The following is a 104,518-nucleotide window of genomic DNA, read 5'->3' as shown; positions in this document are numbered from 1 at the left end:
GAAATAGCTCAGCTGGAATTCCATCACCTCCATTAGCTTTGTTTGTGGTAATTCTTCCTAAGGCCTACTTGACTTCACACTCCAGGATGTCTGGCTCTAGGTGAGTGACCACACCATCATGGTTATCTGTATCATTGAGATTTTTTTCAGATAGTTCTGTGTTATCTTGCCACCTCTCCTTTTTCTCTTCTGCTTGTTAGGTCCATACCATTTCTGTCCTTTATCGTGCCCATCCTTGCATGAAATGTTCCCTTGATTATCTCCAATTTTCCTGAAGAGATCTTTAGTCTTTACCATTCTATTGTTTTCCTCTATTTTTTTGAATTATTATTCACTTAAGAAGGCTTTCTTATCTCTCCTTGCTATTCTCTGGAACTCTGCATTCATTTGGGTATATCTTTCCCTGTCTCCCTTGCCTTTCGCTTCCCTTCTTTTCTCAGCTATTTGTAAAGCCTCTTCAGACAACAACTTTAACTTCTTGCATTTATTTTTTAGGGATGATTTTGGTCACTGCCTTCTGTACAATGTTATGGACCTCCATCCTTTTAAGTGTCCAGTTAAGAAAACACACCAGGGAGTTCCCTGGTGTCATAGTGGTTAGAATTCTGGGCTTCCACTGCCGTGGTCCCAGTTCAATTCTTGGTCAGGGCACTGAGATCTTACAAGCCACAAGGAGTGGCCAAAAACAATTTTTTTTTAAAAGGTGGGGGGAAAGACACCAGACAGCTTGCTGTGATCACAGTGAAGAGGTCATGTGACCATAAAGCCATACAGCAGCCTCCTTCAAGCCAAGAGAAGGGGCCTCAGAATGAAACCTACCTTGTGGGCATCTTGTTCTTCAATTTCTCTGCCTCCAGAATTGTGAGAAACAAATTTATGGCCTTGGTCTATAGTATTACTATTTTGTTTTTGTACCTAGAACCGACTAAGACAGATGACAAACTTCCCTCTGCCTCACTCTCATAAAAGTGTATGTGAATTAATATTTAGAGTCCACCCAAATAACTCAAAATAATTTCCCCAATCCCAGGTCCCTAATCACAATTCCTAAGATCCTCTTTCCTGATGAGGTAACACTTATGGTTTCCGAGGATTACGTCATATAGATCTTTGGGGGCACCCTTCTGCCTACTGCAGCCCGCATTTCACAGATGGAAAAACCGATCCCAGCGCGTAGACCATGTCGTCCAGGCTCCCACAGTCCTGGGGAATCTCTGGCCCCCAGGGAGGGCAGGGAGGGAAAGGACAGGAGATATCCAGAGCCCAGAGCTTTAGCTCTTTCTCTGCAGTTAGGAACCAGGGGTCCTGGGACAAAGGATTTCAGGGAAAGCTCCAGGTGAGCTTGGAGCACTTGGTTATGTGTATTTATTTATTTTTCTCTATTTTTTGGCCATGTCATGGGACATGAGGGAACTTAGTTCCCCAACCAGAGAAGGAATCTGTGCCCCTGCAGTGGAAGCGCACGTGTGGAGCGCCCAGAGGATGACTAGAACCTGTTAAGACGACACAGAAGCCAAACCTAATGATAGGACTCGAGCATCAAAACAACCAACCACTGTCATTGACTGACATACAATGAATCCACCCTATCCACAGTTAAGTGAAAGTCACTTAGTCACGTCTGACTCTTTGCGACTCCATGGACTACACGGTCCATGGAATTCCCCAGGCCAGAATACTGGAGTGGGCAGCCATTCCTTTCTCCAGGGGATCTTCCCAGCCCAGGGATCGAACCCAGGTCTCCCACATTGCAGGTGGATTCTTTACCAGCTGAGCCACAAGGGAAGCCCAAGAACACTGGAGTGGGTAGCCTATCCCTTCTCCAGCAGATCTTCCAGAACCCAGGAATCGGACCAGGGTCTCCTGCATTGCAGGCAGAGTCTTTACCAGCTGAGCTACCAGGGAAGCCCAAGGGTTCTCAAAAAGAAGAGTCCCCTGGAGAAGAAATGGCAACACAGTCCATTATTCTTGCCTGAAGAATCCCATGGACAAAGGACCCTGGTCGGCTATAGTCCATGCAGGTCACAAAGAGTCGGACACGACTTAGCAACTAAAACAACGATGTGTGTAATGTATACTTTTTACTGTTGTGCGTGGCACCCCACTCCAGTACTCTTGCCTGGAAAATCCCATGGACGGAGGAGCCTGGTAGGCTGCAGTCCGTGGGGTCACAAAGAGTCGGACACGACTGAGCGACTTCATTTTCACTTTTCATTTTCATGCATTGGAGAAGGAAATGGCAACCCACTCCAGTGTTTTTGCCTGGAGAATCCCAAGGACGGGGGAGCCTGGTGGGCTGCCGTCTATGGGGTCGCACAGAGTCGGACACGACTGAAGCGACTTAGCAGCAGCAGCAGCAAAGCGAATAAAAGTCTTTCTGAAAATGTTATAGCTTAAAATTTTTTAAAAAAAGAGTCAGAAAAATAGGGCCATCTGCCACCACATGGTGCTGCTTCTACAGCATCTCCTCACTGAGAATGCAGACTGATGCTGTCTTCCTAAAGGAAACTGTGTTTCAGGGCAACACATGGTCCCAGTCCTTGATGAGATAATTAAATGCTAGAATTCAGAAAACATCATTTCCCAGGCGGTAATGAGTCTGGAGCAGGCCCCAATACATGCCGTATACACTGCAAGGTGAACAGCGGTGGGGACGTGACTGAGAGGAGCCAGCCACCACTGCGCCCCCTTAGGAGCAGCAGCAGAAGAACCTACATGGGACGAGATAGCACTCATATCCTGCCAGCTGTGAGGGGTTCCAGCCAACGACATTTGGCCCAAAGCCCAGCAAGTCTTTAGATCACATTTTCCATCCATGGGAGCTGAAGGGGGTGTTGGAGGCAGGGAGAGAGGCCATCTGGATGGGGCAGGTCCTGCCAGAAGCCAGGATCCACTGTCCCCCACCCATCCTCATTGAGGGGGCTGTAAACCTCCAGCCAGACGCCAGAGCAGTGACTAGCTGGGGCTGGAGCGGAAATGGACACAGACTGCACAAAGGAAGTTTCTCCTGTTATCTACTTTTTTTTAGCCGCACAGTGAGGCACGCTGATCTTAGTTCCCTGACCAGGGATTGAACCCATGACCCCTGCAGTGGAAGTAGGGTATCTTAATCACAGGACTGCCAGGGAATTCCCGTGAAAGAAGCTTCTAGGTAGAGAGAAATGTTATAAAACTGGATTGTGGCAATGGCTGCACAATATGAAGTATATCTGCTATGGGTGTACTTTATGGCATATAAATTATACTTCAATACAACTGTTGAAAAAGGAGAGAAGGTCCAAAGAAGATATACAAATGGGCTTGGAGAATAAGCACATGAAAAGACATTCAACATCATTAGTCATTAGAGAACCACGAGTCAAACCATGGTGAGATACTGATTCACACCCACTTGGGATGGTTTAAAAAAACAATTAAAATAAGAGCTTCCCTGGTAGGCCAGTGGCTAACACTCCGAACTTCCAATGCACGCAGCCTGGGTTCAACCTCTGGTCAGGGAACTAGATCCCACATGCCCCAACTAACACCCAGTGCTGCCAAATAAATAATGAATAAAACAAACATTTCTTTCTCTGAAAATAACAGTATTGGCAGGGATATGGAGAAATTGGAACCCTCCTACCTTGCTGGTGGGAATGTAAAGTAGTGTAGTCATCCTGGGAAAAAATTTGGCATTTCTTCAAATGGCTAAAGATTGACTTACCACTTTGATCCAGCAGTGAACTACGTATGCATCCGAAGGAACTGAAAACGCTGTTCAAACAAATCCTGGTAAAGCACTGGCCACAGCAGCATGATTCACAATGGTCAGAGGTGGAAACAACCCAAATGTCCACCAAATTATGAATGGATAGATAAACGTGGTATTTTCATACAATAGAGTCATAACCATAAAAAGAAACAACAAGGTACTAGTATGTGCTCCAGCAAACATGAACCTTGAAAACATTATGCTAAGTGAAAAAACTCAGATACAAAAGACAACATATAATACGATGTCATTTACGTGAAATATCCAGAATATGCAAATTCACAGAAACATACAGCAGAGATTATTCATTGTCAGGGGCTGGAGAGAGGGGAAAATTGAGAGCTATTGGAGGAAAATATTCTGGAATTAAATGGAGGTGTGATTATGCAACACTGCAACTATATTAAAATCCACTGAATTGTTCACTCTAAAATGGTTACTTTTTGTGTTATGTGAATCACCTTTATTTCAAAAGAAGAGGTGAGGCTTCCAGGTCAGTAGGGAGCAAAGGACCTAAGCAATCCTGAGTGGGTCCCAGGCAGGGACAAGCCAGCCTTCAGGGCTGTCTGTGGACTAACGGTGATGTGGGGATGTGGAGGAGACACGCTAAGGAGTAAGGAAGCTTCCGAAGACAGGCAGCAAGGAAACCATCCTCGTTTTTAAAAGATGAATCCTAAAGTTAAAAGAATTAACCAAAGACATACAGATGGCAGGCAGGCACAGGAAGATGCTCAACATGGCTAATTATTAGAGAACTGCAAATGAAAACTACAGTGAGGTATCACCTCACAGCAGCAGAATGGCCATCATTAGAAAGTCTGCAAATAATAAACGCTGGAGAGGGTGAGGAGAAAAGGAAACCCTCCTACACTGTTGGTTGAAATGCAAGTTGGTGCAGCCACTATGGAGAACAGTATGAAGGTCCCATAAAAAACTAAAAACAGAGTTGCCATGTGATCCAGCAGTCTCACTCTTGGGCATATATCCGAACAAAACCATAAATCAAAAAGACATACACAGGTATCTTCTGGTTGCCCTGTGGTTACGATTCCACGCTTCCACTGCAGGGGGCAAGGTTTGATCCCACATGCCACACAGCCGAAAAAAAAAAAAAAAAACAACAGATATATGCACTCTAGAGGTCACAGAAGCACTATTTACAATAGCTGAGACATGGAAACAATCTAAATGGCTATTGACATAAATGGCTAAAGAAGATGTGATACATATATATAATGGAATATTACTTGACCATAAAAAAGGAATGGAATAATACCATTTGCAGCAACATGAATGGACCTAGGAATTCTAGTAATAAGTGAATTAAACCAGAGAAAGACAAATACCATAAGATATCATTTATATGTGGAAGCTAAAACATGACACAATGAACCTATCTATGAACAGAAACAGATACACAGACACAGAGGACAGACTTGCGGTTGCCAAGGGTAGGAGAGGCAAGGACCAAACTTGTGTCTCCTGCACTGGCAGACACAAACTAGTACGTATAGGATGGATAAACAACAAGGTGAGCTTCCCAGGTGGCTCACTGGTAAAGAATCCACCTGCCAATGCAGGAGACGTGAGTGCGGTCCCTGGGTCGGGAAGATCCATGGAGAAGAAAATGGCAACTCACTTCAGTATTCTTGCCTGGGGAATCCTACAGACAGAGGAGCCTGGTGGGCTACAGTCCATGGGGTTGGAAAGAGTCAGAAATGACTGAGCAACTAAATCAGCAATCAGCAGCAAACAACAAGGTCCTACACAGGGAACTATATTCTATATCCTGCGATTAAACCTTAATGGAAAAGAATATTTTAAAAATGTATACATGTGTAACTGAATCACTGGGCTGAACACCAGAAATTAACACATTATGAACCAACTATACTTCAAGAAAACTAAAATGAAGATAAAACAAAAAGAGAAGAGTTAGCCAGCATCTTAAACACGAAATGGGCAGAGTGGAGGGGAGGAGGGCTCGTGGGCTTCAGCCTCCATGGACATAGCAGGAAGATAGGCTGGAAGTGCAAGCCTGGGGGTTCAGCAGCAGTCACCCATGTTAGCAGGGAAGTGCTCCTCAGACCTGAGGCCAAGGGCACAGCTTCTGTAAGGAAAACAAGGAACAATCCAACAAGACAAAATTCACAACATCTTGGTGGTGGGCACAGCAGCCCAACCAAAGCTGTGGCAACCTCATATGGTGCGGTTTCACTGCTATGAAATGTCCAGCACAGGCAAGTCTACAGTGATGTTAGATCTGCAGTTGCCTGGAACAGGGGTGAGATCAGACTCACATGCAAGGACAGAGGGATCTCAGTGGAGGTGAGAGAAATGTTCTAAAGCAGGAGGATGCTAAAGAAAGTGCAAGTGAAAGTCGCTCAATTGTATACTCTTTGCAACCCCATGGACTATACAGTTCATGGAATTCTCCAGGCCAAAATACTGGAGTGGGTAGCCATTCCCTTCTCCAGGGGATCTTCCCAACCCAGGGATCGAACCCAGGTCTCCCGCATTTCAGGTGGATTCTTTACCAGCTGAGCCACAGAACGGTAAATTGACTAAAAATGACTGGGTCATATGTGCACATGACATGGAGAATTTATCAGAGACTGGTGTTCAGAGGTAGGAAAGGTTGTATAGGGTGCGAGGAACTTCCAGCCCCACGTCAAGGAGGAGCAATGGAAGGGAGGGGAAGTCACTGAGGAACATTGGTTAAAACAAGCATTTTAACCTAGCCTCAAGGGATGCGTTAACCCAAGGGTGGAATAGGAGGCCATCAGGACAGATTTACCTAGGTGTGACAAGTCCAGTGGCTTTCCCATTACCTACAAGCTTTATTTTAAACGCTTCCCTCATAACTCTTTGTAGGGCTTCCCTTGTGGCTCAGCTGGTAAAAAATCCACCTGCCATGCAGGAGACCTGGGTTCGATCCCTGGGTTGGGAAGATCCCCTGGAGAAGGGAAATACTACCCACTCCAGTATTCTGGCCTGGAGAATTCCACGGACTGTATAATCCATGGGGTCACAAAGAATCAGACACAACTGAGAAACTTTCAGTTTACTTTAAAAAAATTTTTATTTTTACTTGAAAAAAGTTTTTTAGTTTATTAAAAATAGAACAAAAAAAGAGAAGACAAGAATACTTGGTAGCTTGAGAATGTGAGTGCTTCACTGTGTGTTCTATTGTTTTCTGTGCTTCTTGTTTTCTTTTTTTAACTTTGGAAATTAATCCAAGGGCCCAGTAGGGGACCCAGTTGCGTTGACCTTGGGGAAGCAACAGTGGTGAAACTGGAGGGAAGGGGAAAGGGCACAACTATTGAAAGAGTAACATAGCCCGAGGGCAGAACTTAAACTGGTTAGAACAAAATGAATGTGTCCAAAATGGCAGACAAGGCAACTTGACTAGTTCCTGATGCTTAGTATATTATTCAGTGTAACACATGAGTATTGTAACACATTAGTATTGCAACAGATGAGTATTATAACACATTAGCAAGCTGACATACCCAGAGACACCATGACAGTTCCAAGGGGATCATCAAGAACCAAAAAGTGGGCCTTGACACAATTCCAGATGTTCAAGCTGGATTTAGAAAAGGCAGAGGGACCAGAGGTCAAATTGCCAACATCCCTTGGATCATCAAAAAAGCAAGAGAGTTCCAGAAAAACATCTACTTCTGCTTTATGAACTACATCAAAGCCTTTGACTGTGCGGATAACAATAAAATGTGGGAAATTCTTCAAGAGATGGGAATACCAGACCCCCTGACCTGTTTCCTGAGAAATCTGTATGTAGGTCAAGAAGCAACAATTAGAACCGGACATGGAAAAATAGACTGGTTCTATTTTCTAAATTGGAAAAGGAGTACATCAGGGCCGTATATTGTCATGCTGTTTATTTAACTTATATGCAGAGTATATCGTGAGAAATGCCAGGCTGGATGAAGCACAAGTTGGAATCAAGATTGCCAGGAGAAATATCAACAACCTCAAATACGCTGATGACACCACCCTTATGGCAGAAAGTGAAGAACTGAAGAGCCTCTTGATGAAAGTGAAAGAGGAGAGTGAAAAAGTTGGCTTAAAACTCAACATTCAGAAAACTAAGATCATGGCATCCGGTCCCATCACTTCATGGGAAATAGATGGGGAAACTGTGAGAGACTTTATTTTCTTGGACTCCAAAATCACTGCAGATGGTGACTGCAGTCATGAAATGAAAAGATGCTTGCTTCTTGGAAGAAAAGCTATGACCAACCTAGACAGCATATTGAAAAACAGAGACTTGACTTTACCAACAAAGGTCCATCCAGTCAAAGCTATAGTCTTTCCAGTAGTCATGTATGGATGTGAGAGTTGGACTACAAAGAAAGCTGAGTGCTGAACAATAGATGCTTTTGAACTGTGGTGTTGGAGAAGACTCTTGAGAGTCTCTTGGACTGCAAGGAAATCCAACCAGTCCATCCTAAAGGAAACCAGTCCTAGATATTCATTGGAAGGACTGATGCTGAAGTGAAACTCCAATACTTTGGCCACCAGATAAGAACTGACTCAATGGAAAAGACCCTGATGCTGGGAAAGATTGAAGGCAGGAGAAGGGGATGACAGAGGATGAGATATTTGGATGACATCACCAACTCAATGCACATGAGTTTGAGTAAACTCTGAGTGTTGGTGATGGACAGGGAGGCCTGGTGTGCTGCAGTCCATGGGGTCGCAAAGAGTTGGACACAAATGAGCAACTGAACTGACACGATTCCTGGAAATCTCTGCCCCTTCCCCAAAATAGTTGGAATAATCCTCCTACTCATTAGCCTGTAAAATTACCCAACCCATAAAAACTAACCACATACATTTCGATGCTGCACTCACCCTCTGCCATGATCCACACTCTATGGACTGTGTTTCTCTCTGAATAAATCCACTTCTTACCTACCTCCTTGTCTCCCACTGAATTCTTCCTGTCATGAGACACAAAGAACCTGAGCCTCAGAAAGTCCAGACACCTGGTAAGTGATTCTAATTAAAAGATCATGGGTTCAAGTCCCAATCCTCAGTGCTCAGCTTTCTTTGTAGTTCAACTCTCACATTCACACATGACTACTGGAAAAACCATAGCTTTGACTGGATGGACCTTTGTTGGCAAAGTAATGTTTCTGTTTTTTAATATGCTGTCTAGGTTGGTCATAGCTTTTCTTCCAAGGAGGAAGCATCCTTTCATTTCATGGCTGCAGTCACCATCTGCAGTGATTTTGGAGTCCAAGAAAATAAAGACTCTCACTGTTTCCTTTGTTTCCCCATCTATTTCCCATGAAGTGATGGGACCAGATGCCATGATCTTCGTTTTCTTAATGTTGAGTTTTAAGCCAACTTTTTCACTCTCCTCTTTCACTTTCATCAAGAGGCTCTTCAGTTCTTCTTCACTTTCTGCCATAAGGGTGGCTTCATCTGCATATCTGAGGTTGTTGATATTTCTCCTGGCAATCTTGATTCCAACTTGTGCTTCATCCAACCCGACATGTGGCATGATGTACTCTGCATAAAAGTTAAATACGCAGGGTGACAATATACAGCCTTGAGGTACTCCTTTCCCAATTTGGAACCAGTCTGTTGTTCCATGTCTGGTTCTAACTGTTGCTTCTTGACCTGCATACAGATTTCTCAGGAGGCAGGTCAGGGGGTCTAGTATTCCCGTCTCTTGAAGAATTCCCCACAGTTTGTTGTGATCCACATAGTCAAAGGCTTTAACTTTGTAGTCCATAAAGCAAAGGTAGGTGTTTTTCTGGAACTCTCCTGCTTTTTTGATGATCCAATGGATGTTGACGATTTGAACTCTGGTTCCTCTGTCTTTTCTAAATCCAGCTTGAACATCTGGAAGTTCATGGTTCACATACCGTTGAAGCCTGGCTTGGAGAATTTTGAGCATTACTTTGCAAGCGTGTGAGATCCCACACCGGGCACAGCCCATGTCCACCAGGATAGGGCTGGGCTTGGAGACCTGAACGCTGGGCTATCTACTACTGTGGGCAGGAATTCCTCAGAAGAAATGGAGTAGCCATCATGGTCAACAAAAGAGTTAGAAATGCAGTACTTGGGGAAAAAAAAAGAAATGCAGTACTTGGATGCAATCTCAAAAATGACAGAATGATCTCTGTTCGTTTCCAAGGCAAACCATTCAATATCACAGTAATCCAAGTCTATGCCCCAATCAGTAATGCTGAAGAAGCTGAAGTTGAACGGTTCTATGAAGACCTACAAGACCTTTTAGAACTAACACCCAAAAAAGATGTCCTTTTCATTACAGGCGACTGGAATGCAAAAGTAGGAAGTCAAGAAACACCTGGAGTAACAGGCAAATTTGGCCTTGGAATACGGAATGAAGCAGGGCAAAGACTAATAGAGTTTTGCCAAGAAAATACACTGGTCATAGCAAACACCCTCTTCCAACAACACAAGAGAAGACTCTACACATGGACATCACCAGATGGTCAACACCGAAATCAGATTGATTATATTCTTTGCAGCCAAAGATGGAGAAGCTCTATACAGTCAACAAAAACAAGACCAGGAGCTGACTGTGGCTCAGATCATGAACTCCTTATTGCCAAATTCAGACTGAAATTGAAGAAAGAAGGGAAAACCACTAGACCATTCAGATATGACCTAAATCAAATCCCTTATGATTATACAGTGGAAGTGAAAAATAGATTTAAGGGACTAGATCTGATAGAGTGCCTGATGAACTATGGACGGAGGTTCGTGACATTGTACAGGAGACAGGGATCAAGATCATCCCCATGGAAAAGAAATGCAAAAAAGCAAAATGACTGTCTGGGGAGGCCTTACAAAAAGCTGTGAAAAGAAGAGAAGCAAAAAGCAAAGGAGAAAAGGAAAGATATAAGCATCTGAATGCAGAGTTCCAAAGAATAGCAAGAAGAGAGAAGAAAGCCTTCCTCAGCAATCAATGCAAAGAAACAGAGGAAAACAACAGAATGGGAAAGACTAGAGATCTCTTCAATAAAATTAGAGATACCAAGGGAACATTTCATGCAAAGATGGGCTCGATAAAGGACAGAAATGGTATGGACCTAACAGAAGCAGAAGATATTAAGAAGAGGTGGCAAGAATACACAGAAGAACTGTACAAAAAAGATCTTCACAACCCAGATAATCACGATGGTGTGATCACTCACCTGAAGCCAGACATGCTGGAATGTGAAGTCAAGTGGGCCTTAGGAAGCATCACTATGAACAAAGCTAGTGGAGGTGATGGAATTCCAGTTGAGCTACTTCAAATCCTGAAAGATGACGCTGTGAAAGTGCTGCACTCAATATGCCAGAAAATTTGGAAAATTCAGCAGTGGCCACAGGACTGGAAACGGTCAGTTTTCATTCCAATCCCAAAGAAAGGCAATGCCAAAGAATGCTCAAACTACCACACAATTGCACTCATCTCACACGCTAGTAAAGTAATGCTCAAAATTCTCCAAGCCAGGCTTCAGCAAAACGTGAACCGTGAACTTCCAGATGTTCAAGCTGGTTTTAGAAAAGGCAGAGGAACGAGAGACCAAATTGCCAACATCCGCTGGATCATGGAAAAAGCAAGAGAGTTCCAGAAAAACATCTATTTCTGCTTTATTGACTATGCCAAAGCCTTTGACTGTGTGGATCACAATAAACTGTGGAAAGTTCTGAAAGAGATGGGAATACCAGACCACCTGACCTGCCTCTTGAGAAATCTGTATGCAGGTCAGGACGCAACAGTTAGAACTGGACATGGAACAGACTGGTTCCAAATAGGCAAAGGAGTACGTCAAGGCTGTATGTTGCCACCCTGCTTATTTAGCTTATATGCAGAGTACATTATGAGAAACGCTGGGCTGGAAGAAGCACAAGCTGGAATCAAGATTGCCAGGAGAAATATCAATAACCTCAGATATGCAGATGACACCACCCTTATGGCAGAAAGTGAAGAGGAACTAAAAAGCCTCTTGATAAAGGTGAAAGAGGAGAGTGGAAAATGTTGGCTTAAAACTCAACATTCAGAAAACTAAGATCATGGCATCTGGTCCCATCACTTCATGGGAAATAGATGGGGAAACAGTGGAAACAGTGCCAGACTTTATTTTCGGGGGCTCCAAAATCACTGCAGATAGTGACTGCAGCCATGAAATTAAAAGACACTTACTCCTTGGAAGGAAAGTTATGACCAACCTAGATAGCACATTGAAAAGCAGAGACATTACTTTGCCAACAAAGGTCCGTCTAGTCAAGGCTATGGTTTTTCCTGTGGTCATGTATGGATGTGAGAGTTGGACTGTGAAGAAAGCTGAGCACCGAAGAATTGATGCTTTTGAACTGTGGTGTTGGAGAAGAGTCTTGAGAGTCTCTTGGCCTGCAAGGAGATCCAACCAGTCCATTCTGAAGTCCATTCAGCCCTGGGATTTCTTTGGAAGGAATGATGCTAAAGCTGAAACTCCAATACTTTGGCCACCTCATGGGAAGAGTTGACTCACTGGAAAAGACTCTGATGCTGGGAGGGATTGGGGGCAGGAGGAGAAGGGGACGACAGAGGATGAGATGGCTGGATGGCATCACTGACTTGATGGATGTGAGTCTGAGTGAACTCTGGGAGTTGGTGATGGACAGGGAGGCCTGGCGTGCTGCGATTCATGAGGTCGCAAAGAGTCGGACATGACTGAGCGACTGAACTGAACTGAAAACAAAAATTGTACGAGTGTGTTGGGTTGGGGGGAAGAGTCTGCTTCCCAGCTCAGTCCGGTTGCTAGGAAAGCCAGCTCCATGAAGCTGTAGGACGAAGTCCCTGTTCTCTTGTTGGCTGTCTCCCAGGGTTCTTCTGAAATTCAAGAGTCCACTACCACCACCCACACATTCCTCACCACACGGCCCTCTGCCTTCAAAACCTTGGAGTCCTCCTACTTCGAGTATTCTTCTACCTTTAAGAACCCTTTTGACAAACTATGACAAACTTAGACAGCGTGTTAAAAAAAACAGATAAATCACTTTGCTGACAAAGGTCTGTATAGTCAAAGCTTTAGTTTTTCCAGCATTCATGTATGGATGTGAGATTTTCACCATAAAGAAGGCTGCATGCCAAAGAATTGATTTTGAACGGTGGTGCTGGAGAAGACTCTTGACAGTCCCTTAGACTGCAAGGAGATCCAACCAGTCAGTGCCAAAGGAAATCAACCCTGAATATTCACTGAAAGGACTGATGCTGAAGTTGAAGCTCCAATACTTTGGCCACCTGATGCGAAGAGCCAACTCATTGGAAAGGACTCAGATGCCAGGAAAGATTGAAGGCAGGAGGAGATGGGGATGTCAGAGGACAAGATGGTTGGATGACATCACCGACTGAATGGACATGAGTTTGAGCAAGCTCCAGGAGATAGTGAAGGACAGGGAAGCCTGGCGTGCTACAGTCCATGGGGTCATAAAGAGTCACAACTTAGCCACTGAACAACAACAAAGAACCCTTATGATTCCCTAGGGCCCATCCAAACAATCCAGGACTATCTCCTTATCTAGTCAGCTGATTAGTAACCTTAATTATACCTGCTATGTACTATGAACTATTAGAATTCTCACTTAATGCCCCCAAATCCTGTGGAATCAGGCCAGTCCAGGGCAGCTTTGGCAGTTCCACTCCTGTTTAGGTTGCAGTGGCAACAGCTGTCAAGACACAGGATATAGGTGAGCCACTGGTCTCACAGGTCTCGAGGTGGGCACAGCAAGGGGCCTGTGAAGCCAGTGAAGCATGATCAGTGATAAAAACTGGGGACGAGAGGTTGGACAGAAGAGATCCAGGGAGTTGGGCAGGCCATTGTTGAAGGACTCAGATTCTTAACAGGGACAATGAGGCCTAGAGACTGGGATTTTAATTAGCTTCCTTGGGGCCTGGGCCACGGAATGCTCCCTTCCCTGCTTTGAACACAGCCGCTCAGTAGCTGCCTAAGGCAGGAGGCAGGGTCTCTGATCTTATCCTCAAACTGGAGCTGAGAAGTCGGCCCCTTCCACTCTGGACTCCGAACCTGCTGCACAAAGCATGGGGTCCACTGCGCATCACCTCCCTCTTCCTTCAGCCTCCATGAGTAGAGCCTAAGGCCCAGCCAGTCCACATCCAGTGGGCCTGGCTCCCCCGGGGCCCTGGACAGCCAGGCCCAACTCAAGGTCCTCGGGGGTCCAGGCTGTTTCTCTGCCCGGATAGTTCTTCCAACAGATTTTGGGCTCTAAAGTGCCTCTTTGGATTCTGACTGCTCACCACCTCCCAGCTAGACGCAAGACCCGTCTCATCGCTTCTACCGCCTTTATTTTCTGAGCGTTGGCGCGGAGTGTGGCCTGCTGAAAGCACTCTGAACAGCCCCTCCTCACACCCCTCCCTGGGGCAGGTGCGCCTCCTGTAGGGGCATGGAGTCCGGGTGCCTCACCTTCTCCCTGGGCCAAGGCAAGGTGGTGCCCGTCTGTTCCCACATTCCACTCGCAGCCCCCAGGCCCACATAGGTGGAGGCCTGGGGTGTCCTCATCTACAAGAGGGATTTTGACCTGCCGGGACCCGCCCCGGGCTTGGGAGTCCACCGCCCTCCCGCCCTCACCCGGCCTCACCCGGCCTCACCTTCTCCCGCCCGACAGCACATGCGAGGAGCGTGGCCTACAGATTGACAGCGCAGGCCCCGCCCCCGCCCCGTCGCTAGGGCGAAACTGCGTGGTTACCCCGGCCCCCTGCGACTTTGGCCGGAAGTGCGACCTGGCGGCGGCGACTAGTCTCCATGGAAACGCCGGAAACGTGCTCTGACCGAGTGGTTCGCCGCGTCGCGGCATCTGCGGACTTCAGTTCCGCCGGCGTCGCTGCCCGGAAGTGCGGCCTCGGAGGTGGTGAGCTGGAGGCGGCCACCGCCCGGCCTGGTGCCTGAGGAGGAGCCGGAGGTGGGGTCAGGCGAGCATCCCCCTGCCGCAGGGCCGGCGGGGAGGCCGAGGCGTGACAGGGGAGGGGCGCCCGCGCTAGGCTTGGCGCGCTCGTCGCAGACGTGAGGGGGCGCTGCAGGACGGGGGCATGTCGCGGGCCGGGGCGCGGAGGCGGGAACCCAGGTCGGCCAGGGCCGGAGCGGGCGCAGCCGGAGCCGATCGGAGAACGGGTTGCTGGGGTCGGGGGGGCGCGAGGCATGGCGCAGGGGACTCAAGAGGGTGCTCGGACCAGAGGGCACGGCGTGGGTCAAGGGGCGGCGGCGAGGATGCCTGGGAGCCGCGGCTCAAGGTGGGCCTTTGTTCCGAGCCGCCCGAGGCTCCGCTGCACCTGCAGAGACAGGAGCCTGCCGGGGCGCGGGGCGGAAAAGGAAGGGCCAGTCCCCACGGACTGGGGCGCGGGCTTTTGCCCGCGTCGCCCGGGCACAGGCTGGAAGTCCTTTAGGCGCGGGCGAATAACGCCAGTGCAGGGGGCTTGCGGCAGAGGTAACGGCACATGTAGACTTGGCCTGCGTAAGGAATTGCCACGAAGACCCCAGAGCTAAGGAGAGTCCCGATCTGTTCTTAATAGATCTCAACAGGCTCCCTCTGGCTGTCGGGTGGGGAATAGACCGGAAGGTGGGGGAACCTGGTAGAGGTGTGCAAAGTGGTCCGAGGGGTCAGATACGGAGCATGAACGGCCCCCAGCAAAGGAAAGTCGATTTGGACGTAAGGAGCCAGAGGGGATGAGTCTGAGACCCCAGCAGGCTCCGAGGATTTCGAGGCCTCACCTAAACCAGACTGGTGCAGAGTGGGACCGTCTCAGGGTATCTCATACGTTTGATAAAGGGGAAATTGAGGCCCAGCAAGCATGCTTCCTGTTTGACGGTGAAGTAGCTGAGCTTCTCAGATTCCCAGAGATCCCTGGGAATCCCTTCCCCTTTTCGGTGCCTGAGGGTGGGCAGTGCTGGGATTTCCAGGCTATAGTTGGACAAGAAGTGTCCATATTGCTCAGCCATGCTGAACCTGATGTCTCTGCTACTCCACCTGCACCCAACCAATCACACAGCCCTGGGCAGTCCACAGGCCCATCTCGATGCCACACCCACACCCTGGGTCCCATAGGTGCCCCATAGGTCGCATCAAGATTCCAGGAAACACAGGCTGCAAGACATGTCTCCCACTAGACCATGTATTTCCCTCCCTTCCAGCGGCACCTGCCAGGCTTCCCAGGTGGCGCTAGTGGTAAAGAACCTGCCTGCCAATACAGGAGACATAAGAGACCCGGGTTTCATCCCTGGGCTGGTTAGATCCCCTGGAGGAGGACATGGCAACCCACTCCAGTATTCTTGCCTGGAGAATCTTCCCATGGATAGAGGAGCCTGGTGGGCAGCAGTCCATAGGGTCGCAAAGAGTCAGACACGACTGAATCCACTTAGTGCGCACTCAGGACACCTGCCAGGCTACTGCCCAACCTCCTCTCAACACTTTGTGACTATGAGCACCCTTCGACCCAGAGGCCATTCATGCCAGCCCCACCCCATCGAAGACCTGCGCATACACTCGATATAACCAGGTTCTGAGGCAGCAGACCTCTGGGTCTGGGTCTGCAAGGGTCTTGGATGCTCCAAGGTTGAAGGCCCTGCCAAGAGGAGATGAAAAAGAAGTCCCTAGTGGTGGGAGTCTTAGCTGGCAGGGTGGGGAAGGGGGTGTTCTATATAGGGGCTCCTGCCCTCTTCTCCACCCTATTGGAGGAGAAGGTGCGGGAGGCATGGATGGGAGTTAGTGGAAGAGGGGGTCGGTAGGACAAAATAGGTGAGGCGGGCCCTGGGTCTCCCCACTCTGGCAGTAAGCACGACCGGGAGGGCCGCAAAGCTGGAGGTGCTGGGGGTGGGGGGCGGCCACAGAAGTCCTGGAGGCGGGGAGTGGAGTCCTGCTGGGTTGGGAACCAGGACTTGGAGGGGCCAGGGGCACTGGAGAGGGCTGGGGCTCCTGAGGCCTGGGCGTGTGCGGCCCCCCGGCCCGCTGAAGGGATGGCTGACCGCCCCCCCCCACCCCCACCCCCACCACAGCCCCGTCCAGTGCAGATTGAGGGGAGGTCCCCCGGCTCACACCGCCCGTCCCGCGCAGATGGCGGCGGCGGCGGCGGAGGCGGTGCACCACATCCACCTGCAGAACTTCTCGCGGTCCCTGCTCGAGACCCTCAACGGGCAGCGGCTGGGCGGGCACTTCTGTGACGTGACGGTCCGCATCCGAGAGGCCTCGCTGCGTGCCCACCGCTGCGTGCTGGCCGCCGGCTCGCCCTTCTTCCAGGACAAGCTGCTGCTCGGCCACTCGGAGATCCGCGTGCCACCGGTGGTGCCCGCGCAGACGGTGCGCCAGCTCGTCGAGTTCCTCTACAGCGGCTCGCTGGTGGTGGCGCAGGGCGAGGCGCTGCAGGTGCTCACCGCCGCGTCGGTGCTGCGCATCCAGACGGTCATAGACGAGTGCACACAGATCATCGCCCGAGCCCGCGCCCCCGCGCCGGGCGCTCCCGCGCCCCCGCCCGCGCCCGTGCCGCCGCCGCTGGCGCCCGCTCAACTGCGCCACCGCCTGCGGCACCTGCTGGCGGCTCGGCCCCCGGGCCCCCCAGGCGCCGCGCACCCGCGCAAGCAGCGCCAACCGGCGCGCCTGCAGCTGCCCGCGCCCCCCGCGCCCGCCAAGGCGGAGAGCGCGGCCTCCGACCCCGCGCTGACCGCGGACGACGGCGCGGACGATGACGACGACGAGGCCGACGACGAGACCGACGGTGAGGACGGCGAGGGCAGCGGCCCCGGGGAGATCCAGGCGCCCCTCGCCTTCCCCGACTGCGCCGCGGGCTTCCTGCCCGCCGCGGCGGATGGCACGCGGGAGGAGCCGTCTGTGCCCGCCGGCCTCTCGGATTACAGCGGGCCAGGCAGGGACTTCCTCCGGGGGACCTCGGCCACCGAAGACGTGTTCCCCGACGGCTACGTCTCCGCCTGGCAAGAGGGCGATCAGGCTGCCCCCGAAGGCTGTCCGGTCGAGACCCCTGCCCCTCCCGACTGCGTCCTGTCGGGGCCCCGCCCACCTGGCGTGAAGACCCCCGGGCCGCCCGTGGCGCTTTTCCCCTTCCACCTGGGAGCCTCCGGGCCGCCGGCGCAACCCTCTCCCGCGCCCTCGGGGCCGGCCCCTGCGCCCCCGCCCGCCTTCTACCCAGCGCTGCAGTCGGACGCAGCTCCCAGCGCGCCACTAGGGGAGGCCCCGGCCCCAGCGGCTGCGCCCCCCGTGGCCCCCTCGATCACTCCCGCGCGCGCCCCAGGTGCCGAGCCGCCCGCCTACGAGTGCAGCCACTGCCACAAGACGTTCAGCTCTCGAAAAAACTACACCAAGCACATGTTCATCCACTCGGGTGAGCCGGGGTGGGTCTCTGGGCCCCTCGATTTGGAGTTAGGCCTTTCGTGAACTGTCAATGACCCAAGGGTCATCACAGCCTGGTTCCCCTCTCGGATTCGGGTGATGGGGCGGCCTGCTCTGTAACCCCGGGGGTTCTGTGCCGGCCAGCAGGGAGGGGCACGTATACCTCGGTCTTTCCCAGTGTGAGGCCGCTGGGCCTGAACGGCGGCCAGTGACCAGAGTTCAGAAGGCTCTCTGGGCGCGGCAGGGATGGAGGAGGGGCAGCCCGGCCCTGGGCCCGACACCAGGAAGTTTGAGGGGGGAGGTATCGTCCCTGGAGGTGGGGGTAGACCTGAGTGGTCAGCCTCGATGGGCAACGATGTCCTAGACCTGCGGGCTTCCCTGCTAGGAGCTACCTGTTGGAGTCGTGAGTCACTGACAGGTAGTGATCCTGGTGTCACCATTAGGGTCTGGGAAAGGGGCGTCCCTGCCAGGTGGAGGGATTCCAGGTTAATGACATGTCTGGGTGCGGAGGGGAGTCGTGGTCCGGCACAGCGCCCCAAAGCCCCTTCCCAGCTAACCTGAGCGCGCTTCCCGCCCTGTCGCCCGCAGGGGAGAAGCCCCATCAGTGCGCCGTGTGCTGGAGATCCTTCTCGCTGCGTGACTACCTGCTCAAGCACATGGTCACGCACACTGGCGTGCGCGCCTTCCAGTGCGCCGTCTGCGCCAAGCGCTTCACGCAGAAAAGCTCGTTGAACGTGCACATGCGCACCCACCGGCCGGAGCGCGCGCCCTGCCCCGCCTGCGGCAAGGTCTTCTCGCACCGCGCGCTGCTGGAGCGCCACCTGGCCGCGCACCCTGCGCCCTGATGCGGGCCTGGGCCCTGGCCACGCCCCGTGGGGTTGACCTCTCCGCTCCGCTGGCGGCCGCGTCCACGGCCAACGTCACACCTGTCGCGGCCTCTTGGCCGCTTTCCCGCCGCCGGCCCGCGCTGTCCCCGAGCGCAGGCCCTGCTCCTGCCCACCCTGTTCCCCAGCCCCGCCTGCTTCGTTCCTCCCTTCCTGCGTACTCGGCCCTCCAGGTGGGGGCCGGCAGGGGGTGATCAGGAATTCCACCGCCTCCGAGAACTGGATCATCTCCATGCTGACCTAGGGCTCGGCCATGGAGCCGGGCCCAGGATTCACGGTCCCGACTCCAGTTCACGCCTCCCCGGCTCCAGGGAGTGGGGTGGGAGCTGCTCCTCTGATCCCGTGCCAGGCTACGAGGTCCCCAGCGCCCCGACCCGAGCCACCCCTCCCTCATCTGGCACCTAGGGCATCGCCACGGACTAAGGCCCGGCCTTGGGAGCCCTGCTCTGTAATAAAGGACTGGGGGCCGTGGGGTCCAAACCCAGAAGCGCGAGCCCCAGCCCATGTGTGCCTCACCGTCTGTGACCGCCGTGGGTGTTGGGGTGCAGTGCGCCTGGGCAGCACCCCGCTGGGCAGCGCTCCCTTGGGCGGCGCGCGGCAGGATGGGTCGCTTTGCCATCTCGTGCCTCTGTTCTCTTGTAGGAGACGCCTGGCTCCCTAGAGCCCTCGCTCCTGTTGGGGAGTGGGGTGCGGACAGCCCTCTCTGACAAGGGTCTGGAAGCCGCAACCCACCCCACCCCTCCTCCTTCCAACCCCCGCCCAAGATGAAAATTTCGAGGCCCCTCCCCTGAGATCATCCAGGCAGATTCTCTGGCCTTCAGGCTTCCCCTCCTGATGGCCTTGATGGTTTAACCACTCACTTTGAGGGGCAGGGGATCTTTGGGGCCTGAGTCCCAGAATTACTGTCCTGGCCTTCAGGGTCGCGAGTGCCCCGCTGGCCTAGGGGCGGCACAGACACCAGCAGCCGGCCTCTCAGGCTGCCTACCGGGGTTGCTGAAGATACCAGCCAGGGTCAGCTAGAGGCTCCTCCTCGCAGGCCTTCACATCGCTGGCGCAAGGCCCGCGCACCGCCTGCAAAGTATCCCGAGCCGGGGGCAGGGGTGTGGGGCGGGGGGGGGGGGGGGGCCTGCGGGCCCACGTTGAGATCCTAGGCCCCCGGCTGGTTTCCACGCTCCCCTGCTGAGGCTTTCCCGCCATACCCATATTCCAGACAAAGTTCAGCCTCCTGAACCCTGAGCCTGGTCCCCACAGATGCCAGGGGTACAGCAGAGTCAGAGCGGGGCCTGGGTAGGGGGGTCAGGATCAGGTTTGAACTCAGGCTCTGCGACGTTCAGAGCTTACTGCCCATCTGCTGTGTCCCTGGCCCCCACCCAGCTCCCGCGGAGTCAGGTTAGGTCGGTGCACAGGGAGCCTCCCGGGAGGCCTGCTAGCGTCGGAGCTGCCTTGCTATCCTGCCTGGCTGGAAGTTCAGAGGACTGTTTCCCAAGAGACTGGCACCCAGTGGCAGGAACGGGGGCAGAGGGGCCAGCGACACACAGAAGAGCAGGCAGGGCCAAACAAACACCTGGGGTTAGGAAGGCGGGAGGGCAGAGTCCTGGGGCCCACACCTTGGTCAACAGTCCATGAGTCACTGCACAGGGGCGGGTCGCCGGCGGAGGTGGGCACTCCTGGACATTTCCCGGAGTTAGGAGCAGGTGCCATGGGGCTCTGGAGGCGACTGGCCTTCTCGTTGTTGCTGCTGCTGCTGCTGTGGGGCCTGGGGCAGTCGCCATGGGCGGCGGCAGCGGCCCCAGCCCTGCGCTGGCTCCTGGGCGACCCGGCCTGCGGCCTGCTGCTGGGCCTGGCCGTGCTGGCAGGGCCCTGGCTGGGCCCCTGGACACCGCACTGGCTGAGCCTGGCTGCTGCGGCCCTGCTACTGACCCTGCTACCCGCACGGCCGCCGCCCGGGCTCCTCTGGCTGCCGGCCGACCTGGCCTACACCTTCCTGATGCTCCGCCTGGGCCTCCGCACCTGGGCGCGCTTGCGGCGCCAGCCGCCGGACACCTTCGTGGACTCCTTTGAGCGGCGTGCACGGGCGCAGCCAGGCCGCACGATCCTGGTGTGCACCGGTCCGGGGGGCCGCGCGGTCACCTTCCAGGAGCTGGACACCAGGGCCTGCCAGGCAGCCTGGGCCCTGAAGGCTGAGCTGGCCGGCGTCGCGGGCCTGCGCGCCCGGGAGCCCACCGCCCTGCTGGTGCTGCCCTCGCAGATGCTCCCCGCCCTGAGCCTGTGGCTGGGGCTGGCCAAGCTGGGCTGCCCGGTGGTCTGGATCAACCCTCACGGCCGCGGGCCACCCCTGGTGCACGCGGTGCTGAGCTCCGGGGCCCGCGTGCTGGTGGTGGACCCAGGTGAGAACCCCTGGACAAGGGGGTCGGAGGGGCTGGGCAGCAGGCGGGAGAGGGCGGCGGAGTACTGCTGTCCAGGGGGTCCCAGTCGGGGCTGGCTCTTAAAACAGCCCACAGCCCGCTGGCTCTTAGGACCCAAACCCAGTTGCTGGACAGAAATGCTGAAGGTCCCAGAGTTCTGTTGATTTTTTTTTCACCGTGGCTATTTGCGGGCGTTTCGCACCCCAATACTCATTACAGGTAAGGCAGGTGCGCTTCGCGGCTGCGGGGGGCGGGCCTCGGCACGTCTCGCCCCTCCCACCGCCGGGCACCCCGCCCCCCTGAAGCTTCCTCTGACCCCTCCCGCAGAGCTCCGGGCAAACCTGGAGGAGGTCCTGCCCAAGCTGCAGGCGGAGAAGGTGCACTGTCTCTACCTGGGCCGCAGCTCCCCCACGCCCGGGGTGGGGGCCCTGGGCGCCGCCCTGGCCGCCGCCCCCTCAGACCCCGTGCCCGCCGACCTGCGGGCGGACATCAAGCTGCGAAGCCCAGCCCTGTTCATCTACACCTCGGGGACCACCGGTGAGCGTGCCCGATGTCCAGGCCCGACCTCTGAACTCTCCTGCTGACCTGATCTCAAGCCTGATTTGTGCCCTCAACTTGGCCTCTGAAACCCTCCTTGCCCCTGGATTGTGACCCCTGGCCCCAACGTTGACAGCCAGTGTTATCTGAATGGTCAGTGCCAGAACCTTGCCTCTGGCCGGTAAACAGCCGCTGAAACCCTGACCTTTGGAATTCATCCGCTGAACCCCGATGAAAACCCACCCACGCTGGCCATCTTTCCAGAGCCTCAAACCCCTGAGCTTGCGGGCCTGCCCTACCCTCCTCTCGCCTCTTCTCCCCAGGGCTCCCCAAGCCCGCCATCCTCACCTACGAGCGGGTGCTGCAGGTTGCAGGGATGCTGACTCTGTGCGGGGTCACAGCCGACGACGTGGTCTACACGGTCTTGCCTTTGTACCACACCATGGGGCTTGTCCTTGGAGTCCTCAGTTGCCTGGACCTTGGTAAGCCTTTCTTTCTTTGAGGTCCCCATTCAATCCACAGGACTCCCAGCCTGGATGTCAGGGTGGCAAGCCCAATAGGTTACCCAGAACCCCAGGTTCCCATCTTTGACAAGGGACAGAGAAGCCCAGGGCCACCTGGATAGAGGGACGGACACCCGGGGAGTCCTTCGTGGCTGTGCCGCGGGCAGGAAGAGAGCGGCACTGCTGTGGGTGTTGGGTATTCCTGGCAGTCAGGGTCCCAGGTGGAGCCAGTGAAGGAACCGGCAGCAACCCTTCCTTCCGGTTGTCTCCCTAGACACCTGGCCACGAATTCAGTGAACAGAGCGCCTGGTCGGTTCTGTTGCCATTGTTGTCGTTTCTGAAATTTTAACATGGAATATATTGAAATATCAAAATTTCTAAAGTTTTCTACATGAATCCTCAGGTACTCACCACCCAGCTGCAGCCGTTAGCAGCATTTTGCTCTTCTGTGTTTTGATTATCACCTCCCCTTTACTCTCACTTTTTACTCTCATTATTTCTTCAAAAATCTTAAAATCATGGGCCATTTCAAACATACAGGAAAGCAGAGCAGATAGTTTGATGAAGTCTCTGAAATCCTCACCCAGCCTCAACAATTGTTAACGTTGCCAATTTTATTTAATAGGAACTCTCTTCTTTCTGGATTATTTTGGAGCAGATTCTAGATACTATCTTTCTCTTTGTAAATACTGCAGTATGTATCTCTAATATGTAAGAACTTAAAACACCTGTGACCACTGTGATTATCACACCTACCTGAAAAATTAACAGTAACTCTTGAATAATATCTGATGCTCACCTCATGTTAAAAACTTCCCAGGAGTTCCCTAGTAGTCCAGTGTCTAAGCCTGTGTGCTCCCACTGCAGGGGCCACAGGTTCGATCTCTGGTCAGGAAGCTAGAGCCCACATGCTGCAACTAAGACCCAGGGCAGCCAAATAAATGATTACATATATTTTTTAAAAATTAGCCCAATTATCTGTCTTTTTGCAGTTCAAGTGTTCTTTGTACTTGCTTGCTTGGTCTCTGTTCCTCTCCCTCCCACATTCCTGTTAAAACTAGATAGTCTTTCTAGAGATGTTTTCATTTATTTTTAAAACAGTTTTTATTTCTTTGGCCGCACCAGGTCTTTGTTGTGGCATGCAGGACCCAGTTCCCTGACCAAGGATCAAACCGGGGCGCCTGCATCGGGAGCATACAGTCTTAGCCACTAGACCACCAGGGAAGTCCCTGTTTTATTTTTACCTTTTTTTTTTTTTTGCTCTTTACAAGAGACTCGCTTTTTTAAAATTTTTAACTGAAGGATAATTGCTTTACCATATTGTGTTTGTCTCTGCCATACATCAACATGAATCAGCCACGGGTATACATGTGTCCCCTCCCTCCTGAACCTCCCTCCCACCTCCCACCGCATCCCATTCCAGGTTGTCATAGTGTTTTCATTTATTTTAAAACAATCTTTATTTATTTATCTGGCTGCAGTGGGTCTGAGTTGTGTCCTGCAGGGCCTTCAATGTGGTGCCTGGACTCTATTGTGGCCCGAGGCCTTAGTTGCTCTGTGGCAGGTGGGATCCCCAACCACGGATCAAACTTGTGTCTGATGCATTGCAAAGTGGATTCTTAACCACTGGACCACCCGAGAAGAATCCCCACGATGTTTTTCAGTTCAGTTCAGTCGCTCAGTCGTGTCCGACTCTTTGTGACCCCATGAATCGCAGCACGCCAGGCCTCCCTGTCCATCACCATTCCCAGAGTTCACTCAGACTCACGTCCATCGAGTCAGTGATGCCATCCAGCCATCTCATCCTCTGTCGTCCCCTTCTCCTCCTGCCCCCAATCCCTCCCAGCATCAGAGTCTTTTCCAATGAGTCAACTCTTCCCATGAGGTGGCCAAAGTACTGGAGTTTCAGCTTTAACATCATTCCTTCCAAAGAAATCCCAGGGCTGAATGGACTTCAGAATGGACTGGCTGGATCTCCTTGCAGTCCAAGGGACTCTCAAGAGTCTTCTCCAACACCACAGTTCCAAAGCATCAATTCTTTGGCACTCAGCCATCTTCACAGTCCAACTCTCACATCCATACATGACCACAGGAAAAACCATAGCCTTGACTAGACGGACCTTTGTTGGCAAAGTAATGTCTCTGCTTTTCAATGTGCTATCTAGGTTGGTCATAACTTTTCTTCCAAGGAGTAAGCGTCTTTTAATTTCATGGCTGCAATCACCATCTGCAGTGATTGTGGAGCCCAGAAAAATAAAGTCTGACAGTTTCCCCATCTATTTCCCATGAAGTGATGGGACCAGATGCCATGATCTTCATTTTCTGAATGTTGAGTTTTAAGCCAACTTTTTCACTCTCCTCTTTCACCTTCATCAAGAGGTTTTTTAGTTCCTCTTCACTTTCTGCCATAAGGGTGGTGTCATCTGCATATCTGAGGTTATTGATACTTCTCCTGGCAATCTTGATTCCAGCTTGTGCTTCTTCCAGCCCAGCGTTTTTCATGATGTACTCTGCATATAAGTGAAATAAGCAGGGTGACAATATACAGCCTTGATGTACTCCTTTTCCTATTTGGAACCAGTCTGCTGTTCCATGTCCAGTTCAAACTGTTGCTTCCTGACCTGAGGCAGGTCAGGTGATCTGGTATTCCCATCTCTTTCAGAATTTTCCAGTTTATTTAAATTCAGTTTAATAATTCTTGGGAAGAACTTTGGTGCAGTGCATATTGCTTCCTAATTTGTCACACCAGAGACTTCTTAAAACTGGGATCCCATTTTAGGCAAAGAAGAATTGGGACATTTTCATTGGAAAAATCCTTATCAACCTCCCCCCTGGTCTTAGCAGCTCTTGAAGCCCTTTCCAGAATCCAGGCATTTCACTTGGGGTTGCCAACAGAGCTGTTGCTTTCAAGGACCCAGCATCCATTTTCACAGAGAGGACATTATACTTCACCTCCGCCAAGATACAGCTTCGAAGAAGACACACACCTGCTCCCTTCCCAAGCACAGGAGCAGTCGTCCCTCTGGGTGCAGGGCTGATGATATTAGCTTGTGGGGTTTTCTGAGGATTAGAGCTGAGGTAGGGAGAGTGCCATCCACAGGGCCAGCTGCAGAGGAGGGGATCAGAAAAAGAGGGAGCACTTTCCTGGAGTGACTGTGCATGCTAAGTTGCTTCAGTTGTGTCCGACTCTTTGTGACCCCATGGACTGTAGCCCACCAGGCTCCTCTGTCCATGGGATTCTCCAGGCAAGAATACTGGAGTGGGGTGCCATGCCCTTCTCCATGGAGTGACTGTAGTGGCCCCTAAGATGTACTGATCCACATGTCCATCTTTCACAACATCCATATATCCATCCAGCAACCCAGCCCCCATCACCCATCCATCCTTCTACCCACTATCCATTTGCCCAGCTAGATAGGCATTCCTAAGACATTTATCACAATCATGAATGACTCTTGCTCACAGCCCTCATTCAGCAGGGCTTTGTACCAGGCACTGAGCTTTCCACACATTCTGAACGGGATTTGGACTCAGGTCGGGCTGTGCTCTTCTCTTGGGGACAGTCCTGGCTGGGCCAGTGACACAGAGATGAGTGTGATGCCATTTGGGGCTTCATGGGCCACAGCCAGCTGGTCAGAGCAGCTTCTTACGGCAGCTCAGAGGCCTGACCTGAAACCCCTTCCTCTCCTCCCTTCCAGGGGTGACCTGTGTCCTGGCCCCCAAGTTCTCTGCCTCCGGCTTCTGGGATGACTGTCGGCAGCATGGTGTGACTGTGATCCAGTACGTGGGTGAGATCCTGCGGTACCTGTGCAACACACCCCAGGTGAGATGCTCAGAGAGCCCCCGAGTCATCCCAGTGAAGGTCTCAGGGAGATTCGGGCCAGGACTCACACAGTGGCCCTCAGGACAGGGGGTCCCACGCAAGGTTTCCCATCACAGCTGCTTTGAGGATCAGCTGTGCTATCTTGTGGTGGGGGGCGGTGGGGGGGTGACTTCACCTCTCTCAGCCTCAGTGTCCTCTGAGACAGAATAATACCTCACAGGGGTGCAGCAAGAATCAAACATGTAAAGTACTGAGAGCAGGCTGTGGCTTGGGATAAAGTCACTAGACCTGAGCAGGTCTCATCCTATGGATTAGTGACACGTGGACCCCAGGTGATTCTCTCAAGGAGTGTGTGTTAGTCCCTCAGGTGTGCCCAACTCTTTGCGACCCCGTGGACTGTAGCCCACCAGGCTCCTCTGTCCATGGAATTTTCCAGGCAAGAATAGTGGAGTGGGTGGCCATTTCCTTCTCCAGGGGGGTCTTCCCAACCCAGGGATCAAACCGTGGTCTCCTGCATTGCAGGCCGACTCTTAACCATCTGATCCACCAGGGGGGCCCTAACGTCCCTCCAAATAAAATCTCCAGGTAACCACTCAGGAAAAGGTTCCTGGTAACTAACCCAAGTAAGGCCCCGGGATAACTCCTCAAAATTAACCTTCAAGTCAGTCCCCCAGGTTACCTTCAGGTAAAAGCCCCCCAAGTAACTCCTCCTGCTAAGGCCTCCAGTAAACACCCCCAGGTAAAAGCTTCAGATAACCACCCCTGTATAACACCCCAGAGGTCTCCCTTAGGTCAGACCCTATAGAAGCCCTCTGGCCACCCCTACATATTCCTCCAGGTAAGGTTCCCAGGTATCCTCCACAGGTAAGCCCTGCAAGTAACTCTCTCCAGGTATAGACTCCAGGTAACTACTCTAAAGTTAAGAACTCAGATCCCCTAGATACAGGCCCCCGTCACCTCCCAGGATAGCTCTCCTGGGTAAGGGCTACTGGGGCACACCAAAGGGCAGCCCCTCCTCACCCTTCTCGGGGTGTCCCTGCAGCGGCCAGAGGACCGGACACATAAAGTCCGCCTGGCGATTGGCAGTGGACTCCGGGCAGAAGTGTGGGAGACCTTCCAGCGGCGCTTCGGCCCCATTCGGATTTGGGAGATGTACGGCTCCACCGAGGGCAACGTCGGCTTCATCAACTATCCGGGGCGCTGTGGGGCCCAGGGCAAGACCAGCTGCTTCCTCAGAGTGAGTTGCTGGGCATGACGGAGCCCTGACTGGGGCTGAGCCCATCGGACCTCTGCTGATGCCTCCCACCATCTACCCAGATGCTGTCCCCCTTCGAGCTGGTGCAGTACAGCCTGGAGACAGAGGAGCCTCTGAGGGACAGTCAGGGCCTCTGCATCCCTGCAAGGCCAGGTACGGGGCTGGGGAACCTCCCCAGGTGTGTGAAGAGGTGAGAGCTGTGGGCTTCTCTGTGGCTGGAACAAGCCACCCGAAGCCTCGAGGTGGCTGACGCCCAGTGGTGGCGCCTGCAGTCCTCAGCCAGGCCCTGCATCCCTGGTCTGTCTGCCCACAGTCTGGGGCCTCCCTCTCAGCTGGTCGGTTCTGCCCAGCTCCTCTGCTTCAACCTCTGGCTCTGCTGCGTCTCTGGGTGTCCATCTGAGGTGTTCGCTTGCGCCTTCTGTGGAAGTCCCATCCTCCCAGGGATCCAGCTCCCGCCCTGAACCTTTTCCGAGGGTCTGCTCTCCTGGGGGCTGGCAAGCTCACAGCGGAATCTCTCTTCCCATCACCATTTGTGTCTCTCCCTTGTCCATCCTTGTTGGCCTTTTCCTCTTCTGAGGGGACTCTCTGATACCACCCTCATTTCCTGTCTCTGGATCCGTTTCTGGGTCTTTCTCTTCTCTGGCAGAGTCCGGGCCGTGGCCTGGGGGGCTCCTGATGCGCTCGGCCGTGGCTAATGCCCGACTCCCGCTCCTACCCCAGGGGAGGCGGGACTCCTGCTGACCCAGGTGTTGCGTCACCAACCTTTCCTGGGCTACCGCGGGCCCCGGGAGCTGTCAGAGAAGAAGCTGGTGAAGAACGTGCGGCGCCCAAACGACCTTTACTACAACACCGGGGACGTGCTGGCCATGGACCACGAAGGCTTCCTCTACTTCCGCGACCGCCTTGGGGACACCTTCCGGTACCGCGGGGCTCCTCAGGGCCGGACGTGTGGATTCGGGGCGGGGCGGGGCTTGGGGAGTGGGCGGGGCCTCTCCTACCAGGGGGCGGGGCTCGATGGTCAGGAGGCGGGGGCTATCCTTTCCAGGGGTGGGCCCCTCGTACATATTCAGGACGGGACAGGCCAGGGGCCTAGGGGCCAGGAGGCGGCGCTTGGTCAGGGGTGGAACCTCCTTTCCCGCGCCCTGATCCCAGGCACCTGCTCCACCCCCGCAGGTGGAAGGGTGAGAATGTGTCCACGCGGGAGGTGGAGGGAGTGCTGTCAGTCGTGGACTTCCTGCAGGAGGTGAACGTGTACGGCGTGCCTGTGCCCGGTGCGGAGGAGTGCACAGCCCTGTGGGAGGGGTGGGGGCTTGTTCCAGGTGGGGAGCCGCCAGGACCCGGGAGAGGGCAGCTGTGGTGCTGAGGTTGCACGTGCTCCCCAGGGTGTGAGGGCAAGGTGGGCATGGCCGCCGTGCAGCTGGTGCCCGGCCAGGCCTTCGACGGGCAGAGGCTGTACCAGCACGTGCGCACTTCTCTCCCGGGCTACGCCGCTCCCCATTTCATTCGTATCCAGGTGAGCTCGGGTGGCTGGAGGGGTGGGTGGGAGGCCCGGCAGGGCGGTTGCAGTCGAGATTACAGCCTCTCCCCACGCAGGACGCCTTGGAGATCACAGGCACGTTCAAACTGGTGAAGTCCCGGTTGGTGCGCGAGGGCTTCAATGTGAGCGTCGTTGCTGATCCCCTGTTTGTGCTGGACAACCAGGCCCAAGCCTTCCGGCCCCTGACTCCAGATATATACCGGGCAGTGTGTGAGGGAGCCTGGAGACTCTGACCTCCCATCAGCTCACAGGACATCCGAAGGCGCTCCACCCAACGCTGTTCCCCCCTCCCCTTGTCCCCTCACCCACTCCCCAAACCCGACGAGCCTGGCCTTATCCCCAGCTTCACAGGCTGGGGTGACCCTGGCCCGCACCAGAGCGAGAATAAACCCGGATGTGTACACGGATGTCTGTGTCGATGGGGAGCGAGCCAGAGGTGCGGGGTCCCCCTGAGGGGCAGCCCTGTCTGGACAAGGCCAGGGGAATGGCTGGAGCCAGCGCCACTCCAGGAGGAGACAACACTCCGAGTCTGCCTGTGGCCTCTGTCGGGGCTGGGCCGGGCTGCAGACGAGGATGTGGTCTGGAGAGTGTGGGGAGAAGCGCCGTGAGGGGAGGTCTGACAAGGGCCAGAGGCGAGGCTTCTGGAGAATGGAGGCCATGGTGTCTTGGGGCTAGAAGTGCCCTCGGGGGCATTGCGGGAGCCGCAGGCCGGCTGACATCAGCAAGAGCAGCTGTGCTAGTAACGGCCCTGCTGTGGTCAGCTGCTCCTGCCATGTCTTGTGCTGGACTCTGCTCTCCAGGCGTCCCTGGGCTCCTGTGCCAAACAGCCCCTGCCAGCTGATACGTCCACTTCTCGAGCACGTGCCGTGCTGCAAGTGGGGTTAAGCTGTGGCCACACACACACCCCCACCCCACCCCCCACCCCGTGAGGCCCGGTTCAAGGGGCCCTGGCCGATGAGGCTGTCACTGTATTTCCTCTTGACAGAAGAGGTTAGCACCCATTCCGTCAACAGAAGAGCGTATGCTGGGAGCCCAGAGAGCCACGTGGCGGGAGGGGGTGCGTGCTGGACAGGAACCTGGGTTTATGGGTCCCCAAGCCTGCAGCATGGATTGACAGCTGTCCACTTCCAGGCTGGGTGGCCTGGGCAATGCCTAGAACCGCTTGCCTCTCGAGCACTGGTTTCCTTCATTGTAAAATGGGCCTGAGGATCGTGTCCACCTCAACAGATGTTTGTGGATGTTAAAGAAAAAAGGATGGAGGGCTTCCCTGGTGGCTCAGTGGTAAGGAATCCACCTGCCAATGCAGGGGTTTGATCCCTAGTTGGCGATCTAAGATCCCACACCATGTGCCTTGGGAGCAACACACATGCCATGACTACTGAGTCCAGGTGCCAAAACTAGAGAGAAACTCACACACCGTAACAAAGTCCCAGAGCAAAACAGAAAAAAAGTCATCTCAAGGTTACATGTGGAGTTAGCATAAGGTCAATTATCACCGTTACCAGGGGCGGCTGCAACGGCGCACATAGCGCGGGCAAATGCACCGGTCATAGCAAACAAGCTCTTCCAACAACACAAGAGAAGACGCAACACACGGACATCACCAGATGGTCAACACCGAAATCAGGTTGATTATATTCTTTGCAGCCAAAGATGGAGAAGCTCTATACAGTCAGCAAAAACAAGACAGGGAGGTGACTGTGGCTCAGACCATGAACTCCTTATTGCCAAATTCAGACTGAAATTGAAGAAAGAGGGGAAAACCACTAGACCATTCAGGTATTACCTAAATCAAATCCCTTATGATTATACAGTGGAAGTGAGAAATAGATTTAAGGGACTAGATCTGATAGATAGAGTGCCTGATGAACTATGGATGGAGGTTCGTGACATTGTACAGGAGATAGGGATCAAGACCATCCCCATGGAAAAGAAATGCAAAAAAGCAAAATGGCTGTCTGGGGAGGCCTTACAAAAAGCTGTGAAAAGAAGAGAAGTGAAAAGCAAAGGAGAAAAGGAAAGATATAAGCATCTGAATGCAGAGTTCCAAAGAATAGCAAGAAGAGAGAAGAAAGCCTTCCTCAGCGATCAATGCAAAGAAATAGAGGAAAACAACAGAATGGGAAAGACTAGAGATCTCTTCAATAAAATTAGAGATACCAAGGGAACATTTCATGCAAAGATGGGCTCGATAAAGGACAAAAATGGTATGGACCTAAAAGAACCAGAAGATATTAAGAAGAGGTGGCAAGAATACACAGAAGAACTGTACAAAAAAGATCTTCACAACCCAGATAATCATGATGGTGTGATCACTCACCTAAAGCCAGACATGCTGGAATGTGAAGTCAAGTGGGCCTTAGGAAGCATCACTATCAACAAAGCTAGTGGAGGTGATGGAATTCCAGTTGAGCTATTTCAAATCCTGAAAGATGACACTGTGAAAGTGCCGCACTCAATATGCCAGCAAATTTGGAAAACTCAGCAGTGACCACAGGACTGGAAAAGGTCAGTTTTCATTCCAATCCCAAAGAAAGGCAATGCCAAAGAATGCTCAAACGACCGCACAATTGCACTCATCTCACACACTAGTAAAGTAATGCTCAAAATTCTCCAAGCCAGGCTTCAGCAATACGTGAACCATGAACTTCCAGATGTTCAAGCTGGTTTTAGAAAAGACAGAGGAACCAGAGATCAAATTGCCAACATCCACTGGATCATGGAAAAAGCAAGAGAGTTCCAGAAAAACATCTATTTCTGCTTTATTGACTATGCCAAAGCCTTTGACTGTGTGGATCACAATCAACTGTGGAAAATTCTGAAAGAGATGGGAATACCAGACCACCTGACCTGCCTCTTGAGAAATATGTATGCAGGTCAGGACGCAACAGTTAGAACTGGACATGGAACAGACTGGTTCCAAATAGGAAAAGGAGTACGTCAAGGCTGTATATTGTCACCCTGCTTATTTCACTTATATGCAGAGTACATCATGAAAAACGCTGGGCTGGAAGAAGCACAAGCTGGAATCAAGATTGCCAGGAGAAATATCAATAACCTCAGATATGCAGATGACACCATCCTTATGGCAGAAAGTGAAGAGGAACTAAAAAGCCTCTTGATGAAGGTGAAAGAGGAGAGTGAAAAAGTTGGCTTAAAACTCAACATTCAGAAAATGAAGATCATGGCATCTGGTCCCATCACTTCATGGGAAATAGATGGGGAAACAGTGGAAACAGTGTCAGACTTTATTTTTCTGGGCTCCACAATCACTGCAGATGGTGATTGCAGCCATGAAATTAAAAGACGCTTACTCCTTGGAAGGAAAGTTTTGATCAACCTAGATAGCATATTCAAAAGCAGAGACATTACTTTGCCAACAAAGGTCCGTCTAGTCAAGGCTATGGTTTTTCCAGTGGTCATGTACGGATGTGAGAGTTGGACTGTGAAGATGGCTGAGTGCCGAAGAATAGATGCTTTTGAACTGTGGTGTTGGAGAAGACTCTTGAGAGTCCCTTGGACTGCAAGGAGATCCAACCAGTCCATTCTGAAGTCCATTCAGCCCTGGGATTTCTTTGGAAGGAATGATGCTAAAGCTGAAACTCCAGTACTTTGGCCACTTCATGCGAAGAGTTGACTTATTGGAAAAGACTCTGATGCTGGGAGGGATTGGGGGCAGGAGGAGAAGGGGACGACAGAGGATGAGATGGCCGGATGGCATCACTGACTCGATGGACGTGAGTCTGAGTGAACTCTGGGAATTGGTGATGGACAGGGAGGCCTGGCATGCTGCGATTCATGGGGTCACAAAGAGTCGGACACGACTGAGAGACTGAACTGAACTGAGATAAAGACATATGTCCACACCAACTCTTGCACATCAATGTTCATAGCTGCATTATTCCCAGTCCCCAAGCCTGCAAACAACCCAGTGCCCAGACAACTTAGGAATGGATAAAACAAATGTGCTAAATGTGTAAATGGCGTATTATTATCAGCAGCTAAAAAAAAAAAAAAAAAAGCAGCTCTGATAGATCCACAGAGACAGAAAAGAGACCGGTGATTGCCAGGGGCAGGAGGAGGAGGACTTTGGGGACTGCCAACAGGGGTGCATGCTTTGGGTAATGAGAAATTTTTCTAAACCTGTGACGACTGAGGCACAGCTTTGAGAGTACACTAAAAACCACTGCATCGTATACCTGCAAGGAGTGAATTGCATGGCATATGGCTGTCTCCATAAAGCTGCTAAGAAATCTCAACACTGCAATTTAACATTTTACGATGTGTGCATTTTTATTTTTTAGAATATTAAGCCTTTACCTACTTTGCTGGCTGAGTTTGTGGCGTCCCTTCAAAGTCGTGACCCAGGCCAGCGTCCTGCTCTCCTGCCCCACTCTCCCCGCCCGCCCCAGCCTTGCTCAGCAGCTCTGGGGTGCGGTACCCTACCTGCCTCTGGTGCATCTTCATCGAGTGCAGGGGCAGGCAGCCTGCTCCTGGGCCCAGCGTTGTAACCATCTCCTGCTCAACCAGCCCTAGAGCTACCAAGATGGCTGAACACACAACACGTGGAGGTGAGCACCTCCCACCACGCAGGGTCACGTGCCCACCGGACCAGGGGGAGGTAGGCTCTGTAGTCAGGAGAGGCTACGGGGACCCTGACTCCTGCTGAGGGTGTGACTGGCTCATTGGGGTGACTGCCCGCTTTGAGGGGGAATCAGTCACTCTGCTTGGGGGGGAAACAGCACCCAGGGAGCTGTTTGACTCGGAGCTCTTACGAGGAACAGAATGGGGAGCAAGGGAAGGGGATTTGCTAATTGCCCTTTGAGGCTCTCCTGGTTTCTGGTGTTACGGAGGCAACAGAATCAGGCCTTACTTTCAGCCTCCTTCCTACACCCGCTGGTGCAGATGTCAGATAGACCCGCGTCAGATTGCGGTTCGGCCAACCACTGGGTCCCCTGCAGCAGGCTTAATTCGGGAGCAACGGCAGAGGAAAGAGACGGAGCTGGAGGGAGGCCCAGCTGAGGACAGAGGCTCTCGGTGGCCTCGAGGACCAGATGAGACGGGGTGGGAAGCGAGCAACTGGGACCAGGCGGGAAGACGCCGACGCCGCCCACGGTCTTGGCCCAGAGGCAGCCCGGGCGATGCTGGGGTGCGGGGTGCCCGGGAGGCTGGCCGAGGAGGCTTGGCTCAGTTACAACGGCAAGAGGCAGGGTGACCGTGCTGCGGGAGCTGGCTGGGGCAAGCGGTCTAAAGCCGATGGAAGACACGGATGTGACCCCGTGATGCGCGAGGCCGCGCCAACAGGGCAACAGGCACACCCGAGCACGTGGGTGGGGCGGAGCCTGCCTGCTGTCCGCAGAGACGCAGAGCTCGTGGGCTTCGCCCGAAGGATGGAAAAGGAAGGTTGGAAAAGCAAGTCCACGACGTTCTGGGGCCTCTGCCACTGGAAGCCTTTCCTTCCCGGGAAGGCGGGCGGGGGCCATGTGTCCGGAAGACGCTGATGAGTCCGCGGAGAATTTAAAAACCCCTTACCCCGCCAGCTCATCGTGAGACAGGGGGACTGTTCGAGATGATGCAGGTGGGCCCAGCGTCATCACGAGGGTCCTCAGAGGTGGAAAAGGAGGGCAGAGGAGAGTGTCGGGCGAGCCCCCTTGAGCACTGAGTGGCCACTGCCAGCCTAGAAGGTTTGGGGAAGGGCGGTGAGCGTGGCACATGGGCCTCCTCTAGGGTGGAAAAGTATAGCGATGGTTCTCCCAGAGATCAGAGAAGGAAAGCAGGCCTGCGGGACCCGGACTTTAGCGCAGTGAGACTTATGCCTGCCTCCTGACCTCAGAACTGCAATCTGTTTTGTTTCTTAAAACAATTAGAAAAAGAAAATAAGGACAGAAATCCCACGCTCGAGAAAACTTGCCACTCCCACTCTGCGGGAGTCTGTTTTGAGGAAACACGCAGGTTGCCCTCCGAGGGTCTGCTCAGGTGTGTCCTCAGGGCACGGGGAGCTGTGAGGGAGAGGCAGACAGGGAACTGCCGGGGCCTGGTGAAAACCCAGGAAGTGGAATCTCCACCTAGGCATCATGACACGTCCCATTTTTAGCAACACAGGGAGGTGGGCGGGAAGAGCAGGGCTCAGAACACGCTGGGGCCTCGCCCGCTGTAAAACCCCACCCCGTTTGAACACGGAGAAAAACAGTGCCATCCAGGACCACTTTTGTGACCTTTGTCCTCTGGTACATTTCAGACTTTCCTAAGTAAACAGAAACTACTTTTAAACATGGAAAATCTCCCAGGAAGGCTGCCTGCCTGCCCCCGCCCACCCCTCACTACCTGTGTGTGGCTGGGCCCTGCCCGGCACCTTCCTCTGTGACCCCAGCTCAGACCTCACCTCTGGCTGCCAGCCAGACTGTGTTATAATGAGGAAGAACCTTTGAATTCTGTCACCTGAGTCCATCACTAAGTCACTAAGTGATGCTGCTTAGTCACTAAGAATGCTGCTTCTAAGCTTAAATTATACATAATAGCCCGCCTCTGGGAGCCCTGACTCACAGGTAGTGAGCATTTAAGCTAGAATTCCTTTGTTTAGCTCACAGGAGACCTCCTGACCACACCACCTGTGAGTGTCTACAGGAAGGAGGAAATGAACACATCCCCTCTGAAGCAGGAAATGTTTCACCTGACTCCATCACCTCTCAGTGTAAGAGCAGCCTGGATTTTAACTCAGATGAGATGGTTCTTTGGGGCACAAGTCTCCTACCGTCTCAGTTTGCTGGCTTTTTGAATACACGCACTACTCCTTGCCCTCACCACTCAGGCTCTCAGTTCATCAGCCTGTCATGCACCAAGCAACACAAGCTTGGATGCGCTAATGAGATCACCGGTGCCCAGTTCCACCTGCAGCCTGGCTGTACTTCCCCGGGCCTGAGTATGGTCAACAGCTCAAAGGTCCCTGGGCATTTGGGGGGCATGGAGGATTGGGCATGGAGGAGGTGGGTCCCTGGGATGAAGGCTTCTCCCTCCCGGTTTCAGGCTGCAGTAAGCTCCCCAACCCCCGTCCAGGTGTCCTCCACCTTGCCCAGTAACGATGGTTACTGCAGCACTCAACACCCTCCTGCAACCCCTGCATGTGCCCGAGGCTGCAGGGGGCTCAATTCTTGGGCGCACGTGTTTCCCTGAAATCACCTCCCACAAAATGCTCGTTTTAGAGCAGAATGGAGACCGAAGCGCACCGAGTAACAGCCCCCAAGACGTCCACGTCCTAACCCCTGGAGCCTTGAATGTCACCTCACATGCAAAGGGCTTGTGCAGATGAGAGCAGGAGGGTGGGTGGACGTGGAAGCCGTGCAGTCCTGAGACTAGGACCACCACGGTTACTGGGGACTCTGGACGCAGCCCCGAGGGCCTGACAAGGAGGAGGCAGCGTGGGACCGCACCGTCCACAGCGAGCATTGCAGATGGAGTGAAGAGCCACCAACCAAGGGGTGCAGCGGCCTCTACACGTCAGAAAAACTCTTGCAGTGGATTCTGCTGACACCGTGACTGGGCCCAGGGAGACCCAATCCAGAGTCCCAAGAGGACACACGTGTTGTGTTAAGCTATCGCAGCAGTAGGAAAGTACCACAGGATGCTGGCCGAGACCTGAACGACTGCCCAGGACCCAGATGGGCCGCCGGGGGTGACCCACTGTGCAGGCTGTGGGGACACAGCCCTGAGCCGCCGGCCTACAGGCCTAAGTGACATCTGTTCTCGGAGCCCATCCTTGTCCAGAAATCCTTGGAGAGAAATTCCCTTCACGTCCACTCAGGCGGGGACAACAATGCCAGCAGTTGGGTGTGCGGCCAAGGAGCAGGTGGGCTGGACGCTGGCCCGGCTTGGGGGCCGGCTGCTCGGCAGCTCCAGGGGCTAGGCGGGAGGGCAGTTGCTCTGATCCGATCAGCAGAGACCATACACCAGAATTCTTCTGCAGAAACGTCTCCAGTTTAAAACTGGAATCTGTTAAAACTCTAAAACGCACAGTGGATAAACTTCAACTTTGCAGCTGGCTGCTGACGGAAGCAGGCCGTGCTCTCCTGGGGTTCCTGGCCCGTCCACACTCAAACCTCGGGCCCAGCTTCTGCAGGAGGAGTGGGAGGGGCCTGGTCACCAAGCCAAGTGGTCCCAGAGGTCAGGCGAGCCTGCACTAGGTCACCGGTGGGAGCTTCCAAGTCCCCTGGCTGCACTGGGCTGGCGGAGGCCTGGAGCCCAGGCCTCTCAGAAAGCTGGGGTGGGGGAGGCAGGAGACGGGGAGGACTGACTCCGGGGGGGAGACTGAGGGGGGCCGAGGGATCCCCTGGGACTCTGACCTGCTCCAGGGTCCTGGGCGGCCTCCAGGTCTCCAGGCCTTGCTGGCGCAGGGACGGGAGACCGCCCTTCCCACGCTCAAGGGGCCTCGGGCCGGTGACTCTTGCGGTGGATGACCAGCTGGGACTTCCAGTCGAAGCTGTGGCCGCAGTCAGCACAGAGGTGGCGCCGCTGGCCGGCGTGGCCCTTGCGGTGGATGACCAGCTGCGACTTCCAGCTGAAGCTGTGGCCGCACTCCTCACAGGCGTAGCCGCGCGGGCCCGGGAGCGCGCGTTGGGGCGGGCCGGCCGGTGGCTTCTCCGTGCACGGGCCGCCGGCGTGCGCGCGGCGGTGGATGACGAACACCGACTTCCAGTCGAAGGCGCCGCCGCACTGAGTGCACGTGTAGGGCTTGCTCCTCGGCGGCGGCGGCGGCGGTGGTGGCGGGGCCTCGGGGCCACCGGGCCGGCCCTCGCTCTCATCTCCTGGGGAGTGAAGGAGGCCAGGTCACCTGGGGCCCCAGCACTGTCCAGCCGAGGCCTCCTGGGCACCCCGCCCGCCCCCATTCTCCACCCCCGCCCCTGCCCCACCCGCACCTGCACCCCAACCCCCACCGAGGGACCTTGAGAGGCCACTCACCCGGGCGGAGGCGTGTCCGCCCCTCGGATCCGGCGCTCAGCACCTCCGGCTGAGACTCCGCGCGGGACTCAGGCCGGGGGTGCGGCAACCCTGCTTGAGGTGGGGGCCCATCAGGTGGGGGTTCGCACGAATGAAGGGCCGGGGGCGGGGGGCAGCCCTTGGGAAGCGCTGGGAGGCAAGGTGCGCCCAAGGGCCCGGACAAGGAGAGGGGGCCTCACCCAGGGAAACCACCGTGCCGTACTTCTCCAGCATCGCGTCCCAGTACAGCTCCTTCTGGGATGCTTCCAGGAGCCCCCACTCCTGCAGGGACACAACCCATCACCCACATAACTATCTACCCTGCACCCACCAGGCCGATCCTGGCCAGAGCCCTGCTGGTCCCCTGAGGGGTGGCAGGTTACCAGAGCTCACCTGCTGAGATGGGAACCAGTGAGCACTGAAGATGTAGGCCCGGGAAGGGAGCTGCCTCTTGGCTCACCAGTCACCCTCAGCTGCCCCACCCCTGGTTCTGGCCGCAAAGAAGGAAGCTGAGGACACCTAGATGGCCCTGGGACTGCGTGTGCTGCGTGGAGCAAAAGGCCAGGGAATGGCGAGGACCCCAACCACCTCTCCCCTGCCTCTGGTTTCAAGGGTAATAGAGATCCTCAGGGAAAGTGCCCAGCACCTCAGCAAACTTGCAGGGAGGCTGGGGCGCCAGAGGGCAGGCACAGCCTCGCACCTCCGGGCACAGCTGGGCCGGCTGTGGATGATGCAACCAGGCCTTCAGGCTGCGGCTGGGTCCTCGCAAGCTTCTCAGTGCAGAGAGGGTTAGGAACAGTGTCACTGGGAAAGGACAAGACCCTGCTGCCTGCACTCAGGACCCAAGCCCTCCAGTGACAGGGGCTTCCACGCCCAGTTGGTTGCAGCTGAGGGCTGACTGGCCTTGGATGAAGGCCCCGGGCCATTTCCTGGTAAAAGTGTCTCTATTCTGACCCCAGGTGTGCAAGGGAGGCCAGACTGCTGGGTGGCACTCAGGCTTTCCTGCCACACTGGGGACCCTGTCCCCTCTGCACAAGCCCATGAGGGTTCACCCCGGGTGCCGGCTCAGGACTCCTGCCAATCTCCGTCTCACGTCTGTAAGTGCGAAACCTACCTCTGCCAGTTCCCATCACTCTAACCCAGGTTCCCAGTTCCCTGAGAGTAGAATTCTTTCCAAGCACTGTTCTGTCCCCCAGGCCCTGCCAGGGGTACCCTGACACCAACTCCACTTCAGGGCAGCAAAGAGGACAAGAAGCACTGGCCAAGGAGCCTGGACATCCGGCAGGACAGAGAACAGCCCCTGAGGACACCCTCTTCCTGCAGCAGGGCTGTACTCGCCAACCAGGGGCTGCTCACCTGAAGCCGGGGTGGCTGGAAGGGTGCGGAGGTCGGTTCCTGTTGTTCGACGTGCTCCTTGTGGGACTGGGCTGGAGGTGGGGGGCTGGAGGATGCTAGGAAGCCAGGCAGGCAGGGGTCAGGGACTGTCCCTGCGAGCCAGTGCAGGCAAGGAGCTGGCATTGGTGCTGTAGCCTGGGCCCTCCTCTGGCAACAGGAGGTGTGCTCTTTGTGTGCCAGGCACACGGCAGGTAGGCAGCCAGCCCTTCCCTCCAGCCTCTGGGGGGCCCAGTCCTTGTGGGGCCCGCCTCCCAGCTGGAGACGCCGGACCCACTCCAGGAGCCCCCAGTCTCTGCACAACCTCTCCTGGACTCCCCCACCTTGACTCTCAAGGGGCCCCAGCCCTCGTGCACCCGCACCTCACCTATCTCCTGCATGTAGCCATCAGGCTCCTCCTTCACGCTGCAGCTGAGCTGGGCATTGCCCTCCATCTGGGCATCCTTTGGCCCCTCCCCAGAGGCTGCCCTGAGGGGCTCCACTGTCCCTGAGGGGTGGACACCCCCCACCAACTCCTCTGTCTTCTGCGTGGCTGGGAGCACAGCTTGCTGTAGGACATGTGCTGTAATCTGAGGGGGGAGGGAGGGTCATTGGGGTGCTAGTTTCACTCTGTCCCTCAGAGAAGCCACCACCACCACACTCACCCAGCCCAGCAGCTGCCCAGGGTCACGCTGCAGGTCTTCGACCAGGACAACCGCCTCCTCAGGGCTGCCTGGCTGCTGGCCCCGCACCCAGGCCTGAATCTCAGGGGGCAGCGCCCCCAGGAACTGCTCCAGCACCAGCAGGTCTAGTATCTGCTCCTTGGAGTGCGCCTCGGGCTGTAACCACTGGTGGCACAGAAACTGCAGCCGGGCCAGAGCCACCCGGGGACCAGCCACCTCCTGGTAGCAGAAGCCCCGGAAGCGCTGGCGTGCCGTCTCAGGATTCTCTGGGATGGCCTCCGGGTCCAGAGAAGGCAGATTTGGGGGACCCAGTGGGGATGGCATTGTGCGGGGAATCTTCCTGGAGCCACCTGCAGGAAAGAGGGGTCAGAGTGTCAGCCACAAGGCCACAGCCAAGGTGAGGCAGCTGCGTGCAGACAGCCCCAGCCCAGGGGTGGTGGTGGTGGTGCTGATGTCTGGACAGAGAGGACCCTAGTGTGGGGACGCTCGAGGCTGAACTGGGGAAAGTTTAGTGGAAGGAAAGGTCACGAGAGCTGGAACTAAGAGCAGAAGGAAATCTTGTGAACCACTTGGAGTCGGATGGAGCTTCCAGGGAACAGCTAGATGATGCTGAACCCAAGGCCAGGGGAATTACCCCAGGCTTCCAGGGTCAGGCCGAGGAGCCGAGGGTGGGGGAGCCAGGGTGAGAACAGGCTACCCGTCCCCTCCATCTCTGGGTGACGTTGATTCAAGAGGGGCACCCCGAGGGGCTGGTCTGCGCCACGGGCGAGGCAGGGGCCGACGTGCACCCCGAGACACCGTGCTCGCTGACACTAGACAGCTGTGCGTGACTCACACCGTGTGGACCGTACTTGTGACAGGCGGAAGCCAAGCAAAACAGAGCCTAGGGCTGTATGGGGCGCTCCGCGGACAACCGTGTCCCGGCCCTGAGGGTCCGCAGGGAGACGCGTCCAAATGGGGGGGCCTGTCCGACAGGTTGGACAGGGCCCGACCCCCAGAGCTGGCCTTCCACAGACGGAGGGGAGACGGGGGTCCTCCGCGAGGAAGGGACGGCGCCCCAGACGGAGGAGGGGCCAGACGAAGGCTCGGGGGCGGGGCGCTCCGCACGCGTCGGGTGGCAGCGGGAGGGCCCACGCGCATAGGGCGGCGGCGGGAGGGGCTCGTGCGCCGCGCCGGCCGGCGCTCACTCCGCCACCCCGAGCCACTGCGGTGAGCGGCCCCGCCCCCTTCCGCGGGCCACCCCCCCCATGGGCCCGCCCCTCGCGCGTTGCCCCGGCGACGCGGCCCTGACCCATCACGCGTCTGCTTTGAAGCCCCGTCCCTTCCGCAGCCCTCGTCGGCCTGCCCTTCGCGCGTTGCCTCGGCGACGCCGCCCTGGCGAATCACACGTCTGCTCCGAGACCCCGCCCCCCTCCCGTCGGACTACGTTTCCCATGAGCCTCAGCACGCGAGCACAGGAGCGGCCTCAGAGCAGGTGCTCTTTCTCGGAGGCCTCGCATGACTGAGGGGCGCCCCGTTCCTCCGAGCGGCATCTGCGGCGCCGCGGGCTTCGGGGGTCTCCCGCCCCGTCCCGGCAGCCGCCCTCCCTTTGCACCCGCCCCCGAAGACTCACCAACTGCAGAGATGGACGAGACCTCCGGACGTTGTGCATGCGCACAGCAGGCCGGCACCTATTGGCCGAGAGGTGAGGCGGGGCGGGGCGTGACCTCTCGGCCAATCAGGCTAGCGCTCCGCCCTGGTGCTCTCCCTGCAGCCTCCTTCTGGGCGCCGGCGGTCGCCGTGGTTACCGCGGGAGCACAGCGGCCCGCCTCCCGCTATTTCCAAGGCGACCGCCGGAGCGTGGCCCTGCCCTCCCAGGCGGCCGGAAGTTTCCCAGAGACTCTCCTCTCGGGGTCCCAGGAGGAAGCAGGGACCTGCCGGGAAGGCTGGCCTAACCCATGAGCGTTCTCCGCCTTCCCCAGGAATTTCTCCAGCGAGGGTGGCGCTGGGGTCCGTCATTCGACTACCACTGAGCGCCCTGCGGGTGTGCAGGGACAGCAGGCACTCATCTACTGATGAGGAAACTGTCCCGTAATCTATATCCTCAGACTCGCAGACGTGCCTTCAGCTAGATGAGTCCTGCAAAAAAAGGTCTCTTCCACCATCTACCATGTGGGGAGAGCTGGAGCTCTAACAGCCTATTCAGGAGATTTCCCTCAGTCATGTTTATTTTGGGTCTACCCTTCCAGAGGGCTGCTGGTTTTCAAGCCTTCTGGATTTCTACAGCGTGAGCCTGGTTGGACCACCCTGCACGTCCACCAGCGCCAACTCAGTATTTGGCTTTTCCCTAAATCGGTACTAGCTCCTCGATTTCCACCCACTTCTAGCTTCCGTATGCCATTGCCTCCTCTTTCACGATCCTACTTGTGGTTTTGTGTTTTATTTACTTATTGGCCACACCACGCAGAATGTGGGATCCTAGTTCCCCAATTAGGGATCGAACCCTGGGCCCCCAGCAATGGAAGCTTGGAGTCCTAACCACCGGACTGCCAGGGAATTCCCAAGGGTTAGTGTTTCAAACGCTCCCTGTGGTTTCAGTGGGTTTCTGGACCAAGTAAGATGCATGTGTTCAGTCCTTCATCTTGACCTAGAAAACCCACAAAAACTTAGTCATAACACATTTGGGGTTAAGCAGAGGGGTCAGCCTGGCAGGACACAGCCCAACATGACCACAAAAGTTTGGAGGACAACTCTGGGGCCAAGACATGGGGGCAGGGGGATACTTATGGTTGCTGTTCCTACCCCTTGGTACTGGGAGGGTGGACTTGAGGAGGGTGGAGGAACTGGGGTAGTAGGAGCCAACCACATGGCAAGAAAAGCTCAGTGAAGCAGGAAGGAGGCTGGACAGGGCACCAGGCCTAGCCTGAGGGGTCAGTAGGGCTCAGGGTGGAAACCAGGTTCCAGGAGCTTCTTCTGAGATGCCACAAAGGTTGCATGTGACTGATTCTCTGGGAACCTATTTGATATGCAACAGGCTCCTTTGCTCTTGAGTCCCACGGGCTCCTACCACAGCGCTCTGTAAGCTGTGGGGTTTGCCTGCATCTCACAGCCACACCAACAGACCCTGATATAACCTGCTCAATGCTCCCTCATGGAGGCCTGCCTAGGGGAAGACAAGACAGAGTCAGGCCAAGGCAAGGACCAGGGCAGAGAGGTTGGGCCCAAGACGGCTGGACACTGGCTCAGAGGACCTGCCTCTGAGGAGTCTTGGGGAGCCTGACCCTGTGTGACCCCTCTCCCTACCCCCAAGTCTCCTTTCCTTCAAAGACTTGTGAGGTTTCAGGGGCGGCAGCCTGCCGGCAGGTTTAAACCTAAAAATGTGAGGTCTTGAGGTGATGGAGCTGGAGCGCTCACTGGGCTGGGGTCAACCTTCTGGGTCACCACACGTGGCCACAGCCTCAGATTCCAGGGTCTGGACCCACAAGGGCTCATCTCCCAGCACAGCTGCAGCGTGGGGCAGCCCCACCCCATCCGGGTCCCCGACTGCTCAGGGGACAGACAGGCTGCACCTCTACCCTGCAGCCCCTCACAGGGACCAGGCCTGAAGCCAGGGCCCTGCAGCTGTGTGACAACACGTGTGCATCACGCTGAGATGAAACCCGCTTCAGGCCAGCTATGTTCATGTTTCTAAAAAGAAACCTTTATTAGGGAGTCTCTCTGGACTCTGTCTTATCAAAACCTTCTGAACCACGACCTGGAGGCTGAGGCCTCGGACCTGCACAGTGCCGTGCAGAGTTTAAAACGTACCTCCAAGCCGCAATTTCTAGTCTTTTCCCCTCCAATAAATGCACCGTTAACTTCCCTGGAGGTGAGACCCCGGGTGGAGATGCCCCAGGTGGAAGGCCACAAGAAGCCAACCGGGCCCCCAGCCCATTTGTCTGCCTCAGTGCCCCTACCGGGTGGGCTGTGGCACCCTGGGCAGGGGTCTCAGAAGAGCGCCACACACAGCTTCAGGTGGTGTCAAGTCCTCCACCCCATGAGGGGAGCACAGGCAGGCACACGGACACTGGATCCCACAGAAGCAAGTGGCCAATCCGCCTCCTCTGAACCTGTTGCTGTGGTCACCTTCCGTCAGGGCAGTGGGGCTGGAGAGGCTCGGATGGCGCTGACTTTAGGGAGGGCAGGACACAGGAGCTAAGCCGGGACCACAATCTGAGTGAACAAGCATAGCCAGGGAACCTGCACTCTGCACCTTGCCCCCCAGCTCCCTGAGGACTCCCCTCCTCCTGAGGGTCGGCCTCGTGCAGGGAGCCAGGCAGGCTTCACCTTCTGAGCTGGCAGGCTAAGTGTGGGGTGAAGGGGCGAGCTCTCTGCGCCTCAGCCTCCTCTGGGGAGTGGAGACCCCAGCCACACCAGCCCCTCAGCGCTGTCAGGAGAAGCCGCCGCAGGCAGAGGCGGAGCTGGCGGGAGCCTGCGGGGATTGCAGATTGCCGTCTGCAGCCTCAATGTTTTCTCTTCCCCGGAGGTGGGAGCTGAGGCTCAGAGCCCAGCCACTGGTTCTAAAGCCAACAGCCACCTCCCACAAGGCCTCCTGTCCACGGGCCCGCTCCCAGGAAGCCTGAGCTGAACTGAGGCCTGGGGTGGGGGATCTCCCGGCAGCGGGGGTGCAGCGGTTCTCTACGAAGCCTCGTTTGGGTGGAAACCTCGGAAATGTCTCCGGACCACCTCCACGCCCTCCAGCACCTCCCGTTCTGGTGGTACCACAGGGAAGACACGCGTGAACCGGCAGCACCCTGCCGGCCTCCCCCGTCCTTTCTGCAGCCAGACCGCTTGAGGCTGGAGGGGTGAGCTGTGGCCGACAAGCGGCAGATCTCGTCACCAGGTGCAGGAGGAACCCCAGTGCCCGCGCCGAGCTCCTCCAGAGTGGAGGCCTCTGCGGAGGAGGGGGCTTGTGTGCGCGGAAGGGCCCAACCACCCGCCGGGGAAGGTCGGGCCGCACCCTCAGGCCTCAGTGGTTCTCAGGATGGTGGCTGGCCCCGAGGTGGCGGGGAGCCCGGCTTCCCGCCCCAGCGCGCCCTCGGGCGATGCCCCCGAAGGCGGCCTGGACGGGGGGCGCGGGCCAGCCCGGGGCCGCCGTGCCGGCTTCTCGCCGGTGTGGAGCCTCTGGTGGTGGAAGAGGGCCGGGCGCTCGCGGAAGGCGCGTCCGCAGTGCGCACACACGAACGGCTTCTCGCCCGTGTGGATGCGCCGGTGGCTGAGCAGAACGGCGCCCTTGGCGAAGGCCTTGCCGCAGTCCGCGCAGCGGAAGGGCCGCTCGCCCGTGTGCAGCAGCCGGTGCTGCCGCAGGTTGGAGCTGTGGCTGAAGGCGCGGCCGCACTGCGCGCAGGCGAAGGGTTTCTCGCCCGTGTGCACGCGCCGGTGCTTGAAGAGCGACGAGCCCTGGCTGAAGGCAGCCCCACAGAGCGCGCAGGCGAAGGGCTTCTCGCCCGTGTGCGTGCGCTCGTGCTGGATGAGGTGCGAGTTGCGGCAGAAGCTGCGGCCACAGCGCGCGCACGCGTAGGGCCGGCCGCCCGCATGGATCTTGCGGTGCTGGCTGAGGTTGGAGCGGTGGCTGAAGGCCTTGCCGCACTCGGCGCATCGGAAGGCCTTCTCGGCCGTGTGGATGCGCTGGTGCCGCACCAGCGACGAGCTGTGCCGGAAGGCCTGCCCGCAAGCCAGGCAGCTGTAGGGGGTCTCCCCGCTGTGGATGCGCTGGTGCTGCGTCAGGTGCGACGTCTGGCTGAAGGCTTTGCCGCACTGCGTGCACTCGTACGGCCGCTCCCCGGTGTGTGTGCGCAGGTGCTTGAGCAGGTCGGAGCTCTTCACGAACACCTTGCTGCACGCCCTGCACTCGAAGGGCTTCTCCCCAGAGAGGAGGCCAGGCCCGGGCTGCAGTGCCTCACTCAGCTCGGCCCAGCCGGGAGGCTCGCGCCAGGCCGGGCCCATCCCTCGCGCTCCTGGAGCCCCGGGAGCACTCGAGAAGGCTCCCCCGGGGGCCTCGCGTGCCCAGGGCTTCCGCCGCTCTGACACCCGGGGTGGCTGGCTGGGCGTGGGATGCTCTGCGAGGGCCTTGTCCCCAGGTGGCGGCCGCAGAGAAGAGGTCAGCCGGAGGCTCACGCTGGCGTCGCCCCTGCCCGGCCCCAGCCGGAGCCTCTCCCAGTAGATCACGGACACCCCGGTGGGTCTCCTCTCCCGGGAAGGGGAGATGCTGCGCCGACCCTCCGGGATCTTCCCGCGCTCACAGGCACCCGCGGTGGGGAGGACCCTGGCAGGCGCCAGAGGGGAGCCATCCCCGAAGGCCCCTGGGAATGGGGCTTCTCCAGAAACACAACCGTCCTCCACCAGAGGAGGGGAGCCTGCAGGCACAGAAACGGTGGACAACTGGGTCATCCTGGGCGGGCCGTGGGGGTGGGCGAGGGGACCCCAGACCCAGCGTGGATGAGGGGGACAGGGGCCTGACTACCTTCAGGTGCAGAGCTGACCCCGGGGTTCTCCTCTCTGCTCCTCACTCACCAACTCTGGTACTGACCGCCTGGGCCCTAGCACCTACTGACTGCCTCTCCCCTGTAGGACCCCACCAAGGCAAGACCACAAGTGATCTGGGCAAGACTGTGTCCCCAGAGCCTGGAATGGAGCTGGCCACCCCAAGTGCTCAAGAAACCATGCACCCATAAATAAATGGCCTCACGGATGAGGTGGCGAGGGAAGACTGGAAGGGTCTGAGGCCACACACACTGGCCGAGGGTGGAACTCTGGGCAGGTCTCCCCATGGCCTGGAGGCGGCCCCGAAGCCACCTTCAAAGGGTGGCCAAAGTCAGAGCCTCTAGAAGAGGCTGAAAGTGAACAGTCAGGAGGGTGGGAAGCCAGAAAGGACCACGTCCGGGAAGGGAGGCGTACGAAGCCAGCTCAAAGACTGGCCTCCAGCTCACACCCCGAGCCCCACTCACCGTGGTGGGGCCTCCTCTGGGCATCCCAGGCCAAGGTCACGTCCGCCCCACTGAGAACCCAGGGCTCGTTGCCGCGCTCCAGCTGCGTGACCACACGGGGCCGGGACACAGACAGGCCTGCAGGAGAAGACGGGCGAGTGAGGGGCAGACGGAGGGGCTGGGGCTTCATGGGACGCAGACAGCACCGTCTGTGAGGATGAGGAGGCCAAGGGCATACCCCAGGGCAGGGTCACACCTCCTCCCACGACTGAGGAAAACCGTGCTGGCAGCACCAGCAGGGGACTGAGTGCTGAGACACCACAGCTAACACGGATGCTTGGCCAGTGGGCACGTGGCTGCCAGGCGATGAGAGGTTAGTGCTGGCAGCCCAGCCTGGCTTCGCGTGGGGACCCAGCACTTACCCAGCGAGGCCAGGAGGGCGAAGTTCTCCAGCATCACCCGGCGGTACAGAGCCCTCTGCGCTGTATCCAGGAGCCCCCACTCCTCCTGGGAGAAGTGCACGGCCACATCCTCAAAGGCCATTAGGCCCTGCCAGAGTCGGAAGGTGGACACAATGAAGCTACGGCTGTGTGACCCAAGACCCAGCTCTCTGCCCCAAAAGCTACCTCTGCGCACGTCTCTCAGCTGCTACCCGCCCCCCCAACAAGTCTCTGCAGGTGGAACGCCCCTGACCTGGTTGAGCCCCTCCGCCTTCCTTATCTAGGCCGTAGATGCCTCTTTAACCCCGCCTGACCATCTACATGAGGAAGCCCCAAGGGAAGCCCCTGGTGCCCACCCATTCTCCAGCCTTTGCAAATGCTGACCCACCCAAAGGTGCCCTCACTGCTCCTGCACAAGTAACAGCAAGTGACGGCAGCAGAGCCCCCAGGACACGCCCATCCCTGCAGGGACGCCCTCTCCTGCTGAACTCGCCCAACATTTCGAGGCTGCTCTTTGAACCAGAGGGCTGGCTGATCCCCTGCAGTCGCCACAGGCAAGATCTCAAGGACCTGGCGGGCACACAGAAGCCACTTCCCTCCTCCAACAGTCAGACCTCCTCTATTTCCTCCTCATTCGGCTGCCGCCTCCTTTCCCTCAGCCACCTGCCAGACTTCCCCCAAGAGCCCCAGGACTGCCAGCCATTTCCATCTCCCTAGAACCCTAAGTATCTATGCATGTCCCTGGCTGACTCCATGAGATCCCCTCCTCCTACGTTTGATTCCCAGGCTCAGCCTCACTCAGAACACCAGGACACTGTCGTTGGACAGCTACAATTCCAGGTCCATGTGACACCTCCACTCTAAGATACCATAGACTCTTACCAATTTCCCCTTAAACCTACTTTCCCTTCAAATGCCTAATTTTGTCTACAGCACCTTCTTCCCCCTCCCCCACTCTGTCCCACTGAGTGATAGTTGTCACTGACACAGTCCCAGGGCAAGGATGTAATCAAGGGTTTTCGATTTCAGGCCAAGCTCCCAAATCCTGGCCCCACACCTGCATCCTGTTGGGTGCTCCGCGGAAAACCTTAGAATGGTCCTTCCATTGGGCACTCACGCACATCCCACTTGCTACACCAGCGTATCTACACAGAATTCTCTTCTCCACTGCCCGGACTCTGGCCGCAGCCTGCTCCCTGCACAGCGCCACCCCCTCTGCTGCCCTCCATCCAGAAAACGATAGGATACGTAAAACCTCGTGACTTAAAGCATGTCCAGTCTCCAGTGCCCTGGGATAGTCTTAATTCCTAGGCCTGTCCTTTAGGACATACCCTCTCCTGGTCCCGCAGTTTCGGTTTCGGAAGCGCCTACACTCAGGCTTCCCTCCCAGCTTTTGTACACGGGGCAACGTCCCCTGGGAAGTTCTACTCACACCTCACCCCCTTAGCTGCAAGAAGTGGGGATCCCACGAGTGCACGCCCAACCGGCCGGAACACCAGGGCCTAGGACGAAGCGCGAGGGGAAGACATCAGGTGAACTGCCTCCCCGGCTTGGGGCTCTGGTCCCTGGAAGAGGCAAAGTGGGGTGGGGCGCCCGGGCTCTAGCTACTCACCTGTTCCTGGTCGGGCTGCGCCGCCGCCGCCGCCATTGGAACCTGCAGAAAGGGCGGGCGCCCAGACGCGGGCCTCACTCTCCCCGTCCGTCAAGGGCGCCGCGTCGGGGCTGCGTGGAAACCAGAGAGCGCGCGGCTCGGCGGCAGCCCAAGCGGCACCCGGGGAAACTGAGACCGGCTATGAGTCGTGGGCCTCCTGGCTCCGCCGCCCGCGCCTCGAGTCTCCTCCCGCGCGTCCTCGCTGCCCGCGCCTCGGGTCACAAGACCCTCCAGCCAAGCCGGCCGCGACCCTGCCCTCTCCGTCCGTCACCGGCGTGGCCCGACACCGGTAGCCAAGTGACAGTCCCAGGCGCCGGAAGTCCAATCTCGTGAGCTCTCATTGGCCCGTGGCGCGTTGCGGACGCACGCGCAGAGACTTCGGGGAGGCGTGGCTTCTGCCTGCCTGCAGGCAGGGCGGACGGGGGTGGCGGGGGCCCTCCTGTCTCCACGGCAACGGCAAAGCGTCACCGCGAGGGACGCTGGGAAGTGGAGTAGCCGGCCTTCCAGCTGTCTGTACTATTAATACTGTATGTAAATCTTTGTATTGTAAGAGATAGCATCCATTTTGGCGTTCACTTCAGTTCAGTCGCTCAGTTCGTGCCCGACTCTTTAAGACTCCATGGACTGCAGCACACCAGGCTTCCCTGTCCATCACCATCTCCCGGATCTTGCTCAAACTCACGTCCATCGAGTTAGTGATGCCATCCAACCATCTCATCCTCTGTCGTCCCCTTCTCCTCCTGCCTTCACTCTTTCCCAGCACCAGGGTCTTTTCCAGTGAGTCAGTTCTTCGCATCATATGGTCAAAGTATTGGAGCTTCAGCTTCAAAATCAGTCCTTCCAATGAATATTCAGGACTGATTTCCTTAATACTACAATTAGTATTTGTGCTTAAATTTTGCTCACCTTGAAACTGAAGAAAATCTAATGCATATCTCTGTAGGACATGTTTCCTGCCATTCTTGTACACAAAGAATATTCAAGTCCCATCTGGGGTGCACCTTGAACCCACGTCTGGACTACAAACCCAGCCTAAACCTATATATTGGGACTCAAACACAAGGTGTTTTTCTATTGTTCTGGCTTCATGGCATAGCACGAGGGATCCCTTCAACCAGGGATCAAACCTGCACCCCCTGTAGTGAAAGCATGGAGTCTTAACCACTGGACTGCCAAGTAAGTCCCAACCCATGGTCATTTAATTGAGATCACACACCGGGTCTCCGGATTTAACGAAGTTCAGGTTCTTTATGTCTCATCACAGAAAGAATTCAGTGAGATACAAAAATGATAGGTAAGAAGTAGATTTATTTAGAAACACATTCCATAGATAGAATGCAGTCAGCCTCAAAAGGCCAGAACGACCATGGGAGAAACACTCCACAGTGTGGGCCATCTCAGAAAGCGAGAGGCCCCAAAACATGGGGTGATTAGTTTGTATGGGCTGGGTAACTTCATAGACTTAATGAGTGGAAGGGCTTTTCCGACTATTTGGGGAAAGAAGTGAAGATTCTCAGGAATTGGGCCACTGCCCACTTTTTGACCTTTTACCATTGGCCTCAGCACTGTCAAGGTGCTGGTGCGTGTGTCATGTAACTTCTCTGGGGCTTCTCTGCACTGGGGAGGGGCTCTACATGTACCCCCACTTCAGCTGCCTTTGGTGTTGGTGGAGGCTGGGGCTGAACTGGGAGCCTCCCCGCCACGTCCCCGGGTACATGGCTTCCACCTACTACAACCAGGTGTCTTTGAAGATGTGTACACAGGTGTCACAGGGGTGGGCTCTCCAGCTTTCTGGGTCTGCGTGGTGGTCCTGGACTGTGAGCCTGACCGCACTGGTACAGATGGCAACCCTCCTCGACTCCAGGCCTCGTGGTGGCCCTCGGGCAGGTTAGGAGTCTGCGGACATCTTTGGTGGGGGACATGATTCTGCTGACCAGGAAGGGGCAGCCGAACCAAAGGGCCTTGCCGGAATGTGTCACATGTGGAGGCTCAAGAGGGCCCATCCCCCCACCCCCTTCACCCAGTCCCCCTCCCTTCTCCACGTGGATGTCAAACGGATGTTCTTTTTTTAAATGTATTTATTTGGCTATGTCAGGTCTTACTTGAGGCATAGGGGATTTTCCCTGTGGCTTGTGGGCTCCAGAGCATGTGGGCTCAGCAGTTGTGGCACTCGGGCTTATTTGCATCTCGGCACAAGGGGTCGTATTTTCCCATCCAAGGATCAAACTTGCATCCCCCACACTACAAGGTGGGCGCTTAACCACTGGACCACTGGGGAAGTCCCAAAAGGGATTCTTGTCAGATCGAGTCACTCCTCCAATCATGTCTCCCCAACTCATGCCCCACCCCGTCCCCCCCAGGATAAAGGCCTAACATGAATCCTTCTCCCTTGGGACTTTGTGGTAAAGGACTTCAGGTGTCCTGCATACCCTCCTCCAAGCCTCTGCACATGCTGATCCCTCTGAAGCAGGACAGAGAAGTTGTTTTTTTTTTTAATATATATATTTTTTATTTTTAACTTTACAATATTGTATACAGAGAGGTTCTTTTAAACAGAACCTTTAAAAGAAAGACATAGCTATGGAACACGAACGATATGGGGCTTCCCAGGTGGCTCAGTGGTAAAGAATCTGCCTGCCAGTACAGAAGGCACTGTTTCAATCCCTGGGTTAGGAAGATCCCCTGGAGAAGGAAATGGCAACCCACTCTAGTGTTCTGCCTGAAAAATTCCATGGACATGGGGTGGCAGAGTCAGAACTTGTTAGGCCCTAACTGCACAGGGGCTGGGAACTGACCCTCTCTGACCGAGGGCCCCATGGACGGTCTGCTGGCAGTGCCAGGGGAGCTTCCCTGCTTCCTGAACAGGCTCACTCTGCTGGGGGCAACTGGAATGTCCTGGGAGCAACTCCCTTCCGACTGCTCCAGACTCTGTGACAATAAAGCCGGAAGGGTTACATCACCTTGGAGCCAGGGCTGTGGCCCAGGAGGCAGAATAGAAATGGGTCGTGGCCAGGGTGCTGAGGGGGCAGATTCTCGATGACAGCGATGTCCACGTGCCTCTGGGGACAGAGTGGGAGGGCAGGGGAGGCGCCCTGTCCTCTTGTGGTCCAAAGGGTCTTGTGACTTCCAGCCCTCCAGGGAAAGCACTGTGGCCAGGTTCTCAGTCACCTGTGTGCCCAAAGCTTACCTGAGGTGGAATCATAGGACTTGAGGGGTACAGCGGTCTGAGAATAAGGAAGCAGGTCCCTCAAACCAGCGCAGCTTCGCGTGGCCACCAGCTGGAGATGAGCCATCTTTCTGTGCCAGGCCAGAAAAACCAGATCCCTGTAATCACCACTCCAGGCAGACAGGGGCAGGTCCCCTCTACGTAGATGGGGAATGGTGGGGCACAGGGAACAGGCAACAGGGGACGCCAGAGCCCAGTACGCAAGGGCACAGGCTGTGAGATCTACAGGGGCCAAACTCATATCTATTAACACCACGCATAAGGTCACTGAGCAGCTGAAGTTGTCCTGAATCCTGCAGTCCTCTGAGCCATATTCCTGAGAGCTGTCACCCCACCAGCAAAAGCCAGGGAGGCTCCTGTTGCCCAAGCTGGGTTGCTGGTGACTTCAGCAGTCATGACCTTCATGGCTGTCCAGCCTCAGGGCGCAGAGGCACAGCTGTGAAGAAAGGAAAGCGGGAAAGGTAAGCACAGTTTCAGGATCTTCTGTTGGGTGTGTACTTCCTGGAGGAGCTAGACATTAGGATTTCTTTGTGGAACTTCTGCTTTTATAATTTTTGTATCTGTTTTATGTTTTGGCTGCCTTGCATGGCATGAGGGAATCTTATTTCCCTAACCAGGGATGGAACCCAGACCCCCTGCAGTGGAAAGTGCAGAGTTTTAACCACTGGACTGCCAGAGAAGGCGCAGCACTTATTTTACAATATCTAATACCATGAGAATCTAGAAATCTTCCCCAATGGCTCAGTAGTAAAGAATCCGCTGCAGTACAGGAGATGCAGATGGGTTCAACCCCTGGGTCAGGAAGACAGCTGGGAGGAGGAAATGGCAACCCACCCCAGTATTCTTACTTGGAGACTCCCATGGACAGAGGAGACTGGAGGGCTGCAGTCCACAGGGTCGCAAAGAGTCAGACACGACTGAGTGACTGAGCACGCTCAATAGCCATGTGAGTTCAGTGTGGTAGGCAGAACCACGGTTCTCCAAGAACGTCCACACCCTAATGCCTGGAACCTATTAACACGTTACCTGACGTGGCCATAGATGGGAATATTATCCACAATTGCCCGGGTTAGTCTAGTATAATCACATGAGCCCTTGAAAGCAGAAAAGCACACCACAGATATTTTAAATCTAAGAATGTCCTAGGTCTGACACTCATGTCAGCTGCTCTAAAACCAAGGCCTCAGCAAGGCTGCATTGCTTCTGGGGGTAAAAGGGCTTTCCTTGCCTGTTCCAGACTGCCAGCATTCCTTGGTTCCTGGCTTTTTCTGTCTTCAAAGCCAGCAAAGGCACCTTGAGTTTTTCCTCACATGACATCACTCTGATTTGGTCTCTCTCCATCTCTATGCCTCCCTCTTCCACTATAAGGACCCTTACAACAAGGACCCGTAATAACAAGGGTTATTACGATGTTTCCTCCCACCCTGCCAACCTCAGACAATCCAGAATGATCTCCATGTCCCAAAGTCAGCTGGTTATCAACCTTATTTCCACCTACCATCTAAATGTAGTTCCCTCTTGCCCTGTAACAACATGTTCTGGACACTAAGTCCTCCACATCTTTGGCGGGAATGGTGCTTTAATCTGCTTACCATGCATGCTCAGTTGCTTCAGTCGTGTCGGACTCTTTGCGACCCTATGGACTGTGGCCCACCAGGCTCCTCTGTCCATGGGATTCTCCAGGCAAGAATACTGGAGTGGACTGCCATACCCTCCTCCAGGGGATCTTCCCAACACAGGGATCAAACCAGCATCTCCTGCACTGCACACAGATTCTTTACCCACTGAGCCACCTGGGAAGCCCTGCTTACCATAAGTATACTTACACAAAAATTAAGCATTGCCTACTTGTTACATCAAGAATGAGTGCACTTTTTATTTTGGTAGATGTTAAAGGAAGAAATGTTCACATATTGAGGGCTAGGCAAGTCATTCTTGCTTATATATGATTTAACTTGATTTCTATGCTAACTAAAAAAGATAGCACAGAAGGAAGTCAAAGTAGGAAGTCAAGAAATACCCAGAGGAGCAGGCAAGTTTGGCCTTGGAGTACAGAATGCTGCTGCTGCTGCTGCTAAGTCGCTTCAGTCGTGTCCGACTCTGTGCAACCCCACAGACGACAGCCCACCAGGCTCTGCCATCCCTGGGATTCTCCAGGCAAGAATGCTGGAGTGGGTTGCTATTTCCTTCTCCAATGCATGAAAGTGAAAAGTGAAAGTGAAGTTGCTCAGTAGTGTCTGACTCTTCACGACCCCATGGACTGCAGCCTACCAGGCTCCTCCGTCCATGGGATTTTCCAGGCAATAGTACTGGAGTGGGTTGCCATTGCCTTCAAAGCTGGGCAAAGGCTAACAGAGTTTTGCCAAGAGAACACACTGGTCATAACACAACAACACAAGAGAGAGGACTCTACACATGGACATCACCAGATGGTCAACACCGAAATCACATTGATTATATTCTTTGCAGCTGAAGATCGAGAAGCTCTATTCAGTCAGCAAAAACAAGACTGAGGACTGGCTGTGGCTCAGATCATGAACTCCTTATTGCAAAATTCAGACTTAAATTCCTTATTGCCAATTCAGAGTTAAATTGAATAAAGTAGGGGAAAGAACAGGGTGCACTGGCCAGAAATAAAGAATGTCCATGTTAAAAAAATAAAGTTTAGGGATTTCCCTGGTGTTCCAGCAGTTAATGCTTCCCAGGTGGTCCCAGTGGTAAAGAATCCACCTGCCAATACAAGAGAGGTAAGAGATGTGGGTTTGACTGGAGTGCACACGCATACACACGCATACACACACATACACACACATACACACACATACACACCCACTTACTCTGGTGGTCCAGCAGCTAATGCTTCCCTGGTGGCTCAGATGGTAAAGAATCCACCTCCAATGCAGGAGACGCGGGTTCGATCCCTAGTCCAGGAAGATCCCCTGGAGAAGGAAATGGCAACCCACACCAGTATTCTTGCTTGGAGAATCCTTTGGACAGAGGCGCCTCAGGCTACAGTCCTTGAGGTCGCAAAGAACTGGATATGACAGAGCGTGACACGTGCCTACACACACACACACACACCCCGTGCTTCCATGAAGAGGACACAGGTTCCAGCCCTGGTGTACCAACTAAGACCCCACATGAGTGTGGACACACTAGGTTTGAGCTCAGGAGGGCTGTGGTGTGTCATGCTTGCCACACTTGCTGGCAGAGCCCTGGGCGAGAGGAGGGTTCAGCCTGGCAAGGAGGTGCCGTGCAGGCTCACCTTGTCCTGAGAGTGGGTGCAGAGCAGGTGTGAGCCGCGGCGTGCTGCTCACAGCCGGACAACAGTCTGCAAGCAGGAGGCCTCCTCGGCCTCCCTGGGCTTGCTTCTGGCAAGGCCATCACTGCAAGGCAGGAGCCCTGGGGCTTAGAGGTCTTCAGCCAGGATCTCAGGGGCACAAGCGACACTGCAGGTGAGCCTGGGGGCACCTGCCCTCATCATCTGCTGGTTTCCACCGAGGCGGGGCCCAGAACGTGGGCAGGGATGGTGGGGTCCACATTTGGTGGTCCCATCCGCTGCTTTTCCAAGAAGAGTGAGAGATGCATGTTTTACATGGAGCCTTTTGATTTTATAAAGGTTCAAGACTGTTCCCCCCCAAACTTCAAAGTCTATAGGTATGTATGAGCTCCACTCTTTCTATATATAGAGAGAGAGCTATATACAATGTTGGTTTCTGGGCTATCATTTGTGACTCAGGACAAAAGGCAAACCAGGAGCCCAGGGGTCCCCAGACAGGAAGGCACAGGGCCCAGGGTTCGCTGCACAGCACTCTGCGGCCACTCTCAGGACGCCTCTCCACTCCCTCCCCATCATCGACCTGAAGCCGACACTCCTGCAGGCCTGTGGTGAGCCAAGCTTGGGGCCTGTCTTCCTGAGCTCTCCCCAGCGTTCCAAGGCGTCAGTATGTCCACTGAACTCAGACCTTCCCTTCCGCCGACAGGGCAGCTTGCGATCAGAGCTGCAGTCAGGTGTGCCTTGGGGCCTCAGGCTTCCAAGCAAAGGGTGGGCTCAGCTCCCTGTACCAGAGCGGTCAGCTGTGGTCAGCGAGGCTTCATGGCGCTGCCTCCCACGCCTGGGAGAAGCCTTTCCCCTGCCTGTTACCCTCCCCACCCAGGCTCTGTGCACTTTATGGAACACCCATGTTTCACCGGTGGTGCCAGAACAAACCCAGGTCCACTGGTTCTGAGTGTGCAATCCCTATCAAAACCACAGCCAACATTCTGAGCAGAAACTAACAGGCTGACCCTAAATTCATAGACATGCAGAACACAACAGGGAAAACGATTGTGCTAAGAAAGAAAGTTGCACTTTCCTTACTAAACTTCAAAAATTTCTATAAAGCCAAGGTACTCACGACAGTGTGGTCCTGTCAGTAGGACAGAAATATAGATCAACAGATTTAAGAGAGCAAAATAGGCTTAACTGATTTCCAACAAAAATATAATGTGGAAAGATGGCCTTTTCAGCAAATGGTTCTGGGAAAACTAGACATTCACATGCAAAAAAATAAATTCAAACCCTTATCTCAACTATACGTAAAAGTTACCATGAAAAAGACCATAAATGTAAGAGCTAAGACTATAAAATTTATAGAAGAAAACAAAGGAGAACTTTTTGACTTTTGGCTAGACAAATAATTTTTTAGGTATGATACAAAGACAATATATAAATAGAAAAACTAATATATTAGACAATGAGTGTAAAATTTAACATCAAAATGTAAAATCTGCTCTTCAAAACGCATCATTAAGAGACTTTCCTGCTGGCCCAGTGGCTAAGACTCTGCGGTCCCCATGCAGGGGGCCTGGGTTTGACCTCTGGTCGGGGAACTAGATCCCACATGCCACAACGAACACCCAGCACAGCCAAATAAACAAATTTTTTTGTAAAAAGACACCATTCAGAACATTAAAAGATGCACACACAGCCTGGATTGGAGAGGAGTTTGGCGGGGGTGATAAGGGAGATATGTGTATGTAGGGCTGAGTCCCTTCACCGTTCACCTGAAACTACCACAACTATGTCTGTTAACTGGCTACCCCCCAATGCAAAATAAAAAGCTTTTTTTTTAATAACACAAATAAATAAAATAAAAGTTAAAAAAAATGAGCCACAGACTGAGAAAAAATACTTAGAAAATACTTACATATGGTTTCTAAATACAGAATCTATGAAGAACTTTATGGCTCAAAGATAAAAAGACAACCCAATTAGAAATAAGGAAAAGATCTGAATAGACGTTTCATTGAAGGAAACAGACTGTTAACACGCACGTGAAAATACCATTGTTCATGAGAAAAATGTAGATCAAAAGCCCAATGAGATGACTGCTTCAAGGGTAGAGAGTTTCAGTTCCAGATAATAAAAATGTTCTGAAGAAGTACAGGGGTTAAAGTGGCACAACTGAATTAATGCCACTGAACCATACACTTAAAAATGGTTAAAATGCTAAGTTTTGTGCATATTTTGCCATGGTTTTTAAAAGCCGTTGAGATACCATTTCACACCACCAGGATGCCAGCTCCAAGTTGTCTTGGTGTTGGCACGGTGGAAAAACTGAACAGTCCTGCAGCGCTGCTGGGAGTATAAAAGGCACAGACTCTTTGGGAAATGGTTCGGGAGCTTCCAAGGAGGTAAACATCAACTTGCCAGGCTTCCCTGCTGGGCCAGTGGTTGAGAGCCTGCCTGCCAATGCAGGCGGCACGGGTTTGATCCCTGGTCCAGGAGGATCTTCTATGTCTCGGGGCAACTAAACCCGTGCACCACAACTACCGACGCCCTCGCTCTCTACAGCCCGCGGCCCACGACCACAGAAGCCACCGCGACGAGAAGCCGGAACATTACAGCGAAGCGGAGCCCCCACGCGCTGCCGGAGGACAGGTGACGGAGGGAAACGTCACAGGTCCGGACTGGGCCACCCGATCAGAAAACAAGCAAGGTGAACGATCTGCTGCTACTCAGGCTGTGATGCTTCTGATCTTGGACCATGGCTGTCAAGGTCCCAAGGCAAACGGCGCTGCGATTGTTTACACGGTGGTCTGGGAGAAGAAGCAGGTGGACACAGCCACCACGAGGGCCAGCAGCGCCTCTCCTGGGAAAGATGACAAGCCTGACCTGGTGAAGACAGCACCACATCCCAGCAGAGGCTTCACTGGCCTCACTAAGGAGACCTATTTCTTCCCCAAAAAAGGCACATGCTCTTGTCCTCAAAAGTCACTGGGTCCTGCAACACCAGGCAAGGGGCACAAGAATATGATCTAAGCACTGGGCACTGGACCCGGGCCCCCAGTCTTTGTCCCGGCCACACCTCCCCTTACGCCTCCAAAACCCCGTCCCCTGACACCCCTGCTCGCCCTTTCATCTCTGAGGGTGTGGGCCCTCCTCCTGGGTGTGCACTGTCCCCACATCCACCAGAGTTTAGACAGTTTCTCTTTCCTGCACCCACCTCCTCCACTCGGCTACTGGTCCTTCATCTGGACATCCCACACTCATCTCAGGGCCCATCTGGAACCACAAGCTGAGATTTTCCTTCCAAAATCCCATCTCAGGACATAACCTGGTCCAGGCCACCAGGGCAGGGCAGTCTAGACATCAGGAAGCTAAATGGAAATTTCCTGTTCACGGGCACGCGGGTCAGCTCCACCTAGAGCTCTCCAGACAACTCAGACTCTACTCCCACATAATCCAACTGCTACTCTTCTGCCAAACATACTCCTTCTGCCAACCTCCGCTCTCCATCTCATTCTTTATCTGTAACATTTGGGATAGTCCTTTATCCTCCACTACATTCACTCTCCATTCGTAAATGGAAATCCCATCGATTCCACTCTGAAAATCGTATAGGGAATCTGATTATTTCTCCCACCTCTCCTACTTCTATTCTGGAGAGGTCACCGGAGAAACATTTGCAGCAGCATCCTCCTGAAGCTGCCTGCTTTCAGCCCCCACCACAACTCCGTGTTCACGCAGTTTCAAAATCCTAACTCAGATCATGGCCTTCCATATTCTAATGAAAATCTGTGGCTCCCAGAATCCAAAGCCCGTCAACAGAGGTGGGACTCCCATGCTCACGCTGTCGGTTCCCGGCAATGGAGACTGCAGAACTTTCCCGAATGCTCCCAGGCCAGTCTCACCTCCGAGTCTTCGCACATGCACATCCCTCCACCTGCACCCTCCACATTTTATCACACTGGACTCTGAAATGCAGACTTCCACCCACGAACGCCCCAGTGTCCTGAGCACCGAAGCCTGGGGTTCAGTAGGGGACTTGCGGCACTGGGGTTCGGAGTCCAGGTGGAGGCCAAGAGACCCGGCTCTCTTACCATGCCCGCAGTCCAGCTACATGCTGGGTCATGACCTCGGAACGGGTGGCTTTGGAGCCTGGGGCCCTTCTCCGTAAAGCGGATACGATGCACAGGGCGACGACTCCGGGTCGGCCACGGGCACAGACAGGCCTTGACGGACGACCCGGAGAACAACCCCGCGCCGGGCGGTCCCCCGACAGCCGAGGAAACAAGAACCCGGGGAGACGGGACGTTTGCTGAGGTCACGGGACATACAGGGCACAGTTGGGACCTCCTAGGCTGTCGTACCTACCCACTCCCGTTTCCGCGGGCCTGAGGAGCCCCCTGGACACCAACCACGGTCCAACAACTAGGTCCATCCGCCCGCGACCGACAGAGAAGCAACCATCTGAATCCGGAAGTCCCGCCCTCCAAGGCGTGGCCGTCCCGGAAACGCCTATTTCCTGGGCTATCATTGGTCAATACTGGTGTGAACGCACAGTGAGGGAAGTTCTGGGTAGTGTAGTTCAAGTCGCGTGAGCCGTGATGCGGTGCGTCCAGTCTAATCACCTAGGCAACGACTCGGCGGCACCGCGATAGGCTCAGGGAAAAGCGACATAGACGTCCACGAGCCTGGAGCCAGTGAGGGTCAGGATTTGGGCGTTTTCGCCTGGCCTCAGGTGGTGGGGCGGGACTTCCGGCGTCGCCATTGCAGTCTTAGTTTTGTGCCTGGTGGGGCTGCAGGAGACACACCCTGGGACGTGAGGCGAAGGCCCCCAGGGGGACGTTCTGGGACCCTCTTCGCACCTTGGCACTCCCTTTTACCCTCGGCTTACCGCTCCTCCTTCCTAAGCCTCGGTTTCTCCGCGCCCTGCCTTCGTCCCAAGTTCCGGGGAGGCAGCTTCCGTTTCATACTGGGGACGGTCGAAGCACTGAGTGCGACCATCAACCTGCGTCACCCCTCCCAGTGTTTGTGGGGGTGTTCGGGTGAGCGCGCAGGCTCGTCACGGCCGCCGCCTGACACGGCCCCGCCCAGCCCACAGGCTGTAACTGGTCTTGCAGAGTCGCCGATGGACCCAAGGCAGGTGAGTGGCAGGTGAGATGAGACAGGTCCTCACCTGCTGAGATCCCCGCCCTTGTGACCCTGGGGTCTGTTAGGGGATGGTGGCGTCCCGAACTCGGCCTGCACATGAGTCTGGGCCCCTGAGAGTCACTTTCCCCTGGCATCCTGAACCTAGGCCAGAGGTTATGTGGAGCGGATCACATGGGATAGGTCTGGAAAGGTGTCCGTGACACAGAGACCAGCATGTGCCAATTGCTTGGAGGTGGGCATAAGGTGACAGTGTTGAGGGAAACGACAGATCTCCATTTCTTCTGGTGGAAATAGAGAGCAGAGGGACTGGAGACAGGCCCGGAAAGGGAGGCTGGGGTGCTGGGCCTCTATTCTCAGTGTGGTGCGGGTCACGGGAAGTTTAGAGCAGAGGAGGAGGTGATCTGAATCAGATCTTAACAAGCCTGTGGATGCTGAGTGAAAAGACTGGAAAGTGGGATGAGACTGGAGGCCCGAAGATCATGGAGGAGGTGACTGCAGTAGTCCCGGTGTGTGGTTTTGGTGGCTAGAGCAGGGAGGTGCCTGTAAGGTAGGAGAAGTGGTTGGCTCCTGGATGTAATTTTTAGGGTGGACTAGATTTCCTGATCACTTCATGGCAAATAGATGGGGAAACAGTGGCTGACTTTATTTTTCTGGGCTCCAAAATCACTGCAGATGGTGATTGCAGCCATGAAATTAAAAGACGCTTACTCTTTGAAAGGAAAGTTGTGACCAACCTAGATAGCATATTCAAAAGCAGAGACATTACTTTGCCAACAAAGGTCCATCTAGTCAAGGCTATGGTTTTTCCAGTGGTCCTGTATGGATGTGAGAGTTGGACTATAAAGAAAGCTGAGCGCCGAAGAATTGATGCTTTTGAACTGTGGTGTTGGAGAAGACTCTTGAGAGTCCCTTGGTCTGCAAGGAGATCCAACCAGTCCATTCTGAAGGAGATCGGTCCTGGGTGTTCATTGGAAGGACTGATGTTGAAGCTGAAACTCCAATACTTTGGCCACCTGATGCAAAGAGCTGACTCATTTGAAAAGACCCTGATGCTGGGAAAGATTGAGGGCAGGAGGAGAAGGGGATGACAGAGGATGAGATGGTTAGATGGCATCACCGACTCGATGGACATGGGTTTGGGTGAACTCTGGGAGTTGGTGATGGACCGGGAGGCCTGGTGTGCTGTGGTTCTTTGGGTCGCAAAGAGTCAGACACAACTGAGCAACTGAACTGAACTGAGATTTCCTGATATGTGGCAGGGAAATATGGTTGAACTGAGATTTCCTGATATGTGGCAGGGAAATATGGTTGACCCTGAATATTTTTTCGGATGTGGAAGATGGTTTGAGGAGTAGATTTCAGAGGGAAAATAACTGTTTTGGCCATACTGTATTTGGAATGTCATTGAGACTCCCAAATTGAGATGTCAAGTGTATTTCATGCCAGGTCGAGACCAGAGACGTCCGCCGGCGGGAGGCTTGTGCTTGCGCACTGTGAGCTGGATTGAGGATGATGAACAAGCCTCTGAGTAGAGTGTAGACCTGGGATGAAAAAATGAAGCACAGGGTCTTCCTTGGTGGTTCAGTGGCCAAGACTCCATGCTCTCAATGCAGGGGACCTGGGTTCAGTCCCTGGTCAGGGAACTAGATTCTACCTGCCACAACTAAGATCCCACACAGTGCAACTAAGACCAGCACAGCCAAATAAATAAATACAAAAAAAAAGAAAAGAAAAAGCACGTAAGTAAGTAAGGTAGGATGACAGTGGGCCTGAGCTTAGATTGTTTTACCTTTCTACAGCTCACAGGGTTTTCTGGCCATTCTCCTTACGTCCAGGGGGGTTTATTAGGCTGCTGGAGTATCAGGGACAAAAAGGCTCAGCCAAGCTAAGCGTTGGCACACCAAGAGTGGGGACAAGCAGGTCAGGGATTTGTGTATTAGGAAGGGCAAGGACAGCTATGACTGGTGAAGGGACAGCATGCATAAGGTTAGAGCTGGAAGAGAATAAGGGTGTTTGAGATTATTACTCCTGGTTCTGGGGTGCAAGATTGGAGCAACAGAGCCAAGAAGGGAGGCTTTATCTAGAGAGGTGATGGCTCTCTCTGTTAGTGGGAAGCTCTTGCAGTCAAGGACAGTCCAAGGTTAGCATCGGATCCTGCCTGCCTCTGTTGGCAAGCTAAGTGCATAGTGGAAAACGAGTACAGGGGAAATGCCTGTGGTGTGGCCAGGGAGAGGGACAATGATACTGTGGGATGTGGGAAGTAGAGGTTTGAGGATTGATGTGTACGTGGTAGGGGAATGAGGCCTGATACAGAGGCTTAAGGAAGAAAAGAGAGCTCAGATTTTCTTAGATTTGGGAGGTGTGACCTGAAGGACACAAGGGAAGTTGGTTAGTAGGGAGAGGGGTGTCATATGACCACTTAGAGCTCAAACAGCGTCCATCTACCCACCTTCCTTTTGTCTCTCTCGTTAGGATTGGTCTGAAAACAGTGGCCAGTGGGACTGTGAGGAGAGCGGGGCACCAGTGGGGCCAGCACCTGTGGCCTTCTCAGAGGTGAGGGCCTGGGGAAGGGGGTGAGCTGCAGGCGGGTGGAGGGAGGACGGATGGGGGTCATGAGGAGAAGAGATGCCAGTGGGACATGGGGCAGAGCACTGAGTCGCACATCAAGGGCCTGAATGTGCCCGCTGGACCGTTTTGTTTGTTTTCCAGCCCACCTATTGGCCCCCTGGCCTTGCTGTCTCCTCATGGGGGAGCCTGGTGGCCTTCGAGGAGGTGGCCATGCATTTCTCCAGAGAGGAGTGGGAGCTCCTCGATGAAGCCCAGAGGCAGCTGTACCACACTGTGATGCTGGAGACCTTGGAGCTCGTGACCTCACTTGGTAAGGCCCTCGTTCCCTTCCCTGGCCTGGGGCCAGCACCTGCCTTTTGTCTTCTCCCATCCCCAAGCTGGACCAGGGACACTGCTTCCTGCCCAGGTTTCATGTTGTAGCTGCTGTGAGTGCTGGGCCTGGGCTGTGTGCACCCCCGTTTCTCCCTGAGCAGCCTCATGAGGAGTCCTAACAGCTATTAGGTCCCACAGGGGCCTTGTGGGAGCAGAGGTTGGGGATCGGCATTCTGGCCTGCCTGAAGGGTCCTGCTCAACTTGACCAGTGCCTGGCTGGCTGATGTAGTGTGTGGCCATGCCGAGGTTCTGCCCCTTCCCCAGAGACTTTTTTTTTAATGGCTTTACTGATATATATCATAACGTTCACCCTTTTACTTTTTTTTACAAAAATCAATTTTAACGTTCACCCTTTTAAAGTGTACAGTTTAGTGGGTTTTCGTGTTTTCAGTGTATAAATCTCACCATACTCCATAGAACTTCTTGAAGAGAACATAGGCAAAATATTCTTTGATATAAATCATACCAGTGTTTTCGTAAGTCAGTCTCCCAAAGCAACGAAATAAAAACAAACAAATGGAACCTAATAAAACTTACAAGTTTTTGCACAGCAAAGGAAACCATTAAAAAAATGAAAATACAACTTAGAAACTGAGAAAGTATTTGTAAGTGATATGATTGACAAGGGTTTTAATTTCCAAAATATACAAACAGCTCATACAACTCAATAACAAGAAAATAACCCCATTGAAAAATGGGCAGAAGACCTAAATAGACATTTCTCCAAAGAAGACATACAGATGGCCAAAAAGCATGTAAAAACACGCTCAACACTGCTTATTATTCAGTTCAGTTCAGTCGCTTAGTCCTGTCCCACTCTTTGCGACCCCATGAATCGCAGCACGCCAGGCCTCCCTGTCCATCACCAACTCCCGGAGTTCGCCCAGACTCACGTCCATCGAGTCAGTGATGCCATCCAGCCATCTCACCCTTTGTCGTCCCCTTCTCCTCCCGCCCCCAATCCCTCCCAGCATCAGAGTCTTTTCCAATGAGTCAACTCTTCCCATGAGGTGGCCAAAGTACTGGAGTTTCAGCTTTAGCATCATTCCTTCCAAAGAAATCCCAGGGCTGATCTCCTTCAGAATGGACTGGTTGGATCTCCTTGCAGACCAAGGGACTCTCAAGAGTCTTCTCCAACACCACAGTTCAAAAGCATCAATTCTTCGGCGCTCAGCCTTCTTCACAATCCAACTCTCACATCCATACATGACCACTGGAAAAACCATAGCCTTGACTAGACGAACCTTTGTTGGCAAAGTAATGTCTCTGCTTTTGAATATGCTATCTAGATTGGTCATAACTTTCCTTCCAAGGAGTAAGCGTCTTTTAATTTCATGGCTGCAGTCACCATCTGTAGTGATTTTGGAGCCCCAAAAATAAAGTCTGACACTGTTTCCACTGTTTTCCCATCTATTTGCCATGAAGTGATGGGACCAGATGCCATGATCTTCGTTTTCTGAATGTTGACCTTTAAGCCAACTTTTTCACTCTCCACTTTCACTTCCATCAAGAGGCTTTTTAGTTCCTCTTCACTTTCTGCCATAAGGATGGTATTATCTGCATATCTGAGGTTATTGATATTTCTCCCGGCAATCTTGATTCCAGCTTGTGCTTCTTCCAGCCCAGCGTTTCTCATGATGTACTCTGCATAGAAGTGAAATAAGCAGGGTGACAATATACAGCCTTGACGTACTCCTCTTCCTATTTGGAAGCAGTCTGTTCCATGTCCAGTTCTAACTGTTGCTTCCTGACCTGCATACAGATTTCTCAAGAGGCAGGTCAGGTGGTCTGGTATTCCCATCTCTTTCAGAAGTTTCCACAGTTTATTGTGATCCACACAGTCAATGGCTTTGGCATAGTCAATAAAGCAGAAATAGATGTTTTTCTGGAACTCTCTTGTGCTTTCCATGATCCAGCGGATGTTGGCAATTTGATCTCTGGTTCCTCTGTCTTTTCTAAAACCAGCTTGAACATCAGGAAGTTCACGGTTCACATATTGCTGAAGCCTGGCTTGGAGAATTTTGAGCATTATTTTACTAGCATGTGAGACGAGTGCAGTTGTGCGGTAGTTTGAGCATTCTTTGGCATTGCCTTTCTTTTATTATTATTATTTGCTTATTATTAGAGAAATTCAAATGAAAACTATTATGAGGTGTCACCTCACACCAGTCAGAATAGCCATCATTAAAAAGTCTGCAGATAACAAATGGTAGAGAGCATGTGGAAAAAGGAACCCTCCTACACTATTGATGGGAATGGAAATTGGTGCAGCCACTATGGAAAACAGTATGGAGGTTCCTGAAAAAATGAAAACTAGAGTTCCCATACGATCCAGCAGTCTCACTCCTGGGCATATATCTGGAGAAAAAACAGCAATTCGAAAGGATAAATTTACTCCAATGTTCATTGTAGCACTATTTACAATATCCAGGACATGGAAGCAACATAAATTCTATCGACAGATGAATGGAAAAGAAGATGTGGTGTATGTATACAATGGAACGCTACTCAGCCATAAAAAAGAAATAATGCCACTTGGTGTAACGCGGGTGAACCTAGAGACTATCATACTAAGTGATGTAAGTCATAAGGAGAAAAGACAAGTACCATGTGATATCTCTTATATATGGAATCTAAAATACAACACAAATGAACGTATCTGTAAAGCAGAAAAAGTTTCACAGATGTAGAGAACAGACTTGTGGTTGCCAATGGTGGGGGTTGGGAGAGGGATGGATTGGAATTAGGAAGTACAACCTATTATATATAGAATGGATAAACATTAGGTCCTACTGTATAGCACAGGGAACTATAATAGAAAAGAATATGAAAAAGAACATATGTATAACTGAGGCAGTTTGCTTTAGTTTTTTTTTTTTTTTTTTTTTAATTAAGGATAATAAACAAATGGACTTCCCTGATGGCTCAGACGGTAAAGAGTCTGCCTACAATGCGGGAGACCCGGGTTCATTCCCTGGGTCGGGAAGATCTCCTGGAGAAGGAAATGGCACCCCACTCCAGTATTCTTGCCTGGAAAATCCCACGGATGGAGGAGCCTGGTAGGCTACAGTCCATGGGGTCACAAAGAGTCGGACACAACTGAGCGACTTCACTTTCACTTTTTCAATAAACTAATATCACCACACTCTAATTCTAAGCATTTTCATCACCTAAAGAGAGACTCTGCCCTTTAGCAGTCGCTCTTCAAATTCCCGCATCCTGTCCTGAGTCCTAGGCAACCACTAATCTACTTCCTGACTGTACAGATTTGCTTGTTCTATTAATAGGTATTTTATACAAATGGAATTATACCATATGTGTTTTCCGTGACTGGCTTTTACTTGGCATAATGTTATTGAGGTTCATCCATGTTATAGAACATATCAATAATACTTCTTTCATTTTTATGGCTGAATAATATTCCAGCATATAGATATACCAGTTTTGTTTATCCACTCATCAGCTGATGGACATTTGGCTTTTTTCCACTTTTTGACTGTTACAAACATTATGGCTGTTCCAGATGTTCATGTACAAGTTTTGTGTAGATATATGTCATTTCTCTTCTGTAAATACATAGCAGCGAAATTCCCAAACTGTCCCAATTGGCAGCACCGTTTTACATTCCCACTGCAGTTTATGAGTGTTTCAGTTTCTCTACTTCCTCATCAAAAACTTGTTACTATCTTTTTTTCTTCAAGCTATCCTGGTGAGTTTAAAGTGGTATCTCATTGTGGTTTGAGCTTGCATTTCTGTAAAGACTAACGGGCTTGCCCGGTGGTGCAGTGATAAAGAACCTGCCTGCCAGTGCAGGAGATGGAAGAGATGTGGGTTCGATCCCTGAGTCAGGAAGATCCCCTGGAGTAGGAAATGCCAACCTGCTCCAGTATTTTTGCCTGGAAAATTCCATGGGCAGAGGAGCCTGACAGGCTATAGTGCATGGGGTCACAGAGAGTTGGACATGACTGAGCGCACACTGTGCACACGATGACTAATGATGTTGAGCTTCTTTCCATTTACTTTTTGTCCATTTGTGTATGTATATCTTTTTTTGAAAAATGTCTTTTCAGGCCCTTTACCTCTGAGTTCTTGCCTCTGGTGAGGGCCCTATCCCGCCAGTGAGCCTTGCACTCTAACTCTGCCCCACCTGGCCTATCGGCAAATCCTTGGCCCATTCCTGTATGTGTCAGTGACACATTTCTAAGGAAGTCACCCTTTTCACTAAGTGGAACGCTCACGTTAACCAGAAATTTCTCGGCTTTCAGGCTGTTGGCCTGTGGTGGAAGATGAGGAGGTGCCTTCTGAGAAGAATGCTTCTGGAGAAGTGGTGTCACAGGTCAAAACTCCCAGTGTACCTCCTTCCATGCAGAAGGCTGACAGCTGTGACACGTGTGAGCCACTCTTGAAAGACATTTTGCAGCTGGACGACCATCAGAGACATACTGGGGAGACTTCCTGCACATGTTTAGCATATGGAAGAGAGTTTTGGTTTGGTGTAAATCTTCACCAGCATCCAGAGTACAATGGAGAAAAGCCCTTCCAATGGAACAGAGACAGGGACTTGTTCGTAAAAAGCTCAACAGGCTCTTTGTCAGAGAAACCCATTACATGTGGGTTAGGTGGCCAGGATGTCTCAGACGGCCATGACCTCCTCCAGCCCCCAAGCACAGACGGCAGTGGGGAGCCACATAGCAGCACAAAGGGCAGGGAGGCCTCACTGCACCTTTTCAGTTCTGGGCAGCTCGAAGAGGTCCAGTCCTCACAGAAGCCCTTCAACTGCAGTGACAGTGGGAAAGCTTTCCAGAAGACTTCTGTTCTCCTCAGCCACCGGAGCACTCGCTCTGAAGAGACACCATTTAGATGCACAAGAGCTGAAAATTCCTTAGAGGAGAAATCAGCCCTTATTAGTGACCAATGGTTTCACACTGGAGAAACATCTCACGTATGTAAAGAGTGTGGCAAGGCTTTCAGTCACCCATATCAACTGAGGAGGCATCAGAAATTCCACACGGGAGTAAAAGATTATGCATGCAGCGACTGTGGGAAAACTTTCAGCCACAAACTCACCCTTATTCATCACCAGAGAATCCACACAGGAGAAAGGCCTTATGAATGCAGTGAATGTGGGAAAGCCTTCAATAACAGGTCACACCTCGCTCGGCATGAGAAAGTCCACACAGGAGAAAGGCCTTTCAAGTGCAGCAAATGTGGAAGAGCCTTCAGCCAAAGCTCCAATTTCCTTCGGCACCAGAAAGTCCACACCCACATAAAACCTTATGAGTGCAGTCAGTGTGGTAAAGCCTTCAGTCGCAGCTCTGCGCTCATGCAGCACTGGAGAGTTCATACTGGAGAACGGCCATTTGAGTGCGGTGAGTGTGGGAGAGCTTTTAACAACAACTCCAACCTTGCTCAGCACCAGAAGGTTCACACCGGAGAACGGCCTTTCGGATGCAGTGAATGTGGGAGAGACTTTAGCCAAAGCTCTCACCTCCTTCGCCATCAGAAAGTCCACACCGGAGAACGGCCTTTCGCATGTGGTGAATGTGGGAAAACCTTCAGCAATAGCTCCACCCTCATTCAACACCAGAAAGTACATACTGGACAAAGGCCTTACAGGTGCAGTGAGTGCAGAAAAGCCTTCAGTCGCAACTCCAGCCTGGTTCAGCACTGGAGAACTCACACTGGGGAAAAGCCTTACGAGTGCAGTGAATGTGGGAAGGCCTTTGCTCACAGTTCCAGTCTCATTGAGCACTGGAGAGTTCACACCAGAGAAAGGCCTTATGAGTGTAACGAATGTGGGAAGTTCTTTAGCCAAAAGTCCATTCTTACGAAGCATCAGAAAGTTCACACTGGGGAAAGGCCTTATGAGTGCACTAAATGTGGCAAGTTCTTTAGCCGTAAGTCCAGCCTCATCTATCACTGGAGAGTTCACACTGGGGAAAGGCCTTACGAGTGCAGTGCATGCGGGAGAGCCTTCAGCAGTAACTCTCACCTCATTCGTCACCAGAGAGTGCACACCCAGGAAAGGCCCTATGAATGCAGCCAGTGTGGGAAAGCCTTTAGTGAAAGATCCACACTTGTTCGACACCAGATAGTTCACACCAGAGAAAGGACTTATGAGTGTGGCCACTGTGGGAAGATCTTCAGTCGCCTCTGCAACCTTGCACAGCACAGAAGGATCCACAGCTGAATGGAGCCTTATGGAGATGGTCTTTGGGAGATCTTCAGCCACATCAAACTTCAGGCAGCAGACTACAAAGAAATTCCCTAATGTGTCGCTGATGTGGACATGCCTTGAGAAGCTACCCTGCCCTTTCTGAGTGGCCTAGGAACCTACACAGCACTGTCTCCCCTCTGGAGCGTAAAGCTCTTTCTAGCTGCCTGTGGCCTCTGAGAGGGTCAGGGAATGAACTGACCCCGTGTTGGTTGAGAGATTCATTAATAAAGACACGTGACAGTCCTGCACGTTATGTACCTAACAGTGCTTCAGGGTACATGAAGCAAAAACTGATAGAACTGCAAGGAGCGATAGACAAATTCACAATTACACTTTGGGAAGTTCACACCCTCCCAGATAATCAGTAAAGGCGTGGAAGACAACACTTTGAACCAGCTTGACCTAATCAATATTTATAGAACTTCCTGTCCAAGAGGACAGAATAGACATTTTTTTCACATGCACATAGAACATTTACCAATATGGAGCATATTCTGGGCCATAAAAGAAGGCCTGATAAAGGGAAAAGAAATAATACACGGTGTGGACCTTGACAATAACAGAATTCTAATAAGAAATAAAGAACAGAATGATGTGTGGAAAACCCTCATTCAGAAACTGAATATCACACTTATAAATAATCCATGGTCAAAGATAAAAGAAAAATTTGAAAGTACTTGGAGTGAAAATGAGAACAGCATATCAAAATATGTGGGATTACCTAAAACTGTACCAAGGGAGACATATGTGTATGTGTATATATATATGTGTGTGTGTGTGTGTGTGTCCATGTATACTGGTGAAATATTAATAAGCCTTATGGATTGTAGAAGAATCATTAAATGCCAGGTTTTTTACAGTTCCAACAAAAGAAGCAGACATGACTCCAGGCCATGAAGTTTCTCTTCACTGAAAGGTAAAAGCCAACTGCAGGGTCATGCGAGCCCCCAGAAGACAGACATAAGGACAGACTCGGGGGTCCTGAGATGAGGTGCACCAGGAGGGGCCTCACTGACACACTGAAGGGCCCTTCGCAGCCCTGCTCACAGCTGCCAGTGTGTGCTTTCTTGAGGGATGTCTGTCTCCCATGTCTTAGTCCATTCCAACTGATGTAACAAATACCATGAACTGGGAGGCTTAAAAATAACAAATTTCTCACAGTCCTGGAGACTAGAAAATCCAAGATCTTGTGCCAGGATATTTGGTGACAGGTGAGGATCCTGGTTGACAGCCATCCTCTGTGTCCTCACAGTGAAGGAGAAGGGGTCCTTGGGGGCCTCTTATGAGACCACTAATCCCAGTCACAAGGGTTCCTCTCTCATGACCTCATCAACCTCCCAAATGCCCCACCTCCAAATACAGAACACTGAGTGGGTTAGGGTTTAACCTAGGTATTGTGGGGGGACACAGCGTTCGGTATACACCACCCTACTACAATGTCAGTTTCACGCATGAGGGGCCTGTGGATTTCGTCCTGCCAGGGGAGTGAAGTCTCTAGGGCTCAGCAGCCGCTTACAGCCTGGGACAGGTGTGCCTGCACTCATGTGAGTGCAGGACGGGATAAGCACCACTCTTTCCCTGAGGTCTCCTACCTTCTCGCTCCCCAGGGTTAGCTCCGAGAGGTCTGTGATCTGGGCCAAGTACCGTCCCTCAGGGCCACCAGAGGTCCCCCGGGGTCCTACTGGGTGCCAGGCTTTTGCCTGAGCTCCGTGGTAGATGCATTTCATCTCCATCTGATGTGCGATACAGAGATTTAACGTGCAAAGGGACTAAAGAACAGGGTCACTGCGGAGCAACCGTAGCTCTAAGAGCAATGAAGCACAGGTGAGTGACAGTGATGGCTGCTACTGCTCGCTTTTAGGTGGGCAGGAAAATATCTGAGGCGGGGACTCCAGGAACCTTTTCAGCCAGAAGGAGCAGCAGTGCAGAGGCACCTGGCAGAGATGACCCATGGAGGGACCACGGGGAAGAAGCAGGCCGAGAGGTCAGGAGACGGGTCATGCCGCCCTGTCAGTGGGGTGAGGAGTCTGGTCAGTCTGCCCTAACCCCCACCTGCCTGTACATCTGGGCCCTATTTGGCTCTGCCAGACTCTGACTCTGCTCCATACAGACCTCCATGCTGAAGGTGAAAGGTTGTTGCTGAATCACGTGACGACCCCGGGATCCTTGGCCTCTGGAAGAGAAGAATTCAATCCGGGGCCAGAGACGAGGCTTGATCGCTCAGAGCTTTCGTGTAGTAAAGTTTTATTAAAGTATAAAGGAGACAGAGAAAGCTTCTGACATAGACATCAGAAGGGGGTAGAAAGAGTACCCCTTTGCTAGTGTTAGCAATGGAGTTATATACTCTCCAAGGAATCCAAAGAATGTCTGGAGGTTGTAAAGATCTCACCAGAAAAAAAAAAAAAAAGATCTCACCAGACTTACTCCCATAATTTACATTTTAGGATAACATGATCAACCAGGTTTAATCCAGAGACTGTCCTCAGGCAGGATACATAATCCTAAGGAATGTAGAGGAAAAAAGAAAGTTTGTCCTTTCTTCCTCGTCGAGAATTGCAGACCCCTTTCTCCTTGGGGACCCCTAGCCTTCTTATCAACCTGCCTAGGAAATGACTCTCTCATTGTGGGCAAGGCTGTGTTTCACTGGTATGATTATTTGGCTGCAGTGTGTGTTCCCTCTTTAGGAACTACAGATACCATGCTACGAGTAGATGCTTTGACTAATTTTACTCAACAGGCACTGCAAGATTCTCAAAAAGCTATTTCAGCTCTTAATGCTGAACAACCACAAATTAGGTGGTTTTACAAAACAGATTGGCTTTAAATATTTTGACAGCTGCCCAAGGAGAAACGTGTGCCATTATTCATACCCAATGCTGTACATATATACCTGATATGAGCACTAATGTTACTTATTTTTCTAAACACATGAACAAGATGACTGGAGCTATGAATACTCCTGAAGCCTCAGTTGCCTCACTTTGGGAGATGTTAACTAGTTCCCTATGATGGAAAACTATCTTAATTACAATAATTCTGATTGTTTTATTTTTGGTGTTTGCTCCCTACATCTGTAACTGTGTAATTGGATTTGTTTCTAATTGCATGAAGGTTTTTAAGTTACAAATGGTTGTCCAAGCTCCTATGAGTGCCACAGCCTCCTCCAACTATTACTTGGGGCCCCTGGATCAGAGACCCTCAATATGAGGGTTATGAGAATATGTTGCCTCAACAATTTAGGGATTACACCCCTAAACAGCAGGAAGTAGTTATGGAATGAAAATGACATCCCTTTCCCTTGGCAACATAATTCTCCTAAAAGAAAAGGGGGGAATGAGCGAGTCATTTCCTAGGCAGGTTGATAAAAAGTCTAGGGGTCCCCAAGGAGAGAGGGGTCTGCAATTCTCAAGGAGGAAGAAACTTGGATTGGTAGTCAGGAAGCTCCTAGCCTCGCTAGGAATAGAAAGTTCGGAAGCTAGATGGCGCTATAGCTACAAGATCACCTCTGAGGTTAAAGGTTACTCGGAACTGCAATGGGGTTCTTTCCTTTGGGAGCGCTGGCTCTTAGTGGACCAGAGTAGACTCATACTGATGTGGTGACGCTTGGAAGAAACATCTCAGTTTTATGTTCGTATCGGTCTTATTGTGGTCAGGAATATACTCAGGGTCATGCACAGGCACCCAGGTGATGAATGTTTCCCCCCAGCGGTTTAGCCTGGGAGGCATTCCGGAAGGTTACTCTGATTGCACCCCGGGTGGCATCTGAGGTAATGCTGAAGAGCTGGACGTCAGTTAGGGATGCCATCAGGTCTACCCCTGGTACATCCCCAGCCTGTCTCGGTGGTAGAACCGGGAAAGATGAGTATGTCACCTGTGTCGGTAAGGGACAGACTAAGTCCGACCAGGGAAGGAAAGCTTTGGTGTAAAGTCTGTCTACACCCCCATCTAGAGTAGGGAGGGACGCCTCCAGTAGAAAGATGGCACTGGTCGCTTTTTTCTCTCTTACAGATGGGAGCTAACAACTCCAGACCCCTCTCTCCTTGGGGACCCCTAGACTTATTATCAACCTGCCTAGGAAATGACTCTCTCAAAGGTAGACAGTTATCACACACAGGGATTACACACACGCGCGTCCAGGCAGGCCTGGGGTGATGTGTGCCTTACGGTGCTGGAAACACCGAGCAGACTGGCTGAGAACTTCCTGCCCCTGTGGCTGCCACCCCTCCTGCCAGCAGGGTGTCTGAGAGGAACTGCTGAAGCTAAAGGCAGCAGCAGCCTTTATGTTCCAACCCCGACACATGGTCCTGGCTGAGCACCACTCAGCCCAAAGCCTCCAGTCTGGGGTTGGCTCTCCCCAAACACGCCTCCACTAATGTTTTCTTCTTGACGTGAAGCACTGTAGACCAGAGACACAGTGACAACCACATAACAAGTTTCACTGAACTGACATTTACCTTGTAAAAGAATAGTTTCCAACATTTTATCAAAGGGCCCACAACCAGCAGATCTGGATCTATATGTGGATCAACAACTTCCTTCCCTGGAGCCCTGTGACAGCAACAGCAAAAAGTCAAGGCTGCTGTCTGTAGACACACCAGGAATCCCAGCCAGGTCATGAAAGCTGAATCCCAGTATGACGGGATCTTCTCTCAGCCCCAGGGTGATGGCCAGGAGGTGAACATGCCCAGAAAGGCTCTGAGGATCCAAGGAACCTGTAGGCTATTTGCTGACAGTGACCTTGGACACTGGGAACAGGCTTGAAATTCCTGAGAAACTGCCCGCCTCCCCCCCCAAAACCACGTTCCCGGAACATCCATGGATTCCTCTTCAGAACCAGCTCAAGCCTCAAATGTGCCAGGCCCCCTGCTCCACAGGACTCCTCTCTGTGCTCCTGTGCCCACTCATTCTGCCCAGCAGCCCCTGCAGAACATACGGCCACTCTCAAACTTACCTCCACGTTCTCAGTTTCAGAGAGCTCGGCTTCTGAGCTGGTTCTAGAAGCAGCTTCTTCTGGCCAGCACTGGAGATGGCAGAACTTTCCCCAGAAACAAGGAGCCCAGCTGATACCTGTCCCCAGTCACACGGGGATCTTCTACCCACCACTCCATTCTTCAGGCAAGCTCTGGGCCCAGAGGTACACCTGACATCCAGGCCAGAGATCCACCCAGAGCCCTTCAGTCTTCCCCCCGATGTCTGAAGCTCCAGTGCAGACTCGGCCAACCTTGACTGGAGCTGGCTTTTGCCATCCTGCTGTCCCCACTGAGGCAGACAACAGTCAGGGACCTCCAGAGAAACAGCGCCCTCTATTCATGAGCCCAGTTTGGTTCTCAGCCCTTCCACACACACAGATCAGAGCCCGCAGATTAAGGGTGGTGTACACAAAAAGGTCTTTATTAGACATTCCAGAACCGCGTGAGACAGTCCCAGGGCTGGATAAATCCACGACAGAAACCAAACGTGGCGTCCACAGAGTCCATAAAGATGGCTAACCTTCCCTGGAAGCCCCTGCAGACACTGCCCAGCTACTCTCGGCCAGAGCTAGGTCATGTCCACACCTGAACCGGCTGTGGGGAGGGAATAAGACCCCATATGGAATCCAGCGCACATGACTCTCCCTTATGGAGGAGAGAACGGCTTCCCGGAGCACCCAGATTGCACACCACGGGAGCTGTCGGCTCGGAGGGGTGGGACGGCTCCTGTCACAGGAACTGGCAATGTCCCAACACCGCCAAGAGCGGCCGGGCCGGAGCGCAGCGCGCCTGCCCCAGTCGGTGTGGGCGGCGGGTTCCGCTTGCAAACGGCCCCTCTCCCCAGCCTCCCTTCTGGACTGAGAACTTGAGCATGCGCCAACCGCGGCTCAGGGCTGCCTGCCTGCCTGCCGGCCCCCTGTGGCCTTCCCGCGGCGTGGACCTTCCTGTGCTGGAGGAGGGTCGAGCCGTGTTTGAAGGAGCGACCGCACTCCGGGCACTCGTGGGCCCGCTCCTCGGTGTGGAAGCGCTGGTGGCGGTTGCGGTAGGACCTGGTAGTGAAGGTCTTCCCGCACAGGCCACACTCGTAGGGTCGCTCGCCGGTGTGGACCTTCCGGTGCTGGTACAGCCCCGAGCGGGTCACGTAGGCCTTCCGGCACTCGCCGCAGCCGTAAGGCCTCTCCCCCGTGTGCACCCTCCGGTGCAGGGCGAAGCTGTGGCTGTACTTGAAGAGCTTCCCGCACTGCCGGCACTCGTACGGCCTTTCTCCGATGTGCACCTTCCGGTGCCGAATGAGGGTGGACAGCACGCTAAAGGCCTTCCTGCACTCACCGCACTGGTAAGGCCGCTCTCCGGTGTGGATTCTCTGGTGCAGGACAAGCGCGTCCTTGCGGTTGAACGTCTTCCCGCACTCGGCACACTTGAAAGGCTTGATGCCAGTGTGAACCTTCTGATGCTTCCTCAGTTTAGAGGGGTAACTGAAGGCCCTGCCACACTCATTGCACACGTGGGGCGTCTCTCCAGGGTGAGCGTTCCAGTGAGGAACCAGGGTTGAGTTCTCCATGGGGCTGCTTCCACCTGCTGGGCCCCTGATGGGCCTCTCTCTGGCGTGAGCAACGAGGTGGTCGAGGAGCGTGAAGGCCTGGAGGAAGGCCTGCCCACAGTCACTGCACCGGAAGGGCGTCTGCGCCGCATGGCCGCCCTGCTGCCGCTGGCCAGCGGAGCCGGGTGGGCAGGCCTCGCTGCACTCGGGGCTCCCGCGGGGCGCTCCCTCTCTGCAGGCAGCCTGGGGCTGGAAGAAGCCTAAAGTGGCAGGGAAGACCTGTCCAGACGTCCCACACAGAGAGGGCTTCTCTGACAGGCGGACTCGGCAGCTCTCTGCAAGCTCGAGAAGGGCGTCCTCATCCTGCAGTCTACACAGACAACCTGGGACGGAAGAGGCGGGCACTCAGAGTGGGCCTGCAAGGGAGGCGGCACCTTCAGCAGGTGCCTGTGGCACACACCCACGGAGGTGTCCACAGACTTGCAGGAGGCAACAGGGAAAGGTTCGGATGAGGAGGGGCTGGCCCAGGGGAACAGGGCTCTGCCTGACCCCAGAATAGGGAAACTGCAACAGGGACGAGGAGACAGAGACAGGAGCACTGCAGGGAGGGGGTCACGGTCTTCAGGTCACGCTCTGCCGAGGGCTTCAGCTAGGCCAGCGATGCTGAAGACAGCAAGCTCTGTGGGGAGGATGGCTGCCCCAGTGTAAAGATGACTGACAGAGCAGCCAGTGTTCATGGACTACTGAAGGACGTGCATCTCAAGTCACACGCAGAGCAGGTCGCAGCGGACAGCTCTGCAGTGGCACAGAGAAGAGGGAACCACAAGACAGAGGCCAGAGAGGTGGGTCATCCAGAGCCTCGGTAGAGACTGCAAGACCACACGGTGAGTCTAGAAGAGGGGCAAGGTGGGAGTAAGTTGTGGTCACTGCCCCAGCACCCAAATGCCAGTGCACACAGATACCCATCACTGAAACCAAGACCTCCTCTAGCCCCAGTCACTGAGTCTGGAACCCTTCCTGGCCTCTGCTCTGCTGACCACACTGTCCACCATGTTGGGCACCCAGGCCTCTTCCTCACCCTCCATTTGGGCAACCTTGGGGGACCTTGAAGGTGCAAAGCCTAAGAGGGAGAAGAGTAATAACATGCCAGCCCAAATCAAGGCTGACCCACCCTACAAAAACAGGAAGCTCGTGTCACCATGGCAACCATGAAGGATATCAAGTATTAGAACATGGGACTCTACATTTTTTTTAAAAATTGTCGGAGGCAATTGAATGTTCATTATTTTTTATTTATTTTTTTAAATTGAAATATAGTTGATTTACAGTACTGTATTAGTTTCTAGTGTACAGCAAAGTGATTCAGTTATATATGTGTGTATATATTTTTCAGATTATTTTCCATTATAGGTTATTAGAAGATACTGAACATAGTTCCCTATGCTGCACAGTAGCTCCTTGTTGGAACCTCTTCTGTACATTTAAAAATGTGTTAAGAAGGTAAATATCACGGTTTGTTTTACCACAGTTTTCTAGAAAAGAACCCCCTGTGAGGCAAAACTGACAATAAATAAAGAAAGAATTAAAACAATAATATTTAGAGACTTCAATTTCTAACTTTCATAAATGGACAGGACCACTAGGCAGAAAATGAAGGATATAACACTTGAATGAGGCTAAAACTCAACTAGACCTCTAAGACTTCTATAGAACACGCTACTTAACAGAGGACATACTCTCTTCCATTCTGACCTGCACATGGAACAGTCTCCAAAAGAGACCATTTGCTAGGACATAAAATAGGCCTCAGGAGACTTCGGGCAGAAAGCAACAACAGGAAAAAACTGGAAAGTTCACAAATACTTTAGAATTCTTCCTCATCATGGTTTATTACAAGATATGAACATACCTCCCTATGCTATACAATCGGACTTTGTTGTTTATCCGTTCTATATATAATAACCTGCATCTGCTAGTCACAAACTCCAGTCCACCCCTCTCCTCCTCCTTGCCCCATCCCCTGGCAACCAAAACTCAGTTCTCCATGTCTGTGAATCTGGAAAACTCACAAATTTATGGAAATTAAAGTACTCCTAAATCACCACGAGGAAAATTATAAAACACTTTGAGATAAATGCAAGAGAACACAACATACCAAAAGTTATGGGGAAAAGTCTTGCTTAGAAGGAAAATTATAGCAACACCTCTGAGCTGCCTTATTCACAATACCTCTGACACCAAATCCATGGGGGGGTTTCCATACCATTTCTCCAACTCCAACTGAGTGTTCAAGGATTCAATTCAATTCTGACACCAGATACGTGGAATTAGCACCAGACCCCACAGGTTACAGGCTTGGTCTCACAAGACTGCCCCTACCTCAGGCATCAGTTGAAGTCCCTTGCCTCCCATACTTCTGATAGCGGTAAATCTGGGATTCTCACAATTATTGATTCCTCTTTAGGTTCAATAAGTTGCTAGAACAGATCAGATAACTCAGGAAAAGAATTTACTTACTATTACCAATTTATTTTAAAGACTATAACTCAGGAACCGCCAGTGGAAGAAATGAAAAGGGCAGGGTATGCCAGGGGTGGAGACTGAGGATGCAGAGGGTAAGAAGGATCCATGCCCTTGGTGGCACCGTTCTCCTAGCATCTCAGATGTGTCCACTAACCCAGAAGCTCTCTGAACTGGTCATTTTGGAGTTTTTATGGATGTTTCCTCACATAGGCATGACTGATTGAATCACTGGCCATTGATGATTGGCCCAAACTCCAGCCCCTCCTCCAAAAGTCAGGGTAGGGAAGTGAGAGGAGGAGGCTGGGAGTAACTGAAAATCCAACCTTCCAATCATCCCCCGGTATTTCTGGTGACCAGCCCCTATTCTGAGACTATCCAGGGGTCCCCAGCAACTGTCAACGTTCATCAGCATACAGAAGCATCTCATCACTCCAGAGACTCCAAAAGTTTTAGGAGCTGCATGCCAAAGAATTGGGAACAAAGACAAAATACATATCTTATATTGTCACAAAACACATAGTAAAAAAGATCTCTATACGTATAACTGAATCACTCTGCTGTACCCCTGAAACACTGTAAATCAACTACATTTCAATTATAAAATGAATTTTTAAAAAAAGACCTTCAAAAAAAAAAAAAAAAAGACCTTCAACCAATATCCTAACTTTATACTTCAAAGAACAAAAAGAAGAAAAAAACCCAAAAGTAGAAGACAATTAAAAAAAAAAAAAAAAGAAACTGACTGAAGAAGAAATAGAATAGCTGAACAGACTTAAAAAAAAAAAAAAACTTCCCCACAGGAAAAACAAAAAAAGCTAGGCTGAGATGGTGTCACAGGTTAATATTAACACAGAAATAAGAATTAATGCCGATATTTCAGAAACTGTTCATAAAACAGAAGGGAACATTTCCCAATTCATCCATTGAAGCCAAAATTATCCTCATACTCAATCCAAATAAAGATACAAGAAAAGAAAACTGTACCACTGATAACTCTTATGAATATAGAAAATCAATTACTGTAATACACCACATTAATAGAATAGAGGACAAAAATCACATGATCATTTCAATAGATATGGAAAAGCACTGCACAAACTCTAACAACGTTTCACTCAACAAGAGAACTTCCTCACCTGAATAGGGCACATGTAATAAACTTATAGCTAACATCATACTTATTAGTGAAAGACTGATGAGTGCTTTTCCTATAAGAACTGGAACAAAAAAAAAAAAAAAAGAACTGGAACAAGAAAAGACGTCTACTCTTACAATTTATATCCAATAGCCAAATTGGTTAGGCAAAGGAAAAAGTAAAAATATCTCTATTCACAGATGTCCTGACATTATATATATAGAAAATACCAAACAATCCACTGAAAGAACTATTAGAACTAATAAATGAGTTTAGCAAGGTTGCAGAGTACAAGATCTGTATAGGAAAGTCAATTACATTTCTATACACTAGCAATGTATAATCTAAAATGAAATTAAGAAAAAATTCCATTTAAAAGAGCATAAAGAAAAAGATAAAAAAGAGGGGGAAAGAGCATCAAAATGAATAAAATACTTAGAAATAAATTTAGCCTTGTATATTAAAAACACTGTTTAAAAAATTAGAGCTAGTGGGTTTCCATGGTGGCTCAGTGGTAAAGAATCCATCTGCCAATGCAGGAGACACAGGTTCAATCTCTGGTCTCGGAAGATCCCACATACTGTGGGGCAACTAAGCTCCTGAGCCACAACTACTGAGCCTGTGCTCTAGAGCCTGGGAGCTGAAATTACTGAGCTTACTTGCTGCAACTACTGAAGCCCATGTGCCCTACAGCCCACGCTCTGCGACAAAAGAAGCCACCTCAATGCGAAGCCTGCATATGACAAGGAAGAGTAGCCCAACTGCTGAGACTAAAGAAAGCCCACCCGCAGCAACCAAGACCCAGCACAGTCCAAAATAAATACATAAAATTATTTTTTTAAAATATATGGAGCTAAAAAAAAAAATATGGAGCTAAACAAACAGAAATACATTCATGTTTATGGGTTGAAAGATATTAAAGATGGCAGTCCTGGAATTTTCTGGAGGTCCAGTGGTTAAGACTCCACGCTTTCCCTGCCAAGGGCGCGGCTTCAATCCCTGATGGGTAACTAAAAGCCCACACACCACTCAAAGCAGCAAAAAAAAAAAAAAAAAGGTGGCTATCCTGCCCAAACTGATCTACTGATTTCAATTCATGGTTGACATCTGGCCCAGGGAGGGCCCTATAAAATTTCTTTTGGAGGAGGAAGACAAAACTCAGCACACAGGGGCCGAAGTCACACAGTCAGAAAGAGGCAGAGCTGGGATTTGTTGGGCAAACTATAAACATCTGAACCCCAAGCCCTACTCCAGGAGCCTGTGGGGCAACAGGTGTCAAAGCTGCCAACAGCTGCTCAGAGAGAGACGAGGAAAAGGGCACACAGACTCTGTGGGCTTTAGGATAAACAGAACTTCCCATGGAGAAAAGGCAGAGGTGGTCAGTCTGTTAGGGAAAAGTGTGACTTACCCAGTGAGCCAATGAGTCCAAAGTTCTCCAGCATAACATCACGGTACAGGCTCTTCTGGGTCAAATTAAGGAGACCCCACTCCTCCAGGGAGAAATACACAGCCACATCCTCAAAAGTCACTGGGCCCTGTAATGATGCATTCCACTGAGTCTTAGGGTCAATAATGGGCAGAAAGCCAACCAAAATATGGACAGAGAAACACACCCACGCCCTTGACCCATGCCTCAGGTCCCGCGACATCCCTCACTGCCGTCATGGTTCCCTGTGAGCCCCCATCACTCACAAGCCCTCATACCTCTCTCCTCCTAAGACCCCTAGCTCAGAGGATTCCCAGGGCCACAAATACCATTGGTGCCTCTCTCATCTTGTTGCTATTAAACTCTGCATCCAGCCCACAACAGGCTGCCATCGATGGACGCCCTGAAGCACACAGGTCTATCCTATTTCCTGCCAGTCAATTCCCTGTCTCCCAGGGATCACCATTCGGAAGTAACAAAACCCACGGTACCGTCTCTCTCTCAGGCCTGAGTACCATACTCCAAAGGCCCTCCACTTTGCCCTCCTGCACGCCAGGCACGTAACTCTGTACGGCAGCACGGTACAACTCCACACCCTCAGCACAACCTCACCAGTCCACCCCACTGACAACTCTCGCATGCCACTGTGCACTCTGTGTCTCCAGGGTGCTACCACGGGGAGCAACTTCAAGTCCATCCTGCCTCGCCCCCCGCCCCGCCACACCTCCAACGGCCCACGGCCAAGGGGACCCCCCGGCTCTGCACAGAGGACCTCCTCACCCTGCAACCCTCTGTCGCCGGGAACCACACCACACACGTAGCTCCCAGATCCCCGTCCCTCCTCCGTCTCTGTCTCTGTACAGACTGTCCCTTCACCTGTCACAGCCTTCCTTACCTCTCACAGGCCATTCAGAGTCCAGACCTGCTGGGTGGGGATTCGGGTGCTGAGAACCTGGGGCGCACCTCCCACTCACCTGCGCCTCCTTTGCCATCGGAACCGAATGGCGGAAAGTTTCAGCGGGCTCAGCTGAGATCCGTACCCGCCAGCCCGCCCGAGCCCCCGGCCGACTGAAGACCAGGAGCCGCTTCGGGAGGTTCTCAGGGGACAACAGCAAGTCTCAGCAAAAGGGACTCACGGCCGAGGTCACGGTGCGAGCCGAGGCGCGGCGACGGGCTCTGCGGTGAGAGCGCTGCCCTCACAGTGCCTCACAGCGCGGGTCAACGCCGGGAGCCCAGGCCCATCGCCCTCCCCGTGACGCAGGGACCGCCAGCGGAGGCAAAACCGACACCCGACAGCAACGTCGGAAGCCCCGGCCGGCCAGGGCCGCCAGGTGGCACCTCTGTCCGTGTGCCTCCGTTAACTCGACTCCCGGGTCACCCGTGACCCGGTTTGGGGCGCGCGCGAACTACCTGTCGCGTACCTGACGTCACAGACCGCGTCTGTGCGGATGCAGCCGACGACAGCCAGGAGAGGGGCGTTTCCGGGAGAGCGCCGAGGGCGGGCCCGGACTTTCGGTTGGACGTTTGGACCTGGTCGCGGGCGGAGGACAGCTTTGTCCCACCCACCTGCCTTTCCCTTGTTGGCAAATCTATTTGTTACAGACCAAAGAGTATAATTATACTGGTTTTGTTGCTTTTTAAAGTAAGAAATAAGAATGTACACTTTTTTATACACGTCAGTCATTACAGTATACTACAGGATAGTTTTGCTCCATGAAAAATCTCCTCGGTTCCATCTATTCACCCCTCCCTCCCTTCCCCTGAGACCACGGCAACCACTATTTCACTCTCTCTAGTTTTACCTTTCCCAAAATGTCATAACGTTGGAATCATACAGTATGTACCTTTTTCAGCTGACTTTTTCACTTAGGAATACACATTTAAGATTCCTCCATGCCTTTTTGTGGCTCCAGAGCGCAGTTCTTTTTATTACTAAATAATATTCCATTGTATGAATGCACCAATTTCCTTATTCGTTTACGCATGGAAAAGCATCTCAGTTTGACTCCAGTTCTAAGCAATTACGGATAAATTTGCTATAAACATTCCTGTTCCACTGTCTGTGTGGACATATTTTCAATACATTTGTGTAAATACCTAGGCGTGTGGTAGATGGATCACATAATAGTGTATTTAAGTTTATAAGAAACTACCAATTGTCTTCCTAGTTCAGTTCAGTTCAGTCGCTCAGTCGTGTCCGACTCTTTGCAACCCCATGAATCACAGCACGCCAGGCCTCCCTGTCCATCACCAACTCCCAGAGTTCACTCAAACTCACGTCCATCGAGTTGGTGATGCCATCCAGCCATCTCATCCTCTGTCGTCCCCTTCTCCTCCTGCCTGCAATCCCTCCCAGCATCAGAGTCTTTTCCAATGAGTCAGCTCTTCGCATGAGGTGGCCAAAGTACTGGAGTTTCAGCTTCAGCATCATTCCTTCCAAAGAAATCCCAGGGCTGATCTCCTTCAGAATGGATGGTTGGATCTCCTTGCAGTCCAAGGGACTCTCAAGAGTCTTCTCCAACACCACAGTTCAAAAGCATCAATTCTTCAGCGCTCAGCTTTCTTCACAGTCCAACTCTCACATCCATACATGACCACTGGAAAAACCATAGCCTTGACTAGACAGACCTTTGTTGGCAAAGTAATGTCTCTGCTTTTCAATATGCTATCTAGGTTGGTCATAACTTTCTTTCCAAGGGCTATATAATTTTGCATTCTAGACAGCAGTAGAGTTCTGGTACCGCTTGTCAGTATTTTGGATTTTAGCCACTCTAATAGATATGTAGTGACATTGTTTAAATTTGAAATTCCATAACGGCATATGATGTTCAGAATATTTTCATCTGCTTCTCTCTGCCATCTGTGTATCTTCTTTGGTGTGATATCCAAATCTCTTCTTTTTCCTTTTTTTGGCTGCACCACATGGCATGCGGGAATCTCAGTTCCCAGACCAGGAATCAAACCAATACCCTCTGCAGTGGAAGCACCCAGTCTTAACCACTGGACCTCCAGGGAAGTCCCCATCGCCCTTTGAAAATTGACATCAGGGCTTCCCTGGGGGTCTGTGCATGCGTGCTAAGTTGGTTCAGTTGCGTCCAACTCTGTGCAGCTGTATGGATTGTAGCCTGCCAGGCTCCTCTGTCTATGGGATTCCCCAGGCAAGAATATAGGGTGGGTTGCCATGTCCTCTTCCAGGGGATCTTCCCAACCCAAGGATTGAACCCATCTCTCTTATGGGTAAGTGTGGTGTCATCTGCATATCTGAGGTTATTGATATTTCTCCTGGCAATCTTAATTCCAGCTTGTGCTTCATCCAGCCCGGCATTTCGCATGATGTACTCTGTGTATAAGTTAAACAAGCAGGGTGACAGTATATTGCCTTGATGTACTCCTTTCCCTATTTGGAACCAGTCTGTTGTCCTTTGTCCAGTTCTAACTGTTGCTTCTTGACCTGCATACAGATTTCTCAGGAGGCAGGTCAGGTGGTCTGGTATTCCCATCTCTTTCAGAATTTTCCACAGTTTATTGTGATCCACACAGTCAAAGGCTTTGGCATAGTCAATAAAGCAAAAGTAGATGTTTTTCTGGAACTCTCTTGCTTTCTTGATGATCCAACAGGTGTTGGCAATTTGATCTGAGGTTCCTCTGCCTCTTCTAAATCCAGCTTGAACGTTTCATGTACTGTTCATGTACTCAGTTCACGTGCTGTTGAAGCCTGGCTTGGAGAATTTTCAGCACTACTTTGCTAGCATGTGAGATGAGTGTGATCATGTGGTCGTTTGAGCATTCTTTGGCATTGCCTTTCTTTGGGATTGGAATGAAAACTGACCTTTTCCAGTCCTGTGGCCACTGCTGAGTTTTCCATATTTGCTGGCATATGAGTGTAGCACTTCCACATCATCATCTTTTAGGATTTGAAATACCTCAACTGGAATTCCATAACCTGCACTAGCTTTCTTCATAGTGATGCTTCCTAAGGCCCACTTGACTTCCAATTCCAGGATGTCTGGCTCTAGGTGAATGACCACACCACTGGGGTTACATGGGTCGTGAAGATCTTTTTTGCACAGTTGTGTGTATTCTCGCCACCTCTTTTTATATCTTCTGCTTCTGTTGGTCCCTACCATTTCTGTCCCTAATTGTGCCCATCTTTGCGTGAAATGTTCCTTTGGTAGCTCTAGTTTTCTTGAAGAGATCTCTAGTCTTTCCCATTCTACTGTTTTCCTTCATTTTTGCATTGATCACTGAGGAAGGCGTTCTTCCTTCCTTTCTTTCTTCCTCTCTTTCTTCCTTCCAGCACATGCTGTAGTCAAGATTGCTGGGAGAAATATCAATAACCTCAGATATGCAGATGACACCACCATTATGGAAGAAAGTGAAGAAAAACTAAAGAGCCTCTTGATGAAAGTGAAAGAGGAGAGTGAAAAAGTTGGCTTAAACCTCAACATTCAGAAAACTAAGATCGTGGTATCTGGTCCCATCACTTTATGGCAAATAGATGGAGAAACAATGGAAACAGTGAGAGACTTTTTTTTGTGTGGGGGGCGGGGGGGGGGGCTCTAAAATCACTGCAGATGGTGACTGAAGCCATGCAATTAAAAGACTCTTGTTCCTTGGAGGAAAAGCTATGACCAAGCTAGACAGCATACTAAAAAAGCAGAGACATTACTTTGCCAACAAAGGTCCATCTAGTCAAAACTATGGTTTTTCCAGTAGTCATGTATGGATGTGAGAGTTGGACTATAAAGAAAGCTGAACGCCGAAGAATTGATGCTTTTGAACTGTGGTGTTGGAGAAGACTCTTGAGAGTCCCTTGGTCTGCAAGGAGATTCAACCAGTCCATCCTAAAGGAAATCAGTCCTGAATATTCATTGGAAGTACTGATGCTGAAACTGAAGTTCCAATACTTTGGCCACCTGATGCGAAGAAAGGACTCATTGGAAGAGACCCTGATGCTGGGAAAGATTGAAGGCAGGAGGAGAAGGGGACGACAGAGGATGAGATGGTTGGATGGCATCACCGATTCGATGGACATGAGTTTGAGCAAGCTCCTGGAGTTGGTGACGGACAGGGAAGCCTGGCATGATGCAGTCCTTGGGGTAGCACAGGGTCCAACACAACTGAGCTGCTGAACTGACTGACTGACTGACTCGTGGGTCCTGCATTGGCAGGCATGTTCTTTGCCACTAGTCCCACCTGGGAAGCAATGGTTTAGAATCCACCTTGCAACGCAAGGAACACTGGTTTCATCCCCGGTCCAGGAAGATCCCATGTGCCTCAGAGCAGCTAAGCTCAAGTGCACGGCAATTACTGAGCCCAGGCACCTACAGCCTTGCTCTGCATCAAGAAGCCACCGCAATGAGAAGCCCACACACAACAAAGTGTAGCCCCCGCTTACCACAACTAGAGAAAGCCCATGTGCAGCAATGAAGAACCAACACAGCCGAAAAATAAAATAATCTTTTTTTTTTTAATCCAGCAGAGGCCCACAGTCCTCTCACAGCCCACAAGTACCTGAGAGCAGGGAGCACAGCCTGTGTGAAGCCAGGCACACCCAAGGCCAAGTGTACCCCACCCCCACCATTCCCCAAGTGAAGAGTGAGTTTCAGAAGGGCAAAGAACAAGGCTACAATGGAAGTAGGATTCACACCCTCATCTCTTCGGCTCCAGAGTTCACACGCATGGCTGAGTTGGCTCCACTGGCTGGGAAGAACAATCCACAGGCTGCTGTTCTAAAGGGTGGATCTCTGCATATGTATGATTTTATTGGTATGAAATGCCCACAATAGTGAATCCACAGAGACAAACAGTAGACATGGTTGCCAGGGATTAAGGGGAAGGAGAAATGGGACATGACTTGGGTCAGGATGGGGCTTCTTGAAAATGTTCTGGAATTAGTGGTGATGGTTGCATAACTATATGATCATATTAACAACAAAATGAATTGTAGACTCTGGGCAAATTGTATGAATGTGTTTAGATTACATTTCAAGAAACCTATTGTGTTTAGATTACTTTTCAAGAAACCTATTATTAAAAATAAAAACGAGGAAATTTTCTGGAAGATTCCTTGGAAAAGTCCCATATCCAATGTGGAGTTTTTCATGGCCACTAGAGTGGAAATATCCATGCCCAGTGAGCGGCATGCAGCTCTCAGGTCCCTCCTGGCTCGTCTGCCCCAGCTTCTGCAGAGACTGAGAGGGCAGAGAAGGCCACAGCTTAGGAGGACATGCCCAGCTGCCCTACCAAGGCGTGCCCCTAAGGGAGACGCTCCCCATCCGAGCCTGCTTTCCCCTTGAGACGGAGGGTTCCAGCACTTCCCAGGTCGGCCAGGGGGTGGGGTTAGGGTTAGGGAGAGCACATCTGAGTCACGCCCTTCCTTTGTAATCTAATCTACCTGTGTTCGCAATAGTCTGCGTTAAAATTTATTAGATTAGCACTAGCTGAGCACCTGGTTCTTGCCTGGAGAATCCCAGGGACGGGGGAGCCTGAGCTGCCGTCTATGGGGTCGCACAGAGTCGGACACGACTGAAGTGACTTAGCAGCAGCAGCAGCTGAGCACCAAGGACCGCAGGGCGGGGACGTGTCTGTCCAGTGCGCTGAGCCTTGCGCTCAGCAGAAGCGCCACCGGTGTGATAAAAAACCGGATCACTGCCTCCTCCCGCGGCCCCGCGGCCGGGTTGCCGAAAACGCCCCAGAGGTCGTCATGATAGCTTCGCTTCAGGTTTCCGCCCCTGACTGACTGGGCACAGCCGCCTCCCGCAGGCTCTCCCTCTAGACCGCCGCCTGACAGCTGTGCGCGCGCAGCGCTACCGCGCGAGGGTCCGGGTGCGGGTAAAATCGCCACAGCGACGGCCGCAGCCGGCGCTCCTCTAGCTTTCAGCGCGGGATCGTCTCTGTACCTCCCACCAGCGCGGGGAGGGTGTGACGCACGCGCAGTCCCTCGGAGCAGCGCGGCGAAGGCGGGCCAAGTTGCCAAGGCAACTACGGTCACGCCCCCCCCCCAGCCCGGAATGCGGCCTCCGATTGGTCCGCGTTGCTGACACCCCCTTAGCTTTCCCCTTCTCGGACACCGCGGAGGTTCAGTTCAATTCAGTCGCTCAGTCCTGTCCGACTCTTTGCGACCCCAAGAACTGCAGCACGCCAGGCTTCCCTGTCCATCTCCAATTCCCGGAGTTTACTCAAACTCAGGTCCATCGAGTCGGTGATGCCATCCAACCATCCTCCGTCTCCCCTTCTCCTCCTGCCTTCAGTCTTTCCCAGCATCAGGGTCTTTTCCAATGAGTCCCTTCTTCGCATCAGGTGGCTAAAGTATTAGAGCTTCACCTTCAGCATCAGTCCTTCCAATGAATATTCAGTGTTGATCTCCTTTAGGACGGACTGGTTGGATCTCCTTGCAGTCCAATGGACTCTCAAGAGTCTTCTCCAACACCACAGTTCAAAAGCATGAATTCTTTGGCCCTCAGCTTTCTTTATGGTCCAACTCTCACATCTATACATGACCGCTGGAAAAGCCATGGCTTTGACTAGATTGAGCTTTGTTGGCAAAGTAATGTCTCTGCTTTTTAATATGCTGTCTTGGTTGGTCATGGTGGCTCAGCTGGTAAAGAATCCGCCTGCAGTGAGGGAGACCTGGCTTCCATCCCTGGGTTGTGAAGATCCTCTGGAGAAGGGAACAGCTACCCACTCCAGTATTCTGGCCTGGAGAATTCCATGGACTGTACAGTCCATGGGGTCACAAAGCTCTGGAAACAACTGAGCAATTTTCACTTTCACTAGGTTGGTCATTGCCTGGAAAATCCCATGGACGGAGGAGCCTGGTAGGCTGCAGTCCATGGGGTTGCTAGCAGTCAGACTTCACTGAGCAACTTCACTTTCACTTTTCACTTCCATGCATTGAAGAAGGAAATGGCAACCCACTCCAGTGTTCTTGCCTGGAGAATCCCAGGGACAGGGGAGCCTGGTGGGCTGCCATCTCTGGGGTTGCACAGAGTCGGACACGACTGAAGCGACTTAGCAGCAGCAGCAGGTTGGTCATAGCTTTTCTGCCAAGGATCAAGCATCTTTTAATTTCATGGCTGCAATCATCATCTGCAGTTATTTTGGAGCCCAAGAAAATAAAGTCTGTCACTATTTCCATTGTGTCCCCATCTATTTGCCATGAAGTGATAGGACTGGATGCCATGATCTTTGTTTTCTGAATGTTGAGCTTTAAGCCAACTTTTCCCCTCTCCTCTTTCACTTTCATCAAGAGGCTCTTTAGTTCTTCTTCAATTTCTACCATAAGGATGGTGTCATCAGCATATCTAAGGTAATTGATATTTCTCCTGGCAATCTGGACTCCAGCTTGTGCTTGTGCTTCATCCAGCTTGGCATTTCTCATAATGTACTCTCCATATAAGTTAAATAAGCAGGGTGACAATATACCAATACTAAAAAAACCTTGAGGTACTCCTTTCCATATTCTGAACCAGTCTGTTTCATGTCCTGTTCTAACTGTTGATTCTTGACCTGCATACAGATTTCTCAGGAGGCAGGTCAGGTGGTCTGGTCCCATCTCTTGAAGAATTTTCCACAGTATGTTTGATCCACACAGTTAAAAGCTTTCATGTAGTCAATGAAGCAGAAGCAGATGTTTTTCTGGAATTCTCTTGGTTTTTCTATGATCCAACAGATGTTGGCAATTTGATCTCTAGTTCCTCTGCCTTTTCTAAATCCAACTTGAACATCTGGAAGTTCTCACTTCATGTACTGTTGAAGCCTGGCTTGGAGAATTTTAAGCATTACTTTGCTAGCATGTGAGATGAGTGCAACTGTGAGTAGTGTGAGTATTCTTTGGCATTAATCTTCTTTGGGATTGGAATGAAAACTGACCTTTTCCAGTCCTGTGGCCACTTAGGTTTGCGAGCGGGAAGAATAAAGAGGTAGGGAAACTGGTGTATGGAGGAGAGAGTTGAGACTGCTGGGCCCCAGGAGGAAGGAAGAGTGAGGGTCTTCCTGGCCCGGGCCAGGGAGTGGACTTGAAAGGAGTTGTTCTTCAGAAGGCTCTCTGGTCCCTGCTCGAGTCCATGCCTTGTCCTTCCCTCAGCCTGATTTCCCATCTCTAAGCTGGACACTTCTGCTCTCAGCATCCAGCGAGGGCCCCCCCCGTGGCCCTGTGCCATCAACCTCAACATAAGAGGCAAATCCATGGCCAGACATGGGTGTAGTGTGGCCAGAGGCCTCCCTGGCCCTCATGAAGAGAAGCCGGCTGGATCCTAGTGGTGTGGAGCATCCCGCACACCTTGTTTGCAAGGGGAGGAGACCTGGGAGGGCCTGGGAAAGGTTTGGGGAGTGGAGGGCCCCATGAGTGTGCAGGGAGAGGTCGTGTGTCCAAGATGATGGCTGCCTCTCGCCCTCTGGACATCAACTGCCCTGCCATGGCACCTCCAGTGCGCCCTAAGTATAGAGCAGGCGCTCAATAAAAACTTATGGAGGAACGAAAAATTCTTCCTGCAACTTTATCATCTCCCGTTTTACAGAAGATAGAATAAAGTCTGACGGGTAAAGGTCTCCCTGGCACCATGCCAGGCACTGAGACACCCACCCCCCACCACCAGCCATTTCCCCGCACCCTGTGTTCACAGGCATCAGGACCATTAAGAAGAGGAGCAAGACTGGGGCAGGTGTGGAGGGTGCACCCAGCAGGGATGGAGCGGGCTCAGGCAGACCTGGAGAGCACAGCGCCAGGTGGCCACAGAGGCTGCAGGTGCCCAGCAGTCCTGGCCCAAGTGGTGGTTTCAGGCAGTCCCTTTGTTCATGAGGAGCATGCGGGTGCACATCAAGGTAGTAATCAGCAAACAGGGCTGCTCAGTGACCCCTGAGCTCTGTCATCAGCTGCATTTTACAGGAAGCGAGAACGAGGTTTCAGGCTCCCATCTGGGAGGGTAGAGAAGCAACCACTGCCCACCGTTTGGAGGGAGAAGCAGATTAGGACAAGTGTTACCAAAATGTATGCATGGGGGGTGTCTGGCTGCTCACTGCTCAAAAGGCTGGTGGAAAGGAAAGTTTGCTTTATTTCAGATGCTGGCAAGTGGAGTGGAGGGTGGCAGCCATCTGTCCAAAGGCCAACTCCCACCTCTGACAAGCAGGCAGTGAGAGCTTTTATAGACAAAGTTGGGGTGGGGGGACAACATGCAGAAACAGCACCGTCATCTCTAACAGTGCACTTCAAATTGGTCATCAGTGGTCTGACCGGCATCATCTTGGTTGTTTTAAATACAGTTGTTCAGTCCCGGGTGCAATTGTTCCCAATTCTTTGCGATCAATTCTCAGAATTGTGGCAGCTCAAATCCTGGGTACAGCCTGGTTATCATGTAGCTGGTGACCAACTTCTCCAGCTGGTGTTTTGGTATCTGTAAGACAGCTCACAGGACATGGCTCAGAATGTTATCTATAGCCCTTGAGAAAGAACTGGAGGTCCTTGAATACACCTAATGACTACATCATCATTATTTAGTCTCCTTAGACTGTTTTCCTTAGTTTCTCACTTCCCTGATTAAACTTCTTCTTGGACTAGACTTATCCACAGGCAAAGGGCAGGCAGAGAACAAGGTCTGGGAGCAAGGTCCTGCTCTGCTTCACAAGGAGAAGCCAGCCCTGCCAGCTGCCCTAAGCCACGAGCTCCCTCCCTCAGGTCCCCCTGCCTCAGGGCCAGATGACGCTTCCCTGAGCATTCTTTCTTTTTTTTTTTATTTATTCACTTATTTGGCTGCACCAGGTCTTAGTTGCAGCATGTGGGATCTAGTTCCCTGACCAGGGATCGAACCTGGGCCCCCTGCATTGGGAGCTGAGAGTCTTAACCACTGGACCAGCAGGGAAGTCCCCTCCCCTGAGCACTCTTGAAGGTACTATTCCTCCAGGCAGCCTTCCTTGAGCACCTTCAGGCAGAAAGCATCGTCCCTTTCTCTTCTGTGCACCCAACAGCCAAGGGCCCCTTTCTGAGCACCCCCATGGCCGGGCCCATCTCTGCTCATTCTATGCCCTCACCTCAACTCCTCCCAGCCTGTAGTGGAGGAGGCGAGGGATGAGGAGGTTGATATTTGAGACCCTATGAAAGCTGAATAATGCCCCCCCCCCCAATACCTAGAATCTGAATCTGTTACTTAACAGTAAAGATGGACTTTACAGAGGTGATGAAATTAAGGATATGGAGTTGGAGATGTCCTCAATTATCTGGCTGGGCTCAGTGTAATCCTGGTGTCCTTTTCAGGAAGAGTGCAGCAGGAAAGTGAGGAAGAGAGTGAGGAAGATAAGTAGCATGTGCTGTTGTAAGGAACTGAGTCAGTGGTGATTTGTTGCAGCAGCTGGGCAAACCTACACAGACCACCAGTCAGCCCTGCTCTTGCCTGACCAGTTTCCTCCCTGTGGGGCTGGGCTGGGCGTGCCCCGTGACGCAGCACCCTGGTCCAGGCCCCTGCAGGCGTCATTGGCCCCGATGTTGGACAGGAACTGGTCCAGGGAGACACTCCCTCAGATGGAGCAGCAGATCCCATCGGAAGCAGCTCTGCTGGCGCGCCTTGGTGAGGATGCCCGGAGCCAGGTGAACCGAGGTGCCCGCAGCAGTCCCTGAAGGGCCGTCCCTCCCTACAGAGCTGTTCCGCACCCGTTGTGTGCCAGGTCCTGAGGACACACATGTAAACAGTCAACCAGGTGCCCCCAGCCCCAAAGAAGTGACATTTCTCCCTGGAAAACGCTGGACGCCGTTCTGCCGCACGGCACACCACCACTGCGCGACGTGAGGCAGACAGGGCCCCAAGGCCTGTGGGGAAGACAGAAGGCCCTGATCCAGTTTGTGTGGCGAGGGGCTGCCCCACTGTGATAATTCAGGAAGGCTTCCGGGAGGAGGACCCCCTCCCTGCAAACTGCTGTCCACAGGGAGGGCGGAGGCCCCTTGCCCTCAGTGCTGACGAGGTGCTGAAGGAGTCCTGGAGAAGGGCAGAGACTGACCCTGAGCATTCAGGGGGTGGAGATGCGGGTGATGGGGGCTCCTGGTGGGGAGAGGGGCCAGGAACCCTTGCGGCAGACCAGGAATGTCAGGAGAGATCCCCACCGACACGGCCTGACCTGGAGGCAACCTTGGCTGCTCTGAGCCAGACCACAGCTGCCCTCACAAGAGGAGGCTTCTAGAGAACTCCAGAAGCCACCCACCACAGTGGGAGCGAGGGCCACTGCAAGCTGCTGCTCAGGGCCCAGATGGGAGCCCATCTGGGAGGCCTGGGCCCCTCCCCGGCATGCCCCAGCCCCAGCCGGGTGCACAAGGCCGCCACGCAGGCCCTGCAAGGAGACGGCTGGATCCCACCCAGGCCCAGCCTGCAGACAGCAGAGTGGAAAACAAACTTCCCAGCCCGGAGAGAAGCAGGGTGGTTGGTCCCAGCCACCCGCAGACGTGGGTGCGGACCCAGGGAAAGCCCAAAGTATGAGTCAAATCAGAGACGGCAGCCCCGGTGCCAGCCAGGGCTGAACGTCCTCCTGGGGCGCTGATGACTCGGAGGACACTTCTGAGGCTCAGGGTCGGGGGCTGCCCCTAGCAGGGCCCCGCGGGATGCTGCCCAGGGGGCTGGAGTCCCAGGAGAGATGGGGACCAAGGGCACCCCTGGCCCGTTGGTGGGTGCCTCCCCGCGGGGCCTCGACACCCACGGGGCTCCTCCAGCAGTGGCCCACGGGGACTGCAGTCGGGCTGCTCCTTGGGCGGGTCCCTGCCTCCTGAGGACGCCCGGAATGAGCCGCTGGGCCTCGCTGGAGCAAGGCGCCCTTGCCCCGCGCCCGAGGTCTCCGGGGCGATCATGGGGAGCCTCGGGACTACCCTCGGGTCCCCGCGCCCCGTGCCCGCGGGGTCCGTTCAGGGCCAGCCTCCGCCCCCGCGCGCGCTCCGAGCGTCCAGCAAGTGTCTCTGTGTCCTTGGGGAGCCCCTCGGTCTCCAGCGCGTCCTCCGAAGCCCCCGATGGGGCGGCGTCCGGATCGGAACTCGAGTCCGGGTCGGGGGCCGCGGGGAGCGGCGTCCAGCCGGGGGTCCGGAGCGCCTGGGCGGTGGGCCGAGGAGGGAACCAGGAGAGGCCAGGCGCCGGGGCGAGCGCCACGAGCTGGGGCCGCGCAGGGTGGGAGGTGGTGGCGCGCGGGATGAGGAAGAAGATGTAGACGCCCGAGACCACGAGCCCCGCGGCCACCAGCACGGCCAAGACGACGGCCGCGTGGAAGAGCCAGGCCGAGCGCGCCAGCGACAGGCGGCGCGACAGCGGGCGGCCGAGGCGCAGCGGCGGCGGCGGCGGCGGCGCGCGGGCCTTGCGCGGCCCGTGCCCGGGCGGCGGCGGCCGCAGGTAGAGCAGGCCGCGCCGGCGGTCGAAGCGCACGGAGCCTGGGGGCGCCGGCGGGGCGCGCGCGGGGCCGGGCAGCAGGCCGAGCTGCGTGGGCAGCGCGGGGAGCCCGCGGCGCGGGGCCAGGCGCGTGGGCGCGCGGCACACCGGGCATGCCACCGCCGCGCCGCCGCCCGCCGTGGCCAGCGACAGGCGTGCCAGGCACTCGAGGCAGAAGACGTGGCCGCAGTCCAGGCTCTTGGGCAGCTTGAACACGCCGTCGAAGGGCGACACGCAGATGAGGCACTCCACCGGGGAGGCGGGGGCCAGCATGGGGCCCGGGCTGCCGTCCGCTTCCTCCTCACCGCCCTCGTCCTCGTCCTGCCCCCTGCCGGGGGAGCGCGGGGTGCACGCGGAGCCCGGGGTGCTGGGGCCCGAGCCCCGGGGGGCCCGCGGGCGGCGGAGCCAGGGCGGCCGAGGGCAGGGCATCCGGGCCGGCCTGCGGGGAGAGGCGGTCAGCGGCCTGGCTCTGGAGGGACCACCGACACGGGGAAGGGCAGCAAGAGGAGCAGAGCCGGGAGGAGGCGGCTGGAAGGCAGGAGGGTGCGGGCAGCGGCGGGGGGTGCGGACCCGAGGCCGCCGGCGGGCAGGTGGGGTCTAGAGGCTGAGGACTACGGACAGACACCAGGAGCACCGCGGACTGAGCCAGACTTGGGGACCCCCAGGCGGGAGCAGAGTGGACCTGAGGGACTTCAGAAAAGACCCGACGGGCTCTCAGGAGAGCTGAGCAGAGGCAGACCGGGGAGACCACATATCAAAGGAGAAGCAGGAGAGGGAGAGGCCCCAAGCCTCAGGACGTCGGGCCGGCAGCCCACCCGGCCAGGAGGTTCCCCAAGCACAGACCCCAGCAGCCTCTTCCTACCTGGCGGCGCCTCCACCCTCGGGCTGACACTTCAGCACGGGTTCTGACCCCATCCCTAGACCTGCCTGGAGGTGGACACTGCGCGCCCCTCCCCGTGGGCGCCGCCCACGGCGGGGCCACGCCCCCCAGCTTCCCACTGGACCTGTTCGACAGCCCCCAGGAAGGTCCCGTCAGGACTGAGCGCACAAGCCTGACCTCAGCAGTGTCGGGGGCGGCTGGAAGCACAGGTTGACAAGGGCATGACAGTTCAGGGCCTGGGAGGGGGAGCCCTTCCACCTCCAGCCTTCCGCAGCTCACGAACCTCCCACCCAGTCACTGTGGGATGAGAGGTATTGGGGGTACCAGTGTGTCCATGTGCGGGGGGGACCCGGGCCGGGGACAGCGTACCCAGAGCCACCTTCTGGGGTCCTGGGGGTTGAAGGCGGGCAGACCCACAGTGCACTGGACTGGGCCACCGCTATGCGGCCAGCAGACGGGGGGGAGACACTGTTGTAACCCAGGGCCCAGGCCCTGACCCCAGCTGCTCCCTGGCAACTCTCAGGGTGGGCTGCACCTCCCAAGTGCCCGCCCAGTGCCATCTCTGCCAGGACAACCCCACCCCTCTCATCTCCGACACCTGCCGGGACGGTCCAGGCAGCCAGGCCTGCAGCCCAAGGTGCCGCGGTTTCTGAGTCAGCGATACTTCCCAAGCTGAGTCCTCCCTGGTGAATCCAGGTCCCCACAGGCCGAAGACACGCCAGGAATTAATGCGGCCAACTCCTCAGACACCAGGCTCAGCCCGCCCCTCACCCTCGGCTCCCACTCAGCCCCCGCCAAGGACAGACACGGAGGAGGGGCCGCCCCACAGGGCAAACAGGTTTATTGTGGCTGCAGCCAGCGATCAGCGGTTAGACTTGGCCACGCGCTCCAGCTCGTCCTTCTTCTTGATGGCGTAGGAATTGGAAGAGCCCTGCAGGAAGAGACGTTTAGCTCAACGCGGACCCCCTTCCCCTTGAGACCCCCCTGCCCCCTACAGCATCCCCGCCCACCTTAGCTGCGTTGATTAGTTCATCCGCCAGGCACTCGGCAATGGTCTTGATGTTCCGGAAGGCGGCCTCCCGGGCGCCGGTACACAGCAGCCAGATGGCCTAGGGGCAGGGGGCCAGCTGAAAAGGTGCCCCCACACCAGGAGGGCTCACGGTTCTCCGGTACCGGGCCCCCTAACACACCCTGCCGACCACGCTGCCACCCGCAGGCCCACCGAGCATGGTAACGGGAGCCCACGGTGCTGCCCAGGGCAGGCCGCTAGGGCTGGGATCAGACAGAGAGCCACAGAAAAGGGTGTCAAAGGCTGAGGCCTGGGTCCCTGATGGAGCAGATTTAAACCGGCTGAGACGGGGAAAGCAATGTGTGCTCCTGGCCCGGAAGCCTTGACTGAAAACAAACAACTGTAAAGGGTGTGCTGGTGCCAGCTCCACAAATTGGACCTGTGATGCAACGTGAGCGACAGATTGCGGTTACATTCCTTGCAGTGACGGTGGGGACAGACCAGACTACCTAGGAGACACCCGCTGAAGTGTTAACAGAAAAACAGTCAGAACACCTGCAATGGGTGGGTTCTCACACGGTCCAAGAAAATAGAAAACAACATAAAAACATACACCCAAATGAAACTGGTCCTTCAGCCAAATGATGCCCAGGAGAGGGCCAGAGCAAGGATGTGCTCTGTGGGGTGGGAACCGTGGAAGGCTTCCTGGAGGAAATGACACTCAGGTAAAACATGCAGATACGAACATCCCCAGTTGCTAGCCTCTGCCCCAGGCAGCATTCTGAACCAGCCAGGTGGCTGTTCCTGGGTGCCTGCATGTGCCCAAAGGCCCCAAGCCCACCTGATTCACACGGCGCAGTGGGGACACGTCCACGGCCTGCCGCCTCACTGTTCCAGCTCGCCCAATGCGGGTGGAGTCCTCCCGGGGGCCGCTGTTGATGATGGCGTTCACCAGGACCTGCAAGGGGTTCTGGGGGGTGCGGGGGGACGTGCATGAGCCAGACGCCCAGCCCGCGTCCCTCCCCGTCCCTGGAGGACCACGGCATGCGTATGGTGGGGGTGCTGTTGGCTGCGGGTTGCCTGAGGGCACTCTCCCTGCCTGGCCCCGAGCCCTACCTCACCAGTGAGCAGATGGATGATCTCAAAGGCGTGCTTAACGATGCGCACGGTCATGAGCTTCTTGCCATTGTTGCGGCCATGCATCATCATGGAGTTGGTGAGGCGCTCCACGATGGGGCACTGTGCCTTGCGGAAGCGCTTGGCCGCATAGCGGCCCGCGCTGTGGGGTAGGTACTTGGCATACTTCTCCTTGACAGCAATGTAATCCTGGGGCAGCAGAAGAGGGGATGGAGGGAGCTCACTCAAGAGCAGGAAGGACATCCGAGGGTACCAGGGGGACCCAACACCCACTTATAGGAGCCCCCACCCACCTGTGGGCTTTGGATGTGAGCCCCTACCTGCCGCAAAAATTAAAATCTAAGCAAGTGACCCTTGGAAGGAAAGCTATGACAACCTAGAAAGAGTATTAAAAAGAAGAGACATCACTTTTCCAATAAAGGCCTGTATAGTTAAAAGCTGTGGTTTTTCCAGTAGTCATGTACAGATGTGAGAGTTGGGCCATAAAGAAGGCTGAGCGCTGAAGAACTGATGCTTTCGAACTGTGTGGTGCTGGAGAAAACTCTGGAGAGTCCCGTGGACTGTAAGGAGAGCAAACCAGCCAATCCCAAAGGAGATCAACCCTGAATATTCTTTGGAAGGACTGATACTGAAACTCCAATACTTTGGCCACCTGATGCTAAGAACTGACTCATTGGAAAAGACTCTGATGCTGGCAAAGATTGAAGGCGGGAGAAGGGGAGGACAGAGGATGAGATGGCTGGATGGTATCACCAACTTAATGGACATGAATCTGAGCAAACTCTGGGGCACAGTGAAAAGAGAGGGAAGCCTGGTGTGCTGCAGTCCATGGGGTTGCAAAGAGTTAGATAAGAGTTAGCAATTGAACAACAAAGTGTCTTCTTCACAAGGTCCCTAGAAGAGTACTTTCCTAATAATGGGAAGAAGGTTGTGGAGCAGGAAGGAGATGGCGGCCCACAACTCCGGTTTTCTTTAACAGTGTCCTTCACTCTTCACTGACATTTTGTATCAAACAATTGTTTGCTGTCCTGCACACTGTAGGGTATTCAGTAGCACTCACCACTGACACCCGGACAAGTGCCTGGACATTGCCTAGTGTCCCTAAAGGGCTGACAGGGGATCCATCCCAGAGAACCAGTTTTAAAAGAATCATTCAACAATCTTGCCTATGGATACATACAAGTCCCAAGACAATATCTAGTAAACACTAAATCATTGGGGGAGGGGCTGAGTCAGAGGACTCCATGTACCTGAAAAGGACTACTTCTGACCTATTTCCAGGATGAACCCTACATTAAAAAGTCACTCTACCACAAACAAGAACATATACAAACAATGAGTTTCTACAAAACCAAGGACTGACAGCAAAGAATACAGGATTCTGACATAGGCATGACAGACTGGAGTCTCGTCTGGAGAGAACCATTTGCACAAACAAAACTATACAGAGGGGTGTACATGCAGGGACTCGCACTGTGCAAGAAAAAATTGTGAATACCAAACACCCCAGCAAGCATTTGGTTAAGTTGCTGGGCCCCATGGTAAAGTCCAATACAGCTCTGTAGTGAGAATTTTTTTTTTTTTTAATATTTATTTATTTGGCTGGACAGGGTCCCAGTTGCAGCGTGTGCGATCTAGTTCCCTGACCAGGGACTGAACCCAGGCCCCTCCACTGGGAGTGCAGAGTCTTAGCCACTGGACCACCAGGGAAGTCTGATAGGGAGAATTTTGATACCATGCTGACTTCTGCTTCCCCAGCCTCTTGGAGAACACCAGGGAAAAGTGAAAAATTGTTTTTATATTACTAAAGTTTTGTACCAAAAAAAGCAAGAAGGAAGAGGCAAACACACATGTGACAGACCATCATGTGACCTGCCAAGACTAAAACATTTACTATCTGGTCATTTTAAGTTTGTAAACCTCCTCCAACAAACCCATGAAATAAAACAGCTCTAGAAGACACTCAGAGAGAAAAACAGGTTTGAATTTTCTGTTGGGCTCAGTGCCTGCGTACTGTAATATACATGAAAGATGAAAGTTCTCAGTTGTGTCGGACTCTGTGTGACCCCATGGACTATACGTCCATGGGATTCTCCAGGCCAGAACACTGGGGTGGGTAAACCATCCCTTCTCCAGCGGATCTTCCCGACGCAGGAATCAAATCGGGGTTCCCTGCATTGCACAGAGGTAATTAAATAGTAATGCTGGTTGGGTGGCATCACAATGGACGTGAGTTTGAGGAAACTCCGAGAGACAGTGAAGGACAGGGAAGCCTGATGTGCTGCAGTTCATGGGGTCACAAAGACTCAAACATGACTTAGCCCCTGAACAACAATACTAATGCAGTCAGAAAACATAAATTTCTTTTTATAAGGGCCCCACAAATGTCCTAATGAGCCCAAGTGTAAAACAATGCGGGGGCAACACTGTAGTGGAGAACTCCCATTTACCAACTTCAAAACCTATTACAAAGCTGTAGTAATCAAGACTGTGATACTGGCAAAAAAAAAAAAAAAAAGGCATAGAGACCAATGAAATAGAGTTCTGAATCCAGAAATAAACCCTTCCATCTTTGCTGAATTGATATTCAACAACAGTGCCAAGACTATTCAATGGGATAAATAGTCCCTTCAACAAATGGTGCGGGATACATACATATACCATATAAATGAGACTTAAGTAACATTTTATGGCCTAAATTGTTAAGATGCACAAAACTCCAAAAGACAAAAATCAAATGTGCTAGGACAACTGGATTTCCTCCCACAAAATAATAATTTGGGGCTTGTACACTTAAAATACTTGTGCAAATGGAGGGACGTGAGCACCTGAGGGTTTTGGTAAACTTAGGGCTCCTGGAACCAACATGCCCTCAGACACTGAGGGACAACTGGAAAGTCTTTAGATTTTCAGGCATTTGAATCTTTGTAATTTGACTCTTCTCTCCAGAGCACAACTTCTGAACTTGATGAATATTGCCCATTTTTATTTAATTCTAAAACATATAATTCAAATGTTATAGCCTGAACGAAACAGTATTACCTTTGCCATTTTCAATACTTGAGAATAAGAAACACCTTTAAAAAACAAAATGTATAAAACTAAAAAATAAATTTTCTGTATATTTCCCTACAACACAAAAAAACTAAACCACCTGTGGGATGTGATAATTACTGTGGAAGGAACCATCTCCTGGGAAAAACTGTAGCAACCTCTAACAGGATACAAAGAAAAGCAGATACGGTGGGTGTGGTGGTCCAGGAATCCCTCCTTTACCTGTCCCACCTTCAACTCTACTTGGGAGAAAGGCTACAAGTTTCAAGTGACCCCGCCCCCAGCTGGGGAACATAATCGTAACACCCTCCACACCTGCAGAGAAATGTCATTGATCTGCACGTCATCGGTGCTCCACTTTCCAAAGAGCTTGATGTCGGGGGTCTCTGCTACTGCAGGTGCAGCTGTTTCCCACTCCGTCATCCTAGGGATAAAAATCGTCAAAGCGCAGGCATACTTATCACTGACTCTGAGGCCAGCTTAGAGCACAACCTGAGAAGTGGGAAATTACCAGCAACCAAAGAACGCTGGGAATTATCTGGGGCCACCATGCTGAATGCTAGAAAAACCACTCATCTGTCAGCAAGCCACACCTGTCTCTTACCCAGGAATCCTGAGGCCCAGAGCTGACAGGCACCCCCTCAACAGTTGCAGGGCGGCCCAGGTATGGGCAAGTTGAGTCCAAATGCCCTGACGGTGCATCTGCTAGAATTCAAACCCCAACCATGTTCTTCCAGAGCTCTGTGAACCTACAGATCCACAACTCTCCTTTGGACTCAGCTCCCTCATCAGTAAAGTATAAGGGTTCTGTGTTTTACCAATACAAAAAGTGGAGTCCGACCCCGAGGGGATCTTTAGGGGCTGTTATGTAGGAGGAAGCGTCTCCAAAGCGTGAGTCTTGTATGTAAGGAATCTTCTTACGTAAAATAAAGTACAACTGCAAAGACCAAGGCAAACCGCCAGCAACTTCTCCAGTACGCCGCGAGGCAAGGCTACGGCGGCGGCGGCGCTGAAGCCAGAGGGCGAGGGTAACTTTCCCCGCGCCTCCATCCGGTCACCCGCACTAGGAAAGCCCCCGGGCACGGGGCACACCCACAGCTTCCGGAAAACCCAGGATCGCTCCTCGGACCCCCTACTCCGCGGCAGCCTCACCTGAAGACACGGCCGAGGCGTCTCTATCGCTCGGCGTGGACCACGCGCCGCCCAGACACAGACAGGAAGAGGCCGCGCACCGCGGGCCGAGGCTTTTAACTGAGGCGACAACTTCCGGGTCAGCGAAGGTGGCAGGTGCGCATGTGGACTCGGCCTAGTAATAGGCCAATCCGGAACGAGCATGTAAACGCGCCCTCAGGGTCAGACGGAACACGTATACATTCAGCGCATGCGTTCTCGCAGAAGTGGGCCCAAAAGCCAGTCTGGCGGAAGTCCAACTTCCAGCCCTTGAAAGCTCGTCGAGGGGCACTTGCACAGGCGCAGAGGTCTCTTTGAGGCTAACGCCACCATGTCTAATAAGGTCAGAAGTCTGGCCCGCGGTGATCGCTACGCCGACCCGCACGCGTTGCAGGCCGAGTTGGCTGGGTGGTGCCGGGACGTCTTGACTGCGCTCCTCTGTGGTCCCGGCCCCGAGCGTGTGGCCAGGCTCCACTCTAGTGTCCGTCCCCCCTACACTCCCGCGGCCGGGGTTGCTTGGGGCCTGAGCCTCCGAGATGGGACCCCTCGCTTCACCCCCTGCCGGGGTCCTCTTCCCCAGTGTCTCTCCTTGTTCCCCGCTTCTTGCCCCATTCCGCGTGCGGGAGGAAATCGGGGAGGGGTTCTGGGGGACAGCTCCCTCCCTTTCTGATTCAGCTAGGGCCTGTGTTGTTGAGGTCTCTAGTCGAGTGCATGGGCCGCACCGTGATGTGTGCCCTGTCCACTCTGCAGCCGCACTCAGTGACCCCGGCGATCGTTGTGGAGAGCACGTGGCAAGAGTCACACCCCCAGCCTAGACCCTGGAGCCGAGCTGGGAGGTGGACGCCTCCTCGGCGGGCTTCGCAGACGCAGCGACCCACCAGCTGTACACCCGTGCTGGCTGCAGATGGCAGGAAGCGGCACCTGGCAGAACTGAGTCCCCTGAGCCTCCTCACCTCCAAGTGCCCATCTCAACCTCCACCGGTGGGAGTTCCCCTTCTGAGACCCGAAGGGGCTCAGCCTCGTGACTCAGGCGGTCCTTCATTTGTCTCCAGCAACCCCACTTGTCCACCGTCCCAGCATATGAATTGCGGGTGCTCAGTAGCTGCGGTGTGTATTGACTGACTGACTGACTACTGACTATAAAGACTCGGTCCCACCCCATCTCAATTCCTGGAGCTTTTCAGAAACTCTGGACTGTCTCAATCGCAGCTCATGTCTTTGTCCAGGGGGGACACAGGACTTGAAGCCGGTCTGGGCAGAGAATCAGACCTCAGGCTCTAGGGGGGTGGAAGTCTGGGAACTGAGCCCAGAGGCCAAGCCCCCACCCCCCCACCACCCTGCATCCTGTAGCCTTCCCCTGGCCTCTGCCCTGCTGTGTGCAGAGCAGCAGTTGGGCTTCCCACCATGGTCTGTGGGGATAGGGAGGGGCTGAGTAGGCTCTGTCTGGTCCTGGGGGATGCAGCTGGGGAAGTACTTCCCAGGGGAAAACAGGAAGCTAGGAGTAGGCACTGGGCACTCTCACCCAGCAGGATATAGAGTGCCCCGCCTCCAGCCCTGACTCTTTCTCCTCAAAAGCTGACAAGGGCCCACCCCTCTGAACCTGTTTCCCCTGTCTGTGAAAATGAGAACTAAATCAAACAAGGTGAGTAAGGAGTCTGTGGCCTGGCCATCAGTGGTCACTTGATAGTGGACATCTTTATAGACTTGACAAGAGTGACCACCGTGCAGTGAAGAGCAGATGGGAGGACCTGCTGTAAAGCCCTCTGTGGTGGGGGGGTCGGGGGTCACCTTGCTTAGCTGAAGATCACACACTATTTGCCAGGGCTAGGGTAGTCCCACCTCTCCAGGTCCCCAGACACAGGTACAAAGTCTGGAGTCTGATCCTGTAAGCCTCGGGATGCTGGTACTGTGTTCTCCAGGCTGGAGGGGGCAAGGCTCTGTAAACCCCACCCCCTACCCCCACCCCCGCTCAATTCCTGGTGCAGCATGTTCACTCTGGGCTAAGAAGCCCTGGCCATCCTCTGTGCCCTGGTTTTCCAACTGCTCCATGAGGGTGGAATGTCAGGCTTGTTCTCTGTGTATCCCCAGCTGGAAGTACAGCCTCTGCTCACAGTAACTGTGGCACGTCTCCAGAGTCTTGCTGCTCCCATTGTGGGCTTCAGGCAGACACTGAGTCACTGGGCCTCCTTCCTCCATGAGACACCAATTTCAGACCCACAGTCCTTCTGTCCCCTGTTCAGAACACCTCCTCACGTGGTTCTGTCCCTCTTCCTGGCCACCTCTTTTTAAAAATTAAAAAAAATAATTATTTTTATTTGGCTACCCCTGTTTAGTTGTGGCATGTA

The 104,518-nt window shown here is 53.4% G+C and overlaps 8 protein-coding genes and 1 long non-coding RNA gene across 19 annotated transcripts; 3 read left to right on the top strand and 6 right to left on the bottom strand.

Annotated features, from left to right (window-relative positions):
- The first annotated feature begins 14,550 nt into the window (after window positions 1–14,550).
- Window positions 14,551–19,504, top strand: ZBTB45 (zinc finger and BTB domain containing 45). Of its 3 annotated transcripts, none has more exons than XM_061386573.1 (3): window positions 14,551–14,701; window positions 16,847–18,125; window positions 18,722–19,504. In XM_061386573.1, exons 2-3 carry the CDS (start codon window positions 16,847–16,849, stop codon window positions 18,976–18,978), a joined length of 1,536 nt encoding a protein of 511 aa, XP_061242557.1. In that variant the 5' UTR covers window positions 14,551–14,701; the 3' UTR covers window positions 18,979–19,504. The 3 variants fall into 3 exon arrangements, with proteins under 3 accessions (XP_061242557.1, XP_061242558.1, XP_061242556.1); XM_061386574.1 differs by having other exon boundaries at window positions 14,583–14,701; window positions 16,789–18,125; XM_061386572.1 differs by lacking the exon at window positions 14,551–14,701 and adding an exon at window positions 14,766–15,029.
- A 631-nt stretch (window positions 19,505–20,135) lies between these two features.
- Window positions 20,136–29,480, top strand: SLC27A5 (solute carrier family 27 member 5). The gene is made up of 10 exons (XM_061386561.1): window positions 20,136–21,404; window positions 21,750–21,959; window positions 22,283–22,441; window positions 26,161–26,285; window positions 27,328–27,522; window positions 27,603–27,693; window positions 28,261–28,459; window positions 28,714–28,811; window positions 28,923–29,053; window positions 29,134–29,480. Exons 1-10 carry the CDS (start codon window positions 20,717–20,719, stop codon window positions 29,308–29,310), a joined length of 2,073 nt encoding a protein of 690 aa, XP_061242545.1. The 5' UTR covers window positions 20,136–20,716; the 3' UTR covers window positions 29,311–29,480.
- A 7,121-nt stretch (window positions 29,481–36,601) lies between these two features.
- Window positions 36,602–43,670, bottom strand: ZNF446 (zinc finger protein 446). Of its 5 annotated transcripts, XR_009730647.1 has the most exons (8): window positions 40,953–41,341; window positions 40,084–40,451; window positions 39,807–40,008; window positions 39,404–39,498; window positions 38,248–38,329; window positions 38,030–38,122; window positions 37,414–37,875; window positions 36,602–37,184 (listed from the first exon to the last, which is right to left on the bottom strand). XR_009730647.1 is itself a non-coding variant. In XM_061386597.1 (7 exons), the coding sequence occupies exons 2-7, from the start codon at window positions 40,423–40,425 to the stop codon at window positions 37,490–37,492; spliced, it is 1,200 nt and encodes a 399-aa protein (XP_061242581.1). In that variant the 5' UTR covers window positions 40,426–40,451; window positions 41,714–43,670; the 3' UTR covers window positions 37,374–37,489. The 5 variants fall into 5 exon arrangements, 4 of the variants coding, with proteins under 4 accessions (XP_061242581.1, XP_061242580.1, XP_061242578.1 ...); XM_061386597.1 differs by lacking the exons at window positions 36,602–37,184; window positions 40,953–41,341 and adding an exon at window positions 41,714–43,670 and having other exon boundaries at window positions 37,374–37,875; XM_061386596.1 differs by lacking the exons at window positions 36,602–37,184; window positions 40,953–41,341 and adding an exon at window positions 41,393–41,707 and having other exon boundaries at window positions 37,374–37,875.
- Window positions 43,671–43,754: 84 nt separating this feature from the next.
- Window positions 43,755–49,531, bottom strand: ZNF324 (zinc finger protein 324). 4 transcript variants are annotated; one of them, XM_061386575.1, is made up of 5 exons: window positions 49,098–49,531; window positions 48,925–48,987; window positions 47,468–47,594; window positions 47,067–47,183; window positions 43,755–46,475 (listed from the first exon to the last, which is right to left on the bottom strand). In XM_061386575.1, the coding sequence occupies exons 1-5, from the start codon at window positions 49,131–49,133 to the stop codon at window positions 45,082–45,084; spliced, it is 1,737 nt and encodes a 578-aa protein (XP_061242559.1). In that variant the 5' UTR covers window positions 49,134–49,531; the 3' UTR covers window positions 43,755–45,081. The 4 variants fall into 4 exon arrangements, with proteins under 4 accessions (XP_061242559.1, XP_061242562.1, XP_061242560.1 ...); XM_061386578.1 differs by having other exon boundaries at window positions 48,918–48,987; window positions 49,098–49,133; XM_061386576.1 differs by lacking the exon at window positions 48,925–48,987 and having other exon boundaries at window positions 49,098–49,528.
- A 2,091-nt stretch (window positions 49,532–51,622) lies between these two features.
- On the bottom strand, window positions 51,623–60,110 carry LOC133229829 (uncharacterized). Its single transcript, XR_009730650.1, has 3 exons — window positions 60,002–60,110; window positions 52,324–52,798; window positions 51,623–52,064 (listed from the first exon to the last, which is right to left on the bottom strand). It is a non-coding gene; the product is annotated as an uncharacterized LOC133229829 (long non-coding RNA).
- Window positions 60,111–60,205: 95 nt separating this feature from the next.
- On the top strand, window positions 60,206–70,817 carry ZNF132 (zinc finger protein 132). Its single transcript, XM_061386558.1, has 4 exons — window positions 60,206–60,773; window positions 63,254–63,334; window positions 63,491–63,659; window positions 67,987–70,817. The coding sequence occupies exons 1-4, from the start codon at window positions 60,759–60,761 to the stop codon at window positions 69,909–69,911; spliced, it is 2,190 nt and encodes a 729-aa protein (XP_061242542.1). The 5' UTR covers window positions 60,206–60,758; the 3' UTR covers window positions 69,912–70,817.
- A 4,489-nt stretch (window positions 70,818–75,306) lies between these two features.
- ZNF584 (zinc finger protein 584) lies at window positions 75,307–83,281 on the bottom strand. Of its 2 annotated transcripts, none has more exons than XM_061386600.1 (3): window positions 82,507–83,281; window positions 81,515–81,641; window positions 75,307–76,831 (listed from the first exon to the last, which is right to left on the bottom strand). In XM_061386600.1, exons 1-3 carry the CDS (start codon window positions 82,522–82,524, stop codon window positions 75,555–75,557), a joined length of 1,422 nt encoding a protein of 473 aa, XP_061242584.1. In that variant the 5' UTR covers window positions 82,525–83,281; the 3' UTR covers window positions 75,307–75,554. The 2 variants fall into 2 exon arrangements, with proteins under 2 accessions (XP_061242584.1, XP_061242585.1); XM_061386601.1 differs by having other exon boundaries at window positions 82,428–82,511.
- Window positions 83,282–91,569: 8,288 nt separating this feature from the next.
- RNF225 (ring finger protein 225) lies at window positions 91,570–96,510 on the bottom strand. The gene has a single exon (XM_061386602.1). The coding sequence runs from the start codon at window positions 95,350–95,352 to the stop codon at window positions 94,000–94,002; it is 1,353 nt and encodes a 450-aa protein (XP_061242586.1). The 5' UTR covers window positions 95,353–96,510; the 3' UTR covers window positions 91,570–93,999.
- A 105-nt stretch (window positions 96,511–96,615) lies between these two features.
- On the bottom strand, window positions 96,616–102,257 carry RPS5 (ribosomal protein S5). Its single transcript, XM_061386609.1, has 6 exons — window positions 102,156–102,257; window positions 101,319–101,427; window positions 97,929–98,138; window positions 97,654–97,782; window positions 96,814–96,912; window positions 96,616–96,734 (listed from the first exon to the last, which is right to left on the bottom strand). The coding sequence occupies exons 2-6, from the start codon at window positions 101,424–101,426 to the stop codon at window positions 96,666–96,668; spliced, it is 615 nt and encodes a 204-aa protein (XP_061242593.1). The 5' UTR covers window position 101,427; window positions 102,156–102,257; the 3' UTR covers window positions 96,616–96,665.
- Window positions 102,258–104,518: the final 2,261 nt, after the last annotated feature.

The sequence above is a fragment of the Bos javanicus genome, chromosome 18 (genome assembly GCF_032452875.1).
Source record: "Bos javanicus breed banteng chromosome 18, ARS-OSU_banteng_1.0, whole genome shotgun sequence".
Lineage (NCBI taxonomy): Eukaryota > Metazoa > Chordata > Mammalia > Artiodactyla > Bovidae > Bos > Bos javanicus.
This window is presented reverse-complemented; position numbering and strand designations above follow the sequence as displayed.

Excerpts from the sequence above, each read along its gene's own strand:
- ZBTB45 (XM_061386572.1), top strand. The coding sequence starts at position 14,829 with ATGTCGCGGGCCGGGGCGCGGAGGCGGGAACCCAGGTCGGCCAGGGCC. Across the intron at positions 15,030-16,846 it reads CCTGGGAGCCGCGGCTCAAG|ATGGCGGCGGCGGCGGCGGA; the intron begins GTGGGCCTTTGT and ends CGTCCCGCGCAG. Across the intron at positions 18,126-18,721 it reads GCACATGTTCATCCACTCGG|GGGAGAAGCCCCATCAGTGC; the intron begins GTGAGCCGGGGT and ends TGTCGCCCGCAG.
- SLC27A5 (XM_061386561.1), top strand. The coding sequence starts at position 20,717 with ATGGGGCTCTGGAGGCGACTGGCCTTCTCGTTGTTGCTGCTGCTGCTG. Across the intron at positions 21,405-21,749 it reads CGTGCTGGTGGTGGACCCAG|AGCTCCGGGCAAACCTGGAG; the intron begins GTGAGAACCCCT and ends CCCCTCCCGCAG. Across the intron at positions 22,442-26,160 it reads CCTCAGTTGCCTGGACCTTG|GGGTGACCTGTGTCCTGGCC; the intron begins GTAAGCCTTTCT and ends CCTCCCTTCCAG.
- ZNF446 (XM_061386594.1), bottom strand. The coding sequence starts at position 41,241 with ATGCGCGTGGGCCCTCCCGCTGCCACCCGACGCGTGCGGAGCGCCCCG. Across the intron at positions 40,009-40,083 it reads CTGGGCAGCTGCTGGGCTGG|ATTACAGCACATGTCCTACA; the intron begins GTGAGTGTGGTG and ends CTCCCCCCTCAG. Across the intron at positions 39,499-39,806 it reads TGGCTACATGCAGGAGATAG|CATCCTCCAGCCCCCCACCT; the intron begins GTGAGGTGCGGG and ends CTGGCTTCCTAG.
- ZNF324 (XM_061386575.1), bottom strand. The coding sequence starts at position 49,133 with ATGGCGGCGGCGGCGGCGCAGCCCGACCAGGAACAG. Across the intron at positions 48,988-49,097 it reads CGCAGCCCGACCAGGAACAG|GCCCTGGTGTTCCGGCCGGT; the intron begins GTGAGTAGCTAG and ends GCTTCGTCCTAG. Across the intron at positions 46,476-47,066 it reads CCAGAGGAGGCCCCACCACG|GCTCCCCTCCTCTGGTGGAG; the intron begins GTGAGTGGGGCT and ends CTGTGCCTGCAG.
- ZNF132 (XM_061386558.1), top strand. Across the intron at positions 63,335-63,490 it reads CACCTGTGGCCTTCTCAGAG|CCCACCTATTGGCCCCCTGG; the intron begins GTGAGGGCCTGG and ends TTTGTTTTCCAG. Across the intron at positions 63,660-67,986 it reads GGAGCTCGTGACCTCACTTG|GCTGTTGGCCTGTGGTGGAA; the intron begins GTAAGGCCCTCG and ends CTCGGCTTTCAG.
- ZNF584 (XM_061386600.1), bottom strand. Across the intron at positions 76,832-81,514 it reads TGGACTCATTGGCTCACTGG|GTTGTCTGTGTAGACTGCAG; the intron begins GTAAGTCACACT and ends CTTCCGTCCCAG.
- RNF225 (XM_061386602.1), bottom strand. The coding sequence starts at position 95,352 with ATGCCCTGCCCTCGGCCGCCCTGGCTCCGCCGCCCGCGGGCCCCCCGG.
- RPS5 (XM_061386609.1), bottom strand. The coding sequence starts at position 101,426 with ATGACGGAGTGGGAAACAGCTGCACCTGCAGTAGCAGAGACCCCCGAC. Across the intron at positions 98,139-101,318 it reads TCAATGACATTTCTCTGCAG|GATTACATTGCTGTCAAGGA; the intron begins GTGTGGAGGGTG and ends CTGCTGCCCCAG. Across the intron at positions 97,783-97,928 it reads TCCATCTGCTCACTGGTGAG|AACCCCTTGCAGGTCCTGGT; the intron begins GTAGGGCTCGGG and ends CGCACCCCCCAG.